Raw genomic sequence first — 144,179 nt, forward strand, 5'->3', positions numbered from 1 at the left:
GCCCTCACACGTTCCTTTTCAAAGTTCGATCCTCAATTGTGAGTGTTTTCTCTTCTAATTTATCAGTGGCATCATAGTAATGATCAAACAAAACTTCTTATTCCTAAATCATTTTTATAGATACCATCTGAAAAGGAATTATGTCGTATCCCTCCTCGTCACAAAATTGGGTGGGTGTGGATTCATTGACACATATGTCCATGGAAAGGATTCTGGTACGTATTCTGCATCATTTACCTCTCTGTCTAATACTCTAAAAGAGATCCACCCAAGCGGAGGTAGTCACACTAAAAGAAGAAAATCAAAAGCTTCAACAGTAGTTGGAAGAGCTCCAGGATGTTAGGTCCAGCTCGAGGAAGCTTTGAAAGAAGAAAAAGAAAGAAACGGCTACCCTCTACCTAACCCTACAAGAGCATTTAGAGGCAAATAGCCAAATGCAGGTAGAGAGGTAGGCACTTGAAGAAAAGCTAGAAGCAGAGCAGCAAAAGAATGTGAAGCTCGGGGAATCATACAATGTGGTGAAAAACACACTCTCACAACTTCTAGCAATTCAATACGCACCTACCTCAGCTTCAACATCATCAGCTCCAGCGCGGCTTTGCAGGAGTTGAAGACTGTCAAAGAAGAGTTAGCTCAAGAAAGGTATGATAGACATATCATCCTAACTGCAGGACACAGGACTATCCAAGCCCAAAAAGATAAAGAGATCAGGCATCTCAAGGAGGAATTGGCAAAAGCACAGGTAGAGTTAGGTGCACAAAAGGTTGAATATGCATCGGAGCTACAAAAGAGAGACATGGCACTCAATGACATCAAAGCCAAAGCAGCTATGCCAAATTAACCACCACCTGCAATAGAAAGAGAGCATACAAGGGTAGATCTACCCCCAATAGATTTGCCAAGCACTTCTACTGAGGGAGGTTTACATGATTTTGAGGCCATAGAAGACAAATAGATGCCCAAGAAGTGATAAAGAAGTGGATTTCAGAAGTGCAAGATCCCTCCCATCGAGAATACATGCAGTATGAACTCAAGGCTCTGGAAACATCAACACTTTTGATGATCGGGCCAGATGAACTGGTAAAGAATTTCGGCCATGAAATGATTTCCTTACCACTCATGAAGAAAGAAGCTCTTGTGTGAAAAAGGAGTCTACTACCCACTCTCAAGCCAAACCAAGGGGGATTACAAAGATTTGTTGCTAACAGAAGATCAGGCACTTGCAATTTTGGAAAATCAACCCCTCTGGAGAAAGAGTTGGTTTAATAAGCGGTCAAAGGATGAGAAATTATACAGGAATGCATTGCACCATCTCAAGATTGACCCGACGTTCTGTCCCATTAGTAGAAGGCGATCATGGGACAGCTACTACGCCTAGCAAATCAAAGTCCATTGGTACTAAACTGCCAAGTTAATAACTTTCCACCTCCTAAACATTATATGGTTCATCCTCTACAAGGGATAATAACACAGATGTGTGATGTCCTAGATCTCACTTGTCAGATGCTAGTAAAAATTGCAAGAATTCTTATCACTTGCATGACTGCATTTGAGGACATCGAGGTAGCAAAACACCCATGTCAAGTGTTCCTAGAGAGCACTAGAGGCTTGTGCTAAAGCGCCATAATGAACAACCTTTCAGGGAATTGGCACGAGCAGACGAAGATAGTGGCACGAGAAAACAAGTTCAATGTACTCACAAAAACACTCAAAGAAGGACATTTGACTACTAAAGACTCAGCAAGTCAAAGTGAAAAACAGTCTGCTGCTCTGCTAGATCCAAAGCCAAAGACAAAGTGAGGACCAAGTTTTCACAAGGGGCTACTAAAGACTTCAGCAAGTCAAAGTGAAGAACAACTACTGTCAGAGCCAGAGCCATAGCCAAAGACGAGGACCAGGACCAAGTTTGCATGAGGGTCGTGCAAAGACTAGGAAGGGGGGAATGTTGGCAATTGGATCAGACCGATGCCCTCCTAGCCAACCCCTTCTTCATGAGCCCTAAAATTTTGATGTCTCATTATTATTTTTCAAAAATCCTTGTAATTAATTGAGAGTCTTTGATTGTCGTTAGACAATCTCTGAGTCAATTTATGCCAAATCTGAGTAGTAAAGTAAATAAATGAGTCTGGGCCTTGTAAAGCTGGCCAGTTGCCAAGAGAGCCTCGGGTATAAAGCTCAATTTTTGTAAGTGGGAAAGGACACTTTATCATTATAACAAGATTTATGAGTTTTGGAGTGTACGACTGAGAGCAACTACTCTCACACGCTTTGTGATCATTCTATCTTGAGCTCTGGTAATTTGATTTTGATTCCAGAACTTGCATTATGATCCTTGTCTACTGCTCTTTCGTTTAAGTGTAATCATTGTCAATTTTGATGTGGTTCATAACTATGCGTTAACGAGCTAAATCAACTATTTTGAGTGATTTAATGGTTGTTTTTTGATGTTTTGACCATAGAAGAGTATTCCTAGACCACAGGGCGACCTTTTTGGTATGTTTTGTTGTAGTTTTCACATCTTGATCATGATGGATCGTGATTTTTTTACCTCATTGGATTGGGACCAAACTTGGTAGGATAGTGTCCCTAGGTGTCTTAGACCTCCTCCTAAAGTTTCATAACATTTGGACATCGTTTGAGTGCCAAAATGGCATGACAAGTGAGTGTAGTAACATAGGACATAGACCGTTTACCAGGATTGAGAGTGATAGATTTGCTAGTGCAAGAGATGGCTTCATTCCGTAGGCTTACTTCTTGAGATTGACACCCTCAAAGAGTCTTTGTGCCCCATCCGAGTCGCTTCCTTGAGTATTGACAATATGGTAGTGCCAAATAGTTATGCTATAGACGTTTGTCGTGGTGACCCGCTAACATTGGCAACTTTGTTGAGGATAGTGATCCTTAGGTGGTGAGTGACCTAGTCATAGGATTTTACTTAGAGACATTTGATTTTGATTTCCAGTCTATTTACACTTTAGCAGTCCGGTAGCCAGACACGGGGTTTAGTGCTTGGTAGAGGCTAGAAGTCGAGGACTAGCTAGGTCTATTATTGAGAGGTAGTGGGAGTTGTGAGTGAGATACAAAATCATTTCATTCTGCACATTTTTCAATACTTTGAAAGTACTATTTCATGATCTGTTTTTCTTTCAATTTTGCACCAATTGTTGGTTTTTTTTCATAGGATTCATTTCAGCACTTAGGAGTAGGTTAGGTAGCATCTACAACCATCAAATATGGCAAAAAGGATTGGAGAAAAATTTGTCAAAACCATATTTTGGTAGCCAAGACCATAAACTCAAAAATTTGAAAAATTGATGGTTAGAACTCAAAAGTTGATACAAACCCAAAAATAAATGCAAAAAGGGGTAAACCAATCCAGGAAGAGCTGATTTGGAAAGTTTCAAGCCAATGGTGCAGGAACATGGATTGCGATCCATGATCCCTTAAGGCATTTTGGGCAAAAATTGATACCAAAGGATCCCGTGAGGTTTCAAGTCACTAGATATACACTTTTGGTGGAAAATTGAAAAATAAAACTCATCCAAATCAAGAAATTGGGAAAAAGGCACAAAAACCTTGGAAATAGACCAAAAATTGGGGCTTATTGAATTTTTGGTATAGGGTGTAGGCATACATCTGACCAAATTTCATGTTTAGATGTAGTCAAACATGGATTGTGATCCATGACCCCTTGATCATCTGAAGTTGAGATTTGAGCAGTGAGTAGCTGACAACATTTAGGGCAACTTTTGCAAAGGATATCATAGCAAAAAACAACAAAAAGTTGACCAAATCACCAAAATACCAATTGCAAGTCAAAAACCACAAGGAAGACACAAAAATTGGCATTTGATAAAGAAAATGTTTTCCAAATCCAAAAATAAGTGGTGGGGTAGATTCCATAGAGTGTAGGTAATCACCAAGCCATGTTTGGAGTCCAGATCTGATGGAACATGGATCGCGATCCATGTCCCCTTGCTAAATTTCTGGGTAGAGACTATACAACCTTGTAGCAGAGACCAATACAAACAACTCGCCCAAAAGCAAGAGTACCAAAAAACTTCAAGAAGTGGGTCAACAAAGGGCAAAAGACATTCACGGCCAAAAACCACCAAACAGACCTAGGAATTGACTTTCGGGTGATCTAAAGGGATTCAAACCACATAAAAAGCACATAACAATGATCAAGAGACTGTGAGGGTCCTGTGTACCAAGTTTCAATTCAATCTAACATGAGGGTACATGGATCACGATCCATGACCCTCTAACACAAATTTAGTCCAGATTGATACCAGTGTTAGCATTAGTCCCTAGAAGCATAACAGTCTTTCCAAAATTCCATTTAGATTTGATTTGTGCATATTATAAGCAAAATAAGAATTTGTATTGAAAGTGCGATAAAATATTGATTTGAGCAAATTTTGACTAACCGAGCAACTATAAACTTATAGCCACCAACTGATTTTTGTGCAAGTTGTGGGAATCATACTTTCAGCTCAATTTGCTATTGATTGGAAGGTTGAATGCACCATAAACGATAACAAGTCATGATTTTCCAAACGTAATTTCCTTGATGTATTTGCGATCATGCAAGTTTTATCAAAATAGAAACCCTACTACTAGAGACCAGTCAAGTCAAATTTCTATAGAGGGAAGTGTGATTCAAGGGACTTTGCCAACCTTAGAGCCAATTTTGGAAGAAAGTCTTTTTGATACCTCTTCAGAGAGAACTTATATCTATATGGTCGAGGGATCCAAAAATGTGAGTTTCAAGGACGAAACCAAAATGGGAGCGGGACCATCACAAACTGCACCAACCATGAAACTTTTGCCCCTACAGTACGAGTTTGAAAATGAACAAGGTACCAAAATCTATAGAGATGGTATGGATTGTTATTGTGTTAAAATAGAAGAGAGACCTTAGTGAGCTTAAGCTCTTAGTGCCCGTGGATAAGGACAACTGGTGCATTCAACCTTCCAATCAATATATATAAGCACAACCATGCATTCAGATAGTGTCATTGCCAAGTGTTTTATGACAAGGATTGTTCCCACTAGGAGCAAAAACTCATGATAAGGTATTTTTTGATTGAGCTGATATCATGTGTGCCCTACACAATGTCTTTTTTTAACTTATTGAATCATCAATACAGAGATAAAATCTATAGCTATTTATGACACAAGGTAAAAATTTATATCATTTTGTAGGCAAGATTGTAGTTTCTCATGGATATAGAGGCTTCCACCAATAGAGGTGAGAAGAATAAATTAGTTTAAAATTTTAGATCGAATCATTGACATAGAGATCAAATACATCTCTACAAGTAAAAATGTGTATCATTTTGCGCGCAAGGTCCTAGTAAAGGTCCCTCGTTTCTCAAAGACATAAAAACTTACACCAATAGAGGTGAGGACGAAGAAATTAGTCAAAAATTTTGATTGAGTTGATGACATGTGTGTGTGTGTGTGTGTGCGTGTGTGCGTGTAACACTTGTTGTCCATATATGTATGTGTGTGTGTGTGTGTGTAACACACACACACACACACACACACATATGGGCAACAATTAATCTTACAATTTTGATAATGTAGGTAGGTGAGAACAAGTTCAAAGATGTTTGTTAGGCAATGCATCATGTCATTTAGAAAAACCATAAGCTAAAGGCAAAGGGGCTCATAAGCAAGAGAAAGGTGCAACTATTGTGGATGATTTATAGTATGTAGGATGCAAATTGGGGGTTTAGTGCACATTGGCAATATGGATTTTCTATTCATGATGCATGTACGACAACAAATGCACATTCACATGTATGATACTTTGATAGTGGTGCTACAAAGCAGATTACTTTTCACATGATACGTTTGCTTCTTGTACTCCCACATGTGCCGGCAATGACCCTTATATAATCAAACTATTTGTTAAAATTGTTCTTATTACTACAAGTGGTAGCTCTTTTACACTTGCATATGCACTATATGTAGGTTTGGCATCAAGAAGAATCTATCATTTGTCTTGACCCTTGCAAGACTTTGTCTAATAGTGAAATTGGTGGATGACCAAGTGATGTTCATGATCTTCATTTACATAGCACAATTGTGGCACCCAAAAATTTATTTTGAGGGTTGTGTAAGCTCGCTTCACTTGAGAAATGCATGGAAAGCTCAACGTGGATAATGTTTTAGTCGTCTTTGGCATATACATTTTGGTCGTATAATTTTTCTAGTTTGCAACGTTTGTAGAAATCTAAGGTGACGGCTCCATTATTGCTTCCTCTTGAGAAATGTCCTACACATGTATGCGAGAGCCATATTTAGGGAAAAATGCATCATTCTAAGTTCCCAAAGGATGGTTCTATGCAGGCTTAAAAATTGCAGCCATTGCTCATAGTGACATTTGTGGTCCATTGTATGCTCTATCTTATGGCAACATTATGTACTTTGTGACTTTTATTGATGATTCCTCAAAGTGCTCATGGATATACATAATTATGTTAGATTTAAAAGTGCTTAATGTGCTTCAAGAAATCTCTATTTATCATGGTTGAAAGCACATTTGGGTCTACTATGGGCACCCTATATTCTCATCAATGGGGAATGTACATGCCAAAAGACTTAATATTTTTGCTAGCTGTGGGATAAAACATGAGTGTACATTGTCATATAAAGGGTGTTGCTTGGAGAAAAAACAGGCTATTTGTCCGATTGCCTTGTATTCTATTGCTAGATACGGAGCTTGGCATGGCAAGACACCTACCTACATGGGTCACTTGCATGCCTTTTGTTGTCTTGATGGTTCTTTAGTGCTTGAGTATAATGCAAAAAGTTAGATGGTAATATTGTATATGTATTTTCATTAGCTAAAATCAAAAGGCAAGGGAAAAGGTTGTGCCACCCAGAATTAAAGCTATCTTGATTAGTCAATATGTAGTTTTCATGGAAGATGATGTGTAGCCATTGTTGTCACGTACCAAAGGGAAATGTTTTCTCACAGGACATGTATGATATACTATTATTTATTTTTTCTAAGGATGATAAGTTGCATGTAGATATTATGACATAGGAAATTGGCATCTACAATTTTCAAGTAATGTCACAATTTGTGCCTATTAGTGATGCAATTCTTGTGCAATGGCTGGTGCCAACTTTACACCATAACAATTTTGATGTACTTATTTCTAGTTGTACTTGTTCAATTCCTTATCTTGTCTTTTGTGCATTAGATTGTTTTGCTTTGGGTATCTCAAGTATTTGTGATGGTGTGATGTGGAGGAATCTATTTTGTTTGATGATGGACAATGCACAAAAACTTGGCTAGCTACTATGTAAATTGAATATGATGTTGTTATGAAAATGTCCCTTGGTCTTTGCGTGATTTTTTTTTAATCTACAAAATGGCCATTTCTACTAAGTGGGTTTTCAAACATAAGCTGGGTAATAGTGTGATTTTTATAAGGTTAGACTTGTGGTGAAAGGTTGTGATTTAGTGATATTTTTTCTCTTGCGTATCTTATGACTACGATTTGTAGCATTTGTGCATTGGAAACTCATAAGGTTGAAATTACCATCCATTGGACATAAAGAGCACGTGTTGAGGAGTCCACTTAGCATAGCCTCATGGTTTTGCTCCACAAGGGTAGGAAAATAATGTATGCAAATTTAAAAAAAATTAGACTTTGAATGGTTTGAAGCAAGTGCTTCATGCTTGGTATGAGAAAATACATTTTGCACGTACTTTTCGAATTAGTCTAATTGAGAGTTGTCTATACGTAAAACACGTGGGTGGTGTGGTTTAATCATTGTTCTTTATGTACATGACATGTTGTGCATTGGATAGAAGGAGAAGCGCATTACCATTGCAAAGAATAATTTGGGTGCTTTTTCTAAGATGTCTATGCCGGGCACACAATTTAGTAGTGTGATGAAGGTGTTGCTTTGTGTCGCGTACTTTTAGGATTGTTTTACATAGATCAAGCCTCAAGATTACAACTTGGCTACTCCTATGGCAACATGTTTGTAGGTTAGACTTCATGATGTTAGAGACTAATTTCATGTCACTCTTTATCAGCATGCTACTTCCAAGTCTAAAAATTTAGTATGCAATCTCTGAAGTGAGTTGATATACCAAGGGAGAGGCTCTCAAGCAGATGTTTTGCCACTTGAGTGACTATACATTTTGGGATATTTTTTCCAAGGAGTAATAAATACGGATTTGCATGGGTTTCAAACTTAAAAGGCGTCGGTTGGTATGACATGTATATTCATGCTCCATTTTTGCTTCATGCTTTATAACTCATGCATATCATGGTTGAGCAAGAACCATTTGTCTATGGCTAGTTCTAGCTCTTATGGGAGCTTTCATAGCTTTGATTGAGTGTACTTATCTCATATGACTGATTTGGTTGTTGTGCAAATTGCCATACTATTTCTAGTGGCAGAATATGTGCATTAGAGATTGTGAAAAACCAAGTGTTTTGCACTTGTACTAAAGACATCACAATGAATCACCATCGTGTCAGAGACATAGACTTTACTGATATTTTCATAAAGGCTTTGCTTTGTAAGAAGTACAAAGATATTTGAAAATCTTTAGGCTTAACTAAGTTTCAAATTGGTTACTTATCTTTGTGGATTGATCACATTTCATAAGCCTTGGCACTTGCCTATGCAAGAGTGACAAATCATGTTTGTGCATCACTCCCCCAAGGGGTGTAGGTGCACCCCAAAAAAATTAATGTAAAATGTGCATTCAAATGGAAGGGTATTTTAATTCATTACTTTTATTTTATTTTAAATTATTTTACTTAAAAAAGGGGCTTTTGATTGAAAAGTTGGAAAAATCTAAAAGTTTAATAGAAAAAAGGGGTCATTTTATTGCCTCGTGACATGTAGGTACATGGATTTTAAATGCCTTTTGAACATACCTGATATACATGGTTTCTTATAAGTGCACCCCCGGAGATCACTCCTAGGGTGGAGTTGTTATCATGATAGGGTAGTGATGGGTGTGAGATATAACACTTTGCCCCTCAATGGGAGGTCCTCCCTTGGCTTGTATATGTCTATATCCCTTGGTTAGAGGTATTATTGGCACAAGTAAGAATAGTCCCATCAGGCATAGGCTTAACAAAAGTGTACATATTGCGAGATGAGATAAAAAGTGCTTTGACGCACCACTGTCAAAGTACAACACATGTGGATTTGTAGTCCTTACCTTACATGCATCATGAATAGAAGGGTCATAGTGAGAATGTCCACTAATGCCCATTTTGTATGTTGCACAATACAATCAAAAACTACATTAGAACTAAGTCTACAATGGCTGGATTTTTCTTTTGTACAAGCCACTTTTTTTTAATAGCACGCTGGTCTTAAGTAGGTAGAACACATCAGATTTAGCATGATTCTCCAACAATAATCTACAAAATTTGGATCTCTTCAAGCCGCAACAAGGTTGCAAAATCCCAACTTTGCAAAAATGATCAAAACATTTATTTTCCTTGAACCACATGCAAACAAATGCAACTTCCATGCAAACCTAACCTTCAACTTACCCAAGATAGTAGGATCGAAGTAGAAGCATGCCTAGTAAATTTGGCATGCTCTATGGATTTTAAAATGTGGCTTCTTTGACCTTTGACCACATGAGGTTCCCATACCATTTGGACTTGTTTATGGGGAAGTTTCACATGATTTGGATCAACTTCACACACTCACCAATTTTCCACATATAATCCTGGGCTTTAGGTCTCTTTTTCTTGATTTTAGATTGCCCTATGTTCTTGAAACTTGTAGTTTTGGCTTACAATGCAATGTAGGTGAAGGTGGTAAGATCATATTTTTTATATGTAATAGGGGATGCATCGTAATCTATGGGGTCTAGCCCTTTTTGCCCATGAAAATTCTTTGTGTTCCTATCATCTATTCATGCCTTTGATTAAGCCCCCATAGATTTTGGAAATAAAAATTCCTCGAGATCACCTATGGACCATAATTTCTCATTCAACCACAAATACTTTTTTGATGATAATCTCGACCCTCCGTCTCTCCTGCTTCTTCAAACAATAATAGGTTTGATAAGTTTGGCGATAAAGGAAAGAAGAAGATGAAATGCTTTGTATGAAAGTAAGAGCTCATGAGTTGGCAGAACCAGTGTTTGTTATGATGTACCATGTCATTAAAAAGCCAATATTTTGTAAGGGGAGTCCCTTCATGAGGAGGAGCATGTATTGCAAACATGTTTTGCAAGAAGAGGATTGGCTTCTCAACAAAGTCATGCACTCACACAAAGGGCTATGAAGTAGGATGGTGTTATGAGGAGAGTGTTGCTCTATTAGGATGGGATTTTTTATTTCTTAAAAGCTTTCTGTGAATTCACACGAAGGGCTATGAAGTATGATGGTGTTATGAGGAGAGTGTTGCTCTATTAGGATGGGATTTTTATTGCTTGAAATCTTGCCATGAAGAGGAATCTGGAGGTCATTTGGAGTGGGTATTACATGAAGAAAAGTGTTAACCGCTTAGGATGTACGGCCAAGTATGAATAGAGAAGTTGTGCATTAGTGTAAAAGATGTCATGAGTGCCACATGTATCAAAAAAGGAAGGCAATGCAAGAGCCTTTGAGCCATATTGTAAATTGTGGGTCTTTTGGAAACTGGGGTTTGGATGTAATAGGTACTCTTCTAGGCACCAAGTATGGGTACATACTTAGTATAGTGATCTATATAAAAAGATGGTAAGAAGCAGAGGCCAGTAGAGGAGCTACAATTAAGGATGTATGAAATTTTATCTATGACTGCATACATTTCATGTTTGGAGTGCCGTTAGAGATTGTAAGGGATCAAGTAGAAGATTCTAGAAATGACATTATCCAGATTTGATGGACAAATTGGACATCAAGCATAGTGATGCTACTTCTTACCACTGGAATGGATTTTTTGATACATTCAATAGAATTTTTCAACAAATTTTGTTCAAGCTTGTGCAAGAGCATCCAGAGCACTAGGGCATTTTTTTGAAGAGAGCTAGTCCAGTTGTGATGTGTATAACTCCCTGCACTACAGCTAGTCAAGGGTAGAGTATGTGTAGGAATACCTTGCTTGTACACTTATCAAAGAGCAAGGAAATCCACATATTTTTCATAAATTTCTCTAGTTTAGTGTGATTTTGCCCACCGTAGATCCCAAAAATACCCTTTTTGCACAAAGCAATACAAGAGGTCCTAAAACAATTTCAAGATACCGCAGCTAGTAAATGGCCAAAAATCTCCTTTCTTGGGCAAGCCCTCGTGCTGCTAATGAAGATAGTAATCCACCAAAACTTTGAAATTAATCACTAAAACAAGAGAAATCTTAGGCTAGGCAAGATTTTTTTGGCATTTCGTGTGCTTTTGTAACCTAAAAAAATAGATATGTACAAACTGTAAAAAAATCTAGCTTATCCTACACAAATTCTTCGAATCATGAATCCAATTGGCTTACCTAATAATGATGGTGTTGTCTATACTTGGTATGGGAGTGTCGCTACATATACAATGCAACAAGTGTTGATCCACTCTATTCCAACTACAATACTTATGAAGAGTGTATATATGGTCAAGTTACCTCTTCTTAATACTAGTTTTTCAATCAATTTTACTCAATCTACATATTGCAAGTAGCAAAATAGGCATTGGTTCTCATCAATCTAACATGGAATGCACAAACATATACACCCACACACTCAAGGGAGAACGCATACAAGTATTGGAGAGATTGCTTCTCTCTAAACACACACAAGCATGCACATAGTGTCACAAGTACACTTGTAGTGCATGAAAGAAAGAGTATACACATAGTTAATAGATGATAGAGAAGAGTAGAAAAGGAGAAAATCTCTTGAATACCCTTTGAAATTATACAAAGTGAAATTTATACCTAGAGCTTGAAACTAGTTGTCCGGCCATACAATATTTAAAATAACTAGTTTAGGCATGAATTGGGAGCTTAAGAAATACAAATTGGAGCTCAAGAAAACATAAAATGCTACATTCCATCCAACCTTTCCATTTGACCATTCAAGACATGCTACAATAAATATATGCATATCTACGTGGCACCAAAAACACCTTTAATTTTTGTATTTATAACTCATACCTCCAATGAGGGCAAAAACTTGTAATCTTTCTCTTCTCCTCATCTTCGTTCCAATGAAAAGTACATAAACATGTTTGGCATCTTTATGGTTGATTTTCATTCACTCACCATTGGATGCTAATTTTGAGTTATGTCAACCCCCAAACCACCCAATTCCACTTTCATTCTATTACAATCATACCAATTACATGCTAACATTCCCTAATTTACTTTGATTTCACTCATTCCATGCTAATTTTCGTTAATGTCATGCTAATTCGGTGCTAACATTCTCTACCAATGATTGATTAATTTTGCTAACCCGATTGTTCGCATTGAAGTGTAAATATATGCATAATTATCCAATTAGAGGTTGAATCTTCCATCTAATCAAGTTATTTTTGTGTTCATTGATGTCTAATCTTTTGATTTGAGTGTTTGATTTTTTGCCTAAATTGATTATTTTGGAAGAAAATTGGAGGTGCACATGTGTGCAATGATGTGACTACACATGGAGCAATGTGAGTACACATACTTGCTCAATTCAATTTTTTATTGCTACTTTGGACTCAATCTTGTGCTAATTTTATGCCAAAAGTAGGTGTGCGTGCAATTGACCTACAATGTGTGCAATTCTTAGTTGATTTGGGAATAAAATTATGAGTCAAATTTGATTCTTGGATCTTGTGTGTATCATGATTATGCCAAATTTATTTTCATCATTAAAATTCACGTTTATGCCTAATGATTAATGCTTGATTAAAGATAAATTTACTTTGTTTGGTTAAAAAAAAGAGCAAAATTGGCCTTAAATTGTGTGTGTGTGTGTGTGTGTGTGTGTGTGTGTGTGTGTGTGTGTGTGAGAGAGAGAGAGAGAGAGAGAGAGAGAGAGAGAATGATAATCTCTTCATAAAATGAGCCATACAAGTAGAATTGCACTATATAACATATTAAATAAAATTACAATATATTAGTAATAACATGTACATCTTTATATATTGAGTTTATACAAGTCTTTAATGGGAGATCTACTATCACAATATCTGAGTTGTACGTAACCCACTATTCTAGGGAAAAGACGAGAATTACAACATCTATGGAGCCTCTAGCTTTGGGGTCCAAAATAAAAAAGATATTTAATTTCTCATCCTTTTGATGAAGCCTTTGCCAGTCCTATCAAGTGACCTAGGGAACTGCCATGGGTAATCCTCCTCCCTATCGCCCTTTATATAGACTCCTGGGCTCCTAGACCTAGCCCCATGTCCACACTATGCAATCTAGGCTCATGGCCTAGGTCAGTGACCCCCTAGGTTGGCCCTTGGCCTTACATTACTCCCCTTGGAGAAGTATTTTCATCCTCGAGAACAAAAGTGAGATGTTTCTTCTTAAGAATACTAATGTCTTCCCAAGTGCCACCTTCTTTACGTCGGTATTTCCACTTGACTAAAGCTTGACGATGCACATGATGACGAGTACGTAAATCATGATAGTTTAAGATGCACTCGGGTTCATGCAATGGGAGGTTCAATGAAATCAACCAAAATCTCTCATGTGGTCAGATGAGGAAGATGCAAGGATGAATTCACACTTGCCAAGTGAAAAGGGGAAACTACTTAACATGGATATGAATCTATCCCGAGTGGTCAATAACTATTGTGTTCTCAATGCAAAGATTATGACCAAGTGGGTGGACTTGTGGATAGTGGCAAAGGAAAGGCATTTGCAAGAGAGGGAAGCATGGAAACAAGCACATGGAGGAAGGAGGGCACCCCCAGTGCCTAGACACCTTGCATGTTTCCCATATCTCATTAGTGCAGAGTGGATTCATGAGAGAATGACCGAGGCAAAAGCACGCGGAGAAGACATCACCAGCAAAGAATGGGAGTATGCACGAGGCTGCGTACCAAAGGTAGAGTACTTATATACCTAAACCATATTGTAACTCTATTTCTTGAAATTATCTTTAATATGTATTTGATAAATTAATATATTTTTCTATTTTGTAGTGCCTTTCCTTTAACTCTATGTGGTCAAAGGGTCGTCACTTTCGTACGCGCCACATTGACGAGCGTAGAACCACCATGGATTGTGCCATCATGGGTAACTTTGACACAAACGGTGATGAAGCCAGGTACTGCATAACTATTGAAAGGATACTAAAGGTTAATTTTAGAAACTTTCATACCTTCATCTTCGAGTGCAAGTGGTTTGCAAATGTTTCTAGAGGACATGAGAATGGCCTCTACATGGTGGACTCTAGTGTGCATCACACAGGGAGGTATGCCAATTTAGTTTTACCGTGCAATTGTGAGTAGGTGAGTGACACCTACCTTTTTTATTGTTATTTGTTTGTAGTGTTAGTTATACCAGTGTTACTCACTTTGAGCTTCTATTTTATAGGCCATCTATATCCCAGCAATCCACCAACCAAAACTTTGGTTCGTAATTCCTGTAACACCTCAGGGGAGAACCATTTTTTTCACTAATTAAGTGGAGACTATCTTCGACCCTCTTCCACCTCCGACTTTGGATGAGGTGGAAACAGAGGAGAGGGAGGTTGATGAATCAAGTCCGGCGGCAACAAGTCTTAGCGAGGATGATTGTCATGACGATGAAGATGATGAGATGGAGGATGACGAACTCGAAGATTATGAAGGCAATGCATCCACAAATGACAATTCCATTTCTCCCTTTATTGATTTAGGAGCCATGAGCTTAGAATTGAATGATGCCTCATGTAGAGATCTTTTGGAAGATGATTCATAAACATTTTGCAATTATGAAGTTTTTTGGTCGCGTAATCCATTCATCTCTCTCTTCCCCCCCACTTCCTCTCTTTAGGTTTGGGAGTATGCTCAATTATGTTAATCAATTGACAGTGATTATTTTAGTTTTAACCAAATGTAATCTTATATCCCCCCCCCCCTCTCTCTCTCTCTCTCTCTCTCTCTCTCTCTCTCTCTCTCTCTTCTTTCTTAAATTTGAAAATTTTATACAATATTATTTAATTCTTATTGAGAGGAGGGAAACACCAAAATTTGAAAGGTGGGAGGGAGAGAGGGGGGGGGGGGGGGGGGGGGGGGGGGTTAAGCTAGAATTTGAAAGTTTAGGCACTAAATTTGGTTGTCGGATATAACAACGGTAATCTACGGGGTAATAACAGCGGTAATACACACAATAATAATAGCGAAAATAGTCGCGGCAATATTTTAAACACAAACCCCCCCACCGCCCTCCTCTCTAGTCTTGTTTCTCTACTTGAATTTGCACCTTCTCTCTACAAAACGCGGTAAAACAGCGCGGTAAATACTTGAAGATTTTCATAGTGATTTGAAATAACTTGTTCAAAAGGGACAATAGCAAAAAAAAAAAGTGCAAAAAGTTAACTAAAATAGAAAGATTTGGATGCCTCAACCAAGGTAACAAGTCAGGGTTTTGCAATAGTGTTTCTTAATGTATTTGCGATCAAGTAGACTATATCAGAGTAGAAACCCTATTGTAGGAGACCATATTAGTCACATTTTGATGAAAGAGATTGTCAATCAAGGATCTTTGCCGACCTTAGAGCTCATTCTAGAAGAAAGTCTTTTTGATATGTCTTCAGAGAGATCTTACGCCTACATGGTTGAAGGGTTCAAGAGTGTGAATTTTAAGAGGGAACAAACAAGGGAGCAAGACCATCCCAACCAGCCATGAAACTATTCTACTTGAAATATCAATTCAAAACTGAACAAGGAGAAAAAGTTTAACGCAAGTTATTTGAATAGTTTCTTAAATGTTGCCTCCCCCGAGGGTGGGTGCCCAATTCGTGTCACACTAGGTTATATTCTAAAAGGCTGCTTACACAATAGCTGCCCAAACTTGGGTAGGAGGTGCTTGTGCGTGCGTGGAATCCAAGCGATAGACCACGATTGGCTACATGAAGACAAGGGTGGACAAGGACTTGGACAGAGACCCCCGGTCCAGCTTGGATAGGGGCTGCAATCGGCTCATGATCGATTGGCTATGCACATCTGTGCACCAATTGGCGATGTGAAGACCATATGGGAAGGAGGTGTTGTGTGTACGCACGTGTGTCCATCGCAAAACTGCATGAGCAAGCAGCATTTTGGTGTGTAAGCAGTCTATAAAACTTGGCCTTCTAAATCAACGTATGTAGGTCCAAAGGTAGACACTTCACTTCTTGCGTTGATGAATAGAGCGCTCAAAACCCATGGTGTGCTTTAGCAAGTCGTTTTTTGAAGGTTGGCCAGCATTTTCAAGAAAATTGGCCGGGTTCATGAGGCTGGCCATCTAACAAAGCCTCTATTTTTTGGCAGACAGATGAGGCAGCGTTATTGCACGTTGGTTGCCCTACAACTTGACAGTAAAATCGGGACTCTCTTAACACCCTTCAATGGGCTCGGGAAATATTTTTTGTGGACCCGGCTTTTAGAACCTTTTCACACGCAGATGAGCAGGCTAAATCTAAATTTGAGAGGAATAATCACACTAAAAATCTCATATTATAACTAAAAATTCCATAATTTGAACTGGCTTGAGAACCTTCTTGCTCAAATTTGGGCGGGCCATTTTCCATTTTGAAAAGGCTTTGGATAAGCTAGCATTCAGACTGCCCATGCGCAACCTCTGATTTCTAAGGTGGACCAAGGGAAAGGCACATCCTTCACTTGTGCGCAATCCGATCTGGAAGGTTGACCCACACCCTACTCTGGGCTGAAATATTCCGGGGTGGAAAGGAGTGTTCGGAAAAAAACATTTTCCCAAACTTACAAAATTCCTTTCTTTGAATTTGCCAAGACTAGATTTCCAAAAATTGTTTAAGTGTTTACACTATTTTTCTCTATTTTGGATGGAATGTTTCCTTTCCCCTTGCCAAAACTGTAAAGGGCACGATATTAAGCTGAGACTCATTTTTCCCGAACACGGACCAGGAAAGGTATGGAACAGTTTGTCGCAGCCAATCAAGCACCCAGCCAAACTCTCTTACTGCGTAGGAAAAGTGCAGGAAGTACATTAGCTCAAAGCTGCCTTTTCCACGCAATGATAATGAAGTCCGACCTGAGGCTCAGACAGTCTGAATGTGCGTACCCTAAAGCAAATTACCAGCTATCTTTTCCTGAGCCCGGGGGCCGGGCCACGACACTAAGTGACACATAACATTAAAGAGGGGGGGCTAAGGGGATCGACGGCGCGGAAGTGGATGCGGGGAGCCCGAAGCAGATTAAACCCGGACGCGCGGCAAGTCAACGCGAAAAGGAACCCGAGCGACGACTCGATTTGAACCCAGGGCCTCGTCGCCCAGATTGTGACGCATGGGGTAACCATCCCACCCACGCGCACATATTGTAGCCATGGCCCGGGTTTTTGGGGTTTTATTATTAAAACATAGGCGCTGCTCGGGTTTAATCTGTGGCCGAGTTTAGTCTGTGGCCGGGTTTAGTTTTTAAGTTCCCATCTACGACTGCAACCTCTCCGATTTTCGTGCGCGCACTTCTGTGCCCTCGATCCCCTTACCCCCCTTTAATCCTATGTGTTATTTAGTATGTGTTATTTAGACCTGAGGGGGGCCGGGGTCTTCATTCTTCTTCTTTCTCACGCGAGCGGCGCTTATATTCCTGTTGAGAAATGGAGCAGCTTCTGCAATCTTCACAGGGCCGGCACGTCGTTCTCTTCACCCACAACGATCAAAGCCATATCACTCCCATGCTCGTATTGGCTCGACTCTTAGTGAGCAGGGGGATGCAAGTCACCTGCGCCCTTCCGGCCACAGCCTATGCATCCTACATTTCCAACAACAACAGCAACAATACCCTCTCCTGCACTCCTGGGCCAAAATTCCAGGTGGAGTCCGTCGAGGAGTCGCCGCAGCATTCCAGCAACGACCTCATACTGCTTCACAAGAAGCTGCAAGACGGCCTCCTACGCCTTTTGCAGCGCCTGCACCCGCCCCCGTCGTTCCTCATTGCCGACCTTATGTATTTTGCCTGGTCTCACGAACTCGCAAATCGCGTTCGTGCCACCCTGTTCCTGTTTGGCCCCATCTCAGCCACCTGCCTGCTTGTTGCTTCCCACTTGCCAGAGATTCTGCGAACGGGTCTTTTGCCTTTGCAGCCAGGTAAGTGCTAACATGCATTATGTGTACATGTAAATTGTGTGCATGGATAAGCTGTACTGCTCTACATTCTTTGAACGTCTCTTGCAGGCATGCAAGATGAGGTCATTGACTTCATCCAAGGTTTGATGAAGGGCTTCCGCGTCGCTGACATCCCCTGGACTTCCTCCGACGTACTCCTGCGGAGCTGGAGGGACTTAGTTTCCTCCAGCACAGCAAAGCCTGCGCTGGTATGGTGCTGTGTAATACCTCCTATGCACTGGAAGTGGAAGCGGAGGCTCTAGATGCACTCGTCGCGCTCGGGCTACAGATCTACCCAGTGGCCCCCATGCTACACATGGATCCGTGCAACATCACCACCGTACTCTACCGTGAAGATGACAAGTGCTTGAGCTGGCTTGATAGGCAGCCCCTTGGCTCTGTTGTGTATGTATCATTTGGGAGTATTGTCTCTCTAACAAGGGAGAAAGTCCTAGAACTGGCATTGGGCTTGGAGGCATGCGGGCAGCCATTCTTGTGGGTCATCCGCCGCATCGAAGGTGTATCCGATGTCATGTCGGTGCTGCCGCCTGGCTTCGTAGAGCGCATCAACACCAAGGGCCTGATTGTGGTATGGGCACCACAGGTGGCTGTACTCTCGCATCCATCTGTTGGGTGTTTCATCTTTCACAGTGGCCTTACCTCCCTGCTAGAGGCCATTTGGGCAGGGGTACCCATGATAGGGGATTTCTACAAGATTTCCGAATAGAACACGGTGTTCCGAGTGATGACAGAGGGGTGGAGGGTGGCATTGCCAATAATCGATGAATCACGACCACATTCTCCTCTGAGAAATTGCATTGAAACAGCAATCAAAGAGGTGTTGCGGGATGGCGGAGCTGCCATCAGACTACGAATTGCACCACTCAGAGCTGCCCTGAAGGAAGCAGTAGGACCAAGTGGCATTTCACGGCAGTACCTTGAGCAGCTTGTGGATGTCCTGCTCTCACCAGCTCATGAATAAGAAGAAGTGGTCTCCTCATCAGATTTTCTTGGATGCCGGTTTGGAACACTCCTCCTCCGGCAAGAGATAGAAGAACATCGAATAACCTATTGATCATCCAAAGTTTGATGCATCTTGGCTTGGAGCTTAAAAGTCATCTGACAAATCTTTAAGATACGTTTCTAAGATGTTATAATTTCTCTTCTAAGTTCTCATGTGTGTGTGCGTGTGAAAAAGATGACATTGATTAGAGCATGGTCACGCGAGGCTTAGTTATCAATCATATATACCTAAGCCAACTATGCCCACAAAGAGCATTAAATGAATAACTAAGCCTCTTGCATGGTCACGTGAAGCTTAGTTATATTCATTCATCCTCCCAACTAAACCTTGAACCTCACAACTATGCCAAAATCGGCATAGTTACAAAGGGTGGACATAGTTATTCATTTAATGCTCCTTTTTGCGTGTGACCAAGAATGAGGCTTAATTATTTGTTCAAATAACCGATAACTAAGCCTTGCATGACCATAGCATTATCTCAATCTCCTCTAGAGTAGCACATCTTGAATCCAAGACTCATGGGATAGACTTTTGAGGTTAAATTAGTATGTCTCATCTCGAGTATGTCCTCTTTGACATTTTACCAAATCCTCCCATGCACACACACGTCTCTGTGTATAATAGTATCCTCTAGAGAATTAGGTTTTGAGTTGAAGGCCCACCTAATAAATCTTTGACATCTCACATATTGTTACTACTACATTAAAAATTCACTTTTTGGGAGTGTTGGTATGTGGATCATAAGAAGAGAAAATCGGTATAATCTTTCTAGCACTACCCAAGTGCGGTTGAGTGGGTATCCAAGTTTTCTTGATTTTTTTCTCTCAATCTCACGTGTGGTCTATAGGCCAATAAGAAGAGAACCTTCGAATACCCGATCTATCACCCAAGTATTTGAGATCTTGGGCTTGAGCTCAAGACTATTTGACAAATCTTTAAGATCTCTAAGGATGGTTTACACGACGTTATAATTTCTCTTCTCATGCATGTGTATTGTGTGTGTGTGTGTGTGTGTGTGTGAGAGAGAGAGAGAGAGAGAGAGAGACGTAATCAAGCACATATTTGAGTGCATTCTACGCACAAACCCTCCCAATGTTGAGAGCATCTTGGGCCCTCTCTCTCTCTCTCTCTCATGTAGTTGTGAAGAAAACTTCAAGAGAGGCCGAGAGCAGAGGTTGGTGGAGGGTGATAGCATGTTTAGGCGGTACCACTTTTTGCACCTTTTGGTGGTACCACCAATAGCACCTAGCTGGATGGAAATTCAACGTTTTTCAAATTTGTAAAAAGAGGTTGAAGGAAATTCTAAATTTGCAGGCAATATAATTCATGTACCATGCAAGCCATTATGGGGTGGAGTGGGTCCCCTTTTTTTGAACTTACAATCATCATGGCCTTTGTCCTCTTTCTCCTTTCCTCTCACGCAACTAGCTTGTCACTCAGAATCCCGTCTGTACCTGTGTGCTCGCTCTGCTCCCATAGCTCGTGCTCCCCCCATTGCTCATGTTCTCCCCATTGCATGAGTAGCCATCGCGTTCTGCCCCCCATTGCACCCGTCGCACTCTGCCATAGCCCTGGTGGAGCTCTGTCCCCATTGCCCCCGACATGGAAGCATAAAGCATGCAGTAGAACCCTCTGCAGAGATGACTCCCAAGAAGAACACTCCCTCCAAGAAGCGCAAAAACCTGACTCGGAGCACGAAGTTGGTATAGCAGGCGCCCCCTGCAACAAACACCACAGCACAACAAACCGCCACAACAGCCACCACATAGCAGACACTCCCAACACATGCGACACAACAGACGCCTTCAACAACCACGAAACAACAGTCCCCTGCAACCAACATGACGCTGCAAACCCCAACAACAAACACGACAACCGAAACTTCCCTCTCCAAATGCATGTTGTCGGTTGAAAAATATGCTCGGAAAGGTGAGTTCCACATCGTGTTTTGGTCGTGTCTATGCACCTCATGGCAATGCATGGCCAAAAATCCTATTTTTCAGCATTGGTTGTAAATCATTTTTCTCCATGGCTTTGCTTGCAGCATCAGTGGAGTATCTGGTACTCTCCAGGTTTTGCTATTCTACATTGCAGTTTCACGAGGAATATGGACTGAGCATGGAGGGCAAGCTGCCCAAGGATTTAAAAGACAAGGACCTGCCTGAACAGTGGTCAACAGTGTTCAAGGTGCCAGAGAAGAATAATACTAAGATCTTCCTCCACCAAGTGCATGACCACCTTCATGATGCATGCACACTTCTGTATCAGAAGATCTACCATGCTACCCCCTCCAACGGCGAGCTCATGAGGAGGTTTGCAAGGGGATTTGCATATGAATACTGCGATGTTTCCAAAGCAGACCCCGACAGCCATAAGATTGCATGGGCTTTGGTTGGGGATCAAGTATAAGAGAATGTCAAGAGCCAGAAAGGGGGGCTCAATCGAAAAATACAGAAGTTCATGTCCGATTACGACATGGAGAAAGCCCCCACATTTGAAGGAATGATGGAGAATGTTGTAGACGGTCCTGCAGCGTTCAACCACCCTCTACAACACATGTGGACAGCCTCTCAGCCCCTCTACTTAGCATGGGTGGATAAGCTTGCCAATGACCTTGAGCAGCAAGCAATGAAGGCAGAAGAGAAGGTGAAGTCTGCAAAGACAGTCCTGGCTACAAAGCCGGACTTATGGTTGCAAACGAAGGTACCTCCTCATCTTGTGCGCCCATTACTACAAAGGTGGAGAGCCTCAGAGAGGAGGTGGAGAAACTGAAAGCCTCTCCAACAGAAAACACGGCTGCGATTGCCAAAAAGGAGGCTGAAATTGGAGTCCTTACAAGGGTACTCTCCAAGTCCTTTGGATCGAATGCAGATACTCCAGTCTTCTCTGTCTTTAAAGTGTATAAAGTGCTAAAAGTGTTGAGTGCTCACCTTTTAAGCACTTGCAAGCACTTTCAACCACCTACTACAGGCTCTTTTAAGAAAATACAGACATGTGGAAATGCCTGAAGTGCTTACAGGTGCATAAAAGTGGTTAAAAGTTCTTGCAAGTGCTAAAAAATGCTTGACTATTTAGCACTTGCAAACACCTTAACATCCTGCAAGCACTTCCAAGCACTTTTAAACACCTAAAAATGTCTACAAGTGCTAAGAAGTGCCTAACTTTTATGCACTTGCAAGCACTTTGAACAACCATTTGGCACATTAAAGCACTTTCAACCACTCGGAAACTCTAGCAAGTGCTTGAAGAAGATTCAAAGTGGTTAAAATTGCTTCAAAATGCTTTCAAAGTCATTAAAAGTGCTTTTTGCAATCACTTCAAAGCACTTTTAACCACTTTAAAGCACTTTGAAGCAATTTTAAGACCCTGCAAGCACTTGCAGGAGTTTGCAGGTAGTTGAAACTACTTCAAAGTGCTAAAAAGAGCTTCCAAGTACTAGCAAGTGCCTTTCAAAGTGCTGCAAGTGGACACATTGAGCACCTGCAAGCACTTCCAAGCACTTTTAAACACCAACAAATGCCAGCAAGTGCTAAAAAGTGCCTAACTTTTATGCACTTGCAAGTACTTTGAACCACTTGAAGGGATATCAAAGCACTTTGAAAAAGTTTAATTTCAACCACTTGCAAAGTCCTGCAAGTGCTTGAAGGTGCTTCAAAGTGCTTAAATTTGCATCAAAATGCTTTCAAAGTGCTTAAAAGTTTATTCTACAATCACTTCATAGCACTTTTACGCACTTTAAACCACTTTTAAAAGACCCTACAAGCATTTGTAGGTGGGTGAAAGTTCTTCAAAGTGCTAAAAAGAGCTTACAAGTGCTATCAAGTGCCTTTCAAAGTGTTGCAAGTGGACAGATAGAGCACTTGCAGGCACTTGCAAGTGTTTACAAGCACTTGAATGTTCTAGGAAGTGCCTGCTGTTAGGGCTTGCATGTCCCCCATTATGGTTGGTTGTGCAATAATCTTCCTTTGTTTTTAATTTTGTACAGAAAATAGCTTAGGAAATGGACAAGGAGCTTGGTAAGTTCCGAAGGCGAGCCTCCTTCATGAAGGGATCCAGCTACCGTGTGCCCATAGATACCATCCGTTCTGCTTTTCAATGGTCAGTGCGACTGATCCCAAGTGTGTTGTACCAGATTGTAAATGGGAGATACCCCATATAGTAAGATGTTGGGCACTTGGGAATTCTTATGAGGATCTTGAAGGTAGGTTGGTCATTTTATACAACAGAACTTATGTTAATCTGTTGTGGAGACTAATTGTGTATGTTGGTTCAGCTGAGCCAGTGGTTGAGAAAGAAGCTTCCACATCGTCCATGCACGATGTGGACGAGGTCTTTGACCTTGACGCCATGCTACTGAAGTACAAGAACCTTGAAGGTGGGAAAACTCTTGAGGGTGGTGACCGAGACATTCTAAAGGACACAACTCCGTCCCGCAAGCAACCAAGGTAATGTCAGTTTTGTATATTTGTCTCCTCCCATGTCTAAATCATGGTCACCATGTTCATTGTGGTCACAATATGCTGCCCAGGTACTGATTACTGTAAGGAGGACAGTGTAGCTGAGGTAGAGGATCTTGAAAAATCAACCTTGCAATTTGTAGGAGTGGAGATGCGAAAGAAGAGAAAGAAGCAGATGGGGGACGAGCTGTCCCAGGACCCCAAAAAGAGTACTGGCATACTCCCCCCTTAACCAGAGCATGTAAGAAGCTTTAGCTTCTTGAAGCTTTGTATCTTTTTTTTTCATGCTATCCTTTTAGATTGCAGCTTTGTATATTCTTTCTCGGAAATATAAATTTAAGTTTTCTCTCTTAGTTTCTCTCCATTTGTGCTCTGTAGTTAAAATTCATGTGGTTGGCTCAAAACCCCCACCACCCACTGATGAGGTAGAGCACATTGATCGCCAACTTCCTTGCTACGAACCAATGTCTCGCTTCCCAGTCCATAGAGATTTGGCAGTAATTGCAGACTTCAACAATGTGCTTGCTTGTGTGCACGATAAGCGCAAAGGATTGGAACCCCCAGATTTAAACACGTTGTACTTTGACAAAGTAAAGGGGGATGATACTGTCACCTACTATGTACGGAACAATGCAAAATTATTCTTGCTTAGACTCACTCAGATAGCAGAGACTTTTTGTGTTCGTCACATGCCTGCCACAATCTTGAGAAGGGTATGAACAAGTGCCTATCTCAAGCCAAGAGTTGTCTCAGTGGGTGGCTGGCACATAACCGCTGCCATGTTAGCAATTGGGAATATGGAAACCCCCCAAAGAAAATGTTTTCCCAAAAACTAGAAACCTTTTGGCACCTCTTTCATAAGTTTAATAATTCTAACACTTTATTGCTGAGTGATTCCCTTTATAAGATGTACTTCAATGATCCCAGTAAATTTGTCATTCTGCCTGGGATAGAAAAGCAAAATGAGAGGCAATGGGAAAATTTCCTCAAAGAAGATGTTGCCTCATTTATAATATAGTTGGATGAGACTCCTGACAAAGCCAAGACTGTTAGGGAATGTCCATTTGATGCCAAGACAATTGAACGTGCACAATTGGATTGGAACCTGGCACATGGAAAGTACGGGCACAATAGAAAATTCTTGCACCGAAAATGCCAGGTCCAGCAACCAATTATAAGCGGCCACGCCGGCAAGAATGGCCAAAGTAGTCTACTAACTAACACTTTACTCCTTGAAAAAGCTAACTCCCTGTAAAGAAAAATGTTCTTGTATCTAAACCTGAATATACTATGAAGAATTTTGCAAGTCGATTGTTACTGCTGTTGTCAACTAGATTGGGTGTTAAGTGTTGGTTAAGTGATCAAGTGGTTCAAAGTGGGTGGTGGTCAAGTGGTCAATAGTGATTGTCAACAAGTAGTATAAAGTTCTTCAAAGTGTTGGTCAGGTGGTCCAAAGTGCTAGTCAGGTGGTCCTAAGTGGTCCAAAGAACTGGTCAAGTGGTTCATAGTGCTTGTCAAGTAGTATAAAGTGCTGGTCAGGTGGTCCAAAGTGGTCCAAAGAGCTGGTCAAGTGGTTCAAGTGGTTGTTAAGTGGTGGTCAAGTAGTACAAAGTGTTGTACAAGTGGTTCAGGGGGTTGGTCAGGTGGTTCAGAGTGCTTGTCAAGTGGTATAAAGTGCTTAACAGTTTTGTTCAGGAGGTCCTAAGTGGTCCAAAGAGCTGGTCAAGTTTTTCAAGGGGCTGTTAAATGGTGGTTAAGTGGAACAAAGTGCTATCCAAGTGGTTCAAGGGGTTGTTCAAGTGGTTCAAAGTGCTGGTCAAGTGGTTCAGAGTGCTTGTCAAGTGGTATAAAGTGATGGCCAAGTGGTTTAGGGTGTGGTCAAGTGGTTCATAGTGCTTGTCAAGTAATATAAAGTGCTTAAAAGTGCTAGTCAGGTGGTCCTAATTGGTCCAAAAAGCTAGTCAAGTGGTACAGGGGGCTGGTAAAGTGCTCAGAAGAGCTTTTAAGCGTTGTGGGGGCTGGTAAAGTGGTTCAAGGGGGCTGGTAAAGTGTTGGTCAGCTGGCCAAGTGCTCAGAAGTGCTTTCAAGTGTTTTAAAAGACGTCTTTTATCACTCTATTGTGAAAAGTGCTAGCTTTTCAGCAGGGGTGATTAGCTGTAATTTTTAGCTTTGATGTAATCCTTCCTTACTCTCTTCAATATAGTTCACTACCTCCTTTTTTTTTTTTTTTAAAACAAAAAGTGCTAGCTATTGTTAAAAGTGTTGGCCAAAGTCAAAATTACAGAAATAAATCTTACAAGTTCTCCTTTGGGGGCATGATGTTATAGATTTGCTCGAATATGTCATTTGACATATCATATACATTATGCTCATCTTCCCTTGGGGACATGGAAAACCTGATGCATCGCACCAAATGGGAGTAGAGTAGAGCAGTGGGCTTGTTGTCCAAAAGGACATAAGTATCATCTCGGCCATTTACCTTGTCATAGAATAGGCCCTCAACCACATACGAATTTTTCTTAATGATGTTGTGCCATTGATCCTTTTCCTCTGTTTTGGCTAGGCGCTTTGTGTTGGTGCATTTCAGGACGTAGAAGTCTGCACCTGCCTCCTCTACAGTCACTGCAAAGTTCTAGTCAACCATCAAGGCATCGCTCAAGGCATCTTGGTGGCCAACATACATGGGGGCGTATTCATCCTTATCCTCGCTCGACGCTTCTCCATCGCTTTCATCCATAACTGTGGGTTGTATTTGCAAGTATACCCACCCCTGCACATGATCTTTGTTGGCACACCTCCTCCATTGACCTTTGATGCACACATCACAAACGAAAGAGAGCAGTATGTGCCTTAGTCCATGCATATCCTTCTCCTTGTAGCCATTGATACAATGCCAGGATCGAGACCCTATCATGTGCTTGCAATCCCACTCTATAACTCTATCAACATCACCGAGCTTGACCTCCCAGAAAGCACGATCGACTTTCTTGCCTGTTTGTGGGCATTGATTTATGAGAGTTGCATTGAGGAATGCAACAACGCTTGAAGCGTTGTTGCATAACGCTTGAAGCGTTGTTGCATAACGCTTGAAGCGTTATGCAGCTTCCACTCGTCAAATGTCAACTACTCTTGTGTGAGGGATCTTTTGACCACTGCACCAGCCCCATCATGTGCACCCTTTCCATGGCCTGAAGCAAAGAAATTGTGTGTCATTTTGACAACTGTCATATTGAAGAATTGTGCAACAAAATAGAATGGCCGCCTTGCTTTGAATTGTGACGCAGCACCATCCGACCACACCCAATGTCGCTTCATACTATAGTCGTGTCTTTTCAGCCATTCATTGTGCAAAAGAAAACAGTGCTACAAAAACAAAGTGTCATGTGTCTTGTCGTCAGAGTTGTAAGAGTGAGTCGTCTTTTGTATAGCACTAAGCGTATCACGTAAGTATGAAATGTGAAGAAAGACTATGACCTGAGATGAATACCTGTGAGATTCCCAACCCGCCAGTACCAAGATCGGGATGGGGTCCTTGACAGGTCTCCAGGTCTGATAAAAATCGGACTCTCTAAACAAGAAAAATCCAAGGAATAGACCTTTACCATTGACAATGTCTTGGGTCTATAGCCTTAGAAGCAGACCTAGTCCTATCTCGCAGCGGAAACAGGACAACGTATTAAAAGTCCAAAAAACATTTCGGCCCTATAACTTCCACAAGTTGGGCTAAGGTATCCTCAACCAACACTTTTATCCCCCTAACATATGTGAGGGCACAGCCATTGGTAGACTCCTCTTCCAAGTGAAGGTGTTTTCCAAACGTTTTTAGTGCGCAGGGATGGATAGTTACCTGACTAATCATGTCCACCCGTCCATGATTGACAACCTGAGTCAATCCCCACTTACCACCCCGCACTCACACATGATTCTTTTGTTTTCTAATTACTATCACATTGTTTTAACACTTAAAATAATAGTTTGTTTTAACTTTCCGTCATAGTAATTCCTTCAATCAATTATTAAAGACAACATTGAAAGCATTCTTTTAGAAAACAGACATCTTTAAACTTAAGACAGGGTACTATCAATCAAAACATTGTCCCATAATAACCATGACCAGTACTCTTCTTGTCTCAAGACCAGCTAAGGGTAAAAAAATAGCACCCATTCCTTATTCATAATCCGGAGTGGATAAACCCCCACCCAAGGTTCCGGGTGTCCATACACCAAACCAGTTGCCCATACAACCGGGCGGCTCTCCTAGGATAAAAACGGTATCCTAACTTATGTAGAAACATCAAGACATTACACGGAGTAGAAACTCATCGTTCGTGGGGGCAACCGACTTATCTGTGGCTGGAAAGCCATCATTATCATCAATTTATACCAAGGAGTCGGAGGTGTCTTGAGACAAAGCTGTCTTAAGGATGATCAATCATATCTTTCCTAATTCAACCAGTTTTAACCCAAACAATTCTTTCCTACATTATAAACAAATGCATGTTGGAATTTACCTTTCATTTTTGGTCAATCATTCTTTCCTGATTCTCTCACTCCTTATGTATGCAATGATAACTTATAAAAGAACTTAAACTATTTAAAGACTTAATTGAATAATGGGAAACCCATCTGGGACTGATCGGCCATCTGATGTTGCTACGCTGGCGCATGAAGACTCTCCTCTGTAGGCTTACTACTAGGCCCAGCTTCATCGTCGTGCGACGCTTTAATTCTTTTTAGAGCTCTGCCCTCATCATCAGATGTACGATTGGCTCGGGTCCTTTTAGGTGCCATAACTTCTTATCCTTATAAAAAGGACGTCTAACCATTATGTAAATTATTTGAAATCTAAACTTAACCTTTGTATTCAATCGTAACCCATCGTTAAATTTGTAGTCTTAATTGGTAAATTCTTGACCTAATAATTTCTTATTTTCCTATATAGGTATGATAGCTTTTTCCACAGCTTCCCTAAGGGTTTTCTAAGCTCATCTAATTTTCTTATAATCTTCTATATCTTTTTCCTAATTTCCCCATCAAATTTTAAGTTTGAAATCTGCTTATTTTGAGCTTAATATTTATTCTATTTATTTTCTCTTAAAGATTTCATTTTCTCAACTTTATATCATAGGTTTACACTTACTATAAATTTTCCTAAAAACTTCTAACCGCAAAGTCTATTTATTTTAATTAATCTTTTGCTAAAAGTAGAACTTTTGGTCAATTATAATTTTCAAAACTCACTAATTAACTATGGTATAATTATCACAAGTAGATAAGGATGTTTGTGACCTTTGGTATTTATCTTTTCATTTTCCAACTCAATTATCAAATTTCCATCTTTAATTTACAGCTAAAATTAGTATAATTTGACTTAGATAAATATCTATACTAATTTTCTAACCTTGAAATAATTATCACAACGTCTTTATTATGTAATCTAACTTTGATAAATAGCATGTAATCATATAACATGATTTACTAATTTCCCCCTTTAGTTTGCAGCTAGAATTAGTATAATTTGATTAAACTAAATATCTCTACTAAGTCTCTAACCTTAACATAATTATTACAACTCCTTTATGATGTATTATAGCTCTCAAAAATAGCATGTAATCATCTAACATGATTTACTAATTTTCCCCTTTACTTTTTAGCTAAAATTAGTATAATTTGACTTAGATAAATATCTATACTAATTTTATAACCTTGACATAATTTTCACAGCCTCTTGTCATGTAGTCTAACTCTGATAAATAGCATGTAATCATCTAACAGGATTTACTAATTTCTCCCTTTACTTTTTATCTAAAATTAGTATAATTTGACTCAAATAAATATTTACACTAATTTTCTAGCCTTGACATAATTATCACGGCCTTTTATCATGTATTCTAACACTAATAAATAGCATGTGATCATATATCATGATTTGCTAATTTTCTCCTTTAATTTTTCTTAAAAACGGTGCTTTTCTACTGAGATAATTAAGTAAACTAATTATCTGAGGTTAAGATAATTATCATGGGTTTTTTAAGACGTATTTTACCTCTGATAATTATCTCAAAGCTTTTTGGATTAATTTGTTATTCTCCCCCTTTTATTTTTTCTTAGAAATAGTGTTTTTCTACTAAGATAATTAGTTAAACTAATTATATGTAGTTAATATAATTATCACGGGTTTATTCAAATTATTTTTACCTTTGATAATTATCTAAAAGCTTTTTGGATTATTTTGCTATTTTCCCCCTTTTATTTTCCCTTAAAAATAGCGTTTTTCTGTTGAGATAATTAGTTAAACTAATTATCTGAAGTTAAGATAATTATCATGGGTTTTATAAGATGTGTTTCACCTCTGATAATTATCTCAAAGCTTTTTGGATTAGTTTGATCATTTTTCTCTTTACTTTTTTCTTGAAAACAGTGTAATTCTCCTTAAATAATTACAAGAATTACTCAAAAAATTAAAAGATAATTTTTCAAGTATAATGACAATCCAACACAGCTCTGATAATTATCTCATCTCAATCTAAGTTTAATTAGTATAGTTATCATTAATTTATGATTAAAATGAGTAATTTCAACCATAATATAATATAATAATTAATTAGATTAATATCCCCAAGCTTAATCTCAATAATCAGTAGAGAATGAGAGAATTTTAGAGTATAAATAGGTTTAATCTTCAATTAATCAAGAAAATATAAATAGATTAACATAATTCTACTAATTAAATAGGGTTAGTGCTAATTACCGTTGATAAACCAACTAGAGCTTTGCCCTCTAGTGATTTTTGAGCAGAGGTCCCTGTAGATGAGAGAGTCCGAGTCTGCCTCCAATTGTGAAGCAAGGGGTCGTATTTATAGGTTTTTGGGCACTCACTGGTTGAATATGGTAGTAACTTGCATCCCAAGGCAGCCTATAGCTCCACAAGCGCCCCCTAGTGCTAAATCTAGTCTAGGAAAGTTCATCATTACCCCACACAGTCTCCCCAGATACACAAAATAAATTTCCTACTAGTTTGTTGACTTTTAATGATTAATTTTGGAAATATCTGCAATTTCTAGAACCTTATGATAAAAAGTCTTTAGCAGTAATAATTACTAAACCATTCAATTTTACTTAACTAATTAAATTCATAGTGTAACCTTTCAGAGCCCGTAACTTTTTCAGATTTTATCGGAATTCGGTTCTGAAAAATTCTAACCATAGTAAAGCTCTGGTTACGGTTCCAAAAAATACCAATATTTGCCATAGTTGGATCATTCTACAGTGTTTTCTTAACAACCAAGTTAAGTTGATCCGGCTTTGTACAATTTCTAAGGTTTTAGAAACTGGAAACCTTACAATACCAATGCATTGAGTGGATCTCATTCTGTACCTTGAAGGAGTAATTTTCTACAAAATCCATTATAGACACCACTACATCGTTAGGAAAATTGGCCAAACACTCCTTGAACTGTTGAGCTTGCTATCTGTACAAGTAGTTGTGTTTGATGAACTTCCCTAGTTTTCCTCGAAGCACAAAAATGAAACTCATCGGACTGAGTTGCTGAACCATGAGGTATTTTTGACATTTATCTAGACCTTCTTCAACCTTTTCTTGTGTAGGAAGCTCGCCAAAAAGCTTGACAGTCATTCTAGAGATACCATCACTCTCTTCGACGCGACACAACAAGAGCCTTTCAATCCCGCAATCAATGCATGTTCCCAAAAGACATTTGTTGCAGTGAAAAGCACTATCAGTTGGCTTTGGACACAATACAGACTCCCATAGTTCTATCAAGGATGAAAAAGTGGTTTGTGATGCTGTGCATTGCGCTACTCCACCACTCACACTGCACACAAGACACCTGCAAAAGCATGACGTTCCATGTAGCCCATACCTTCCATGATGAATCTGATTTAAGCCTTCCTTCAAGTAAACAAGCTGAACATGGTATTCACAACAGCAGGTGTTGCGGTCCTTCAACTTGCGTATGAAGTATGACTTCAGACCGTCAAAGCATCTAAGGGACATCCTAATGTTAGGATTAGCCTCCTAGAACCGCATGTACAAATCCCTCTGCCACACAAAAGACATTTAAAAATACTATAAAGTACTGAAATCTACTTGCAACACTTACATACTACCACCTCAGGGTGTATTTTCACAAAAGTAGGTATGACTTCACAGAAAAAGTAGGTATGTCATTTCTCCACCTTTTCAACCAAAGTGAGGTGGGGTTGGTTAAGCAATTAAAGTTGGTGAAGAGTGGGAGTTGGTGTCCACTAGTGAAGCACTTTAGTGCACTTGGAGACCACTCTAAAGCACTTTGGGGCACGTTTAAGCACTTTGGGACACTTAAAGTACTGCATAACAATTGCCTAGCTCATTATCACCCCAATCGATCACTCAACCGCCCTCAGTGCCAACTTGTTTATCCTCTGCCAACTCGTCGTAGCACTCAATGTTTTCCACATTTTGGTAGCGTTTGAGTCCCGTCAATTGATAAGGCTGGAAAGCAGAGTGGAAAAAGGATATCAATAGGATGCAAGAACGTGTTGAAGCTAAAGGGCAACAACAGACTCAATTGTATTAATGATGGCCGACAAGGGAAGGGTTGGGCAGGCGCATGCTTGAGGTGTCACAAAGCTCTCCCAAAGGTGGCAGTAATGACAACTGCAAACCTCTCTCTCTCTCTCTCTCTCTCTCTCTCTCTCTCTCTCTCTCCAATTGTTCAAGTCACTGGCAATAACCTAGGCAAACAACCTGACCCATCAACAAGGCATGCTATGATATGTGCTAAACCACCCGCATTAAAGAGGGTTGTTTCACGCATATCATTCTCTCACAATTTGACAACCCATTAGCCAACGGAGACAAAGAGCTTGCAACACCATGTAATAATGAAGTGAAATGATATTTTTAATCTCTGCAAAAAGCTTGAAAGACATATGAGACCATAGAATTACATCACCTTCATTGGCCATATGTCCAATACAAAAGAATTAAGGGAAAAAATGGCATAAATGCAAAGGAATAAGTAAACCAATAGAGCTCACTCATTTGGTAACAATGCACCCATAGTAAAGCCATGCAACCAAAACCAAGCCGACATTCCCACTTACCAAAGTCTAGAGGCCCCCCAATGGCTATCTATGAAGGTGACTCAAGGGCCAATCTAGCAAAACAATGATGTGGAATCTCTCTCAATCCATGCATTTAGTATAATGATGCTATAAGTGCCCAGTGATGACAACTAGTGTAGCTCCAAAGATTTCTTGACAATTGCATGCAACACTGATCTTATACAAAATCATGTTGAACACTTGTAGTGACTATTAGTCTCTCCATTGTTGTCCATCCATTATGCATTCGACTAGACTCATTGTAATGGTCAAGACTATCTCCCCAACTCTGTGCCCCATACAATAGGGTGAATGTCGCTATCAAACAGCCACGACTTAGTGCAAGGCTCACAATATTTTAAGAGTGAGCACACCTACTCCAATCCGTCAAGGGCTGCTTATCCATGTGTCAATCTTGCAGTTGCTACCTCTCTCATAGAGAATTAGGGTCCTTTAAATGCAACTCTCAAACATGTGCCACAACCTGGCCATATGTATATACTTGCGTGTTTTGATGCTAAATACGGGTGCACATGCCTCATCAACTGCACCGTGGTGTTCAACAAATAGATGTAGAGAGAGATGTGAATTTTCACATTTTGTCCAATTCCAAAAGCAAGATCACTAGACTCTAGACTTTTTATGGAAGGAAGACAACTGTTAGCTTTTCTAATTATCCAATTGCACAAAGAGAGCAGATAGATGCAAAGAGGAATGATGCTGCACAATCCCTCCAATTCTACGAAAAAAAAATTATTCAACCGGAGTCTTCTATGCAAAAATGGTAATCTTTGCCTTATTTGGATGTTATCTGCCTTTCTGTATGCATGGTTCTTGTGGTTTTTATTTATCCAATTGCACAAAGAGAGCACATAGATGCAAAGAGGAATGACGCTGCACAATCCCTCCAATTCTACAGAAAATTTTATTCAACCGGAGTCTTCTATGCAAAAATGGTAATCTTTGCCTTACTTGGATGTTACCTGCCTTTCTCTTTACATGGTTCTTGTGACTCATGTTTCCCGAGTCAATTTTAAAGAGGGCTTCCCTACAGGCCCACTGCGGAGGGCCTATGAAAGAGCCTCCACACGAAAGACCCCTTTAACGACATTCCACTTCGCATGTGCACTCGCATGCAGAGGAAATGCTTATACGGGACTCTGAGCTACCATTAAGCACCCCCCGATTCATTACTCTGGCTCCTTGTTTGGGGTACCCCAATTCATCACCTGCTCTCCATGTTTGGAGTACCTCCAAGAACCGATACTTCAAATAGCTTCTAGAAACACGCATAACTTCAAAAAAAGAGTAAGAACCTTTTTATACAGAATGTGTGTAGTATTAAGCCTCATGAACATTCAACACATAACTTGGACAAATATTAAAGAATATGAGTTTTTGTATATAAAGTGTGTGAAGTATCAAGTCTCATGAACATACAATGTGGATTATGAGTACACTCTTTTGAAGGGTACATTCAGGAACTCATCCTAAATGTATCAGCGGCTCCAAACTTCCTCCTGAGCTCACTTTCCTCTGAGCTAGAGCTTCCACTGTCTGATTCAAAAGCCTCAACGGGGTCCGACTCATCAATTTTCATAGAGGGGCTGCAAAGTTGATCGAGAGTTGAGTCAACCGTTCCGGCCTCATGAGGGACACACTCTGATATACAATTTCCCGTTGTAAGCATCACCGCCTGCCCCAGGTGCGTAATCTCGATAATAGTGCTGGTTTGATCAGTAGGTAGTGGCTGCAACCAAGGCTCTCCATCCATCCGCATATATGTCTCATTTGCTGAATCTCGATTGAATTCTATCCGTACTTTATGAGCCTGATTTCAGGCATAAAATGATAACATCAAACCCATCAGCTTAGCTGCATTGTGAAGGGTAACATCATCTAGACACTCATGTACAACAGGAATATCTACTCTGCTATTTCATATATATAGCCAATGCAAGCCCAGAGCTTGATTTCAGGCATAAATGATAACATCAAACCCATCAGCTTGGCTGCATTGTGAAGGGAAACATCACCTAGACACTCATGTACGACCGGAATATCACTCCGATACCATCCACTCTGATATTTCATATATAAAGCCAATGCAAGCCCATGCCTGTTAGTTTCATCCCCAAGAAGAATAAATCTCTCACATTGATGCATCATGACTAGCGGGAACTTGCTACTTAACGAGGGATCACGATGCCATACAGCACATGGAAAAGACTTTCACGCAACCAGAAAGCAGTACCAACAGAAGCTATGCATGCATCTAAATAACCTTTCGTTGATATAATAATTCCAGCTACTTGAATAGAACTTGTGTGATGGGTTATCCATTGGGATCAGACTTTGGGCACAGAGAGCTTTGTAGCAATATACATATCAGGGAGGGTCAAAGGAAGTCACAACTGCTTTACCTGTGCGAGTCTTGTGCCATGCCCATTTGGGGTGAGTAATGCAAAGCCGTGCCAACCATCCCGAAACCCGACAAGCTCAATGAGTCCATCATTGACATACGCAGGAGTAAGCTTCCTCTGAAGTACAGAAATTTGAAATTACTTATAGCAACAGGCCATGACAAACAGAAATCGCGTTTAGCAAAAACTAGTTAAGCAAGACTGTCAAATTGCTCAGCTGAGATTGCATCACAATTTCATTGATCGTTAACCTCTGCCACTTCCTCATCTAGATAAACGTAACCAACCTCTCTTGATTTGCTGTCGCTAGGATTCCCCCATGGATTAAGGCCTCCAGAGAAACTGGGAAGATTCAGCATTACGATAGAGCGGATTCTGTTTCCACCAGCTTGAGGTTACAAAACTTGAGTAAAACCTGTGTTTGCGTTACAAAATAGGACAAAAAAGTAGAGCTGCAATCCCGTCTTCTTTACCTTTTTGAAATCCTTAACTTCTTCCATTTTCGTTCATTGTTATTCTGGATGTAGATTGACCCTAGCTGGTTGATATTTCTGTATTAGAATAAATGGAATCAGAGTCTAGTTTACCTTGACATCATATTATCAGTAGAGGACAATTAAAGAAGAGTCTAAACAGTACTGGTATGCCCTCCTTTACTGGAAAAGGCAAGTACACTGCCCATAGATCACACATTCTAATCTTGAAAGGAAATGACTAATGAGGTTTAACTCACAGCAGTTTCATATCAGGCAGACACAGCTCGATCCTCTTACCCACTTCCCTCAAAAACGCATCTCTTCACTAAGCGTTTCTAGTAGCTTAAAACAGATTCACAGCATGCAGGTTCTGGAAATTAATGTAACAGCATTTCCAGAAGTCCATACGACAGCTCAACAGCCAATCACACTGTGCTAAGGGGAGCCACCTGAGTCCCACAAGAGTTGCTGGTGGTTCTTTAATTGTAACCTCTTTTTCGTAAATGTGTATCACTAGTGGCTTTCCCCCTATAGTTTGTGTTCCTTGCATGGTTTTTCCACTCTCAGCATACCTTGTAATTGGGCCTATTTGGTTATATTTTTTGCCTCCGGGCTTCAGTAACATAATGCTCTTCAAAGCAAAAGTGAATGAAAGAAAGAATAAAATCTTCTAAAGGCCGAAGCTGGGCTATGTGCAGTTGTTCAATCTTCTGCTCCTGTTGCGTAATGTCCTAGGGACCATCTTCTTCTTTCATGGGAGTCAGCTCACCATGACGGTGACTCGATCTTGCAGAGGGAGGTGCAGAGGTAGCTAGAAGTGGTCCGACCAGCAACCCAAGTACCCGTGGACCAAGGTCTATCCAATGTACCAAGGTGTACCCACTTTACCTCCTCAAGGGGTCGCGCCTTATATCGGTGGACCCAAGTGCACTTAGTGTACACAAGGGGTAGATGGAGCAAAAGTGTACCGTACCTACTACAACACACCAGGTGGACTAGTGGGCCAAGGTACCAAGGCGTGGCCCAGTGGACCACTATAGTGGCTCTAGCCAAATGGAACAATACACCACCAAGGGTGCACCTGTACTTCTGGGTCAGTATTGTGGGCACGTATGAAACAACACTGTGGGCCAACATCTATTGTTATCCTCAGCCTGTCGTAGACTTGGTAAATGTGACCTAAATGCTAAAAAATTCGACCTGGTGCACACATTTAGTAGCACAACTGCAAAGCACTAGAGCCTTTGACCCAAGGAAAACCTAGGAATGGGATCCCGTCTCATGCCAGCCTATCAGGTGGGCAAAACAGTGGAATGCACCGAAAAGAAAAAGTACGTCTACCTCAGATACGGCCGGGCACATCCACAAAAAATCCCTCACTCCCTAATCCTACTCCTATAGATATGTGGAGCCACCACCAAACAGAAATCTGAACTCTTAACACCCCCTCTCCGATCTCCTGAATGGGAAACAAGTCCAAGGGAGCTGATCTCCTGAATGGGAAACAAGTCCAAGGGAGCTGGCATGAGAGAATAATGTCGCTTGTGGAAGAGCTTTGGTGAAGATATCAGTAGGGTTATCTAACGTCAAAACGTATTCTAGTCAAATAGAGCCATCCTTGGTCTTCTCACAATCAAAATGGTATTGTATCTCTATATGCTTGGTCCAAGCAAGGAACGCGGGGTTTCTCGCAATGGTTATACAACTCTGGTTGTCAGAGTACATAATGGTCGTCCGCTGGGGAAATCCAATCTCCAAAAGTAGCCTCGTCATAACCACACACACTCACATGTAGACTCACATGTAGCACTGCAAACAGCCCTATACTCTGCCTCTGTGGAAGATAAGGCAATTGTAGGTTGTTTCTAAATGCTCCATGAAACTACTCCCGAGCCAAAAGAAAAGGTGTAACCTGTAGTTGACCGTCGTCCATCTAGATCTCCAACCCAATGTGAATCACTCCATCCTTGAAGAGTGATCATGGAGTTCGTACCTCCAGTCATATAATAAATTCCTAATGACTTGGTCGTCTTTAAATACCGTAGAGTCCAAAGAGTCTGCTCTGTATGTGACTTGGTAGGTCTCTGCATGAAAGAGCTGAGAAGTCCCACAGGGAAACTGGCATCAAACCAGGCGTTGAGAATCCAAAGAACCAACCAGCTTCCGATCATCTAAGGGTCATACTGAGACAACTTCAGATTGGGATCCATAGGAGATGAGATATGAGTCGTACCAACTCTGGACATAGCGTTGCACAGAGAGAAATATACCCCCCTCTGTCTGCCATATCTCCAATCCAAGAAAGTAATCAAGCAAGCCAAGATCTGTCATCCCAAACTCCTTAGCCAAGGTCTCCATAATACTGCGGATGTGCTCAACATGGCTACCTATAATCACAAGATTGTCCACATAGAGGATTACAAGAGTCACCAAACCTCCCTCACTATAAATATACAAATCTGACTCTGCAAAATAATGTCATAAGGAGTGTCATAGAAAGAAAGAGTCTATCTTCTAGTACCACAACCGAGGTGCTTCAAGCCATAGAGACTTCCACGACCTATAAACCATGTCACTGAAATCTCGATCCAAGAACAATGGGAGGTTACTCCACATACACCTCCTCTAAGTTGTCGTTGCGAAAAACCGAAACTGTCAAAGGAGGCAGTGGAAGATGCAATGAGACAGAACTGGCTCGTGATCCGATGGACACCTCGACTCCGATCTAGAACACCTACATGAACAAGGTACTTGTGGAGAAGAGATATCACTAAGGTAGAAAAAGACAAGATATCTAAGAATGAGAGAGAGAGAGAGAGAGAGAGAGAGAGAGAGAGAGAGAGAGAGAGAGAGAGAGAGAGAGAGAGAGAGAAATGAAATGAAATGAAATGTTATATTAACGTCTTCAAAAGGCCAAAATGACCTATGAGACCAATCAGTTACAAAATAGTGAATCTAATACCATGTCTGGGTACAAAAGAACTAGAAAAGAACTAGAAGTGGAACAAAATACTACTACTACTACTACAATCTAAAACTACGTGGGTGTAGCAGCTGATACAATAGGTACCCGGTAAACTGGATGTAACAGTGTGTGAAACAAAGATGGAAGAAATGGTGAGGATCCATCCTCATCTGCACTCTGGATGTCGAGAGAGTATGGCTCGAATCTTCTGTTGTAGTCTCCGTCGATGCTGTGTAGCTCCTCTCCTCAGTCGCGGTCGTCTGTATCTCTGTAGCTCCAATGCTCGGTCGATGAGAGTGCCAGTAGTGGTCGAATGAGTGTGGGACGAGCTCTGCAGTGGTGGCTGCTCCTCTGGCTGTCCCATATCTAGTGAAAAGAAATCTGTAATGTGTCTCTGGGACTGCCTCTCTCTAGCTCTCCCCAGTAAAGTGTCTCTATACCTGTGTAACTCAAGTAGATATAGTCCAAGACATCTCTGATCCTCATAACTCATGACCCTAGATAGAGGACCAAAACCCTCTCTGAATAAGCAGTGGAAACGCCCCCGTATCTCATAGAACACTGTGCAATGACATATGTAGTGCAACTCTGTCTCTGGCTCTCTCTGGCATAATCGGCATATCCTGCTGTCTGCTGGTATCCCTCTGAATCTACCGGTCTCAATCTCGAGCTGATGTGAGGATGTGCGTATCTGACCAATGGCACAACGCAAACCATGAGACATATGTGTGTCCATGTAGCTGGGTCGAATCACAAACCCATCTCCTGTGAGGTGGAGAAGATGCTCTCTATAGAAAGCCATCTTCGTGCTCAACTCCTGAGGCGGCTCTATCCATGTCCTCCTGGTGTCGAGCTGGATCAGGTCCTGACGAATGAGTCTAGTGATCTCCACCCGTGTAAGAGACAGCGAGGGTGCCTGAAGAGAATACTGGAAAGGGGGCAACCTGTCCATGGTGAAGCCATGCGTCTGAAACCATGAAGTCATCTGTGCATACCAGCATGAAGTGTCCCCCTGTAGAGCTAACTGTAGAGAGAGAGAGAGAGAGGGGGGGGGGGGGGGGGGGGGGGGGGATATAGGATAGATCTGGGAAAGGCTCTCCATGCTAATAACAAGCTACTCATACGAGTGACCAAGGGTGATCCGGCATAGAACTGACCTGCCCAATGGATAGATCCGACGTACACACAGTTGCAACTACAATTGACACTGCTAACTGCTCCTGCACACGGGACCATAAACACAGTCTCCACATGGGTACCACCTCCAACTTGCTCTCAAAACATAGATCTAGTTTACCTCCTCCTGGCTAGATCTGGATCTAGATCTCATATGAGAAACTGTACCACTGCATGATCACAATGCATGTGTAAGGCTGCTTGCCCATGAAAAACACTTGGGCTGATCTATAGCAAAAACGTAAGGCTGAATTGCAGCAAAAACATAGGTGTGTCTTGAATAGTACAGTCTCCACGGATCAATCTGGAAGAGAAGGCATAGGAGCTACTGCTCGGCTGCACTAGAAAGAGCAACCGTCACACCACAAATTTGAAAGACGAAGCAACCACCGAAATGGCTAAAGAAGAACATCCGCCAAGATACTTACTCCATTGTGGGCTAAAGCACACCATCCAAACGTGTCTATGCACGAGGTGTGCAAGTTAGGCATGGAGAAGATTTTCACAGAGAATGTAATGTCCATTTGGGATCAAGACTCCAGTAAGGAGGTCAAAGGGAGCATGTTGGAGCGCTCTTTCTTCAATGATCGGTACTCCCACAAGTGATTTATGGCAATATCGGTTTGGTCATTTAAGCATTGATGCTCTTTGTTGTGCTTTTCTTGAACAATTGATTAAAGGTTTACCAAAATGTTGGGAGTAAGCATGGGAAATGCATTATTTGCATGTGGAAAGCAACATAGAGAGGCTATTCAAAAGCCCTCTACACACCGAGCTACTGCGGCTTTGAAGTTGGTTCACACCGACCTTTGCGGACCTATGCATACTCCATCTTTGGGAAGAGCTCTTTACTTCATGTTGTTGGTGGATGATTACAAGTACTTTTTTTTGGCCAAGAAAAGATCTTTCCATTAGTTAAAAAACTGCCCACCAAAGGGCTACACTCTGCCCCTACTAGAGGGGGCTACATTAGCATGTGGGGAGACTTACCCAATGAAAAAAACAAGATATGCACAATGAGGGTTAGATCAAGAAATGGAGGGAGGAAACAACCACACTGAACCATGGTGAAGAAGGGCCCTGGGCACCAAAGACGCAAGAGGCCTCGTGGAACTCCCGCATGCGGTCAGAGTTACCCTGAAGTCTCTCAAACTGGCCCCTAAGTGTATGGACTAGCTCCAGTCAGATATCAGGAGTCTCTGCATAAGGAATGGGGCGAGCCTCGAAGATGCGAAAACATCGGGCTCGCCATATGAACCACAGTTTCATGCCCCTAATGAGCTCCTAACACCACTCTCACTGCTCCACTCCTAAGGGATAAGTTGTGTAGCAGGCTGGAGTGTAGGCCGGCCCTCTTCGATCACTATTGTCTTGCTAACTGAAGCCATCTCAAAACGGAGTGCAAGACCCGTGAGTGTGGACCACGCTGCAACCCCCCAGGTGTACTGATTGGCTGTAGACAGTGCAGACATCAGCCGAAGAATTCGTAGCCAAACTTGTTGTTCTGTTGGGCAATCCCATAGATAGTGACGTTGAGTCTCAGGTAGGTAATCACAAGCAGCACAAACTGTCGAGAAGCCGTTGTGCACCAACCAACTCCCAACTGCAATAGATCGGTGTGCAACAAGCCACTGAAACATGGCGACTCTCCTCGACTATCTGATGTCCCATCCTATCAATGAGTTGTTGCTGCAGGATGAGCATCTCTCTGTGTTGTCACTATGTGTCAGCCCAGTCGAGCTGTGAACCAGAAAAAGGGGGTCCCCGAGTAATTCGTTGAAGCAAAGGGTTCTCGCCAAAACCACTCCCCTAGGTCCCACTGCAGTTGTGTCAAAGGGCGACTCTCCCAAGCCCAGAGCCACCAGTGTCCTAACTCCAGGTCGGTAATGTCGGGGTCCATGACACAAGTCCTCCCACTGATTCCCACCACTCGAATCCTCTAAAAACAGCACTCAATCACCTTTGGTACCTCAACAGTGACGCTATGAAGACGACCCTCTCCCTGAACCTAACGGGGAGCTGTCGACTCTAGAGGGGTGAGCCATTCCGCCGGTAGTCTCTGCAATATCCTGACACATGCTTTGTGCCCCCCTCATGCCCCACAGCTGGATGTTGTGGATCTCCTAAGAAAGTCGTATAAGCTGCAGCCAATCCCCAAGAAACAGCGCTGGCCCCTCTGCCATGGGACCCCAAGAAACATGTGGTCTCCTACCAACCACATGTCTCAAGCGCCCCTCAATGCATGTGGGTTGATGTTGCTCAAGGCCACCCCGCAGCTGCTCCCAGGCCCTGAGTAGGCTCGCTGCAAAGCGGTCCTCCCAGCTCAACCCTACTCTGTGCATCTCAATGAAAATCCACCATATGGAAGGGCTCCAAGGGCCACCCATCTGAGGACCTCGCGCACAAATCCAATGTGGCATCAGCTCCTTCCAGAGCTCCTCTCTTGGAACAAGACTTTTAATCACAAGCTTCCCAAGGAGGGCTCTACTCTGTCGTGCTGGGTCAATGATCCCCAAACCCTCCCTAAGAGCAAGGTAAAGTGATGACATGCCACAGGAATTTGGCCCGAGCCGGCTGTGTATCTCGTCCTGACCATAAAAAGTTCTTGATCAACCTCTCCAACTGGCTAATACAAGAGCTCAAAAAATTCCGGTAAGACATAACGTACCACATAGTAGCCAATGTTACCATATACATGTGGTAGTGATGTGTGCGCACACACTTGGGACCACCAGTGCATTTTTTCCCTCACTAGCAGGTTCCTTCCCCCGGGCATTGTATATACGCCCATCACTCTAGGGCTAAGTTATCTTTTTTTTTTTCGGGAGAAAAAGATCCTTCTATTAGTTCATGAAACTCCCCATAGGGCTACAACCACCTCTACTAGAGAGGGCTACAACAGTCACGAGGAGGAGACTCTCCCAATGAAAAAACAACATATGTACAATGGAGCTAAATCAAGAGATGGGAGGAGGGAAAAGCCACACAAGTGGACGGTAGTGCCATCTGAGCACACCTTGGACCATAGTGAAGAAAGGTCCGGGGCACCAGAGTCGAAGGAAAGCCTCTCTACACCTCCGCATGCAGTCCGAGCTGCCTTGGAGTCTCTCAAACTGTACTCTGAGATTATGGATCAGCTCTAGCCAAAGATCTCGAACTGTCTCTACTGATGGTAGAGGGCGAGCCTCAAAGATGCGGAAACAACGGGCCCGCCACATGAACCAGAGTGTCAGGCCGCAAATGAGCTCCCAACACTCCTCTCTCTCACTGCACCACTCCTGTGGAGTAAGCTTTGCAGCAGGCTGGAGTGTAGGTCCGCCCCCCTGTATCAGGATAGCTCAAACTGAAGTGTCGGGCCCATGAGAGTGGACCAAGCAGCTATCCCCCAAGTGTACTGTAACAGACTTAGGACTCTCCAAGTCAAGATTCTACCGCGAAACCACAAGAATATACTTGAAAACAATTCACAATTGATTCGACACTGTCCCGGCAGAGTTCCGTGCCTAGAGATTTTGGCCCCAAATATTGGCGCCCCTTTCGGTATTTCTTTTTGTATTAATCTGTTGCAAAAGTATAAGTGAGTGGGAGGCTCTCTCTCTCTCAGACTCTGCACCTAGATGCTCTGCAGAGTGGGAGGCCTGCCCACTTATTCAAAGAGTTTACAAGGGATGCCAAAAGCAGAGCCCCAAAAAGCTGTTTCAAAAAGCCTTTTAAAAATAAAGCTCTCTCTCTTACAAGCTTTGCAGAAATAAAGCAAAAGAGCTCTCTCTCTCTAATTCTCTTGCGTAGCAAAACGCTGGCCCAAAAGCTGTCCCGCTTTTCCGTACGCCGCTACCACGTCAGCATTCTATAAATTGCGCCGCAAATTCTGGCTGCCACGTCAACATTGCAGCGAGCAAGATTGTCTCTCAGCAGCAAGAGTGTGTGTGTGTGTGTGTAATGAGCAGCCAACAGCCACGTCACCAGTTTGTGACATGTGCTGTCGTGCCGTGGAAAGAGCTGGCATTAGCCGAAGGACAAGAAGCCAAACCTGTTGTGCCAAAGGACAGTCCCAAAGACAATGACATTGACTCTCCACAGGATGGTCACAGCGCATGCTGCTGAGAGACCACTATGTACAAGCCAGCTCCCAATTGTTGTAGCTCGGTTGCTCCCAATTGCTGTAGCTCGATGTGCAACCAGCCACTCGAACAAAGTGACTCGCCGCGACTGTCTGCACAAGAACTCAGCTGTGGGACCCTCCTCCTGCCAATGAGGTGTTGCAACAGGACGAGCCTCTCTCTGTGCTGCCAGTATGTGACGTCCCAGTCGAACAGTGTACTGAAAGAAAGAGACACTTGGATGGTCGACTGAGGAGAAAGGGTCCCTCCAGGATCCCACTGCACTCGTGCCACTGGACAACTCTCCCAAGCTCACAGCCTCCAGCAGTGGCCAGTCTCAAGAGCTGTTAGGTCAGGATCTATGACACAAGTCCTCCCACAGATGCCCACAACTCGGATCCTCTGAAAACAGCACTCTACCACATGTGGGGCCTCTACTGAAACTCAATGTAAATGACCCTCACCCTGTAACTCGAAAAACAGGGAGAGTACAGTCTCTGAGCAAGCCCGAACTGCGATGAGAACCTCCAATCACGTGAAGGCTCCCATCCATCTGGGCGCTGCTAACTCGAGAGGTGTGAGCCACTCAGCTGGTACTGCCTCTGTGATGTCCTAACACATGCTTTGCACCCCTCTCATGTCCTGTAGCTGGATGCTTTGAAGCTTCTCTGACAAGCCTGAGAACTGTAGCCAGTCACCTAAAGTGCGTGCTGGACCCTCTGCCATGGGACCCCAAGAAACATGAGGCCTACTACCAACCAAGGGGCTATCTCAGGCGCTCCTCCGTGCAAGTAGGCTGATGCTACTCCAGGCCTCTTTGCAACTGCTCCTAGGAGCGGAGCAGACTCACAGCAAAACGGTCCTCCAGTCTTCTGCTCGGGCCAACTCTACGCATCTCTATAAAAATCCATCTCATCGAAGGTCGCCAGGGGCCTCCTGCCTGAGGCACTCTAGCACTAAGCCCCTAAAGCAAAAACTCCTTTCAGGGCTCCTCCCCTGGAAGCAATCCTCTGACTGTCACGTGCACATCTAACCCTATGTGTATGTCGACAAGCTACTTCATGTCCAGGGTTCAGGTCAGCTTGGGAAGTGTTTTGGCACCTTTGTGAGTCTGTTCGCAGGCCGTGCATGTCCAGGCACTTAAAGTAGTTGCATATCCTCTGGTTGCACACAGCATGATCATCAACATTACAGTCAGTAGCCATCATGAGCATTTTACAGTGCACAAAACCCATTTTCCGTAATTTAGCCATTTTTCACTTATTATTAATAAGTGACTTTGTTGGGAAACTGGGTAGGGCAATTCTGGTAAGTCAATATATAAGAAAAGCTAGCGCTAGCACTTTCTGGCAGAAGAGGCAGAAGGGAACCAAGTTCTCGCACTTAGCGTTTTTCACCCATCAAGACTACATCAACGTTTTCAGCAATTGCAATTTGCAGATCAGCCCCAGCGTTTTGCAGTTTGCAAATCAGCTTGGCGTTAGCAGTTTCCAGCAGACCATCTAGCGTTTCCAGTTTGCTGCACCACCTAGCATTTTGCAATGAGGTTAGCTTCGCTAGAAAAAGCATTAACTAAACTATCATCCTTGTGAACAAACACATCTTTATCATGCAAATCTTCCTTGTGTCTCGTGCATTGGAGTAGAAAAGACTAAGAGAGTCTCCTTCTCCTAATTCTTTTCAATCTTCGCCTGCACATTAGAAATGAGAGATGAAGAATGAACAACTTCCTCCCCACGAATGACAATGGGAGAGTTACTTTTGGCATTAAAAGTGAAAGTATTTTCCGCCCAATCAATGAGAGGGTTATGCTCACGAAACCATCGAATGCCTAGAAGCATACCACATCCTGAAAGAGGAGATACTACAAATTTCCTGCGGAAGGACGCTTGTTGAACAATGAACAATATATCAAGGCATTGTACAACGTAGAGGACGGTACTATTTCAATTACCTGTTAACTTTACACAAAGCATTGAGAAGGGAAGAGAACACAGTTGCGTCCAGCGACTAGAATGTCACTGCGCACACAAGACTCACACCCTGTAGGCCCCAAAGACTGGCGCCCCTTTCGGTATTTCTTTATTCAAATTACGGTAGACGATCCGACCACTTAGCACAAGCTTTCACGAAGCTGTCCAAACCTGGCGAGGGCTGAAAACACAGGTTTTCAACCTGATTTTGGTAGCATAACGGCGCAAAAACCCCTGAAGGTCAAAAGCACCTATCTAGGATGGATTCCCTTGCTATCTGGAAGCTTTTTGGTGAGCTGTCACAGAAATTCAGCGGGCTGTAATTCCCTGTTTTTCACCGCCAGGTGCCCAAAAGCCTGTACACGCATCCCAAGGCTCTCACGAGGCTCCCCCAGTGTTCCCTTGCAGTTTAGATGCAAAACCCTAAACCTGCAGAAAAACAAAGCAGGCTGTAATTCCCTGTTTTGGATCATTTTTAGCGGAGCGAACATGCCTACGCGTCTCCCAAGGGCTCCCGCACACAATGGGACAGTTGCCCTATGAATTGGACGAATTTTCACGCGAGAAAACTCTCCGAACTCGTAATCTTTCGCAATGGAACTGTGTGAACCTGTGGGGGGTTAGCAATTAGCTAATCCGGTTCCTGTTCACAAGGCTCTTGCCTTGGCAAACGTGCATAACCCCCAGAACTGTGAGTAGCCGAACTAGTGGGGCATTACCATATGTGCCAAAGGGGGGAGAGAGATGCACGAGAGCAAATCATCGCGCTACATGAGACAGAGGAGAAGACAAGCTTTCCACTAAAGCTGTAGACCTGCACCCACTACTCTCACACACACTGTAGGTCATTTATTAGTGAAAATTCCAGCCCCCAGCCTCAAATGGACGCCTGCAGGCTGCTCTCCTCCTGCCAAGTGTCCAGTTTGCCCCTTTGAGTTAATTCCCTAGTTCCCACTGACTTATAAAGTTATAAGTGACTTTCCGAGTGGCCCAGACTTCATTTGGCGCACACAGGCGTCCATACTCATCAGAATTCACTGCTAACTGGCCCGACCAGTCCCAAACTGACCGACCCAGACTCTCGATGTGAGAAACCTATTCGGCCGCAGCCGTTTCACACTGGCCATGCAATGTCCACTTGCACCTTTTCAAGGGTTCCGGGAAAAACAAGTAAAAATAAAAATACATAAAATTATCTAGTACTTATTTATCGAAGGCAACAGGAAAAATACACCTCCTTGTGACAGGGCTACGTTCACGAAACCATCGAATGCCTAAAAGCATATCACCTTCCTTAGAATAAACGACTTGTTCTTCTGACGTGATGTGTCCTCCAAAAATTCCTTTTGCTGCTTTTTCATATGGGGTGAGCTTAGGTTTAGCAATTGTGTTAGCTTTACCCTTACATTCATTGTGAGTGCTCTTTTCTGAGAGACTAGAGGAAGATTGGTTAGAAGGGTTACCATTCTTACCGTTCTGAGGGTTCTGAGAAGTCTGAGAGGTACTTTGAGAAGTCTTGTTCTCCTTAAGCTTTCCCTTGCTGTGCTTCATCTCCTGTGTGAGAGCAATCGCTACCGCCTTGTTGAGATCTACGGGATTGAAGACTTCGATATCAAACCTGATAGTCGTCCAACCCGAAAATAAAAGCCTCTTTGCGCTTCGCATCCGATTTGCGTAATTGGGTGGTGCCAAGCTGCAAAACACAGTTAGAAAAAGACATGACTGGAGTACCATTCGGCTTGAGATTGCGCCAATCTTCTTTTAATCGCGCTAGGTACTGAGTGCCGCGCTATCTGAGTACCGCGCCCTGATGAAAGGAAGTTCCAGATCAGCCTCTCTACCTGGTTGATGCAGGAACTCGAAAAGATCCAACAAGAAGTGATGTACCACATAGTAGCCAACAACACCTTGTTGGCCACTACAATTCTGTCTGCCAGAGAAAGTCCTGCGGAGCTCCACTCTAACAACTTCCTCTTGATGGACAGGAGGAGGGGAGCAATTTGCTGCTCAGGTGACAAGTCCAAGCCAACCAGACAGCACAAGTATCGAACTACAGTCCCTAGGGAAATCCATCTAAAACCCTTACCTAGCAGCCAATCACGCGTAGGAGCACTACCAACCGAGAAACCTACTGTCTTTCTCCAGTTGATCAGTGCGCCAGATGCAAACCAAAAGGTCTCAAGAGCCAGCTCACACCTGTGAAGGTTTGCCTCCTGGCCCTCCAAGTCATAGTTACCCATAACGCGGAACGTGAACGGCGACGGGCCTCCCTTCGAAACGAGGGAATGGGAAGGGTTCCAGAACGGGAACGGCGTGGAAAGGGAGGCTAAAAAAACAACCAAATAATGCTATTTTTAGCGTTATGTGTTTGAATACAACTAGTACTAGAGTCCTTTTGACTCTAATACCCACAAAAAACACGATTCGAAGACCATTCGACCTTATTATGACTTGATTGGGATATGGGGCGCCGCGGTCATGGATGATGGTACATATACAACATTGAACAAACACAATTCCCATACACAATAACACATGTAATGACAGATTAGAGCTCTCAAATAATCGCAAGAGTAGAACTCAGAGATAGCATTTTTCGCTTAATTCTGGCTAACAAGGCCCGCCAAGGCGCTACAAAAAAACCAAAGGTGACATATACCATAATGAGAGTCGATACTACAAGGGGGCCAAACCAGTGACCACATACCAAAAAACTGAAGGTAACGAATACCATAAAGATGCTAGTAGCTACAAATGTCAAAGAGGGCAAGGCTCAAGCAGCCATACAAAAAGGTAAGGATAATGAAAGTCCTAAAGTCGCAACTCTCGAGCCTCAAGACTTAAGACTCAAGAGCCACTAGCCTGAGAGGCCTCCCAATTCGTAGTAGCCGGCTGTAAATCATGCACATCCTTCCATTCCTCATCATCAAGCTCTAGGTCCGGCTCGATCTCAGCCATGGATGAAGTACCTAGTGTCGGTGGCTGTGCATCTCCACCTGCCTGAGGAGCCTCTTGCTCCATCTTCCACTGTGTAAAAGGATCTATCTGTTTGCATGTACTCTTACAAAGCATTTTCAAATTTGCGCTGACAAAGACAAGACCATTTTTCTTCTCCACTCCAAGCCGGTTCCTCTTCTTGGAAGCAATGTGGCTAAAGGTACTCCACAATCGCTCCAAGCATGAGGTACTAACTGATTGGCTGAGAATATGAATCGCCAATCTCTCAAGCTCAGGGCCATCATAGCCATAGTCCTCCCACCATAGCATTGAACCTATCCTCCTGCGATCCATCTGAAGAAGTGGACTGCCAAATGATCCCCGCATCTCTGTGTATTGTCTCAACTGATCTCTGACAATGCGTCGCACATCTCTGTCTAGAACCAACTTGTTTAAGATCTCTGTAAATTGGTTCATGACTTCTCTATCTGTCTCTTGCTTTGCACCTTACATTGGAACTCTGGATCCACCATGTACGCTGCCCCGTGTAAAGGAGAGGCATATGAATTTTACCTCGAGCTGCAAAGCGCATGGATCTCCTCATATCGCTCTGCGTTCGGCTGAAGCTGCTCGATCATGCGGTCCATTGCCTCATAAATCTTGCCAATGCAAGGATCCATGCCATCCAGAACTCGAAGCAAATGAACCATCGATTCTACCTGTGCGTCTAGACTCTTGAGCTCCTTCCAAAACTCAAGATCCTAAGCCTTATCCTTGCACAAAATCTCTGCAGCTGTGCATAGGGGAAGGTGGTGAACTCATCACTGATGAAGACCTGTCGGACCGCATTTTGACATTTTGACACAAGAAGAAAGTTGAATGCGAAGCGGGTGTCTCAATACTTTAGAAGCACTTTGCCGCCCGACCTCTTGAGATACTCACTCCGAACAAGGTTGTGATTGTCGATGAAAGTAACAATCTTCACTACATCAGCAATGACTGGAGGGATCCGATCTGGCTTGGCGATATCTTTTGGAAGATTATTCAAACAGTGTTGCCATGCAAAAGCACACTGTCACATGCGAATAGTGGCACTCTATAATAGTTGTTGCTGCCTTGTTTGATGCTTCCTCCATCTGTGACAAAGGCCACCACGTATTGCTCACCGATGGTTGACATCGGCGGACTTGCCACTCTCGATGGCATCATGAGAGTGCACAAAGTATACCTCTCCACTCGAGTATGCGACGAGGCCATGAATAGATCTCTTCCTTGTATCGCTTTACCTGTCGGCAATGAGAGAAACGCTATGTTTTGCCCAAAGCCGTTGAATTTTGAGTATTGCTTGCTCCACGATAGCCTTCTCTCGATCGAGCAAAGTGGTTAGGAGAGCCTCTGAAAATGGGGGCACATAGCCGGTGCCATACTCTCCTATCCGTTGCACCATAACTTTCCAATACTCCGACCTATTTCAATCAAAGTTCAAACATAGAAGAGGTTAGTATCAAAAACGCGGAAATGACGATAACATCGAAAATGAGAGAGAAGATTGATAAATCATAAAAAATACCTCACCGCGACAAATAGAATATGGTCGTGATAGAAGAATCGACCCACAACCGCATCCACCTCCTCCTTCTCTGGGTCCCAAGAGGTGGCAAGGATCCTCTGACGACGAATCGGACCCGATGAAGATCCAACGGCACCGGCACTAGGTAGAGAAGAAGGGAAAATGAGGGTCTTTGGGTCGATACCTTTGCGTGCGGGCTTGGCTTTAAGGTTGAATTGCTGATCCTTTTCCTCGAGCTCCTTCATCTTCTCGATGGTTACGTTGGAGCAAAATCTCACCTCATGTCCCAGCACTCGAATAAAGTGTGCCCTCACTTTGTCATGCCACCCTTTCCGCATGTAAGAGCATAACTTGCATGCCCATGCACAAGAACCTCCCGCTGCCGACAAGGTGCCTTCTAAGGTCACTTCATCCCACCACGACCATTCCTTCGCCTTTTGAGTGTTGCCCGCATGAACGGAGGGGGTTGTACGAGAGGAAGAGGCCATGGAATGATGGATGAAGAAGCTTGAAAATCGTGATAGAGAGCTTGAGCGAGGCTTCACTTCTTGAGAAGTTGAGAGTCGAGCCCAAGGGAGAGAGAGCTTGAGCCTTGAAGCCTTGAGAGCAAGAGAGAGCTTGAGAGCCTTGCAGGCTTGAGGCTTGAGAGCTTGAGAGCAAGAGAGAGAGCCTTGAGAAGTAGATTCAACTTGAGAGCAAGAGAGAGCTTGAGAGCTTGGTAGCTTTGTGAAGAAAAGGGGTGAGGGGGTGTAACCGGCCTGTTCAATCCAAAAAGGGCGGTAGACTTTACTTCAAACCTTGATTTAGCTTTCACCCATTATTAGCCGTCTATTATACCTTGAGAGCTTGAGAGCAAGAGAGAGAGCCTTGAGAAGTTGATTCAACTTGAGAGCAAGAGAGAGCTTGAGAGCTTGGTAGCTTTGTGAAGGAAAGGGGTGAGGGGGTGTAACCGGCCTGTTCAATCCAAAAAGGGCGGTAGACTTTACTTCAAACCTTGATTTAGCTTTCACCCATTATTAGTCGTCTATTATACCTGCGCTATAGTGACACAAGAGAGGGGAATGGGATACAGATGCTAGAATGCACCCGTATGAGAAGACCGACACCAGATTGGCCCCTAACTTAGGCGCCCCTTTCGGTATTTCTTTATTCTTTAAGAGAGGGAATAAACACTGTGGTTCTTTCCAAGCTGCCCCGCACAACCTTGGCTGAATTTTGACTGTTCTGGCTTGATTTCGGCAGCATAACTGTACTAGAACCCTTCACAGTCAGTATTCCCACGCATTGACTGACCTTCCCGATACATTCGGGCGCTTTGCAAAACCTGGCGAGAATCTGCAACACGCTGAATTCTCTGTTTTCAGCCCTGAAAATGCGCCAGATCACCTGTACAACGGTCCCCTCGCGTCCCCGAACCTCCTGGGGGTATTAGGGTCTGTTTAGGGCCAGAACCCTAAACCTGCAAAAATACACAGCAGGCTGTAATTTACTGTTTTGGGCTCCGTTCCGCATGCCAGTTGCATCCGTAGCAAGTCCTCAAGCTCCCGCACCTGTAGGGCTACTTGCCCTTTGAATCGGACGAGATTTCTGGCGTGAAACCTCTCCGAATTCACCTGTACCTGTGGGGGGATTAGCCGCTAGCTAATCCAATACCTGTGCAAGAGGCTCTTGCCTCGGCAATCGCGCATGAACCCACACAATTGTACATTGGTCAAATGAAGAGCCCACTAGTGGGGCATAACATACTGCCAAAGGGGAGACAGAAGGCAGTGCGTAGCGTGCAGGGCATCACTCCTGGCACCGCACTATGCATAAGAGGGAAAGCAAGCACTCCATAGCTCTTAGCCTGTGACAAATCTGAAAATGAGGCTCTCCCCCGCCTAAATTCAGCGCCACTTCTTGTTGCATGAGGCAAGTGCACCAGAAGGTGCCACTTGGCACATTTATAAGCATTTTCCCGTTTCGGGGTTGCCGTCTAAAAATATCCCAACCGGTTGCCCAGTTGACTTCACGACAGAGTAAGAAAATGTTCCCCTTGTCATTCCGGAGGTAATGACGTCAACACATTTTCAGGTCCCAAAATAGCAGTTCCCTAAATTTTAGGAGATGCTGCCATTGTATCTTTCTAGGTCATCCGACCCTCTTTGTACACTGTGGCCACATCCAGAACTGAAATGTAGCCTCTGTAGCAAAGGATTCCACTTTGGCTAGTCAATGACCCCACTTGGCTAACCATAGTCCTTGTCCAACCTTAGTGCTCTCTTGCCCTCAGGCCTGGACTCCCTCTGGACAGTTCCACACTAGCTATGCAATGCAGGGCAGTTAGATTTCCCGAGGGGTGTTTCCAAAAAGTGAAAGTAAATAGATAATAAGAAAGAAATCAACAAAAAGGATAGATAGTAGTCACACGCTGGTGACATACCCCCCTCTTGAAATCTCAAACGTCCTCGTTTGCATCTATGTCGTACATGCTTACTGTCAACACTGATGTATTCAACACCTGTCGACATATATACGACACATACATGCTCATTGTCAACCCTGGTGTATTCAACACCTCGTCGACTCATGTATTGCCTGCGTGTGAACCCTGTCCCAATGACATAGTGGTAGCTTCGCACTGTGCCATTGCTTTGAGTCACTAACTTTCCAATGACAAAATGGTAGCTGCACATTTTGCCACTGTCTTATAGTACACGTTGGATCCCGTAACACTTTCGAGCATACCCAAACCGACAGTTTAAGAATGCAGTTACACATGTACTCTTTAATAGAAGCAATCACTGTATCCTTGACAAACTGACAAGAAATACTCACTTCTATAGCACTAACCAAACTTTTGGACATTCCATAAGAGCAATTGCCAAACTGACAATCTGTACAGCTCTAACATTCATGTAACAGGTATTTGATTTGAGCTCACTTTAAATACCATGTACATCATTTGTTTTGAAAGCCATTGTCACACTGACAATCCATTTAGCTTTGAAACTCAAGGGGTCAAGGTAGGTTGCAAATCGAAGGCTTCCAAGTAAAGTGATAACACAGTTGGTGACTCTGCAAGTTCACCTTCTTCCATCCACTTAGCATCCATTGGTGGATAGTTTCTGAACTTTACCAAGTAACGCCTAGCAACCTTGCCTTTCACTTTCCTTTCTTTGTGTGCCAAAATCTGTTCCGGGACCAAGATCTCGTCAAGTTCCTTGACTTCCGGCTGATCTTCAGCTGGCATATCTTCTGGCACATCACCCACATAGGGTCTGAGAAGACTCACATGAAACGCATTGTGAATCTTCCAACTGTCAGGCAATTTCAGCCTATATGCAACATCACTGATTATGTCGCACACTTGAAAAGGCCCATAGTAACGCATGTTGAGCTTTGGAAACAATCTTTCCTTGCCCTTCATCTTCTTTAACCTTGCCTTTTCAAAGCGTAAAAGCACCCAATCACCAAGTGAATATACCACTTCACGACGGTGACGATCAGCTGCTTTCTTTTGCTTTGCCAGAGTCCTTTCTAAGGCCACTTTGACGTTCTTGTACATTTCATCCATGTCCTGAACATACTTATCTGCTTCAAATATCTTGTCCTTTGTATGCAATATGGGAGAAACTTTCTTGCCACCTTCAACTATCTCAAAGGGTGCCTTGCCAGTTGATGAATGCACTGTATTATTGTATGCATACTCCACCAATGGCAAATACTGCTCCCACTTTCCTTTATGCTCTGACACATAGCACTTCAGCAGATCTAGGACAGTAGAATTTGCCTCTTCTGACTGCCCATCTGTTTGAGGATGAAATGACGAAGAGAATTTGAGCGTGGTGCCCATATTCTCAAACAAGCCTCTCCAGAACAAACTTGTCATGCGTGGATCACGGTCGCTAACAATCGACTGTGGCGTGCCATGATACTTGAAAATATTGCTCATAAACAAGCGTGCCATCTGATCTGGCTTTATCTTCTTCCTGACAGGAATAAAATGAGCCTGTTTGCTGAATCTGCAAATAATGGTCCAAATACCATCGTTTCCTGTCTGCGTTCTTGGAAGATCAAAGATAAAATCCATAGCAATACTTTCCCATGGTTTATCTGGAATAGGTAGTGGTTGCAATAACCCTGGTGCGTTTTGCCTGTCAAACTTGACCTTTTGTCATATTAGGCATTCTCGCACAAAGGCATCCACATCTCTTCTCAATGTAGGCCAGTAGAAGAATGTCTCAACCGCTTTAACTGTAGCATCGATACCACGATGCCCTGCATACGGTGGGACATGACTCTCTTCCATAACTTTGCCTCGCAATGGCTTTGTGACACACAATCTGCCATGCATCATCATGAACCCGTCTTTAAGAAGATAGTGTTCATGACGTTGTCCATCCATTAGCTGCTCGAAGACCCTTGCAAAATCTTCATCATTTGCATACTGTTCTCTCATATCATCAAGTTCATGATGATAAGGAATTGACACAGCTGAAATTTGTGGCTTCCTTGACAAGGCATCAGCCACAACGTTCTTCTTGCCTTCCACATGCACGATCTAAAAATGGAACATGGACAAGATATTTGCCCATCGCATATGCTTCTCAGATAACTTTGTTTGTGTCAAGAAGTACCGCAAGGTCTGATGGTCCATTTGGACAACGAAATCTGCACCTAGCAGGTAGTGTTTCCAACTTAAGAGCGCATGAATCACAACCAGTAACTCTTTCTCATAGACTTGCACCCTGCCATCTTGCATTAGCACTGCACCAATGCTACTACCGCAGGCATCACATTGGACCACAAATGACTTCCTAAGATCTGGCAACACAATGACTGGATCTGAAGTCATCTTTTCCTTTAAGAGATTAAAAGTTGAAATCTCTTTCTGTGTCCATCTAAAAGTGACTGCCTTCTTTTGAAGAGCATGTAAAGGTGAAGCAATCTCAGTGAAATTTTGGATAAACCTTCTGTAATAGGAGCATAATCCCAAGAAACTTCGGACATCATGCACCGTCTTCAAATCTGGCCATGACTTGATCGCTTCAACTTTTGCAGGATCCATTCTGACACCATCCTTTGAGACAATGTGTCCCAGAAAGTGAATCTCTTCCAGAAAAAACTCACTTTTCTTTGCATTGATGAGCAACCTATGACTGCGTAGCTCTTTGAACACAATGGCCAAGTGATGCCTATGCTCCTCTTCATTCTTTGAGTAGACTATCATGTCATCAAAGAATGTACCAACGAACTGCTGGTGTGGACGGAAAATTATGTCCATCATCCTATTGAACGTAGCAGGAGCATTTGTATGACCAAAGGGCATCACTAAAAATTCGTAAAGGCCAAACGTCGTTCTAAAAGCAGTCTTGTGCACATCCTCTGATCTAATGCGGATCTGATGGTACCCACTCTTTAGATCTATCCTGCTAAACATAGCTGCTCCTTCTAATTTGTCCATAATATCATCAATTCTAGGTATAGGGAACCTATTCTTGATGGTATTCTTGTTCAGTGCACGGTAGTCGATGCACATACGCCATGAGCCATCCTTTTTCTGCACCAACAACACTAGAGAACAGAATGGAGATGAACTGGGCTGAATCAGTCTCTTTTCTAACAACTCCTGTACTTGGCCCATTATCTCTTTCTGTTGAGCCGCACTAACACTGTACGGAGGCTTATTTGGTGGGCTACTGCCTGGCACCAAATCTATCGCATGGTCCTCGGGTCTCTCTGGCGGTAATTGAGATGGTAATGAATCGGAGAAACAGTCACTATACTGTTGTAAAAACATTGACCTTTCTTTATCTAGCACAGATAAATTTGATTCATCACAATCTGACACTTCACGTGCAAAAACCAAGTACGTAGAAAGATGCTTTTTCATTACAGAAGTAATAGCAAAAGCTGATACAGTGGGAATAGACTCCCCTTTAAGCTTTACATCCAGAATGTGAGTCTTTCCCCTGCTCTGTACAGTGATCTTTTTGTTGTAGGCATCCATGATTCCCTCCCTGTACACGAAACAACCAAGGAATACCTAACAACACATCACATCCGTCCAGTGGCATGATGTAAAATTCTTCAGCATATACATAGGACTGGATATGTAGACGCAACTTTCCAATGATGGGCGTCACAGTCTCTGTATGGCCAGGACATGCCAAACCTGCCTCTGCTGTATACCCCATCTCTTCAGGCCTGATTCCCAACTTTGAAGCCAATTCTGGGGAAATGAAGTTGGCTTTGGCACCTGGATCAAAGAAGATAAGCACTGTTTGATCCCTGACCTTTCCCCATGCTCTGCAAAGCTCACTTGCATCTGAATTTGGCTTGTCGCCCACCATATCTGGCACTAGACCAGCCATGGGCTTCTTTCCTTTCCTGTCCTCCTTGTCTTCAGAATCAGCTGGCCTTTTCTTTGTAGGACAGTTGTAAGCAATGTGGCCAGGCTGCTCACATATAAAGCATTTGTTCTCTGTCCTCAGGACCTTCTTTTGCTCTTCTGACTTGCGAGGAAAACGTCTTTTCCATTTCTTTGCTGGTCCCTTTTCTGATTCAGCCGTAGCTTTATCTTTCCCTGCGTTGGCTGACTTCTGAGTCCCTTTAGGAGCCTCATTGGGAACGTGCTTCTTGGCTGAATTTTTCTTGCCTGATCCTGCCTTGATGCCAGTGTTAAATTCACAATCTTCTCCCTTGAGCAAACCATTGCCAGTGTTTGCTACCTCAATAAGCTGCGTCAAAGTAGTGACTTTTGTCTTCGTACAGTACTTTCTCAATCCTTTAGGTAGGCCACAACAGTATTTTTCAATCTGTTCTGTCAATGGCACAAACCTATAGGAAGTTACTGGAAGTAGAGCTTTCCAAAACTTCCGATTGTAATCATCCAGATTCCTGCAAGTGGCAGCATTAAGCTGGTGCCATTCTGTCATGACATCCGCTTCAAAGTCATCAAATAACCATGCTGCTGCAAAAATCTGCTTGAAGTAAATCCATGTGGACGGAGCTTGCCCTTGAATCAGTAAAGTTGTCCACCATTGTCCCGCATTCCCTGTCAAGAAAGTGGCTGCCTTACGGACCTTTGAAGCCTCTGTAAAGTTTCCCCCTGCATAGGCCTTGTCAAACTGTTGGAGGAATGAGAGAGCCTTCTTCCTGTCATCAAACCCTGTAAAGGTCGTGAAAGACACACCTTTGTCACCTTCTTTGTACGGAGTTGGCCTCTCCAGCGGCGTCAAATTGTCATATGGAAGTGACTGAAACATGGGAACACTATTAGGGTTCATCTGTGTTCCTTGGCTGCTATTAACTTGACCTGGAAATGCCATATTTGGCTGCTGATTTGTAATTCCAGCCATACCAAAATTTGCCTATGGCATCCCAAATTGGCCCTGAGTGCTCTGAAACCCTGGTTGCATACCCATGACACTATACATGGGGTTAGGCATCATCGTTTGAGCACTCCCAAACACTGTTCCTGGCGTGTAAAACTGATTTCCAGGTGCATAACCAGCCACGCTCTGGAATACCGATCTACCTCCAAAATAGCCAGGGTGTACTGAAGGTGGTGGGAAGACCTGTTGCATAGCCTGTAGGTTGCTTCCCTGCCCATTAGAACCAGCTATAGGCTGCTGAAAGGTGGCGGGCTGAACTGGTATAGCTTCAAAGACTGGCATCTCAGCCACCTGTTCTTGCACCTTAGGCATAGGTTGTGGAGACTGCATGTTCTCCGTCAAGTGTACAGGTGTTTCCATTGACTGTGCGGTATGAATCACCTGTGCTGGAGCCTTAACAGGCTTTTGAATATGATCCAGTGACCCAACTTGCTGAGACGGAACAGGAGGTTGCAGAAAGGCTAAAAACCTCGGATTCTGCATTACTTGTGTGAACATAGCCACAGCAGTAGCCAACTGGGTCCAGAATATATCATCATCTGTCTGTGGTGGTCTTGAGGACTCACCCACTTCATGTGTCTGTTGACCCTGTGAAGAGAAAACCTCTTCACTCACATCATCTGGTCTGCCAGCCATAATTGCAATTTCCTGTGTCTGGTCTATGATCCCCTGTGTCTTCAAGCCCAAAACTGACCAAGGCTCACTTCTATGGGAAAAAGTGATTTAATCCCGTCGATGGAACCATGTAACCGGCCTGTTCAATCCAAAAAGGGCGGTAGACTTTACTTCAAACCTTGATTTAGCTTTCACCCATTATTAGTCGTCTATTATACCTGCGCTATAGTGACACAAGAGAGGGGAATGGGATACAGATGCTAGAATGCACCTGTATGAGAAGACCGACACCAAATTGGCCCCTAACTTAGGCGCCCCTTTCGGTATTTCTTTATTCTTTAAAAGAGGGAATAAACGTTGTGGTTCTTTCCAAGCTGCCCCGCACAACCTTGGCTGAATTTTGACTGTTCTGGCTTGATTTCGGCAGCATAACTGTACTAGAACCCTTCACAGTCAGTATTCCCACGCATTGACTGACCTTCCCGACGCATACGGGCGCTTTGCAAAACCTGGCGAGAATCTGCAGCACACTGAATTCTCTGTTTTCAGCCCTGAAAATGCGCCAGATCACCTATACAACGGTTATACAACGGTCCCCTCGCGTCCCCGAACCTCCTGGGGGTATTAGGGTCCGTTTAGGGCCAAAACCCTAAACCTGCAAAAATACACAGCAGGCTGTAATTTACTGTTTTGGGCTCCGTTCTGCATGCCGGTCGCATCCGTAGCAAGTCCTCGAGCTCCCGCACCTGTAGGGCTACTTGCCCTTTGAATCGGACGAGATTTCTAGCGTGAAACCTCTCCGAATTCACCTGTACCTGCGGGGGGATTAGCCGCTAGCTAATCCAATACCTGTGCAAGAGGCTCTTGCCTCGACAATCGCGCATGAACCCACACAACTGTACATTGGTCAAATGAAGAGCCCACTAGTGGGGCATAACATACTGCCAAAGGGGAGACAGAAGGCAGTGCGTAGCGTGCAGGGCATCACTCCTGGCACCGCACTGTGCATAAGAGGGAAAGCAAGCACTCCATAGCTCTTAGCCTGTGACAAATCTGAAAATGAGGCTCTCCCCCGCCTAAATTCAGCGCCACTTCTTGTTGCATGAGGCAAGTGCACCAGAAGGTGCCACTTGGCACATTTATAAGCATTTTCCCGTTTCGGGGTTGCCGTCTAAAAATATCCCAACCGGTTGCCCAGTTGACTTCACGACAGAGTAAGAAAATGTTCCCCTTGTCATTCCGGAGGTAATGACGTCAACACATTTTCAGGTCCCAAAATAGCAGTTCCCTAAATTTTAGGAGATGCTGCCATTGTATCTTTCTAGGTCATCCGACCCTCTTTGTACACTGTGGCCACATCCAGAACTGAAATGTAGCCTCTGTAGCAAAGGATTCCACTTTGGCTAGTCAATGACCCCACTTGGCTAACCATAGTCCTTGTCCAACCTTAGTGCTCTCTTGCCCTCAGGCTTGGACTCCCTCTGTACAGTTCCACACTAGCTATGCAATGCAGGGCAGTTAGATTTCCCGAGGGGTGTTTCCAAAAAGTGAAAGTAAATAGATAATAAGAAAGAAAACAACAAAAAGGATAGATAGTAGTCACACGCTGGTGACAGGGGGTGGCACAATATATAGGGAAACCTTTTGAGCCGTCTTTTTAATTCTGTTCGTTTATGACCGTTGGCCATAAACGGGAAGAATTAAAAAAAACGGCTCACAAGGTTTCCCTATATATTGTGCCACACCCTCACCCCTTTCCTTCACGAAGCTACCAAGCTCTCAAGCTCTCTCTTGCTCTCAAGTTGAATCAACTTCTCAAGGCTCTGTCTGGTGCTCTCAAGCTCTCAAGCCTCAAGCTCTCAACCTACCAAGCTACCAAGCTCTCTCTTGCTTTCAAGCTCTGAAGCCTCAAGCCTTCAAGGCTCTCAAGCTCTCTCTTGCTCTCAAGGCTTCACGGCTCAAGCTCTCTCCCCCCCTTGGGCTCGACTCTCAACTTCTCAAGAACTGAAGCCTCTCTCAAGCTCTCTATCGTGGGGGGGGCATGACAAAGTGAGGGCACACTTTCTTCGAGTGCCGGGACATGAGATGCGATTTTGCTCCAACATCGAGAAGAGAAAGGAGCTCGAGGAAAAGGATCGGCAATTCAACCATTAAGCCAAACCCGCACGCAAAGGTATCGACCCAAAGACCCTCATTTTCCCTTCTTCTTCTCTACCCGGTGCCAGTGCCGGTGGATCTTCATCGGGTCCGATTCGTCGCCAAAGGACCCTTGCCACCTCTTGGGACCCAAAGAAGAGAAAGAGATGGATGCGACCATGGCCCGATTCTTCTATCACGACCATATCCCATTTGTCACGGCGAGGTATGTTTTATGATTTATCAATCTTCTCTCTCATTTTCGATGTTATCGTCGTTTCCACCTTTTTGATACTCACCTCTTCTATGTTTGAACTTTGATTGAAATAGGTCGGAGTATTGAAAAGTTATGGTACAAAGGATAGGAGAGAATGACACCGGTTATGTGCCGCCATCTTCAGAGGCTCTCCTAACCACTTTGCTCGATCGAGAGAACGCTATCGTGACGCAAGCAACACTCAATATTCAACGGCTTTGGTCAAAACATGGCGTTTCCCTCATTGTCGACGGGTGGAGCGATGCAAGGAAGAGATCTATCCATGGCCTCGTCAAATACTCAAGTGGAGAGATGTACTTTGTCGGGTGGCAAAGTGCTTCTAAAGTATTCAGACACCCACTTCGCATTCAACTTTCTTCTTGTGCCAAAATGTCAAAATGTCAAAATGTGGTCCGGCATGTCTTCATTAGTGATGAGTTCACCACCTCCCCTTATGCAAAGACAGTTGTAGGGATTTTGTGCAAGGATAAGGCAGAGGATCTTGAGTTCTGGAAGGAGCTCAAGAGTCTAGACGCACAGGTAAAACCGGTGGTTCATTTGCTTCGAGTTCTGGATGGCATGGATCCTTGCATTGGCAAGATTTATGAGGCAATGGACCGCATGATCGAGCAGCTTCAGCCGAACGCAGAGCGATATGAGGAGATCCATGCGCTTTGCAGCTCGAGGTAAAATTCATATGCCTCTACTTTACACAGGGCAGCGTACATGGTGAATTCAGAGTTCCAGCGTAAGGTACAGGGCAAGAGACAGATAGAGAAGTCATGAACCAATTTACAGAGATCTTAAACAAGATGGTTCTAGATAGAGATATGCGACGCATTGTCAGAGTTCAGTTGAGACAGTACACAGAGATGCGGGATCATTTGGCAGTCCACATCTTCAGATGGATCGCAAGAGGATATGTTCAATGCTATGGTGGGAGGACTATGGCTATGATGGCCCTGAGCTTCAGAGATTGGCAATCCATATTCTCAGCCAATCAGTTAGTACCTCATGCTTGGAGCGATTGTGCAGTACCTTTAGCCACATTGCTTCCAAGAACAGGAACCGGCTTGGAGTGGAGAAGGAAAATGGTCTTGTCTTTGCAGCTCAAATTTGTTTGCACTTTGCTCAAGATGAGTGCTCTGAACTGTGCTCAAGGTTCCTTTTGTTCTTATGGAAGGTAGAGCCTTCCGTTCTTAATAAGAGAATGCTATGATCACAAACAAAGTGAATGGACACTATGCGTGCAAGTGTATGAGACTGAGAGATAGAGAAGAGAATACGACACCAGAGACGTTGTAAAACCCTTCTCCAAAGGCCCCACTCTCGTCGGCGAGAGTGGTCTACTTATGATTGCACAAACTGGTGCAAACTGAATGCATGTGATTGATGCAAGCCTAGGCTATGTCGGCAATGACGACGGTGATGGCGAGGCTGACCTAAGGGCTGAAATCTGCAATCTTTTATCTGCTGTCCAAAAACGCTATGGGCTGAAATCTGAGGTTTCTTTAGGCTGAAAACTGATGGTCTTTCCGGGCTGAATCTGCTACTTTCTTCGGGGCTGAACTTGCAGTTTCTTCATTGCTGAAAACGCTGCATTGCTGTGGCTGAAAACGCTCCAAATCTGCTAACGCTGGGATCCAAAACGCTAGGGTTGTAGCTTGTACAAAAACGCTAGCTATGCTGGGGTCCGTGTGTGGCGATGATGCTAATGCAAAACGCTAGGCTTAGGCTTGATTGTGGCAAGGATCTGCTGATGCAAAAACGCTAAGGCAAGGGGCTTTCCGGCGATGATCCAAATGCTGAAAACGCAATGCTGACGCAGATCTAGGCGAGGGTGCTTGATGCAGAAAATGCTAGAGGGATGGTTCTTCTTGCTTGGAGGGGGAAACCGCTAAGGGGTCTTGCTGAGAAGTTGCCTATTGAGCTTGGCTCCAGTTGCCTCTTCTGCCATTTAGTGCTAGTCTAAGTTTGCTTATATACAAACTTACTCAATTTGCCCTACCTACTTTCCAACAAAAGTCACTTAAAAATAATACGTGAAAAATGTCAAAAATAGGTAAAATAGGCTAAATGCACTGGAAAATTCCCCTAACTGATTCAGATGGATTCTAATGGGAATGCTTATGATCATGCTGTGTACAACCAGAGGATATGCATCTACACTAAGTGTCTGGGCATGCACAATCTACGAATAGACTCACAAAAGTGCCAGATTACTTCTAATCTAAACTGACTGGACTGACTGAACCCTGATCATGTTGTAGCTTGTCCACGGACACATAGGGTTGGATGTGTCACGTGACATCCCCTCCTTTTCAAAGTGAGGTACTGGTACCCAACAGTATGGCGTCGAGGGAGATTGCCAATAGCATCCGGAATCCTGGAAGGGACTCTTCGCCGGCCCACTCTTATGTGTGGGTCGTGCGGTACTTGAACTTCATAAAGGTCTGCAACGCTTACTTCTTTGGGTCGCGCCGAAAGCGACACAAAGTCTTCTATGGCTCCTTCGATGCTTCAACTTCGTCTAGAGTCGTTCTTCTTCCTTCTTCAAGAATCTCCACGGCTGAAAATTCCTGAAACCACTTAAAACACAAAAACATGAACATACCTATTCCATGTAAAGTGACTGGAAAAAATCTTGTCTTCTCTAAAGACTTTGTATGCAATGTAGATAAACATAGGGACGGAGTGACAAACCGTTCATCAAACACATGCAAACAATGAGATCGAATCTTTCTCTTATGATCTAGAACAATCAAATGTGGCAATTCACTACGGAAATGCCATGCTTGGTGCTCATACTTTCATGTGCTCTTTCGACAATTGTGTCATGCCAAGGAAGAGACATGGAATGTGACGCCCTTGAATGCATACTTTTCAGCTTTTCATGAACAATCCGCATACATTCGTGCTCATTCATGAGTGAAACGTACTCAACGTACAATATGTCATGCCTAGGAAAAGGGATCACATAAAGACGCTGACTAAAATACAAGAAGCGATCACGAATGAAACACTCGAACAATGCGTGCGTATCAATCATGCGAACACATAATACTTCTTGTAAGGGTTCTTTGGACCTAGGCTCGAGAGCCAAGATCGATTCTTCGTGATTGATCAAATCTGCAACGAGGTTAGCTTCGCTAGAAAAAGCATCCACTAACACATCATCCTTGTGAACAATCACATCATCTTCATGCAAATCATCATGCTTGTGAGAAATCACATCTTGATCATGCAATTCATCATGCTTGTCATTGTCAACCAAATCATCATGCTCATCATTATCATTCAAATCATCATGCACATCATTGTCATTCAAATGATCATGCAAACCATGTGTGTCTTGCTTTGGAAAAGAAGAGACTGAGAGAGTCTCCTTTTCTCTAATCTCTTGCATCTGTGCCTGAACTTGAGAAAAGAGTCGCAAGAATTCTTTCATGTGTTGGTCGCTCTTTTCTCTTATGGCTTTGTTCTCGCGATCAAATTTGGCTTGACTTTCTTTGTCTTCCAAGTCGTACTTACACTCTATGGTTGCCATGCTTTCTTCGTATTCACGATCTATGCCTGCCATTTCTTCTTCGTAGGCCTTTCTGTCTGCTTTTCGTGCTTCGCATTCGAACTTGTTGTCCATAAACAACTGCGTCAACTCCTCCATGGGAGTTAGTGCAATCCTTGGCATAGATGGAGAAGATGGAGGGTCGGAAAAACCTCCTGGTGGGGAAAATTCTTCTTCGCCTCTCTCATGCTCATCACCTCCAAGCGAAGTATCCATTCCGTTTCAAGTGATGACCATCCACTGAAGTCGTGGGTTCTTGTGGGTTCTTGTGGTCTTGGGTTCTTAAGTTCACGAGGAACTTGGGTTCTTGGGGGTCTTGGTTCTTGGGGTTCTTGAGTTCTTGAGGTTTTTGCCGGTCCTGAGGTTCTTGAGGTTCGTTAGAGAAGGATCTTCTCTTCACCCGAGTTCTACTCTTTTCCGCGGACCCACCCCTTGGCAGCCTTGCGCTCACACCAAGGTTGCTTTTTCCCACCTCACGTCGATTGGCCGGCCGCTAAGTGCACGGTCCGCTCTCAATGAGTGAAAAGAGACACAAGGGGAGGCTAGACAAGCCCTTCTTTCCTGGGATTCCTGTCACTCTTCAAAAACACGATTAGGAATCCACACGCCCAAGTTGACTTGGGTTACGTGCGACCGCAACAAGCAAAAAAAATATGTGGTTCTTGTGGTTCTTTCCTTGAGTGATACAGAAAACTTTCAAAGCTCTGATACCAATGTAAGGTGCAGTAGAATGAATGTTTGCGCTTTGCTCAAGATGAGTGCTCCGAACTGTGCTCAAGGTTCCTTTTGTTCTTATGGAAGGTAGAGCCTTCCGTTCTTAATGAGAGAATGCTATGATCACAAACAAAGTGAATGGACACTGTGCGTGCAAGTGTATGAGACTGAGAGATAGAGAAGAGAATACGACACCAGAGACGACGTAAAACCCTCCTCCAAAGGCCCCACTCTCGTCGACGAGAGTGGTCTACTTATGATTGCACAAACTGGTACAAACTGAATGCATGTGATTGATGCAAGTCTAGGCTATGTCGGCGATGACGACGGTGATGGCGAGGCCGACCTAAGGGCTTAAATCTGCAATCTTTTATCTGCTGTCCAAAAACGCTATGGGCTGAAATCTGAGGTTTCTTTAGGCTGAAAACTGATGGTCTTTCCGGGCTGAATCTGCTACTTTCTTCGGGGTTGAACTTTGCAGTTTCTTCATTCCTGAAAACGTTGCATTGCTGTGGCTGAAAACGCTGCAAATCTGCAAACGCTGGGATCCAAAACGCTAGGATTGTAGCTTGTACAAAAACGCTAGCTATGCTGGGGTCTAAGTGTGGCGATGATGCTAATGCAAAACGCTAGGCTTAGGCTTGATTGCGGCAAGGATCTGCTGATGCAAAAACGCTAAGGCAAGGGGCTTTCCGGCGATGATCCAAATGCTGAAAACGCAATGCTGATGCACATCTAGACGAGGGTGCTTGATGGAGAAAACGCTAGAGGGATGGTTCTTCTTGCTTGGAGGGGGAAACCGCTAAGGGGTCTTGCTGAGAAGTTGCCTATTGAGCTTGGCTCCTATTGCCTCTTCTACCATTTAGTGCTAGTTTAGCTTTGCTTATATACAAACTTACTCAATTTGCCTTACCTACTTTCCAATAAAAGTCACTTAAAAATAATAAGTGAAAAATGTCAAAAATAGGTAAAATAGGCTAAATGCACTGGAAAATTCCCCTAACTAATTCAGAAGGATTCTGATGGGAATGCTTATGATCATGCTGTGTACAACCAGAGGATATGCATCTACACTAAGTGTCTGGGCATGCACGGTCTACGAATAGACTCACAAAAGTGCCAGATCGCTTCTAATGTAGACTGACTGAACCCTGATCATGCTGTAGCTTGTCCACGGATACATAGGGTTGGATGTGTCACGTGACATTTGGTATTGTGGTCACTGGTTTGGCCCCCTTGTAGTATCGACTCTCGTTATGGTATATGTCACCTTTGGTTTTTTTGTAGCGCCTTGGCGGGCCTTGTTAGCCAGAATTAAGCGAAAAATGTTATCTCTGACTTCTACTCTTGCGATTATTTGAGAGCTCTAATCTGTAATTACATGTGTTATTGTGTATGGGAATTGTGTTTGTTCAATGTTGTATATGTACCATCATCCATGGCCACGGCGCCCCACATCCCAATCAAGTCATAATAAGGTTGAATGGCCTTCGAATCGTATTAGAGTCAAAGGACTCTAGTACTAGTTGTATTCAAACACATAACGCTAAAAATAGGATTATTTGGGTGTTCTTTTAGCCTCCCTTTCCGCGCCATTCTCATTACGGAACCCTTCCCATTCCCCGTTCCACAGGGAGGCCCATCGCCGTTCCCGTTCCGCGTTCCTGGTAACTATGGCTGAAACATGAGCAGCATTAGCGAGCCGAAGTTTCATCAGAGCATGATGCAAACTTCCAAAATCAACGAGTGCAAATTACGAAAATCAACGCAATTTTCGGAATTTGCAGATCAACGTTCATGTTCTTTTCCTTTTTTGCTAAGTTATCTTTCCATATCACACTAAGTAGTACTACTCTCTATTGTGTGCCTTGAGCTTCTTCATCTTCTCCAAGTTGTGTGTGTTTTCCTGCAACCCTATTTCCTACAACCAAAAGCACATCGTTGGCCACCACAATCGTGCCAGCAAGAGAGAGTCGTGCTGAGCTCCAATGACACAGCTTCCTCCTAATGGAAAGGAGAAGAGGAGCAATTTGCTGCTCTTGGGTCAAGTCCAAACCAATCTAACAACCAAAATATTGTATGGGTGTCCCTGGGGGAATCCACCTTAAACCCTCTCTAGGCGACCAATCAGGCATAGCATCACAGCGAACCCACAAAGCCACAGTCTTCCTCCCGTCGACCAATGCCCCGGACGCACAACAGAACACCTCAAGAGCCTACTCACACCTACGCGAGTTGGCCTCTCGACCCTCCAAATACATGCCTAAGTCGTCTGCAAACTCAGTATCCAAGAGCTCCTCTCTCCTGATATGCCTGACACTTTCTCTCTCTAGGGCGTTTTTCTCTAATGATCTCTCTCGCTTGCTAGTGCTCCATCTTCCCTCTGCCCCCTCCCCCCCCCCCCAACATTACCGCAAGTTGTTTTGCAGATTTGCTATCAGTTCCCGTTAAGTGGGCGGTACGCAATAGAAGGACGTGTTTGAAAAGATCTGTCTACGATAGATCAGAGATACATTGGCTGCCCGGTACGAGAGGAGGCTTGCTCACATACGAGATCATCACCCGATTCACCCTTTTCCGTTGCACCTTTGACATCACTGTCCACCCCCTCTTCATAATCTGCATATCCTCCCATCTCTAATGATCTGAAATGCTCTGCTAGTCTAAATGCTTTGAGACAAAACCTTGAGCTGGCCAATCGCCGTCTTGGAGTCATGTGGTAACAAGCCCTCCATGTATCTAAGTCTCTCTATGAATCCATCCTCTTAGGTTACAAGACCAAATGAAGTCTCTCTATGAATCCATCCTCTTAAGTTACAAGACCAAATGAGATGCATCCCTCATGTGTTGGACCGACATTGTAGATTTATGTTGTAAAGAAAAAGGGGAAGCAAGGGGATGTTGAGGTTCATACAAAAACACGAGTTAGCACACATATACAGACACAAACAAACATAAATTAATGGTTGTAACTACCACATTCACCACAGACATGGGTGCCTATGTACAAAAACACGCCCATGCACATGCACAAACGTAAAAAACGGACACCGTGGGGCACACTCATGCACGTGGGGGCAAGAGCGCATGCAAACACAAATCTTTGCCAAAGAGAGAACAGAAAAAAGTATAGGCACTTGCTTTGAAGACGGATGTGTACAATTCGCCATAAACCATCCTTGAGTAACACCGATCATTGCATAGGCACCCTGCATAAAACAAGCAGTCATTGCTGATACAAAGTCAGCAAACTAGTGAAAGGTCAGAAAACAGCTTGTTTCATAATGAAAAAAAAAACATCAAGAGGATCCAGATCACTAGGAAAGACATGTGCATTCTTAACCTGATTGAGAAGTTGGTTTTTGAACAACTCAGGGTGCTGTTGTCGCCTTCGATGAAACTCATAGGCAACCTGAGCATCCATTCCTGCCAACATTGCATAACTACTGAGTAAAAATGAGCAGCTTGGACTTGTATCATCATATATTTGTGTTTAAGTAAAAGCTTGTCCTGGAACAACCCAAAAGTTTGCGTTTCTTTGCGCTCAGGAGGTCAAGTTCACTAGGGATCACAAAAGGGTTTTAAGGCGTGATGGGTTAAAGAAAAATTCATATATATATATATATATATATATATATATATATATATATATATATATATATATATTGAGCAAAAGGATTTCCCACCTCAATGTAGATTCTTGCAAATCCAAGCTGATCTCCTTGCATCCTTAAGATTCATATGATTACTTTAGCTAGGAGAACTGAAAGTCACTACTGTTATTAAATAATATCTAGATTACAGTCTTGCATTCTAAGGACCCATATGCAGCTGATAGCCACTGATGTGATTACAAGACAACCCTACTGCTCGGTCGGTCTCTGCCTTGGTTCAAGTCGATTACAAAACATCTATACGTATACCCTTTGCATTACATTGAAATTAAAAATATATGTGCATGGGTATGTGTGTGCATTATTATGTGTGCACTGTGTATATAAAGCAAATTAACAGACTTTAATAAAGCCACCAGTTTCAAGAAAACAATTACCAATACTGAAGTAGTTCCAAAAACCTCCACGAAATGTTTGAGAGCCAGCCTGCAAAACAAACATAAGCATTATAACTAACAAAATAACGAAAACAAAGTTACCAATAGCTGAAGTTGTGAATGTAATACCTCGTGTAAAACATCTGATTCTGAAACCTTGTTAAAAGGATGTAGCGAGTGAGGAAGTTTCACTGGTTCCACAGAACCAGAAGGAGTTGCCATCTTCATAACCACATGCCAGCTGCAAGACAAGTGAGCATGTCCTTCACAACTAACCAAGTTCTAAAACAAATCAACTTGGACATCCTTGTTTTGCTTCTCATATTTTTATTCTTCACAATATAGGTTTGTTCTAAACTCATGCTTAATCGAGTGCACCTCTGTCCTTAAAAAATAAGGAGGTTTTTAAGCTCTCCGCTTTCACAAAACAATCTACTAAATATCTAAGCATTTTAAAACTAGATACATTGACAATGCGCTTACTATATTGCAAAAAAATCAAATATTCACGATTTGTTTGAATGAGCCAATCAAATTGGTTTCTGAAAATCTACCAATAATTGGTTTTTAAAAATCTATCAGTAAAGTAAGCTGTATTTTCTTAGACAACTACAGAAACTTGAAGTTGCATATGGAATAATTCTTTTCCCCAAAAGATTGGTTAAAGAAAATGGTTGACTCAGAAAGTTCTGAACCCTTGTGCTAGTATGGAGCTGCAAACACTTTCAAGGTGCTGCAAGGAACTAGAGCTCACTATGTAGTTAACCTCTACCACTCTCTCATCTTAGAGCTGCGGGTCATCTATCTTCCTACTATTAATGGGGGAGATATATGAAAGAGAGTATTCTTCACTGGGTTTCCTGGACACTCTTCATCTTGTGGGAGCATGAAGACCAAACAAAGGTGTAGGCGAGGCATGAGGCTCCGAGGGAGTCTTCTGGTGCACATATTTCTAGCAAAGTTAAATCAGATGCTGAGAGATCTAGGAGAAGAGAGGCAAAGAAAAGGATACATTGGAGAGTTAAATCAGATGCAGAGAGATCTAGAAGAAGAGAGGCAAAGAAAAGGATGCCATAGTAAGAGAAGAGCTTGGAGATCTGAGATCATTACTTTGATGTACTTTCCCTACCTTTGTCAAGGCCACACCTTTGCCGAGGCCACTAACTTGGTGCAAGCCTAACCACTATCCATAGCCAATAGTTCTTCTTGGTTCATATTGATCTTTGGAGGCCAGACTTTAACCAAGCAACGCACAATTGTTACCCTTCCTAAAAGCATTTCAAAATGTTGAGATCCTCCACCTTGCGTCTCAATACGTTGCCATCAAATTGCGCTGCAAAAGCATACCCATGGCCGCTTGCATCTCAAAATGCTTGGCAGAATTGGATCTCGTCAAGCAATGTACTCGACGCAGTTATGCCAAACAATGGCGTCTCAAAATGCCACGACGCCGATACGAGACAAGAAGCTTCGGATTTGGCCTCCTCTCCTTGCTACCTCTCAAAACGCCATTGTTGGAAAATGCCGATGGAGCCCAAAGATGTTGCCGATCAATCCCCTTTCTCCGTGCGGCGATCTCCTCCCAAGATCCACGAGCCTTGTGCTTTGATACCATGTCAAAGTCAACGATGCAAAAGCATACAATGCGAGAGAGAATGCAAAAGAGAGAGAGACTCTACTGAACCAACCAACTCAGTAATAAATTAGTGATTATACAATGGGGGCTAGGTGTTGCTTATATATTAGGCTATTAGCTTGGGGGCCTTAACTACACCCCCCAACAAATTCCCCTACCTAGAACTTTGACAAATAAGTAATAGAATACCTAAATCCAAAATAAGTATTGGGATCACATTGGGCCATTTACCTGAGATGCTATAACTTTTAACACCATCTCCTTCCTACATTCCTTCATCTCTTTCTGGACGGTGAAGAGCCGCTTGTTCGTGATCATGAAGGTTGCTTTTTTTGGCCATGGGTGGAGAGAGAGAGAGAGAGAGAGAGAGAGAGAGAGAGAGAGAGAGAGCATATGAGCTACATGTACCGTACTGCCATTGCCCAGCATGCCTTCCCTCACCATAGCTTTCCTGCACCCACCCTCGCCTTTGCCACTGCCCTCCCATTGTTCCTGGCTGCTGCCCTGTTCCTGCTTGTGTTGCACGCCAATTATACCCCCTCTTCGTTTGGACCCCCCTGCTGTTATTTGCCACTCAGACTGCTCACCAACTACCCACCCATGGCATTCCCAATTTACGTGTTGATGGCCAACTAAAGCAGCCAAGAGCCTGCACGCTCCCAACACCCCCTTCTCCGCAGCAACAAAGGAATTGTTGGCAAGACAATCGTAGTTCATATGGGGAGTTGTTGGTCATTGACAAAAGTGAGCACATGGTGTACTCCAATTTATTCCTTGTAGCCCTCTGAAACAGCTAGTTGTGAAGTGGCTACCCCCTGCTGTTGTTTGCCGCTCAGACTACTCACCAACTACCCACCCATGGCATTCCCAATTTCCCTATTGATGGCCAACTAAAGCATCCCAGAGCCTGCAGGATCCCAACGCACCCCCCCCTTCTCCGCAGCAACAAAGGAATTGTTGGCAAGAGGATCGTAGTTCATATGGGAAGTTGTTGGTCATTGACAAAAGTGAGCACATGGTGTCACATAATACGGAAGCGTTCGTATTTAAATTAGTAAACACTTAAATGAAATTCAGATTGCACATGTAATCCATACTCAAGAGACAGACAACACACTGGGGACCAGAAGATGGGCCGGTCCCCACCTAAAGAGATAATCTTTATTAATGGGGAATCTTTCATTACAAGCAGATAAACCAGGAATCCCTCCCGTTTCTGATCCTTCTGCTGAGAGGAAGAAATTATATTCTTTCTATCTAAGAGGAAGTAGGGTGCTTACCTCTTAATGAATCCTTTTATTCTTATGGACTGGCGTCCCTACCGCTCTGAGGGTCTTACGAACCCAGCGAAAAATTCCTTATGCTTATGCATCTATACCCTTGAAGGAACAACGAGCTTGCTGAAATATACTTACCTGCAGCCCAATAGGCTGAACCCTTTTCCCTTCTACTTGTACATAATAGCTTTCTCCAGCTCGTAGGTCTACAACCGGTGCTCATTTTCATACAACTTCTTGGCTGAAAATCACTGTTTCGATGCTCTTTCGGCTGCGTTTAACTTTCAGCTCCGGACAGCAACACGAGAGAGAGAGAGAGAGAGGGATGAGGTCTATGTGTGAGAGAGAGAGGTCTCATCACCCTCATGTTCCTTCTCTATGTACTTCTGCAGAACAATTTTCAATTTGTTCTCTCTCTTCTCCCTCTCTATCTAAAAATCATAAACATTTTTATATGCTATGAGGGGTGGCAATTTACCTTCAATAGGCAAGGGGGAGTGCTGGCGATCAATTTTGCCTAGTGTACGCGTGTAAATTCTTCCATATTGCCCACGAAAGTGCTCGTAAAGTAACCCACGTTGGCTCTGGAAAAGTCTCCACGTTTTTAATTTTTGGGCCTTAATTAAACTTTGGCCCTTTCACATTAAGTGGCCAAAACCTTTTAAAAATTCCCATTTTTAAAAGGTTTTTGACCCGCCCCCCCCCCCCCCCCCCCCCCCCCCCCCCCCCCCCCCCCCTACAAAAACATACATTAGAATCACATTTTCATGCATTTAAATTCACAGACTTCCCCGAGAACTTTACTTGGTAATTTCCTGCATAAAATAACGGAAACATGAACATTTAAAAATACTTAAAATATTACTTGAGCGTCCCTGGAACTTAACATATGTCACGTGACACATCCAACCCTATGTGTCCGTGGACAAGCTACAGCTTGACCAAGGTTCAGTTCAGTCAAGCCAGTCTAGAATAGGAAGTGATCTGGCACTTTTGTGAGTCTGTTCGCAGACCGTGCATGCCCAAACACTTAGAGTAGATGCATATCCTCAAGTTGCACACATCACGATCATCAGCATTACCATCAGAGGAATTTTCCAGTGCATTTAACCTATTTTCCCTATTTTTGACATCTTTCACTTACTATTTTTAAGTGACTTTTGTTGGGAACTAGGTAGGGCAAATTTACTAAGTTTGTATATAAGAAAACCTAGCGCTAGCACTTTCTGGCAGAAGAGGCAGCAGGAGCACCGCTCAACAGGCACCTTCTCAGCAGGACCCCCAACAGCATGACCTAGCGTTTTTGCAACTCAGCATCAAGCTAGCGCTTTTGCAAGACAAATCAACCTTGGCGATTTTGCATTGCAGAGGAGCTTCGGCATTAGGAGACACAGCAGAACCACTTCATGACAGCAGATCAGCCCTAGTATTAGTGGATTCTCCCCAGTAGCTAAACTCGGTCCCTAGCGTTTTTGCATCAGCATCACACTTTAACGTTTTGCAGATTCACCGCGACGGAACATCAAGGAACACCAGCGTTTTCAATTTTTAGCATTCAGTACCCGTAGTAGAACCCCAAAACCTCGCAAATCTCACCTTCCCGCAGCAGATCCTCGCCGCACGGTCAGATCCCGCGAAGTTTGCAGTTTCATCCCGGAAAACGCAGATTTCAGCATCTGCCTTTTGAGCGCGTCGTCGTCGTCACATCATCGTCATCGACATCGTCATCGACATCGTCATCGACATAGAGTCAGAATTCAGCAGATAAAGATTTGCAGATTTCAGCCCCTTAGCATTTCCAGATTTCAAACGTCTCATCGTCGTCGACATCGTCGGCAAGTCCAAGCATTGTAGAGATTTGTGCAATCATAAGTAGACCGCTCTCGCCATAGAGAGAGCGACCTTCGGAGGAGGGTTTGACAACTTTCTAGTGTCGTATTCTCTTCTCTCTCTATCTCTCAATCTCAGCACTTTCATTCATTGTTCATCCACTTTGTTTGTATCCAAGGCTCTCCCTTCCGTAAGTACAAGGAACCCTTGAGCACAGTTCGGAGCACTCATCTTGAGCAAAGTTCAACATTCATTCCGCTACACCTTACATTGGTATCAGAGCTTTGGCAATGTTCTGTATCACTCAAGGAAATAACCACAGAATTTTTTTTGCTTGTTGAGGTCGCAGGAACCCAAGTTCACTTGGGCGTGTCGATTCCTAATTGTGTTTTTGAATAGTGACAGGAAACCCAAGAAACAAGAGCTTGTCCAGCCTCCCCCTGTGCCTCTTCGCTAATTGAGAGCGGACCGTGCACTTAGCGGCCGGCCAATCGACGTGAGGTGGGAAAAAGCAACCTTGGTGTGAGCGCAAGGTCGCCGAGGGGTGCGCCCGCGGAAAAGAGCAGAACTCAAGTGAAGAGAAGATCATTCTTCAAGACCCTCAAGAACCTCAAGAACTCAAGACCCCCAAGAACCCAAGAACCCAAGAACCCAAGACCCACAAGAACCCAAGTTCCTTGTGAACTTAAGAACCAAAGATCACATTGCATAGTCATCATCCAAAGCGGAATGGATACTTCGCATGGAGGTGATAGGCATGAAAGTAGTGAAGAGGAATTTCCTCACCATGGAGGTTTTCCTGACCCTCCCCCTACGACAAGAACCGACTCGCATTGCCTTGGAACGCAAGCGCGATGAATGAAAAGAAAGAAAAGAAGACAGAAAGGCGGCTATTGAGCGTGAGCGTGAGCAAACGCGCTTGGAAGCCAAAGCAAGACGAGCGGCCTTGGAGGCCGATCGTGAGGTTCAGAGGGACCTCCGCACTTAAGAATTGGTTCGACAGGTTCTTGCCTCAAAGTCCGAACCAGGTAGTTCCTCAAGTGGCACAAGCAGAGATTCGAACTCCAACAACCCAGTCACACAGAAGTTGACTTTCAGTAAGTATGATGGTAAGATGGATGCTACGGTTATTCATTCTTGGTTGAATCAATTTAATGGTTATTTTGCAACAACTAAGAAGACAGGAAATAGCAAGGTTTTGACGGCAGCTATGTACCTTGCCGATGATGCCATCAATTGGTACCATGCATGGCAAGAGGCACAGTTAGCCACGCACCTAGAGGAAGCCGACGAATTCACACCCCTTTCCTTTAATTCGGCTGATTTCCAAGACGAGCTCAAGGTGCGGTATGCCACATCAATACCTTGCACGATTGTAGGACGATTGGCACGCTCTCAAGCAAAATGGCATGCCAGTTATGTCTTTCTCTAATCGTGTTTTGCAGCTAGGCACCCAATTACGCAAGTCGGATGATGAGCACAAAGAGGCATTCCTTTATGGATTGGACGAGTATATCAAGTATGATGTCGAGATGCTCAATCCAATCGATCTCAACAAGGCGGTAGCGATTGCTCTCGCACAGGAGATGAAGCATAATAAGGGAAAGCCTAAGGAAAACAAGACTTCGACAAGTACCTCTCAGACTTCTTAGAACCTTCAGAACGGTAAGAATGGTAAGAACGGTAACTCTTCTAACCAATCTTCCAATAGTCTCACAGAAAAGAACTCTCAAAACAAACCTAAGGGTAAAGCTAACACAATTGCTAAACCTAAGCTCACTCCATATGAAAAGGTAGCACAAGGAATTTTAGGAGGATACATCACGTCGGAAGAGCAAAGCACTTATTCTAAGGAAGGTCGTTGTTTTCATTGTCACATTAAGGGTCACGTAAAAAGAACATGTCCTAAGCTTGAATCAAATGAATCTAAAGAATCCACTGAACCCACTTCCTCTTGTCAATGCAATAAATGACAACACGAATGTGCCCCAAGTTTCTCATGACCCTCCCATTGATGAGTCTCTCATTAAATGTTATGGTCATATGACGGAACAGCGTTTTGTCATATTGTTTGACCCAGGCAGTATGCATGATGTGATCAGTCCCTCTCTTGTTGAGAGAGCCCGCCTAGAGGTTAGTCAAAAATCTCCTCTCAAGGTCTCTGGCTTCGCTCCCGGTATGGACTCTGTTAGGTGCAGCGGAATGAATGTTGTTTTTTCTCAAGATTAGTGATCTTTATTGCTCAAGGTTCCTTTTAGTTCTTTAGGGAAAGAGAGAGAGCTTTCCGTCTTGTAGAGTGCTCTGGTCACGAACAAAGTGAGTGGATTGTGCGTGCAAGTGACTGAGACTGAGAGAAGGAGAGAGAAGAGATGCGACACCGAGAGGTTGTAAAACCCTCCTCCGAAGGCCCCACTCTCGTCGGCGAGAGTGGTCTACTTTGATTGCACAAAGGTGTACAATGCGAATGCAATGGACTATGCAACTTGGTCTATGCCGATGACGACGACGATGGCTGAAATCTGAGATCTTCTAATCGCTGAATTTCGGGACTGTTTCGGTGGTTGAAAATGACTTTTTTGGCTGTGTTCTTATGGCTGAAAATGGGGAACCATCTGCAACCTTTTTTGGCTGATCTGCTACCTTTGCTAAGGCTGAAAACCTGCGTTTCGACTGCTGAATTTCTGATCCAAAAACGCTGGTTTTTTTAGGGTTTGCTGCGTTTTTAGGGTTTGCTGAAAACGCTGGGATCTGCAGGTATTCCAAGGCTGGAGACGTTGGGATCTGCAGGTATTCCAAGGCTGAAAACGCTAATGAAGCTGAGGTTCTGCTGTGGATTGAAAACGCTAAGAGGAGTGGGAGGATGGCGCGGGGTCATAAGGGGGGTACTGCTGAGAAGTTGCCTGTTGAGCGGGAAGCTCCTACTGCCTCTTCTTCCATTTAGTGCTAACTTGGGTTTGCTTATATAGAAACTTAGCAAAATTGCCCTACCTACTTTTGTAGGAAAGTCCCTTAAAAATAATGAGTGAAAATACCAATAAATAGGAAAATAGGCTAAATGCACTGGAAAATTCCCCTAACTGATGCTAATGGATTCTGATGGGAATTCCGATGATCATGCTGTGTGCAACCGGAGGATATGCATCTATGCTAAGTGACTAGACATGCACGGTCTACGAATATACTCACAAAAGTACCATATCACTGCTAATCTAGACTTGACTGAACTGACTGAACCCTGCTGTGGTGTAGCTTGTCCACGGACACATAGGGTTGGGATGTGTCACGTGACAGACTCTCTCATCACGAAAGAGTGCCTTGATGTGTTGTTTACAGTTCAACAAGCTGCTTTCCGTAGAAAATTTTTTGTCTCTCCTCTCTCAGCATGTGATATGATTTTGGGCATTCGATGGTTTCGTGAGCATAACCCTCTCATTGATTGGGCGGAAAATACATTAACTTTCAATGCCAAAAGTGACTCTCCCATTGTCATTTGTGGAGAGCAAGTTGTTCATTCTCCATCTCTCATTTCTAATGTGCAGGCGAAGATTGAACGGATTCAGGAGAAGGAGACACTCTCGGTCTCGTCTTCTCCAAAGCATGATACACAGGATTTGCTGATAAGAATGATGATTTGAATGATAATGATGAGCATGATGATTTGGATGACACTGACAAGCATGATGATTTGCATGATGATCACAATGTGATTTCTCACAAGCATGATGATTTGTATGATCAAGATGTGATTGTTCATAAGGATGATGGTTTAGTTGATGCTTTTTCTAGCGAAGCTAACCTCGTTGTAGATTCGATCAATCACAAAGAATCGATCTTGGCTTTCAAGTCGAGGTCCACAACATTCCAGGAAGTCACATTCCAGGTCTCTTCCTTAGCACGACACAGTTGTAGAAAGAGCACAAGCAAGTATGAGCACCAAGCATGGGCATTTCCACAGTTGATTGATGTAGATCAGAAAGACAAGATTCAATCTCATTGTTTGCGTGTGTGTGGTGAACGGTTTGGCACTCTGTTTATTTGTTCATCTACATTGCATGCACAGTCTTTGAGGAAGACGAGCTTTTTTCCAATCACTTTACATGGAATAGGTATGTTCATGTTTTTGTGTTGGAAGTGGATTCAGGAATTTTCGATCATGGAGATTCTTGAAGAAGGACGACGCATGACTCCAGACAAAGTTGCAGCATCGAAGGAGCTACATATGATTTTGTGTCGCTTTCGACGCCGCCCAAAGAAGCAAGCATTGCAGACCTTTATGAAGTTCACGTATCGCAAGACCCACACCTCAGAGCGGGCCTGCGAAGAGTCCTTCCCAGGATTCCGGATGCTATTGGCGATCACCATCGACGCCATGCAGTTCGGTACGAGTACCTCACTTTGAAAAGGAGGGGATATCACGTGACACATCCAACCCTATGTGTCCGTGGACAAGCTACAGCATGACCAGGGTTCAGTTCAGTCAAGTCAGTCTAGAATAGGAAGAGATCTGGCACTTTTGTGAGTCTGTTCCTAGACCGTGCATGCCCAAACACTTAGAGTAGATGCATATCCTCTGGTTGCACACAGCATGATCATCAGCATTACCATTAGAATCCATTAGGGGAATTTTCCAGTGCATTTAACCTATTTTCCCTATTTTTGACATCTTTCACTTATTATTTTTAAGTGACTTTTGTTGGGAACTAGGTAGGGCAAATTTACTAAGTTTGTATATAAAGCGCTAGCACTTTTTGGCAGAAGAGGCAGCAGGAGCACCGCTCAGCAGGCACCTTCTCAGCAGGACCCCCAACAGCATGACCTAGTGTTTTTGCAACTCAGCATCAAGCTAGCGTTTTTGCAAGACAGATCAGCCTTGGCGATTTTGCACTGCAGAGGAGCTTCGGCATTCGCAAACACAGCAGAACCACTTGATGACAGCAGATCAGCCCTAGCATTAGTGGATTTTCCCCCGCAGCTAAACTCAGCTCCTAGCGTTTTTGCATCAGCATCACACTTCAGCGTTTTGCAGATTCACCGCGACGGAACATCAAAGAACACCAGCATTTTCAGTTTTCAGCATTCAATACCCGCAGTAGAACCCCAAAACCTCGCAGATCTCACCTTCCCGCAACAGCAGATCCTCGCCACACGGTCAGAAAGTTTGCAGTTTCAGCCCGGAAAACGCAGATTTCAGCATCTGCGTTTTCAGCGCATCGTCGTCGCATCGTCATCATCGACATAGAGTCAGAATTCAGCAGATAAAGATTTCCAGATTTCAGCCCCTTAGCATTTCCAGATTTCAGCCCGTACCGTCGTCGTCCTCATCGTCGTCGACATCGTCGGCAAGTCCAAGCATTGTAGAGATTTGTGCAATCATAAGTAGACCGCTCTCGCCATAGAGAGTGGGGCCTTCGGAGGAGGGTTTGACAACTTTCTGGTGTCGTATTCTCTTCTCTCTCTATCTCTGTCTCTGTACTTTCATTCACAGTGTTCATCCACTTTGTTTGTGTCCATTGCACTCTCTCACTAAAGGAACAGAAGGCTCTCCCTTCCTTAAGTACAAAAAACCCTTGAGCACAGTTCGGAGCACTCATCTTGAGCAAAGTTCAACATTCATTCTGCTGCACCTTACAACATATTAATTTATTTCTGACCGAGAATGCACTTGGTGTTCTTAGAAACCCATCTTCATTTATGTGCTTTGTCATTCTGGCACGCTCTGTTCTATGTCCAGTTATTCAGCATTGCCTAGACGACGAGAAAATTCATAACGGTCATAAACTCCGTACGTCTAGTCCCGTAACTATGAATGCATTAATTCATATGTGCACATTAAGTCTTAAAAATCATTAAAATCGTTTTTTTTCATTGTTAGAAAATAGCAGTTCAGTTGTAGACTAAGTAATTACACATGGTGTACTCCAAATTTATTCCTTGCATCCCTTTGGCAACAACTAGTTGTGAAGTGGCTACTTCTGACGAAGTGTGCATGCTCTATGTGGTGATGAGAAGAGGTGAGTTTTGACCTGCTTTGGTTGCGAGTAAAGGATCTCTCTCCTTCAACACCATTGTAACAGTCACATGTAGTGGCACACCTTCCTCAAAACGAATTTTCCTCGTTCTGGCTTCAGTGCTATGCTTTCCTTATTGTTTGACAATGAAAGGTCTTCTGTTGCGAAGACATTGATGTTCAGCTGGTGATGATTGGCCTAGGAGGGTCTCGGTCATTGAGTAACTCAATAATGTCCTTAGTTTTTGGTGCTTTTTTAGAGTTCGGCAGTTCAGCTGCCAACATCAAATCATCTTCAAAAAATCTTCGTATGACCCATTATTCACTGACTTGATTGGAGGCTTACTTGTTGGTTTGCAAGATGGTTGGTTAGACACAGTTAGAAAGATAGCTAGAGACTACCTGAGGGCCTCTGCTTGGCAAGTATTATATCGGGATTGCGGATGTCTCTCCTATGGAAAGAGGCTGGTTTATAGCTTAGTTCGAGACACCGAACCAGGTAACCAAATGAGTCCCTAGCACACATTTGTTTGGAGTGGAGCAGAGCTATCTACAATATTTACATATGACAGAAGGCATGTATAGTCATGTGCACATCTAACCCTATGTGCATGTGGACAAGCTACTTCATGACAAGGGTTCAATCAGCCTAGCTTAGGAAGTGTTCTGGGACTTTTGTGAGTCTGTTCGCAGACCGTGCATGTCCAGGCACTTAGAGTAGATGCATATCCTCTGGTTGCACACAACATGATCATCAGCAATACCATCAGATTTCATCAGGAGCATTTTACAATGCACAAAACCTATTTTAGCCATTTTTCACTTATTATTAATAAGTGACTTTGGTGGGAAACTGGGTAGGGCAATTTCCTAGCGTTTTCAAGCCACCAAGACCAGCCAACGTTTCCTCAGCAAATGCACATCAGCCCCCAGCATTTTGCAGTTCCTAATCGGGGCCTAGCAACAACAGAGCCCCTAGCGTTTTTGCTGCACACATCAGATCAGCCCTAGCGTTTTTGGACAGCAATTCAACCTAGCGTTTTGCAGTTCCTCGGCGACAAGTACCAGATTTGCATCAGCGTTTTGCATTTTCAGCGTATAGAATCCGCAGCACAGTCCTCCAAACCTTGCAGATCTCACCTTCCCTCAGCAGATCCTCGCCGCACGATCAGATCAGCCAACGTTTGCAGATTCAGCCCAAAAAAGGCAGATTTCAGCATCTGCGTTCTCAACGCGCCGTCGCCGCATCGTCATCATCGCCGTCGTCATCGACATAGAGTCAGAATTCAGCAGATACAAGATTTGTAGATTTCAGCCCTTAGCGTTTTCAGATTTCAACCCGTCTCGTCGCCATCCTCATCGTCATCGACATCGTCGGCAAGTCCATTGCATTGTAGAGATTTGTGCAATCAATATTAGATCGCTCTCGCCATAAAGAGTGGGGCCTTCGGAGGAGGGTCAAAAACATTCCGGTGTCGTATTCTTCTCTCTCTTTCTCTCAGTCTCAGCACCTTCATTCACAATGTTTGCCACTTTGTTTCTGATCATTTGCACTCTCTCACTAAAGGAACTGATGGCTCTCCCTTCCGTAAGTAAAAGGAACCTTGAGTACAGTTCGGAGCACTAATCTTGAGCAAGGTTCAAACATTCACATCCGTTGCACCTTACATTGGTATCAGAGCTTTGGTAGTGTTCTGTATCACTCAAGGAAAGAACCACTAGAATTTTTTCTCTTTTTTGCTTGTTGCGGTCGCACGTAACCCAAGTCCACTTGGGTGTGTCGATTCCTAATCGTGTTTTCGAAGAGTGACAAGAAACCCAAGAAAGAAGGGCTTGTCCAGCCTCCCCTTGTTTCTCTTTTCACTCATTGAGAGAGGACCGTGCACTTACCGGGCGGCCAATCGACGTGAGGTGGGAAAAAGCAACCTTGGTGTCAACGCAAGGCCGTCAAGGGGTGCGCCCGCGGGAAAGAGAAGAGCTCAAGTAAGAGAAGATCCTTCTCTAACACAGATTGCAAGCAAAAGAAAAACCTCAAGAACTCAAGACCCTCAAGAACCCAAGAACCACAAGAACCCAGTTCCTCGTGAACTTAAGAACCCAAGACTTCAATGTATGGTCATCACCCGAAGCGGAATGGATACTTCACATGGAGGTGATGAGCATGGAAGTGGCGAAGAAGAATTTTCCCCACTAGAAGTGACCCTCCCCCCTCCCCATCTACGCCAAGGATTGCACCAAATCCTATGGAGGCTCTGGTCAAGACGATGATGGACATGATGTTACAACAAGAAGCGCAACGCGCTACCTTGGAGCGCAAGTGCTAAGAAAGAAAAGCACAAAGAAAGGCTACCTTGAATCGCGAGCGCGAAGAAAGAAAAGCAGAAAGAAAGGCCGACTTGGAGCGTGAGCGCGAGCAAGCGCGCTTGGCGGCCGAAGAGAAAAGGGTATCCTTGGAGCGTGAGCATGAGCAAGCGCGCTTGGCGGCCGAAGAAAGAAACGCAGCTATTGAGCTAGAGCGTGAGCAATCACGCAAAGCCCAGCGAGTAGCGGCCAAAGCCAGACGAGCGGCCTTGGAGTTAGAGCGTGAGGCGCAGAGAGATCAACGCATGCAAGAGTTGGTCCTACAGGTACTCACCTCGAAACCCGAGCCGGCCAAAGACGTTGGTGGTTCATCAAGTAGCGCAAGCCAAGATTCGGACTCCAACAACCCCGTCACCGAGAAGTTGACATTTAGTAAGTACGACGGTAAAATGGATGCTAGTGTTACTCATTCTTGGTTGCATCAATTTAATGCTTATTTTGCGACAACTAAGAAGATAGGGAATAGCAAGGTTTTAACAGCAGCCATGTACCTTGCCAGTGATGCAATTAATTGGTACCACACATGGCAAGAGGCACAGTTGGCCGCGCACCTAGAGGAAGTCGATGGAGACGTGCCCCTTTCCTTCAATTGGGCCGACTTCCAAGACAAGCTCAAGGTGCGGTTTATGCCTCCGCAGTACCTAGCGCGGTTGAAAGAAGATTGGCGCATCTCAAGCAAAATGGTATGTCAGTCATATCTTTTTCTAACCGTGTTTTGCAGCTCGGCACCCAATTACGCAAATCGGATGATGAACGCAAAGAGGCTTTCCTTTTTGGGTTGGACGAATATATCAAGTTTGATGTAGAAGTCTTCGACCCCGCGGATCTCAACAAAGCTCTCTCTCAAGAGATGAAGCACACCAAGGGAAAGCCTAGGGAGAACAAGTCGTCTCAAAGTACCTCCCAGACTTCTCAGAACCCTCATAATGGTAAGAACGGTAACTCTTCTAGCCAATCTTCCTCTAATCCTTCAGAAAGGACTCTAACAATGAATCTAAGGGTAAAGCTAAAACACCTGCTAAACCTAAGCTAACCCCTAATGAAAAAGCCGCAAAAGGAATTATAGGAGGATACATAACGGCAGAAGAACAAGTCATTTATGCTAAGGAAGGTCAATGTTATCGAACCTAAGGCACCCGCAGCAACCACAAGCACTTTAATGAACCAAGTTGAATCTTCTCATGTCTCTGACACACACATTGATGAGTCTCTTATGAAGTGTTATGGTCATGTGAAGGGTCAGCGTTTTGTGATATTGTTTGATCCAGACTATATGAATGATGTGATTAGTGCCTCTTGTACAGAGAGCCCGCCTAGAGGTTAGTCAGACATCTCCTCTCGAGGTGTCTAGCTTCGCTCCCGGTATGGACTCTCATCACGCAAAAGTGCCTTGATGTGTTGTTTACAGTTCAACAAGCTGTCTCCTCTCTCAGGATGTGATATGCTTTTGGGCATTAGATAGTTTCGTGAGCATAACCCCCTCATTGATTGGGAGGACAACACTCTCACATTAAATGCCAAGAGTGACTCTCCCATGATCATTCGTGTTGAGGAGGGTCTGCATTCTTTGCCTCTCATTTCTCATGTGCACATAAAGCGTGAATTACGACGAGGAGCACAAGCGGCATTCATCTATGCCTCTCCAGTTACCCAAAGCATTCAGGCTCCAGACAGGTATTCAACTTTATTTACCAAGTTTAAGCATCTCTTTCTGCAGGATTATCTTCCACCCTGTCTCCCATTTGAGCGGCCGGAGGACCATCGCATCGAGCTTACGAAGAGGGCACAGCCGGTCAGTAAGGCTCCCTACCGTTTGAAAAAGACAAAGGAAGAAGAGTTAGAGCGGCAACTCACGGAGTTGGTGGCTAGAAGATTCATACGTCCTAATGTAAGTCCTTTTGCTGCTCCTATTTTGTTTGTCCGCAAGAAGGATGGTTCGTCTCGTTTGTGTGTTGATTACAAGGCATTGAACAAGATGACCGTCAAGAACAAGTTTCCGATGCCTCGCATTGAGTATATCCTTGATAGGCTCAATGGGGCAAAGGTCTTCAGCAAGGTCGATCTCAAAAGTGGATACCACCAGGTAAGGGTATTCAAAGGCGACAACTTCAAGACCGCTTTTTGCACACAGCAAGGGCAATGGGAGTATGTGGTTATGCCTTTTGGATTGACAGGTGCCATGGGTACATTTAACCGTCTCATGATAGGCCGTTTTGGCGATATGGTTGGTGTATGTGTGTTCATCTTCTCATTTTTTCTGCATCGTGGGAACAACATGAAAAGGAGGTAGAAAGGGTATTGACCCGTTTGGATGAGCGTCAGTTGTGCATTGCAGCTAAGAAATTTGAGCTTTTTCTCACTGAAGTTACTTACATGGGTTATATCATTTCTGCAGAAGGCGTCAAGCTAAACTCCGCGAAGGTGGAACAGGTACGTATTGAGATTTGCCCGTAACTGCATATGATGTGCGTTCTTTTCTTGGTTATGCAAGCATATAGTTCGCACATAGAGGATTTTGCACGCATTGCCGCACCTATGACAAATGTTTTGAAAGGGGTAAAGACTCGCCGACACCGCGTGGAATTAGGCGAGGCAACCATTGAGGCTTTCGCAACTCTCAAGTTTACAGTGGCAGAAGCGCCGTGTCTTATCCTTGCCTCTTGGGATGACCCCTTTGAGGTATGGACGGATGCGAGCAATGTCGCCATAGGCGCTGTGCTTCAACAGCATGGTCGTCCAGTAGCTTTCCTTAGTCGGAAGCTCAATAGTGTAGAAAAGAACTATTCAGTTTATGATAAAGAACTTTTGTCTGTCATTCACTCTCTTAAGCATTGGAAGCATTTTTTTTATGGTAGAGAGTTTACAGTTCGCACAGATCACCAAGCCCTCGAGTAGCTCCAGTCTATGGAAAAGCTAACCCTGTTGCAGATGCATTAAGTCGCAAACGACAGATCCTGGCCCTTGAGTCAAGATCCACGGTTTCTCTTCAAGGAGTGTCTTTCGACAGTATGAAGAACCAGTATGCGGATTCCGAGTTTGGTAAGCAATGGTTGAAGGCTTTTGCTTCCCAAGGGCCAAGCAACTATCTCATTCGTGATGGTTTGTTCTATTTTCGTCAACGTCTATGTGCGTTGCCCTCTCTTAGGACAACCATATTGCATGATGCACATGACTCTCACGGGTGGACACAGGGGAATGAACACCACTTTGAAAAAAATAGAATATTCTTTTATTGGCCTAAAATGCAAAAAGATGTGTTTCGTTATGTCACACAATGCACTATTTGTCAAAAGGTAAAAGCTCCTCGGGGTAAGCAACAAGGCCTCTTACTTCCGCTGCCTATTCCCGATGGACCTTTTCAAGATATTTCCATGGATTTTGTGACTAACCTTCCACCTAGTTTGCATTCAAAGAACACTCAATGTTTGACTATTGTTGATCGTTTCAGCAAGTTTTGCATGTTGATTCCTTGTAAGGCCACAGTTACCGCACAAAATGTAGCACGGTTGTTCATCAAGCATTGGTACCCCTCTGTGGTTTGCCAAAATCGATTGTTTCAGAGAGGGATGTTAAGTTCACGTTCAATTTTTTACGCGCACTCTTTGAAAATTTTGGCACTAAGTTTAATTTTTCATCGGCTTTTCATCCAAAGTCAGATGGTCAAACAGAGATTTACAATCAGTTGGTTTTTGATGTTTTAAAGTCATATATATATATATATATATATATATATATATATATATATATATATATATATATATATATATATATGCATGATCAGCAGTCTCATTGGGAGCTCTATCTCCCATTGGTTCAGGCTATTTTGAATGACTCTTTTTCCTCTACCATTGGTCGAACTCCGTATGAGGCAGCTCTTGGCCGTCCGTTCCAGTCACTTTTGACTCGCTCGGTCAGTCAAATGCCTGATGCCAATGTTGAAAGTCAGTCGTTGGATGAGATTCTTGAGAGTGTGAAGCTTCGACTAAGAAAGGCTCAGGAGTCTTAGTCACAGCAGGCTAATAAGCATCGTCAGGATGTTTCGATAAAGGAAGGGGATTGAGTGTATTTAAGAATCATGAAGCAACTTCTTAAGCAAGTCGGAAAGAAGTGTCCAAAGTTGTCTTTTAGAATGTATGGTCCATTTCCTGTCATTAAAAAGATAACTGAGGTTTCAATGAAATTGCAATTGCCTAACTCATGGTCAATGCACAACGTTTTCCACGTTTCTTGCTTGAAAGTGTTTCAAGGAACACCTCCAAAGGACATTTCAGAAGAAGAAGAACTAGAGATCATCGAAGAAACTGAAGTCATGGAGCCGGAGCAAGTGTTGTTGTATCGGTTTCGCCATGGTTCAAAGAAGCAAGTACGACAGTCATTTTTGAAGTTCAAGGATTGAGGAACCCACGAAGCAACGTGGGTTGATGAAGAGTTTTTCCAGGATTATCCCGAAATGTTGACAGCCTACAAGGAAGCCATGCAGATTGGTACCAGTACCTCACTTTAAAAAGGAGGAAATGTCACGTGCACATCTAGCCTATGTGCATGTGGAAGCTACTTCATGACAAGGGTTCAATCAACCTAGCTTGGTAAGTGTTCTGGGACTTTTGTGAGTCTGTTCGCAGACAGTGCATGTCCAGGCACTTAGAGTAGATGCATATCCTCTAGTTGCACACAGCATGATAATCAGCAGTACCATCAGATTCCATCAAGAGCATTTTACAGTGCACAGAACCTATTTTTCCAATTTTAGCCATTTTTCACTTATTATTAATAAGTGACTTTGTTGGGAAACTGGGTAGGGCAATTTAGCCAAGGCAGTATATAAGAAAAGCTAGCACTAGGGTTTTCTGGCACAAGAGGCAGCAGTCCATAACTGAAGTGCACCTTCTCGGCAAGATGGTGGACCTAGCGTTTTCAAGCCACCAAGACCAGCCAACGTTTCCTCAGCAAATGCAGATCAGACCCCAGCGTTTTGTAGTTCCTGATCAACCTGGCGACAGCAGAGCCCCTAGCGTTTTTGCTGCAGACATCAGATCAGCCCTAGCGTTTTTGGACAGCAATTCAACCTAGCGTTTTGCAGTTCCTCGGCGACAAGTACCAGATTTGCACCAACATTTTGCATTTTCAGCGTATAGACTCCGCAGTGCAGCCCCCGAACCTTGCAGAACTCACCTTCCCACAACAGATCCTCGCCGCACGGTCAAATCAGCCAACGTTTGCAGATTCAACCCAAAAAACGCAGATTTCAGCATCTGCGTTTTCAACGCATCGTCGTCGCGTCGTCGTCATCGACATAGAGCCAGAATTCAACAGATACAAGATTTGCAGATTTCAGCCCTTAGCGTTTTCAGATTTCAGCCCGTCTCGTTGCCGTCCTCATCGTCGTCGACAACATCGGCAAGTCCATTGCATTGTAGAGATTTGTGCAATCAATAGTAGACCGTTGTCGCCATAGAGAGTGGGGCCTTCGGAGGAGGGTTTGACAACATTCCGGTGTCGTATTCTTCTCTCTCTATCTCTCAGTCTCAGCACCTTCATTCACAGTGTTTGCCACTTTGTTTGTGATCATTTGCACTCTCTCACTAAAGGAACGGAAGGCTCTCCCTTCCGGAAGTAAAAGGAACCTTGAGCACAGTTCGGAGCACTCATCTTGAGCAAGGTTCAAACATTCACATCCGCTGCACCTTACATGTACCTCCACTAGTAAAGAACTGGACAAGATTGTTGGACGACTTTCAATATGGATTAACTGAATGGGATGACGAACTAACAAGAAGGTCTACATCGGGCAAACAGTGCCAGAATTCAGAATGGTTTGATCCCAAAGCCTCAAAACCACTGTTTGATAGTCTATCAGGTGGCATCTCTTTTAATTGGTCTAAAAACGGATGGTCTAAAAACGGATGCTGCTGTTTCCCTATGGTCATGTCTGTTGACTTAAAAGACATGCCTTTTAAATATGGGACATACATACCTACTCCTTAGTAACCGTTTAAATATGGGACATACCTACTCCTTAGTAACCTTTGATCTCCCATATAAAGAGGCTTTGTATCACACTGTTAGTTTAATCTCGAGTCTGAGTTTTGAACAATCTCAGTGTTACTCTTGCAATTAAGTGTACTCAGCCTGCCTCTTCCAACTTAGTCCTTGCTGAGGTTGACCAGTAGCCGTGCAATCATTGCAGATGTTGCATCCAATGCACCTTGTTTTGCTTAAAACACTGCTGCTGCCGTTATGCCTCCTATGGAGGTGGCGCCACAACACTTTGCTCTGCCAAAGCACCTTCATGGCAAGGCAGATCCTTCACTAACACTGCTGCACACATGGCGGCACCATAGAGTAAAGCAGCAAGCATGTTATCGCTGCTAGTTGGCCTACCAATTGCCTTACTCAATGCTGCGGTCTCTTTAAGCTTTTAGCACTCTCTTGAAACAGCCAAACCTGAGCATGCTGGACTCTGCACTCCTGCAAGCAAATCCACACTCAATCTCCATTTGTCATATCAACATTGTCATGGATTACCATCGCTGACTATTTGCACCACAAGGTTCACTGTGTAACAGAAGATTAAAACGCTGCAATGAAAGATACTTAAAAGATAGTGCAAGGGAGTGTTCAAACACGAGGACCAATACTTGTCACCAGAAAAAGGTCAACCTCCAAGCCTTGGGGGTCACCTACTTCTCTGTGCCACACCACTCCTCTGCCACAAGATGAACGTGTACACTCCAGGGTCACAATCTAATATCCTGTTGGAATTGCACCATGTATATTCCATTTAAACTACCTATCTGGCAAGGGGGAGTTTTAATCCTCAGCCAGCTCTCTATCAACTATTCTATCAGCAAAATTAACAAGACATGCATACCTGTCAATATTCATGGGCTTTGCGGTGTAAACCTGGAACAGGAACTTCTTAACTGACTCCAAATCTGTGCCTGGATTTTTCTTCCCCTGAATGTTAAAAAACTACATAAAACCTTATTTCTTTATAGGAAATAGCTAAACACAACACAACAGATGTAAAACTTACCCATCCAAACGAGTAAGGCAGATTGTTTCCTGTTCCTAGAGGGACTGTGGCGATAGGTGGCGGATGGGTGAGCTTTAAGTCTCCCACTACCCCCAAGAGCCACCCAGCCGTTCCATCTCCGCCTGCAACCTAAGATAACAAATTGTGCTTCATTTCATCCACAATTTGAACATACAAACCAGCCTGAGCATGTAGTAAGCAGCTATGTACATATACTATCAGACTCACAATTATCTTGAAGCTTGATAAAATGCTTTCTGCATTCTTGTCACGACTTGCTTTCAATTTTTCCAAAGTGCTCAAGAATGTATGCAGCACTTTGTCTGGTTTAACCTCACTCAAGTCAAAGACCTGATACAAGTATAAATCGTTTCAGCAAAGAAAGATGAAACTAACCAGAAATCTTATCATTACATTGGAATAGTATGCTCTGGCTTGCCCACACCTACACTAACCCATGTTTGACAGGAAAAGCCCAGAGTGGCACAAAGCACATAGGGAAGAAAGCTTCAAGTTTTCAAAAGGAAGAGTGCCAGGACTGTCAGACTCGAGTAGCACACTGCTTGTGGAGAGAAGCAAACGCACAGCATGGGAGGCTTGGCTTGCTTGTGGAGAATCAAGCACGTTTTGGAATTGAAGTCCCATGGCCAAACTAGCATCCACTGCAATATGGGGTAGCTTTGCTCAAAAAGCTACGTGATGGACAACCATCTTGCATAGTTCAAACTAGCATCCTCTGCGATATGGGTAGCTTTGCTCAAAAAGCTACGTCATGGACAACCATCTTGCCCCTAAATTAGTTTGTGTTCATGAACCAAAGCCCATACTTCACAGGGCTGGTTTTTTTCACAGCCAGACAGAGTAACTCTAGACTCCATCCACTGTTATGGAGAATCATTGTATAGGGTGAAGATTGTAAATACTTGTCCCATTCAGATTTCTTCTAAAAGGGGAAAAATAAAAAGAGAGAGAGAAATGAAATGATATATTAACGTCTTCAAAAGGGCAAAAAGATCTATGAGACCAAAAATTTACGACTGATGCAGTGTCTGAGTATCGGAAAGAACGCTTAATGGTACTAAAAAAGATATTGTAACATATACATCCCATGATCTAGGGAAATCCCTTGCTGCTGCTCCCGCTTGCCCTGCGCACCATCTGCCCGCAGCCCCCCCCCCCCCCCCCCCCCTCCCCCCGCGCTTGTTGCGCGCCAGGCTGGCAGCGCACTGCCCCAGCCAGCGCTGTGTACTGTTTCACGAATGGAGAAGAAACACGAATGGAGACTCATCCTTCGCCACAAAGGAACTCCGACGAAGCCCCCTCGACCGACCCCACAGAGCCCACCTTTCGTCTTGCTCTATCGCCAGCGGAGCAAGCGAGCCTCGCAAAGAAGGTGGAACGCCTCCAAGCAACATCCGTCATCTACAAGATAATCGGCACCCGACCTAGCAGAGGGAAGCTGCGTGATCTCCTCCAGGCCCGCCTTCTAGCAGAGGTGGGAAAGATCATCGGCATTCAGTTTCTCGGGCGCGGCTACTATCAGATAGAGTTTGAGACATCCGAGATGGCGTCCAAGGTCATTGCGATGAGCCTCTTGTCCATCCGAGAAGTTAGAGCACATTTTCGACAATGGCACCATGGCTTTGACCCGACTACTCATGCTCTTGTCGAGGAGGCGGACCTACCCATTTCAGTCTACTTCCCCGGTCTGAGGAGAGAGTACCTCCCTCTACTTTCCAAGATTGGGCTGCACAAGAGCTTTTATCGCTGCCAAGGCAGCAGGCATACCTACAGTACGCGTTCGAGACACCCACACCCTCCAAAAGGTCGTTTTACTACCTCGGGTGAGTGGTGGTTGGCTCCGTCAGGTTGTGGAGTACTCGGGCCTCCTGGATCAGTGCTTCATTTGTCAACAAATGAGTCATCTTGCGAAGGCCTGTCCGCGGAGGAGGCCCGCGACACAGACCCAAACCCAACCTCCTAAGGCTGGCCAGGCCCAGCAAGAGAGACACAGGGAGCTCACGCAGGTTCTTCCTCAGATTGGAGGGCTTGCAGCAAGTCCGTGGTCGACGTCGTCAAGGACCACCACGTCAATTTGGCACCCATGGCGGTTGACCTGCACCTGATCATTAGGCCAAGCGCAGTGGGTTCACACAGGGAACTGTTTTAACCCCCTACAGCAGGACGAGCCCACGTATATCCCTTCCACCTCAACCTCACCTCCAACAGCCTCCCCCGTCCGTCCGCCCCCCTACCCCCCTTCCTCCACCCCCCCCCCCCCCCCCCCCCCCCCCCCCCAAAAAAATCCCCCCATTACCGCCCCTTCCCCTCCCCTCCCACCCACTCACCGCCCTGATCCGTCACCACTCCCTCTCTTGCCTCACAGCCAACTCAGGGGATAGGACCTTCATCAACAACTAGGAGGTCTCTTGTAAGGTGCAGCGGAACTGAATGTTGAACTTTGCTCAAGATGAGTGCTCTGAACTGTGCTCAAGGGTTCCGAAGGGAGAGCCTTCCGTTCCTTTAGTGAGAGAGTGCAAATGATCACAAACAAAGTGAATGACACTGTGAATGAAGGTGTTGAGACTGAGAGAGAGAGAGAGAGAGAGAGAGAGAGAGAGAGAGAGAGAGAGAGAGAGAGAAGAGAATAAGACATCAGAATGTTGTCAAACCCTCCTCCAAGGGCCCCATTCTCTATGGCGAGAGAGGTCTATGCTATTGATTGCTCAAATCTAGTACAATGGTCTAGATGCAATGGACTTGTCGACGACAATGATGACGGCGACGAGACGGGCTGAAATCTGAGAACGATAGGGGTTGAAATCTGCAAATCTGGTATCTGCTGAATTCTGACACTGTGTCGGCAAGGACGGCGATGATGACCACGCGACGACGATACGCTAAAAACTCACGTGCTGAAATCTCCGAACAGCGGGCTGAAATTGAAAATGCTGGCTCATCTGACCGTGCGGCTAGGATCTGTTGCAGAAAGGTGAGATCTGCGAGGTTTGGGGCTGATCTTGCGGAGTTTAAATGCTGAAAACTGAAAATGCTGATGCTATGGCTGGTTCTATCGCCGGGAATCTGCAAAACACTGATGTGATCTGCAAGTTGCAAAAACGCCAGGCTGGTCTTGGGTCTGCAAAAACGCTAGGGCTGATTCTGCAATCTGCAAAACGCCGAGTCTGATCTGTTGGTGAAAAATGCCAAGGCTGATCTGCTCTTGCTAAAAACGCTAGACTGGTCTTGATGGCTGAAAAACGCTAGGTTGTCCTGTCGGGTCTTGCTGAGAAGGTGCACTGCCAGATGATGGGTATCTGCTACCTCTTCTGCCAGAAAGTGCTAGCGCCAGCTTTCTTATATAGTAACTTAGTCAATTTTCCCTACCCAATTTCCCAACAAAGTCACTTATTAATAATAAGTGAAAAATGGCTAAAATAGGAAAAATGGGTTTTGTGCACTGTAAAATGCTCATGGTGGCTACTGACTGTAATGCTGATGATCATGTTGTGTGCAACCAAAGTATATGCAACTACTCTTGAGAGTCTCCTTCAATTCCACATCACGACGATGGCGATATGCTTCCTTTTTTTTTTGACTTTCTTGAGATTTTTGCAAAGCTTCGCGGACCTTGGCAAAAGCCGTGTCCAAGTCACGTGTGTACTCATCGGCTTCAGAAATTTTATTTTTCGTGCTTAGGAAGGGTGGAACCTTTGTAGCACCTTTAATAATCTCAAATGGCGCCTTCCACGTCGAAGAGGGTATCGTGTTATTGTAGGAAATTCCACCAAAGGTAAATACTTTTTCCATTGAGTCTTCTGATCCGAGATATAAGACTTCAATAAATCTAGTACCACTAAATTAGCAATCTCTGATAGCCCGTCAGTTTGCGGGTGGAAAGATGACGAGAATTGCAACCGCATGCCAATGTTCTTCCAAATAGCCTTCCAAAACAAACTCGTGAATCTGGGGTCCCTGTTGGAGACAATCGTCTCGGGCATGCCATGTAATCTGAAAATCTGGGCCACAAACAGTCTCGCTAAGTGATCCGGCTTGACTGTTTTCTTCATTGGAATGAAATGAGCTTGCTGCTAAATGTGTCAATAACAGTCTAGATACCATTGTGACCACTCTGTGTTCTCGGGAGATCAAAAATGAAATCCATTGCAATACTTTCCTTGGGGCGGGTGGGTATGGGTAAAGGCCGTAACAATCCCTGAGCTTTATGCCTGTCAAACTTGACCTTCTGGCATACCAAGCAATTGTGCACAAAATCGTCCACATCCTTCTTGAGTCTCGGCCAAAAGTTGTATCTCTCTACACCTTTCAAGGTGGTAGCAATGCCGCGATGACCCGTAAAAGGTGGACAGTGGCATTCGGTCATAACCTTTTGCCTCAACGGCTGTGTAACGCACAACATGATTTTCCTCATCAAGTAGTTATCCCGAATGGAATATCCCGCTACTATCTCCCATACCATATCAAAATCTGTATCCGTGGCATATTGATCGACCATATCCTCGAAGCTCCTATGATGTATCGCGGAAGAACCAACGACTTCCGAGACAAAGGGAGCTCTTACGTTTTGAGAAGGCACGGCTGAGAAAGAAAAAGGGAAAGGAGAGGATTTTTCCAAAGCTTAGTATGTGATACTACGGACCTTTCCAGATTTCCAAAAAGATAAATGATGTCTAAGGGAAAGGAGAGGCTTTTTCCAAAGCTTAGTATGTGATACTACAGACCTTTCCAGATTTCCGAAAAGATAAATGATGTCTCCTTTAGACTGAAGTTGTCCGATACTTGGAGAATTCACAATGCTTTTCAAGTGAGTCTCTTGAAGCCTTTTAAAGGCGATGTGCCCGAAGATGGGGAGCCTAATCAGCAACCCAAAATGGAAGAAAACGAGGAGATTCTTCTTCTAGAACAGATATTGGCACATAAAGACAGAAAGATTAAGGGTAAAGTGATAAGGCGGTTCTTGGTTAAATTCAAGAATTATCCTGCATTGGATGCGAAATGGATGGAGGAGGAGGACCTAACAGATACTCCTCAGATTGTGAATCTTTATCTTGAAGCATTTGGATTAGCATAGCCTATTCTAAATGGAACCCCGAACTCAGCTTGGGCGGAATCTGGTGCAGCGGGTATGCACAAGAGGGGAGTCGCTCCACTCCTTTGTCAACAGATTGCCTCCATTTTTGATACTAAAGTCACTGATGTCTCTTTGAGTTTCAGGGATACTGTCACAAACGGGAGCGCATAACAATATAAAATATATTCAGATAAATAGAATTTATCTCTTATTATTGAAGCCAAAGGATATAGAGAGAAATAGAGAGAGAGAGAGAGAGAGTGTGAGAAGATCGACACAGTACTGGGGACCAGAAGATGGGCTGGTCCCCCCCCTTAAAGAGAATTCTTTATTAGGGAGAATCTTTTTACAAGCACAAGAACCGGAGAAAACCCCTCCGTTTTAAATCTCTGACTCGATGGTCGTTCCTTCCCGTAAGGGAAATCCGAGAGACAAGCTCTCAATCCTTTTTCCGTCTGTACTCGGAGTTGAGACTCCGCAGACAATTTCCGAATTCCGTTTCCGATTTCCCAAGCGTAGGCCGAAGCCTTCTCGCTTCTCCTTCGCGATGAAGTACCTACAAACACACACGCAAACACACGACAACAATTCGTATGGCGAATCCACAATAGGTACCTGTCGCTCTTGCGCGAGAAAAGCGACTTCCGTGCTTCGTAGTCTCGCGATCTCTCGCGTCTTCTGGCGGCAGCGTCTTCTCTTGCTGGCGCTGGCAACCCCCCTTCGGTGAGGGCATGTGGTGCTTTTATAGCTCCTTCACCATGGCACGAATAGCTACTCGCGAAGAGATCGCGGCCGTTTTTTTTTTTTTTTTCTGTTCTACCCGAAATAGGGAGAGAGAATTCGCTGGCTGGTTTTGTTGCTTTATTTTCTAAGTGGCTGCCCACTTATTAAGTGGACGGCCGGCATATTTTTAAAATTGGTCTGAACCTGCCCAAAAACTCAATAAAACCTTATAAGTTAAAATCAATGCTTTCCCAGGAGTCCCTGGATGCTACCACATGCACGAATGCAATGCAAACATAGATTCCTCACGGGAAAGCGTTTGCTCTTCCCGGAAAACTCGTTCAAATTTTTCGCTTTTTAAGAAAAGCTTCTCAGAACCCATCTTTATTCTTGTGCTTGCGTCTTTACGCGTATTCCTCTTTCCAGTTTGGATTTCCTCTCGACTATGGATATCCCCTTTCCGATGAACCCATCACCCACCTTGTGACGCATCAGGAATACCTATCACCTAGTCCTTTCCTACCGAACTTACGGTACAATCCCCTTCACGATGCTCTATGTCACCCATACTATGACGCATCAGAGATGCCCGTTCCCGGATGGTCCCTGTCACCCATCCGATGTGACGCATCAGAAGTACCCGTTCTTGGTGGCCTTACAGATATTCTCGTTCACAGTGCTATCGTCATTACTTTGAATGACGCACTAGGAATACTCTGTACTCGGATGTCTCCAGTGAGAAAAACCCTCACTTAAAATTCCAATAATTCATTTAGATTTATTTTTCCTTGATGTTCCAAGCGAGAAAACCCTCTCACTTATAAATCCAATAATTCATTTAGAATTATTTTTCTGTCAGATAAAGCCAATTTAGCAACATCCCTCTCACTTATAAACACTTGTCCTCAACTGTAGAGGTCCAACTGAACTGCCAGGGAGAAACCGGAAAGATTCCAAATCTTGCTCAATGGTGAGTTGAGCTAGTCCTTTCTCAAAAGAGAACTTAAAAAATTAAATTAAACAAAAATTCAAGAATTCAATACTTACCTTACCACTTCATGTCCTTCCTCTAGTACCTCGAGGATATCCTTCACTATTCATCAAACTTACGAGCCATGTAAGAACTCGTCATTCGCGTCTTTCCAACAGATTGGAAGTTTCCTCATCCGAGAATCTGTTAACTCAATTCCACCTTCTCAATCCCGAGAAGAATAATCCTCCTAGAAATCAATCTAGGTATCTGTCTTTGTGCATAATCCTGCGCTGTTAGTCTAGAGGGTATTAAACCTCTTGTGTCCTCCCACATAGGGAATGCTCAAGTCATAGAGCATTAAGCTCGATGTCTTTCTTCCACAATTTGCGATCACCTTAAAGAAGGTTCTTGTTCCAGGCCGTCGCTCAACGTAGGCGAACGGTTCCAGGCCGAAGATTCCTTGTGCACGACAGCACTTTCTTCCAATCGTTTCCTCCTGCGAGTTATTACCACCAGCAGTGATTTTCCGACACCCATTAGCACCTCTTCCTTACAAAATCATAAAACATGATTCACCTTGCGAGCATCAATGCCGACTTGCAAAATCTCCGGCAGATAGGATTCTAGCCATACCATTTTCTGAACGTACGTTCAAACCCGGTTCACAACAGAGCGAACCCTCTTTGATTCTCAGGGATGTTCTCCCATATGTAATTCTTACCATTTTGAAACAGATGGCAAACTATATTCTTACGAACATAATAGTTCGAATTTATTCCAGCAGCGTGTAAATGCTACTTGACCTGCTCATGGAGAAACATATACCGCAACCAAAAGTTGCTACTGTAATGGTAAAAGCACATAGCGTACTCAATGATCAACGACCATCGGAAAACCTCTTCTCCGTAGATTCCTTCTAGCAAACACATCTCAAATAGAGATTCTCGTGTCAGAATATTCTTGCGCGCAAAAAGGCGCTCAAGAGAGTATAACAAACTCTCGTCCAATTCCTTGGCATAGGTCTGCATCTTCGTGTGTTATCCATGTACTCAAAAGTGTACATAATTCTTAAGCTGTGTTAGAGTTTCAATGAACCTGGGAAATTACCTTCCCTTCGTAAGATCCTTAGAGCAAAGACGCTCAACTTGACGATCCCTTGGCTCGATCTTAGAGCAAAACCCGCTCATCAAATAATCTAGGATTTCAATCCTTGGATTCCTCGAGCACAGGCCGTAGTCGTCGCTTGTTCCTTCCCTCGTAAAGAGTGTTCATTCACTTGTGCGAAAAGCACTACCATATCTTCCCGTACCGGGTAGGGGGTGTGGGCTTAAAGAGTATTCAAGCTTAGTGAAAGCTTTTCTTGGTTGAAAGATCTGAATGGTTCCTTCCTTTCTGCCGTCCTACCCGCAATAGCAGGTAATTTGTTTGTGAACTACCGGATACGAGATCAATAGTTGACCTTCCGGATGGTTGAGCAAACCAATTCATCTCAGAAAACAATGTTTCAAATTGATCCTACTCTCATAAATACGCGAGAGTGATTGTCCTGGTCAGACACATGCATATCTCGTGCATAAAAGCAATACGCATTTTATGAGTTCCTCAAAGATTTAACTTTGATCCAACCTGCCCTCTCACTTAAAGTTTGAGGGTCAAAAACTCGGGAGTTAGATTGAATTCCCTTACTCCAAAACTTTCTCCGGATAGCAATGTATCCTTCGAGGAGAGGTAACAAAAATTCGTTGTTTCTGTGTTCAATGGTTCTCGTCCCACTGCGGGGATTGTATTCTATGTACATCAAGGTGTACACTTTCAGCTTTTATTGTTGACTCCACCATCTGCTGCAAAGTATCTTGCAGATGGGTTTACAAAATTCGGCAAAAGTCCTTCGTTGAATTTCTTCATCTTTCCTTCCTCAGAGAGGGGCAAGAGTGGAGCTACCTTGGCAAGAGTGAACCACTACTTGCTTGGACTTGCTCGTATTTCTATTGGGCAAACCGATCCCAATCTTCTTGGATGCCTTCCTCAAAGCGTAGAGGAAAAAAATTCAGCCTTGAATTGAATCCAAGTCTTGTTGTAAGTTCCTTGCAAAGCTTTGGTATACCACCAAGTACTTGCAATCCCCTTGAGGTGTTTGGTCACATGCCTTACCTTTGACGCTTCTCAGAAATTGCCGTTTGCAAAGGCAACTTCATACTATCAAATGAAAGCGGTAGCTTTCGGGGCATATTCTCCTCCGTCAAAAGTATCAAACTTGATCGGAGGGTTCGGAGGTCTAAAGACCTTCTTCATATCCTTCCCGAGATGACGGGATTTCTTGGCTATGGTTCTGGATTAATGTTCATAGATATCTTCTAAATTCTGAAGGATCTCGAGCATTCCGCTCCTAGGTTCTTCAACATCATGCTCTTGTTGCCTTCTCAGAGAATCCAAAGTCTTGTGTCAACTTCTTGCAGAGAGAAAAAAAATTCCAACTCTGCGAGCTTTCTCCTGCAGGACTTAGGTTTCCGCCTGCTTACTTCTCTCTTGGCTTGTCATGGCTTCTTCCCGTATCTTCCCAGAGTCATCCTCCTTTACAGAGAAAGAGAGGAGACCATGCTCTGATACCACTGTCACAAACGGGAGTGTATAACAATATAAAATATATTCAGATAAATAGAATTTATCTCTTATTATTGAAGCCAAATGATATAGAGAGAAATAGATATATATAGAGAGAGAGAGAGAGAGTGAGAAGATCGACACAGTACTGGGGACCAGAAGATGGGCTGGTCCCCCCCCTTAAAGAGAATTCTTTATTAGGGAGAATCTTTTTACAACCTCTGCTTTTGGCATCCCTTGTAACTCTTTATAAGTGTAGTTGGGCTCCCACTTCTCATAGCATCTGGACACAAAGTCTGAGAGTGAGTCCCAACCACTTCGTGTACTTTGTGCAACAGATTAATACAAAAAGAAATACTGAAAGGGACGCCAGTCTTAGGGGCCAATATCCCTAGGCACGGAACTCCGTCGGGCCGTGTCGAATCGATTGTGAACTGTGAACTGTTTTGAAGTGAATTCCTGTCATGTTGCGGTAGAATCTTGACTTGGAGTGTCCAAGTCTGTTGCACTGAGGAAGGTCACATCTGTGAGGCTTGGGGCTGATCTTGCGGTGTAAGGTGCAGCGGATGTGAATGTTGAACTTTGCTCAAGATGAGTACTCCGAACTGTGCTCAAGGTTCCTTTTTACTTACGAAAGGGAGAGCCTTATGTTCCTTTAATGAGAGAGTGCAAGTGATCACAAACAAAGTGGATAAACACTGTGAATGAAGGTGCATGAGACTGAGAGATAGAGAGAGAAGAATACGACACCAGAATGTTGTCAAACCCTCCTCCGAAAGCCCCACTCTCTATGGCGAGAGCGATCTACTATTGATTGCACAAATCTCTACAATGCTTTGGACTTGCTAACGATGAGGACGACGACGAGACGGGCTGAAATCTGAAAACGCTAAGGGCTGAAATCTGCAAATCTTATATCTGCTGAATTTTGACTCTATGTCGATGACGACGATGCGACGATGACTCGCTGAAAACGAAGATACTGAAATCTGCGTTTTCCGGGCTGAATCTGCAAACTTCGCGGGGTCTGACCGTGCGGCAAGGATCTATTGCGAGAAGGTGAGATCTGCGAGGTTCGAGACTTCTTCTACGGGTTCTACCTGCTGAAAACTGAAAACGCTGGTCTATGGGCTGATTCTATCGCGAAGATCTTCAAAAACGTTGAGGTGTCAGGCTGATGCAAAAACGCTAGGACTGATTTGGGCTCTGATGTGGAAATCTGCTAACGCTAGGGAGTCTGTTGTGTCTTGCTGTGGATCTGTTGTGCCTTGCTGTGGATCTACTGATCTGCAATGCAAAAACGCCAGGGGCTGAATTGCATGCAAAAATGCTAGGCTGGATCTGGGTCTTGATGCAAAAAAAGCTAGGTAAACTGCCCGGGAGGGGTCGTGTTGAGAAGGTGTCTGTTGAACGAAGCTGCTCATGCTGCCTCTTCTGCCAGAATTGCTAGCGCTAGGTTTTTCTTATATAGTCACTTACTGAATTTACCCTACCTAGTTCTCAACAAAAGTCACTTAAAAATAATAAGTGAAAATTGACTAAAATAGGGCAAATAGATCTATGCATTGTAAAAAAACTCCGAATGGGTTCTGATGGAAATCTGATGATCATGCTGTGTACAACCAGAGGATATGCATCTACTCTAAGTGTCTGGACATGCACGGTCTGCGAACAGACTCACAAAAGTGTCAGATCACTTCCTAATCTAGGCTGAATGAATTGAACTCAACCCTTGCCATGAAGTAGCTTGTCCATGTGCACATAGGGTTAGATGTGTCACGTGACATCCCCTCCTTTTCAAAGTGAGGTACTGGTACCGAACTGTACGGTGTCAAGGAAGATCGCCAACAGCGTCTGGAATCTTGGAAAGGACTCTTCGCCGGCCCACTCTATTGGAAGGTCTGCAATGCTTGCTTCTTTGGGCTGCGCCGAAAGCGACACAGAGTCTTCTGTGGCTCCGATGCTTTAACTTCGTCTAGAGTCATGCTTCTACCTTTCTTCAAGAACCTCCGAGGATGAAAATTCTTGAAACCACTTCAACACAAAAAGATGAACATACCCATTCCATGTAAAGTGACTGAAAAAATACTATTCTTTCGAACAATCACATCATCTTCATGCAAATCATCATGCTTGTCATTATCAAGCAATTCATCATGCTTATCATTATCATTCAAATCATCATGCTTATCATTTTCATTCAAATCATCATGCTTATCATTGTCATTCAAATCTTCATGCTTATCATTGTCATTCAAATCATCATGCTTATCATAATCATGTAAATCATGTGTGTCATGCTTGGGAGAAGAAAAGACGGAGAGAGTCTCCTTTTCCCGAATCTCTTGCATCTGTGTCTGCACTTGAGAAAAGAGTCGCAACATCTCTTTCATGTGTCGTTCGTTCATTGTTATTCTTGCTTTGTTCTCGCGATCAAATGCTGCTTCTCTTACTTTGCGCTCATGATCCAATTCGGCTTGTCTTTCTTTGGCGTCCAAGTGTGCTTGCTCGCTCTCACGCGCTATGGCTGCCATTCTTTCTTGGTACTTACGATCAATTTTTGCCATTCTTTCTGTTGTTCGTGCTTCGCGTTCTAGCTTCCTGTCCATCGTCATCTTGTCGAAAGCCTCCATCGGAGTTAGTGCAATCCTTGGCGTAGATGGGGTCGGAAAAACCTCCCAGTGAGGAAAACTCTTTTTCGCCACTCCTATGCTCACCACCTCCATGCGAAGTATCCGTTCCGCTTCGGGTGATGACCATCCACTGAAGTCGTAGGTTCTTAAGTTCACGAGGAACTTGGGTTTGTGCGGGTCTTGGGTTCTTGAGGTTCTTGAGGGTCTTGACTCTTGAGGTTCTTGAGGTTCTTCTTTAGCTTGCAATCTGCGTTAGAGAAGGATCTTCTCTTTACCCGAGCTCTTCTCTTTTCCGCGGGCGCACCCCTTGGCGGCCTTGCGCTCACACCAAGGTTGCTTTTTCCCACCTCACGTCGATTGGCCGGCCGCGAAGTGCACGGTCCACTCTCAATGAGTGAAAAGAGGCACAAGGGAAGGCTAGACAAGCCCTTCTTTCTTGGGTTTCCTGTCACTCTTCAAAAACACGATTAGGAATCGACACGTCCAAGAGCTCTTGGGTTACGTGCGACCTCAACAAGCAAAAAAAAAATTTGTAGTTCTTTCCTTGAGTGATACATAACACTGTCAAAGCTCTGATACCAATGTAAGGTGCAGCATATGTGAATGTTGAACTTTGCTCAAGATGAGTGCTCCGAACTGTGCTCAAGGTTCCTTTTTACTTACGGAAGGGAGAGCCTTACGTTCCTTTAATGAGAGTGCAAGTGATCACAAACAAAGTGGATAAACACTGTGAATGAAGGTGCATGAGACTCGGAGATAGAGAGAGAAGAATACGACACCAGAATGTTGTCAAACCCTCCTCCAAAAGGCCCCACTCTCTATGGCAAGAGCGGTCTACTATTGATTGCACAAATCTCTACAATGCTTTGGACTTGCCGACGATGAGGACGACGACGAGACGGGCTGAAATCTGAAACGCTAAGGGCTGAAATTTGCAAATCTTGTATTTGCTGAATGCTAACTCTATATCGATGACGACGAAGCAACGACAATGGGTTGAAAACGCAGATGCTGAAATCTGCGTTTTCCGGGCTGAATCTGCAAACTTTGCGGGGTCTGACCGTGCGGCGAGGATCTGCTGTGCAGGCACGTGAGATCTGCGAAGTTCGAGACTTCTTCTGAGGGTTCTAACTGCTGAAAACTGAAAATGTTGATCTATGGGCTGATTCTGTCACGAAGATCTGCAAAAACGCCAAGGTGTCATGCTGATGCAAAAACACTAGGGCTGATTTGGGCTCTGCTGTGGAAATCTGCTAACGCTAGGGAGTCTGTTGTGTCTTGATGTGGATCTGTTGTGCCTTGCTGTGAATCTCTTGATCTACAATGCAAAAACGCCAAGGGCTGAATTGCATGCAAAAACGCTAGGCTGGATCTGGGTCTAGATGCAGAAAACGCTAGGTAAACTGCCGGTGGGGGGTCGTGTTGAAAAGGTGTCTGTTGAACGAAGCTGCTCCTGCTGCCTCTTCTACGAGAATTGCTAGCGCTAAGTTTTTCTTATATAGTCACTTACTGAATTTTCCCTACCTAGTTCTCAACAAAAGTCACTTAAAGATAATAAGTAAAAATTGGCTAAAATAGGGAAAATAGGTCTATGCACTATAAAAAAGCTCCTGATGGGTTCTGATGGAAATCTAATGATCATGTTGTGTGCAACCAGAGGATATGCATCTACTCTAAGTGTCTGGACATGCACGGTCTCTGAACACACTCACAAAAGTGCCAGATCACTTCCTAATTTAGGCTAACTAAATTGAACTGAACCCTTGCCATGAAGTAGCTTGTCCACGTGCACATAGGGTTAGATGTGTCACGTGACATGCGGAGTCTAAATGCTAAAAACTAAAAACGTTGATGCTAGAGCTGGTTCTGTCGCGACGAATCTACAAAACACTGATGTAATCTGCAAGTTGCAAAAACGCCAGGCTGGTCTTGGGTCTGCAAAAACGCTAGGGCTGATTCTGCAATCTGTTAATGCCAGGGCTGATCTGCAATCTACAAAACGCAAGGGTTGATCTGCTGGTGAAAAACGCCAAGGTTGATCTGCTCTTGCTGAAAACGCTAGGCTGGTCTTGATGGCTAAAAAACGCTAGGTTGTCCTGCCGAGTCTTGCTGAGAAGGTGCACTGCCAGATGATGGGTATCTGCTGCCTCTTCTACCAGAAAGTGCTAGCGCCAGCTTTCTTATATAGTAACTTAGGCAATTTGCCCTACCCAGTTTCCCAACAAAGTCACTTATTAATAATAAGTGAAAAATGGCTACAATAGGGAAAATGGGTTTTGTGCACTGTAAAATGCTCATGATGGCTACTGCAAATTCTGATGATCATGCTGTGTGCAACCAAAGGATATGCAACTACTCTAAGTGCCTGGACATGCACGACCTGCGAACAGACTCACAAAGGTGCCAGAACACTTTCTAAGCTGACCTGAGCCCTAGACCTGAAGTAACTTGTCCACATGCACATAGGGTTAGATGTGCAAGTGACATCTTTTGGCAACACTTTTGCCACGAGCCACCTGGCAAGAGAGGAACAGCCGTTCCTGCGGCCACCTCTATTGGTGCAAACATCACCCTTTGCAATAATCCCTCGAGGACTGACTACTTTCGACATGCGTCGCCGATGGGCCTTCTTCGTTTACAACTTCACACGCTTCCTCAGTGATTCCTCTCCAGACCTTGAGGCGGCTTGCTTCAGATTCCACGTACTATTTTTGGCAACTAGAGGGACACAAGCCCTAGACACAGCGGTTGGTTTCTCCTTCCCATTGTGTGGCGGGGACCACACTGAGTGGACTCTGGACTTAGTGATGGGCTGGCGTCAAGTTCAAGCTCTTGAGTTCTCTCATCATACGGGAGACTTCGGAGTGACAGATTTGATACAAGCTTTGTGGCCGTTGGCCAAGTTTGTGAGGATTAGTGGTGCTAATCCTATAATTGAGACTTAAAACTTCATACTTGAGATCAAACTGAGACTCGAGACGAGAATACTGATGTTTGTTTGCTTGAATGAATGCCCCAAAACCGAGTACAATAGGCTCCTTGTATAGGAGACGAAGAGTCACGAATGAAAAAACATGTCTCATGGTGAAAGAACATGACTTTAGACGTTAAAACACATCCTTTCGGTGAAGAGCTGCAACCATTGGGCGAAGAGTCGCAATCGTAGAGCAAAGGGTGTGACCAGTCGTCGAAGGAGTGTGGCTTTTGGCGAAGAGGCATGTCTTTTGGGCGAAGGGTCATGACTATCCAAGCGTTAGGGGTCCTTGGCATGGCACTTTGCATATCTGCGACTAGGAGTAGATGTAATACTGTCACATAGTCACAATCGTGACATTCCCTCCCTCTTTAAAATAAAACCCAAGGGTAGTTGTAGAAACTCCAGGAGAAAAATTTATTTCAGCTTGCTTCTGCGTCCAAAGCTCTAATGTGCAAGTTGCAAAAACGCCAGGCTGTCTTGGGTCTGCAAAAACGCTAGGGTTGATTCTGCAATCTGTTAATGCCAGGGCTGATCTGCAATCTGAAAACGCCAGGGCTGATCTGCTGGGAAAAACGCCAAGGCTGATCTGCTCTTGCTGAAAACCCTAGGCTGGTCTTGATGGCTGAAAAACGCTAGGTTGTCCTGCCGGGTCTTGCTGAGAAGGTGCACTGCCAGATGATGGGTATCTGCTGCCCCTTCTGCCAGAAAGTGCTAGCACCAACTTTCCTATATAGTAACTTAGGCAATTTGCCCTACCCAATTTCCCAACAAAGTCACTTATTAATAATAAGTGAAAAATGGCTAAAATAAGGAAAATGGGTTTTGTGCACTGTAAAATGCTCATGATGGCTACTGACTGTAATGCTGATGATCATGATGTGTGCAACCAAAGGATATGCAACTACTCTAAGTGCCTGGACATGCACGACCTGCGAACAGACTCACAAAGGTGCCAGAACACTTCCTAAGCTGACCTGAACCCTAGACCTGAAGTAACTTGTCCACATGCACATAGTACAAGTGACATCTCTTGGCAGCACTTTTGCCACGAGCCGCCTTGCAAGAGAGGAACAGCCGTTCTTGCGGCCACCTCTATTGGTGCAAACATCACCCTTTGCAGTAATCCCTCGAGGACTGACTACTTTCGACATGCGTTGCCGGTGGGACTTCTTCGTTTACGACTTCACACGCTTCCACAGCGATTCCTCCCCAGACCTTGAGGCGGCTCGCTTCAGAGTCCACGTACTGTTTTTGGCAACTAGAGGGACACAAGCCCTAGACACAACGGTTGGTTTCTCCTTCCCATTGTGTGGCAGGGACCATACTGAGTGGACTCTGGACTTAGTGATGGGCTGGCGTCAAGTTCAGGCTCTTGAGTTCTCTCATCATACGGGAGACTTCGGAGTGACAGATTTGATACAAACTCTCTGGCTGTTGGCCAAGTTTGTGAGGATTAGTGGTGCAAATCCTATAATTGAGACTTAAAAACTTCATACTTGAGATCAAACTGAGACTCGAGACGAGAACACTGATGTTTGTTTTCTTGAATGAATGCCCCAAAACTGAGTACAATAGGCTCCTTATATAGGAGATGAAGAGTCACGAATGAAAAAACATGTCTCATGGTGAAGAGACATGCCTTTAGACGTAAAAACACATCCTTTCGGTGAAGAGCTGCAACCATTGGGCGAAGAGTCGCAACCGTAGAGCAAAGGGTGTGACCAGTCGTCGAAGGAGTGTGGCTTTTGGCGAAGAGGCATGTCTTTTGGGCGAAGGGTCATGACTATCCAAGCGTAGGGGTCCTCCTTGGCATGGCACTTTGCATATCTGCGACTAGGAGTAGATGTAATACTGTCACATAGTCACAATCGTGACATTCCCTCCCTCTTTAAAATAAAACCCAGGGGTAGTTGTAGAAACTCCAGTAGAGGAAAATTTATTTCTGCTTGCTTTTGCGTCCAAAGCTCTAATTGTTAAGTCCCATGTCATGGCACTATTATTGACCCTGACAATCTTGTATGTACCAAACTCAATATTGACTTCATCTCGAACTTGTCTCATCTCTGTCGAAAGTATGAGTATCACATCTGCAACTTGGTTAGTGCTTTTGTCGAAGTCATTTGTAACTTCGAGCTTTGTCCAAGAAAAGATTGAATCTTTATCTGCTTCAAGTGAAACTATTGGTAAACAAACTTGAGCTTTCTGTTGAGTAATGACCACTGGTTGGAAATCTGCAAGGTATTCCATCGGTTTATCTAGAACAACGAAGTCCTCTTGAAGGGATGTCGTAGACTAACACTGAGTAGTGCTTGAAGGTATATCCATCTGTAAAAGCTTATTTGTGGAACAAGTTGTGTCCAAAGATTCAATTGCAGAGCTGCCTCTCCAACCAGAGGAGCTCCATGAGCCCGTCAAGGCACTCCCCCAAGGTAGCTCTCCAACCAGAGGAGCTCAATGGACCCAGGTGGGCGACAGAGTTAGTAGTTACTATGGAGTTCTTTAAGACACTCGGGCCCCGCCATGCACACACCAGTGTTAGGCAGTTGAGGAGACTCAACGGGTTAATTGCTTTAGAGCATGAGGATATGCGTGCAGTTGCTATTGACTTTACCGTGATTTGTTGTCAATAGAGACACAGTCAGAGCGTCAGGGTGCATGCAAAGAGCAGGTTTGAAGACAAATGCCTTGCCTTATTTCTGAGAAGATGCGTCAGAGACTAGAGTTGCCTCTCCAACCAGAGGAGCTCCATGAGGCCCTCAAGGCACTCCCCCAAGGTAGCTCTCCGGGGGAGGATGGTTTGACTCCCAGCTTCTTCTTGAAGTATTGAGACATGCTTGGTTCGGATCTTTATAGCGCCTACTGAAACGAACAAGGAGACAGGATCTCCCGGCCACACGGACGGCCTACAGATATGCGTCGGACGAACCACCCGACCATAGCCACCACCCGACAGCTCCCCCGTGCTGGGGACAGCGTCCGAGGACGTAGGCGTGCACCTGTAAGACCGGGCGTCCCATACCACCTGTCCTCACCTCCTCAAGGTGACCTCGCGCACTCATAGCCTCGCAGGCTAACCACTGGCACTCTGCCAGTGGGGTCGATAACTGCAAATGAGGCCTTGGCCTCCCTTTTATAATAATGGCCGGCCACACTAGCCGGGTTCACACTACGTCCGCCCGGACATTGGACGCCCATCCCGACGTAGGCGTGCACTTGTAAGACTGGGCGTCCCATACGACCCGGCCTCACCTCCTCAAGGTGACCTCGCCCACTCCTAGCCTCGCGGGCTAACCACTCGCACTCTGCCAGTGGGGTCGATAACTGCAAATGAGGCCTTGGCCTCCCTTTTATAATAATGACCGGCCACACTAGCCGGGTTCACACTACGTCCACTCGGACATAAGACGCCCATCCCGACGGCATCTGGGCTAGATCCCCTCTCCTGTGAGCGGGACATAACATACTTCCCCCCTTAAGAACCATTGATGTCCTCATCAATGAAGTGGGGAAACTGAGCCTTCAAAGCTCGAACAGGTTCCCAAGTAGCAAACTTTTCAAATTGACCCTTCCATTTAATTAAGTACTCATCATAAGCCTTTTGGCGAGAATGACAGGTACGATGATCCAAAACTGCTTCTGGTTCTCGAGGAATATATTCAGTTTGCATATCTTGCCATACATTTTCCTCGATAGGCACGACAACATCAGCTTCGCCCAATTTCACTTTAAGGCGGTTGACATGAAACACTCGATGTACACTAACATCTGAAGGAAGAGCTAGTTTGTAGGCAGCTTGGCCAATCTTCTTTGTGATCAAGAACGAACCACAATATCTAGCTGAAAGCTTATAATGCTTTCCTGTTCGCATAGTCTTGGAATCCTTGGGTGTCTTCAGATAAACCCATTGTCCCACCTCTAGAGTCCTTGGAGACCTCTTTTGATTAGCATAAGTAGTGACTCGGTCACGAGCCATTCTTATACTATCCTTAGCCAATTCGAGCATTTCCTGCATATCATACAAGAAATCACGAGCTTGGCGTTCCTTGACTTTCTCTAAGCCAATAGCAATTGGGGATTTGGGCTCAAATCCATACATCAGCATGAACGGGCTACATCCAGTAGCAAAATGCTTGCTACTATTATAGGCAAACTCTAACTGTGGAAGATACCTTTCCCAGTCAGACTGCCTATGAGAGACATAGGCTCTCAACATGTCCTCTAATGTCTGATTCATCCTCTCAGTTTGTTCGTCAGACTCAGGATGGTCAGAAGACGACATACTCAACTTTATCTGAAGGTGAGCAAACACATCTCGCCAAAATCGGCCAGTGAACTTAGTATCCCGATCATTGACGATATCTTCTGGGAGACCATACAGCTTATAAAGCTGATCGACAAATAAAACCGCCAACTCATGGCTTTTTACTGTCGACTTCGTTGGTATAAACTTCGCCATTTTTGTGAGTCTATCGACCACAACCCAAATAGCGTCATTGCCTCGACTAGTATTTGGCAAACCAACGATAAAGTCCATGGAAATACTCTGCCACTTGGCATCTGGGATTTCCAATGGATGTAGCAGGCCAGCTTTCCTAAGGCGCTCTGCCTTATTGACCTGACACTGAGCGCATCTCTTCACATAGCTCTCTATGTAAGAGCGCATTCTTTGCCAATAGAAATATCGCTTGACCAAAGCTAAAGTTCTTTGGATGCCCGGGTGCCCAACGCTAGGAACATCGTGGCATTCGCACAAAATCCTTTGTCAAATCTCATCGATTTCCGGCACGCAGACTTTACCATTTCTGAACAATAGTCCATCTCTAATGGAATATTGTCGTTGTCTCGTCTCTCCAGCACGACTCACTTGGGTCTCTGGACCACCCAAGCCTGTATGCAAGTCATGCCCCGCTTCAACCTCGTTCCATATCTTGCCAAAATGGCCATCAGAACGACATAGCCCTCAGAGAGAGAGATAGAAATCCGTCGAGATTTCAGCCATAGACAAGGCATTGACCCTCAGGAATCCTGCTGAGCGCATCGGCAACTCGATTGCTGGATCCTTTTCTATAACGGATCTCAAAGTCAAACTCTTGCATAAGCTCAACCCATCTAGCCTTCCGGCCTCTGAGATCACCCTGATCACAGATATAGCGCAAGGAGTGATGATCTGTCCATGCAACAAACGTAGAGCCATACAAGTAGTGCCGCCGTTTCCTCAGGGCGTGGACTACGGCGTAAAGCTCCTTCTCATACGTTGGGTAACGCATCTCAGCATCAGAGAGCTTCTTACTTTCAAACGCAACAAGACGTCCATCCTGATATAATGCCGCGCCAATAGCATAATCACTAGCATCCGTTTCAACCACAAACGGTTTGCTAGGATCCACAATGTGTAATATTGACGCAGTAGTCACGAAGTGCTTTAGTGTCCGAAAGCTCTCGTCGAGACGCTCATTCCAGACAACAGGGGGATTACCTTTACGATGAGGATCCGAATTCTTCGGCCCTTTCACCCCTCCTTTTAAAAGTTGCGTAAGCGGAGCAGCAACTTTAGAGTAATCCTTGATAAACTTGCAAAAGAATCCAGTAAAGCCTAAAAAGGACTTTACTTGGCGCACATTCTTCAGAATGGACTAATTTCGCACTTTATCTAACTTTTCAGGGTCGACGCGAATCCCATCGCCAGTAAGGATGTGACCCAAGTACAGAAGCTCTTTTTTAAAGAATTCACACTTCGAAGCCTTAGCAAAGCTTTTCAATTCTCAGTACTTCGAGAACAACGCGTATATGCACTAGGTGCTCTGACAAACTTCGGCTGTAGATCAAGATATCATCGAGAAATACAACAACGAAGTTGCCTAAAAATGGTCTCAGCAGATCATTCATCATCTGCTGAAACGTAGCTGGAGCATTGTTCAAACCAAAAGGCAAGACCAAAAACTCGTAGTGACCATAACGCGTATGGAAGCCTGTCTTAGGAATATCTTCCAGTTTGATCCGCATCTGATGATAGCCTAATCGCAGGTCTATCTTCGTAAAATACAACGCTCCATGGAGCCGATCTATCAGACCGTCCATGCGCGGGAGCGGATACTTGTTCTTGACAGTGAGTTTATTCAACCCCTTGTAATCAACGCAGAAGCACATATTGTTATCCTTCTTTCGAGAAAGTAACACTGGCGCTCCCCACGGGGATTTGCTAGGCCGAACAAAACCCTTGTTGAGATAATCCTTCAGCTGTCACTGAATCTCGTCCTCCTCGGTTTTACTAAACCAATAGGGTTGCTTTGAGAAGGGCCGACTACCAGCCACCAACTCAATGCCATGATCGACTCCTCTCGAAGGCGACAAGCCAAGAGGTAGATCATCAAGAAAAACATCCTTGAAATCAGTCATGATTTCTCGGATAAGATTGGATTCATCGGAATCCCGAAGTTCAAAAGAAGAACATGAAACATTTTTACGAAATTCAGTGACAGAAGTACCACGCACTAATGAATCAAACCAAGCAGATGGTACACATTGATAAAAGTCAATATCAAAAGACTTTATTTCTTTATACATTTCCAAAGCAGTAACAACTGGTATTGCAAAACCATTATTTACAGACTTCTGATTACAAAGCGACACAAATACATGAGGCATGTTCAGCTTAACAAAAACAAGAGAGTGATGTACATAGTCTATATACAATGAGTCTTGTTTATCATAAAACCATGGAATTCCTAAAATAACATCTGCTCTGTCCAGGCGCATGATGTGGAAGTCCAGGTTCTCTTTGTAATCAGCCAGCTCAAGCGACAAGTCTGGAACCATCCGATTCCATACATCCGTATCCACGCCACGAGCCATCTTCACGCGATACTCATGGTCACTGTCCTTCGTCCGCAGGTTCAGTTTCTGCACCAATTTTGCATCCACAAAATTATGTGAGCTTCCATTATCAAGGAATACAATCAATCGTGACCATTGATCTTCCCGGGGAAACAGAGAAGATCATGCTTATCAAACACTTTGGTGCTAAAAGTACAATTAGTGCATGAACTGTGCACTAAATGATGGATTTCAACTTGAACAACATCAGAGTTACCTGAGATCTCGTGAATCTGAACCGAAGGACGGCCTTGCGGTTTCTGCGTCTTTTTCTTTTTAGGACAATCCTTGATTTGGTGACCCGTCTGGCCACATCCGAAGCAAGTCCCCTTCTTCACTGCATCAGCAACTGAAGCATTCCTGGCTTCCTTCTTCTTCTGAGAAGATCTCGGCGTGATTTGGACTTATACTGGAATCGGGGTCGCTTCCTCGAAGCACCCTCACCGGATTGATGGTCTGCAATTCTTTTCTTCTCATAATTCGCTCCATTTATCAAATGGAACACCCTGGCCTTTGCCACTGCATCCTCGACGTCAGACGGAGCTTTATCCTTTATTAAGGCCCAACGGTAGTCCTCATGCAATCCCAACAGATACATGTGCACCACGTGCGTAGAGTCCACCTTGCAGAAGGTGAGTGCCTCTTTGAAAGCTGTCGTATATTTATCAAAAGACAGAGTTTTCATCGAAAGACTGCAGTTTGGCATAAGCTTTCAAAGGGCCCATTTTGGCGAAATCCCTCTTGAACTTCACACAAAAATCAGCCCACGTCGTAGGCTTCTCTATCATGTCACGCCACCAGGTAAGCGCCTTACTGCGCAGATAGAGAGGAATCATATGAATCCTCCGTTTCATCATGCTCCCCATGGAGATCAAAGTATGTGGTCCACTGGTGGAGCCAATTATTTACGGCCAATTCCGTACACTCCTCTTCACATGAGAAATTTGTAGTTTTGTACGGAATTGTGGCAGTCGGACCACCCTGCGACGAACGCCCACAGGCAGCAATCTGCGTCCGCAAATGCTGGAGATGGGTTTCGCCCTCGGAAATACGCGCAGTCATCGACTGAGCCATATTTTCGAGAGTAAAAAGTCGGGAACTGAGCCCTTGTACGACCCCTTCGAGAGAGGCCAAGCGAAGGTTCGTCTGAACATTCGCGTTTTCCAGAGCGGTGACACGCTGGTCGAAACTCTGGAAAGTAGTTGTAATCCATGTGTAGAGAGCATGCGTTAATGGAATTTGAATGTTACCTGGCGCGTCGTCACGCTGCATATCCGAGCTGGAGGAATCCATGGCGAAGTGCATGAAAAATTGGAAAATTCACGCAGAACCGAGCCTTTTTTACACTTTTTGGTCGCGAAAAGTTGAAGTTGCGAAGAGCTCTACGCGTCGGCGTAAGCGTCTAACACGAGCAGGTGATGGCGGGAGCGCGAGCAAGAGAGAGGGATGAGCAGCAGAGAGAAGTAGAGAGCTCAAAAATGAGTTTCTCTGCAAACTTTGAAGTCTCTGTAAGTGAGTTATTTTAATAACTCAGGTTTCAGACGATAGCTTAACAGACTCAAAAAGTTCTAGCCATACTTTAAAATAAAAGGCCCACTTAATAAAAGTCACTTAATAAAATATAACGAAGAGAGAGAAGAGGTGCGTAAAAAAAATATGGCGTTGAGAGATTCTGCCATAACCTTGGGGTGACGCGTGGAAAGAAAGGGGCAGCAGCCTACGCGTGCCCGCGTGTGCCCAGCAGGCAAAGGAGGTGCAAGGTAGGAGCCAGCGCAATGGGACTCTCCACGTTGGAAAAAAAAAACCAGCAGCGCTACTCCCTCTCCCAGCCTTTTCCTCACGCTTCCCTGCAGAATTCCAACACAGCTCCATGCCAAGCAAGCATACAGAGAGCTCTCTCTCTCTCTCTCTCTCTCTCTCTCTCTCTCTCTCTCTCTCTCTCTCTCTCTCTCTCTCTCTCTCTCTCTCTCTCTCTCTCTCTCTCTCTCTCTCTCTGCGTTTCATACAGATAATGAGGTTACAGAGAGATTGAAAGAGTCACCAGATGCTGAATTTTAATACAAAACCAGCAAATTAAGGGTAAATACACTGCTTTTCATCGAAAACCAGTAAATTCATCAGAAATCTCTCAATTTCCAGCACTCCCATCTATTAATTTGCTGGTATTTATCAAAAATCAGCAGTCGAACTGTATTAAAGTAAGTAATTTCAGCAATTTAATCACTAAAAAAAATTACGCGAACATGAGGTTTTCCGACCCGAACCGTTCCGTAGGTGTGCACACGGTCCTTCGTGCAGCCAAGCCGGCTCTGATACCATGAAACGAACAAGGAGATGGGATCTCCCGGCCACACGGACCGCCTACAAATACGCGTCGGACGAACCACCCGACCATAGCCACCACCCGACAGCTCCCCCGTGCTGGGGCAAGCGTCTGAGGACGTAGGCGTGCACCTGTAAGACCGGGCGTCCCATACCACCGGGCCTCACCTCCTCGAGGTGACCTCGCGCACTCATAGCCTCGCGGGCTAACCACTGGCACTCTGCCAGTGGGGTCAATAACTGCAAATGAGACCTTGGCCTCCCTTTTATAATAATGGTCGGCCACACTGGCCAGGTTCACACTAAGTCCGCCCGGACACTAGACGCCCATCCCGGCGGCATCTGGGCTAGATCCCCTCTCCTGTGAGCGGGACATAACACCTACCATTACAATTTGCACGCTGGAGAGATGCCTGACAGCAGCATGAGTGAGGGTTTGATATACCTTATTTCCAAGGAGGGAGGCTCCCTGGATGAGATTCGACAGTGGCGACCCATTACCATTCTCAACTCAGCCTACAAAATCTTAGCCAAGGCTCTGAGTTTGAGGATTCAGCTACTTGAGAGCATGGGACTCAGACAGGTTTTGTCACGGAGCGTGGTATCCTTGACAACATTTTCACCTTCTGAGAGGCGTCCGCCCTTGCACGCCTTCGAGGAGAGAATCTTGTGATACTCCTCCTCGATTTTGAGAAGGCTTATGACAGAGTTGGCTGGGATTTCTTGGAGGTCACTCTACGTAGGATGGGTTTCTCAGATGCTTGGATTAGAGGTGTGTCAGCCCTTGTTAGGTGCAACGTAATGATTGTTTGCGCTTTGCTCAAGATGAGTGCTCCGAACTGTGCTCAAGGTTCCTTTTAGTTATTATGGAAGAGAGAGCCTTCCGTTCTTAATGGAAAGTGCTATGATCACGAACAAAGTGAATGGACAATGTGCGTGCAAGTGTATGAGACTGAAAGATAGAGAGAAAAGAGAGATACGACACCAGAGACGTTGTAAAACCCTCCTCCGAAGGCCCCACTCTCGTCGGTGAGAGTGGTCTACTTATTGATTGCACAGAGTGGTACAATGCGTATGCAATGGACTGATGCAACTTGGACTATGCCGATGACGAGGACGATGATGACGATGACGACTTGATGGCTGAAATCTGTGGTCTTCTATCTGCTGAATTTCGGGACTGTTTCGGTAGCTGAAATTGACTGTTTTGGCTGCGTTTTAAGGGCTGAAAATGGTGGATCTCTGCAATGCTTCAAGGGGTTACTCTGCTACTATGTCTAATGCTGAAAACGCTGTGTATCTGCTGCAGGTTGGGGCTGAAACTCAAAAACGTTGATGCTTGCTAATGCTAACAAAAACACTAGTGCTGATCTGGGATTGCGGATGGATCTCCAAAAACGCTAATGGCTGAAAATGGAAAACGCTAGCAGACAGTGTCTGCTGCATCTGCTGCTGGCGATTTGGTAGATCTGCTACCGCTGTGGGGGTCTGGGAGATGAAGGCGACCATGCAAGAGGTGGAAACGCCAGGCTGATGTGTATGCAAAAACGCTAGGAGGTGCTGATGGTATGACGAGGCTCGGAGCTCCAAAAACGCCAAGTGCTGGGGTACTGCTGAGAAGTTGCCTGTTGAGCAGGAAGCTCCTGCTGCCTTTTCTGCCAGAAAGTGCTAACTTGGGTTTGCTTATATATTAACTTAGCAAAATTGCCCTACCTACTTTTGTTGGAAAGTCATTTAAAAATAATAAGTGAAAATACCAAAAATAGGGAAAAACAGGCTAAATGCACTAGAAAATTCCCCTGACTGAATCTGATGGATTCTGAAGGGAATACTGATGATCATGCTTTGTGCAACCAGAGGATATGCATCTATACTAAGTGATTGGGCATGCACGGTCTACGAATAGACTCACAAAAGTGCCAAATCACTGCTAAATCTAGACTGACTGGACTGACTGAACCCTGTTGTGGTGTAGCTTGTCCACAAACACATAGGGTTGGGATGTGTCACGTGACATCCCCTCCTTTTCAAAGTGAGGTACTGGTATCGAACTGTATGGCATCGAGGGAGATCGCCAATAGCATCTGGAATCCTGGAAGGGACTCTTCGCCGGCCCACTCTGATGTGTGGGTCGTGCAGTACTTGAACTTCATAAAGGTCTGCAACGCTTGCTTCTTTGGGCCGCGCAGAAAGCGACAAAATCTTTTGAATCTCCTTCCTTGCGTCAACTTCGTCTAGAGTCCTGCTTCTTCCATCTTCAAGAATCTCCATGGCTGAAGATTCCTGAAACCATCTCCAACACAAAACCATGAACACAGTGTGACATGAAACGTTTCGTGGTTTCGGTCGTTTCGGGGTTTCAAGGTTTTGAAACGTTTCGTTTCATAGCGTCAAAAACGTGAAACAGGTTTCATAAACGACAGTAAATTATATATTAATAAAATATGATAGATATGTATACAATGTAGCACACATGACTCTAGACTTTAATGTGCACAAGAGAGAGAGAGAGAGAGAGAGAGACATGCTCACTGTCAATGCTCACTGCTTAGAAGCCACTTCAAGCGAGCACGATCAAAGAGATGTTCAGTATTGATGAAACTTAAAACATAGCCACTAGTTTCATGAATCATAACTGATGCATCATTGATTCATTTAGCAAAGTACTTCTATTGAAGAAAGTTTCTTGAAAAATGTTTCATAAAAAATGCATGTCCGTTTCATGCGTTTCGGCAAAACGTTTCATAGGTTTCGGGGTTTCGGGGTTTCATCTGCATGAAACGCGTTTTTATGTCACACTGCATGAACATACCCATTCCATGTAAAGTGAAGGAAAAAAATATTGTCTTCTCTAAAGACTATGTATGCAATGTAGATGAACATAGAGTCGGAATGATAAACCATTCATCAAACACATGCAAACAATGAGATCGAATCTTTTCTGTTTGATCGAAATCGATCAACTGTGGCAAATCACAATGGAAATGCCCATGCTTGGTGCTCATACTATCATGTGCTCGTTCAGAAACTGTGTCATGCCAAGGAAGAGACATGGAATGTGACTTCCTTACATACAAACTTTTCACGAAAAATCCGCATACATTCGTGCTCATCCATGAGGGAAACGTGCTCAACATACAATATGTCATGCGTAGGAAAAGGGATCACATAAAGACGCTGACTTAAATACAGGAAACAATCACGAATGAAACACTCGAACAATGTGTGCATATCAATCATGCGAACACATAATACTTCCTGTGAGGGTTCTTTGGACCTAGGCTCGGGAGCCAAGATCGCTTCTTCTTGAATGATCGAATCGTCCTGTGGGGGTTCTTTATACCTCGACTCGAAAGCCAAGATCGGTTCTTCGTGATTGATCGAATCTACAACGAGATTAGTTTCGCTTAAAAAAGCATCCACTAATACATCATCCTTGTGAACAATCACATCTTCTTCATGCAAATTATCATGCTTGTGAGAAATCACATCTTGATCATGCAAATCAACATGCTTGTCATTGGCATCCAAATCATCATGCTTAGCAATATCATTCAAGTCATCATGCTTATCTTTGTGATCCAAATTATCATGCTTGTCATACAAATCATCATGCTTACCATCATGCAAATCATTGTGCTTATCATTGTCGTTCAAAACATCATGTAAGTCATTGTCAATCAAATCATCATCATGCTTCACACAATCATGCAAATCCTGTGTATCATGCTTTGGAGAAGAAGAGACTGAGACAGTCTCCTTTCCCCAAATCTCTTGCATCTGTGCCTGAACTTGAGAGTAGAGTCGCCAGAACTCTTTGTTTTGTCGGTCGCTCTGTTCTTGTATTGCTTTGTTCTCACGATCAAATTCTGCTTGTCTTACTTTGGCTTCCAAACTTGCTTGCTCGCTCTCACGCGCTATGGCTGCCATTCTTTCTTGGTACCGGCGCTCTATGGCTGCCATGTCTTCTTCGTAGGCTTTTCTTTCTGCTTCTCTTTCTTGGTCCAACTCCTCTATAGGAGTTAGTGCAATCTTTGTCGTAGATGGAAAAGGGGGAGGGTCTGAAAAACCTCCTGGTAGGGAAAATTCGTCTTCGCCTCTCTCATGCTCATCACCTCTGAGCGAAGTATCCATTCCGCTTCGAGTGATGACCATTTTGCAATCGTGGGTTCTTGTGGTCTTGGGTTCTTAAGTTCACGAGGAACTTTGGTTCTTGAGGTTCTTGAGTTCTTGAGGTTCTTGAGGTTTTATTTCGCTTGCAAATCGCGTTGGAGAAGGATCTTCTTTATACCCGAGTTCTACTCCTTTCTACGGGCGCACCCCTTGGCGGCCTTGCGCTCACACCAAGGTTGCTTTTTCCCACCTCACGTCGATTGGCCGGCCGCTAAGTGCACGGTCCGCTCTCAATGAGTGAAAAGAGACACAAGGGAGGCTGGACAAGCCCTTCTTTCTTGGGATTCCTGTCACTCTTCAAAAAACACGATTAGGAATCGACACGCCCAAGTGAACTTGGGTTCGTGCGACCTCAACAAGCAAAAAAAAATTCCTTGTGATTCTTGTGGTTCTTTCCTTGAGTGATACAGAACACTGCCAAAGCTCTGATACCAATGTTAGGTGCAACGGTCTGATTGTTTGCGCTTTGCTCAAGATGAGTGCTCCGAACTGTGCTCAAGGTTCCTTTTAGTTCTTATGGCAGGGAGAGCCTTCCGTTCTTAATGGAAAGTGCTATGATCACGAACAAAGTGAATGGACAATGTGCGTGCAAGTGTATGAGACCGAGAGATAGAGAGAGAAGAGAGATACGACACCAGAGACGTTGTAAAACCCTCCTCCGAAGGCCCCACTCTCGTCGGCGCGAGTGGTCTACTTATTGATTGCACAAAGTGGTACAATGCGTATGCAATGGACTGATGCAACTTGGACTATGCCGATGACGACGACGGTGATGACAACGACGACTTGATGGCTGAAATCTGTGGTCTTCTATCTGCTGAATTTCGGGACTGTTTCGGTGGCTGAAATTGACTGTTTTGGCTGCGTTTTAAGGGTTGAAAATGGTGGATCTTTGCAATGCTTCAAGGGATTACTCTGCTACTATGTCTAATGCTGAAAACGATGTGTATCTGCTGCTACAGGTTGGGGCTCAAACTCAAAAACGCTGATGCTTACTAATGCTAGCAAAAACGCTAGTGCTGATCTGGGGTTGTGGATGGATCTCCAAAAACGCTAATGGCTGAAAATGGAAAACGCTAGCAGACACTACTGCATCTGCTGGCGATTTGGTAGGTCTGCTATCGCTAGGGGTCTGGGAGATGAAGGCGACCATGCAAGAGGTGGAAACGCCAGGCTGATGTGTATGCAAAAACGCTAGGAGGTGCTGATGGTATGGCGAGGCTGGGAGCTCCAAAAACGCCAAGTGTTGGGGTACTGCTGAGAAGTTGCTTGTTGAGCGGGAAGCTCCTGCTGCCTCTTCTGCCAGAAAGTGCTAACTTGGGTTTGCTTATATATTAACTTAGCAAAATTGCCCTACCTACTTTTGTTGGAAAGTCACTTAAAAATAATAAGTGAAAATACCAAAAATAGGGAAAAACAGGCTACATGCACTGAAAAATTCCCTTGGAATCTGATGGATTCTGAAGGGAATACTGATGATCATGATGTGTGCAACCAGAGGATATGCATCTATACTAAGTGACTGGGCATGCACGGTCTACGAATAGACTCACAAAAGTGCCAGATCACTGCTAAATCTAGACTGACTGGACTGACTGAACCCTGCTGTGGTGTAGCTTGTCCACGGACACATAGGGTTGGGATGTGTCACGTGACAGCCCTCTACAGATGTGCGCACAGTCAGGTGCTTTTGGCAGGGGGAAGATGGGAACGCTTCATGCTCACCGTTGCCCTCTTGCCCCCTTCCTCTTTCTCTTCTATGTTGAGGCGATGACAAATTTTTGACTTCACAAGAGCTTAGCTTGCGTGGTTTAGAACTCCCTATTAAGGAAGAAGAGCTACTTGACGCTCAATTTGCTGATGACTCAGCCATGTACCTCGAGGACCATGAGGCCAATTTGCACTGGTGTGAGCAAGCTCTTGAGGTGTTTTATTGTACATTAGGAGCACTAATCAACTGGAGGAAGATGCTGGCTTTTTGGGTTGGCAATCCTCCTACGCCTGATTGGTCGCAGGGTGAGGGCTTCAGGTGGATCCCCCCCCAAAGACTTCTGGAATCTGTACGCTATCTGGACTGTCAGGTTGTCTTGGACTTATCCCCAGAGCAACAGACAACTCCCTTCCTCCTGTCCATTAGGAGGAAACTGCTTCATTGATGTTTTTCACGGCTCTCTTTGGCAGGCAAAGCTATAGCGGCCAACCAGGTTTTGTTGGCTACTATGTGGTACATCGCGTCCTGCTAGATCTTCCCGAGCTTTTGCATCAGCAAGCTCAAGAGGTTGATCAGGAATTTTTTGTGGTCGGGGCGTGACACTCAATTAACGCGGGCCAAAGTGGCCTGGCAGGTCATCACCTTACCATGTTCTCAGGGGAGGCTAGGGATCATCGACCAAGCACAGCAAAGCGAAGCCCTCCTAAGGGAAGCTTGTGGTCAGAGGACTGCTTCCACGGGAGGAGCCCTGGAAGGAGTTGTTGCTCCACCAGATTCGAGCACAAGTCCCTCGTGCAGGCGGCCCTTGGAGCCCGTCCACCAAGTGGACTTTTACAGAGATGCAAAGAGTTGGTCTGAGCAGGAGATTGGAGGATAGATTTGCTGCGAGCCTACTCAAGTCCTGAGAGGAGCTGAGGAGTGGCTTGGAGCAGCATCAGCCCACTTGCACGGAGCAGCGCTTGAGGCAGCCTCTTGTTTGGAACATTTCCATTGTGTCTTTAGGTGCTTGAACCTAATTGTTAGCTCGATAGTTCATTACATCCAAGAGCCACAAAGCACGGTCTCGCATTGTAACATAGAGCTAAACTCTTCTTTGAAAGACCTCTAAGCTTAGCCTTGGGAAGGAAAGCAGGGAAGAAGGTAGGCTAATCAGGCAGACCGATAGTTTCACTATCTGGAGGGTGTGCACTTTGTTGCATATGGCTAAGGTAAGAGCTTGGGTGGCAAGCCAGGAAGGGAGATTTATGCTTGATTTCAATGTGGCTTCTTGAAGATAAATTGTAACTGTATGATCAGCAATGGTATCAAAAATGTATGAGTTTCAAACCAAAAGAACCTCTTTCCTTCCTATGATGTAAGCCTAAGGCCCTCAAATTTCCAAATTCCTGTGGCTGTCAAGATAGCAGTTGACATTTGTTGTTTTCTTGGTTTCCATCACCTTAGCCCAGTAAACTTGATATGAGGCAATTTTGCGGCACTTACAATTGTAAAAAATAAGAGCCTACCTGCTTACCTGCTTGGTGGAAAGAAGCACTCGGTATGATTTGAGAAGCTCTGAACCAAGCTGGCCACCACTCTTAGAGTTGATAAACGCAAGCACTGGGTAAGAAGGAACTCTTTTTTCGTGCTCTAGAGTGGTATCCGGATCAGGCTCCGGATCAAAAATGTAGTCTGGAATTCTCATGTTGAGAATAAACTCTGGATTTGGATCCCCCATCTTAACCTGCATGGAGAACATACAAAACGCATAAACAACGAGCTTGGGAAGCTCTTGAAGAAATCTGCGGAGCTCATACCATTCCTTTCCCGCTACAGAGAGAAGGAGCTTTGCATTCTGGGAAACGAGCACAATTTCCGCTTAAAAGGAAAAAGAAAAGAATGCAGAAGCTGGCGCCCAAAACGAATGACTTACTTGCCAAGGACACAGAGAAGCAGCGATGAGAGAAGTTTTTCCTTCGTTTGCTTTCGTTGTCTGCACGCGCGATGTCGCGACTCGCGATTGACAGAAACGCAAGCCGAGCTGAGCTGGATGAGTTCTGCCCGTTCAGGTTTACGTTGCAGATTGACCCTCGAGGCTCGAAGTGGGAGTCTGGTCCCTCCAGATATGGTATGCTTTCTAAAAGCGCACTCACATGCAGACTTGCAGTTTTCGTAGAATGGGGTGGGTTCACATGGTGGCGACCCACTCTCAAGATTATGCGAAAGTTAGAACCCTTGGAAAGATGGATAACCCAGCTACATCCAAGGCAACCGGCTGGCATAATTGAAATGGGCTATTCAAAATGTAGTAAATGTAAGTATATGGTTTTTGAATGATTTTGATTAATGAGCGGAAAGTGAGAATCAAACGGAGGTGCGGGTATTTAATAAGTGTAGATGTGCCACTCTCTAGAAGCATCTCTGTCGAACTCTCTCTCCAGACACTTCTCCAGGCGGCCCTTATGCGACCTGCAAACGTGGCCATGTGGGGCCCATTCCACCTGGCTCTTGCTAACCGCCTTCGCTTAGGTGTACAAAGAAGGGGCAGGCCGAAGCAATGGAGGCTCATGCAGGGGATGGGTCTCTCTCTCTCTCTCTCTCTCTCTCTCTCTCTCTCTCTCTCTCTCTCTCTCTCTCTCTCTCTCTCTCTCTCTCTCGTTTACAGATGAGGAGCAGCAACACGGCGAACTGAGCAAAGAGATGATGAGGTAGGGGGACATGTGGGCGAGGCCATGCCAGTAGGCATTTTCTTGTGTGGCTGGAGTAGGCAAAGAGAGTAGGCAAACTACCTGCGTGAGTTTTTTGAGATGGGGGCAACAGGAAAGCAGTAGCAAGTGACGGGACAGGGGGGAGCCGGGGAAGGAGAGAGTTCTCTCTCTCTCTCTCTCTCTCTCTCTCTCTCTCTCTCTCTCTCTCTCTCTCTCTCTCTCTCTCTCTCTCTCTCTCTCTCTCTCTCTCTCTCTCTCTCTCTCTCTCTCTCTCTCTCTCTCTCTCCCCCCCCCCCGACCATATGTCGACGTGGAAATGGGGAGGGGGAATATGCGCTCGAATCCCATTAACTAATGGGATTTCCTTTAATAGCAGCCAATATAGTTTGTGTAATGTCTGTTTACCACCGATAAGTCCAATATAAGAGAAATCGGTGGTCCATATTGGAAGTGGGTGTCATTAATGGCAAGAATGTAGACACATCATGCAAATTCCATCGAAGTTTGAGTGCTTGAATCAGTTGTGCATCGAGCTAGCGCGCTAGAGAAGTGATGAAGATGCGAATGCATAAGTCTACTTCCTAGCAAGCAACGTGCAGACAAGGAATCGTAAAGTCACGATGGCGAGGATTGAAGAGGTACTCTTTGATTTAGAGGGCGACACTCTATGCAAAAAGCAAAGGAGGAGACGACAACAGCACCTGCAAGGTTAGACTTAGAGACTGAGTGTCACATCATCCATAGCATCGGGACCATGGAGCACATGAGGCACGCGCAAGTAGGGTGCTTAATGCGCCTTGCTCGTGCAGAGCTAGGGGGTAGAGTCCACATGAGGTTTGAGGAGGCCTATACGGCTATACCATGTTTAGCCTGACACACCATGGGTATGGGTCATGTTCGGCCAAATGTGAACAGCCGAGGCCCAGTCTATTAAAAGAGGACTCTTATGGTTGGGTGGTCATTCATAAACTAGTGCTCCTATGCTTTATCTCTTCTCAGAGTGCAAAACCAAAGGAGTATTGAACCTGGCTCTCCACCCAACCTCTCCCCCTTATATAGGCACCTTCGAGCTCAATTCAGACTGGCCCTCGTGGCCTCTGGCCCTTGGCCTAACATTACTCACCCCTTGGAGAAAGTGTTTTCCTCCTCAAAAACAAAAGTGGAAAATTTCTTCTCAAGAACACTAATGTTTTTCCAAGTGGCACTTTCTTCAGATCTATCTTGCACTTGATTTATGCTTGTCAATGCACATGATGACATGTACGTAGATCATGATAGTCGAGAATGAGGACTTCTTTCCTTAAAAGTACAACTATGAAGTGATCTATCTGTGACCATCAACACTCATGGAGTAATTTGGCATTAGTTGGGCCATACCCCTGGAAGTACCACTCCTACAGGAACAATTAATGCTATAAATTAAATAGCAGATCCTTGTAAGTTGGAATCTTATTCACAACCAGATCTTTATATAATCATATCTCCGCATGAAAAGAAGAGAGAGATTCTCAACACCCGCAAGAAGGTAGTCATACTAGATTTTCTTGGGTGTTTGAAACAAGAGATTACTTGCTTGGAGGCTCTCTTAGTCAATTCATGTTGTCCCATGAATTAGTTGACTGATAAGGAAGCCACACCTACTTGCTATCCATAGAAAGCATCATCCATATTGGTTGCACCATGTGCATAGAGCCAATGATAAAAAGTATTCATCGCTTGTCGTAAAAATTCACCGTGACGATGAGGGAGATAAGGATGTCCTTGATAGAGTATCTTTTTGTGAGAGCGAGGTCGGAAACAATGATAGAGTTGATACGATATGTGCCTTGCACATTATGGACTAGCATGGATACATCACAATTCGACATTGCCAAACGTGAATTGTGAGCTTATATCCTCTTATTGTCAATCCTCCAAACATGTCTGCCATTGAACTTACTCCCATGTCAATGAGCAATACCTCGCATGGGGTATAAGCCTTGCTTCTCATATGGCCAACACAACACTTTGCTTTGCAAAGCAGAATATGTTTTTTGACATGGTCGCCCCTCTGAGGCTAGTTGTACATGCTGGAATCTGGCTCATAGCCATGTACACTGAGAAATAGAGAACTCTTGTATGAACCATCATGCCGCCTTAGCTTGGTCATACCGACCTCCAGTGAAAAAGCATTCAGACATGTTGCAAAGTCTCCCCGAGATCGTATGTTGATAACATACTCCAAACTTTTTGAAAACTCGTATGCAATATGCCTAAAAGTGAAGCCTTGCTTTGCATAAGTACATCAAAAAGATAAAACAGGATGAAACATGTGCTCCTAGCTAATATATGCTCTTGCTGACAGACAGATGTCATATGCAAAGTCTTGACCCAATTAGTACTCCAATCATAAGGCATACCATGTTGAAGTGCAAGGTTGAACATATCACACATCCACTCATGGGTAAAATCTCCCGTCCATTTGATCATCTCCGGCTTCGTACCTTTGGCTTGATACCTTGAAGATCTCCCGCTTTGCGAGTGGCCAACTTTTTAAGCCCACCACATACATCCTCAATAGTAAAAAAAAGAGGGCATACATGGGAGTGAACCATAAAATGGTACTTTTTCAGCATTTGGTTGCTCATATAATTTCCTACAATGTGTTTACTTATCCACAAAACTCAAGTTACCAAAATTCTCAACCCGCTTGCCCCTCAAGTTTCTCCAAAATCTTCCACATGCACGTGCCTTTACTTGGACTTGAAAAAGTTTTTGCTTTACTTCCCATCTTCTTTTCTTCTTTTGAATCAATGCCTTGTATGTATGCAAATGACTTTGATAGTTGTCTTTGTTCATAGTTGCATCACGCTTTATCAAGGACTTTCGAGCATCTTGACATTCTTTATCAAACCACCTTTTGCGTGATCTATCTTTGTTGATACCATGGAGTTCTTTATGGCAAAGCATCTTCAACACAAGAATATATAACTTTCTTAAAGCTTCCCATTTAGTTTCCGATGGTGCGTCGTATTGAAGCTTTGTCATCCATAACTTTTGCTCAACCATTTTGATGTACATTGGTGCCCATTTAAAATCCATACATAGTGATAACTTCTCTTCCCTTTGGCTAAGATTATCATGCTTAGTTGCTTCTCCACAAGCAAGGTCAATACATAAGGTCCAATGGTTTGATTCCGGGTCCATTGGCTAAACATAAAACTCTTTATATGATACATGAAGCCTTCGGAGAGTAGCATATAGTCAATCACACTATCCCCGTTATGTTTTCTACCCAAAAGATCTAAGCAACATAGCTAATCTTGGTGCTATTATGATACTTTTTGGTATTAAAAATACTCTCTTTGGCTAATCCTAGTGCTGGTGAAGAGAAGTGACCACCTATTGTTTATTTAAAAGTGCAAAAAACACGAAAATTTTGATTTTTTTAATCATTTCCTTGAAACCTTTGCCAAAAATGTGAAAAGACAATTTTTCAGCACACTATCTTCTATGCACTTAACTAATCTAAACCTTATCTCCCTTCAATATTACACTAATCCTACTTGACCTAATCTTAATTGGTAGAAGAAAATCTCAATTTCAATGGCTCTTTGAGGGTTTGTGAGCCTCCAACCACTCAAATAATGCATTTAATCATAAACTCTATTTTAACAAATGAAGATGCGACCAAAGAAGCATGCAATGCAAGGAGCCATGCATCATTCTAGGATTTATTCTTCCTTCATACTCCAAAAATAGCACCAAAAAAAGGTTGTGCAACCAAGGTACTATAGCATCACACCAACCAAGTAAATTGTCAATCCAAAAAACTTAGAAGTTGACCCTAGCTTAGAGTGCCAAACCTTTCTACACACACAACTGGGATGCATATGTGACAACATACTCCTATGCCTACATTCTTGGAATACTATTACTCACAACTTAGGGCACCACAAATCAATCAAGAAGCACCACACATTGATCAAGTACTCAAAAAATTTAAGAAAACTTGATTAGCTACTTCAAGAGGAGAAGCATTGGTTCTATTCATAATCTCAACTATCATGCAGAAGGGAGCATGTGGGAGAAAAAGAATATAAGCAAATAGCTCCTTGGAGTGGATGAGGAAGCTATGGAATCTCATTGATGTTCACAAAGCAAGCTTGATGTGGCTATCTCTGGAACCCCAAAAAGAGTTAAAAGTGACTACTTATCATATTGAGGCTAAAAAATTAGGGTTCACATTTGATCAGCCAAAACCGGCTAACCATAGTCATGGTGCGCAGTTTTGAGCTTTGTGAGTACAAGATAATTACAAGAAAATTCGCCTAACTTCTCGATCAACTTGTAAAGCTTTCTATACCAAAAACCAATTTTACATCTCCGAAGCTACATGGGTTTGAATAAATGGGCTCGACTAGTTACAAGCATAGAGTGGTGTGCGAGCGCCATAATGCAAAAATGGTGGTTTGTTTCTTCCAGCTTTAGTAGTCCCTTTCAACAGTTGTTTCACAATTTTTCCATGCATTTCTTTCCATGTGCATTTGATGGCACACGAGAAGCTTGGAAACCTTCATCTATGTGTGTCCTCTTTTGTGTGTGTGTGTGTGTGTGTGTGTGTGTGTGTGCGCGCGCGCGCACGTGTGCACGCGCTTGTGCTTGCTAGAGCTTGAACTTTTCTCTCTCTTATTTCTCTTCCTAATTTGGCTTGGTTATCTCTAAGAGAGAGGAGGCAAGCATAGGAAATGGTACAAGGACAAGAAGTAGCCATCTTCATGGCTATCCCTGACCTTTATCAAACACATTGTATCGGAGTCTTTTAAATTCCAAATTTACACGTGTTCTCGCTTTCCAAGACCCAGAATACCCATAATGAGCTGGTGTACAAAGCGGATTGTTTTGCCGCACTCAACAGAATTTGGAAGAAAAACTAGTCAGAAGAACGCTGGCAAAAGAGTGTTAATCCCATCTGGGAGATTAAAGGGCTTGAATATGTAAAGGTACTCATCTAGAAGGTGCTTTGGGGAGCCTGCCTATTGGGATTAACGTGCATGCTAGAGGGATTAGCTCTGACTCCTCATCTGTTTGGCAAGTGCCCTACTTTGCAAGGGCTATCCACTAGGGTTGGCAATGGGTACGAAGGACTTGGAAGATCATCTTCTTTACCGATGACTTGACATTGGGAGGGTGTGGAAGCCAAAGCCAGGCCGTTTTGGTGTGCACACAAATTACCAAATTTTTCTACCTAAACCAGGTCTGGAAGTCTAGGAACCTTCGATTTTTTGAGGACAAATGGATTGTAGCTGATTTTGATGATATTGTCCGTCAGAGCACTGAGCTCATGCATGTTGTAGGAGAAAGAAAAGGGTTAGCTGACAAGGATGAAGAGTGGATTCATGCATTGAGCTGTTCAGAACACTCAAGAGGGTAGGTGTATCATCTCTGGTTTGGTATCCTCATTTGTTTGTATACAAGTCTCTGCTGGAACCCTAGCCCCGTCAAGGCACATGTTGTGCTTGAGGGAAATTGTATTATTTTCGAGTTAATATAAATTCTCTCAACTCACAATTGTGAGTATAGGAAAAAAAATAGTAAGAGTATATGAATGAAAAGCTAGACAAATTGGAGCAAATTTGTCTTTTGGCCAATGCCTGGCTCTCTGACAGGTGGAATTGAGGATGTTAGCACTTCCAAGAGTCTACTAATCAGAAGACTTTCGTGTATCCCCAAATTATGTTGCACCACCATGAGCTCCACATCCTTCAAAACAAAAGCTTTTGTCATCCCAAAGATGAGAGAGTTTAGAAATTCCTTTGGTTGCTAACTAGCCGTGCAACTTCCCTCCAAAAGGGGTGGAACCCCTTCCAAGTTTGGAGAGACAGGGGGACCAATTGAGAGAGGATCCTTGAAGTACCTGAAAATCTCCCCCCATTCCAATGTTGAAGCTGCTTTGTTACACTTTCGTGCTAGTTTCCTTGTGCAGCCACCAAACTTCGGAGAAGTCCAGAATGGTGCCAATTTTTTGTCCAGCATAGTGGCATTCTTCCATATGCCCCCTTTTGAGGCAAGCTTTGTGCCATTTATCATATCACAGGCCATGATAGCCCATTCCTATTTTTGGTCCGTCAAAGAGACAAAAAGTTTGGCACACAAAGCATGCAACGTGGGGTCAATAATCTCGATTATGCCTTGATTCGTAGGTCTCGTTACACATTCCCATCTTTCCCATTGGAAAGGGCATGTTGCTTTTCCATAGGAACCATTTGATAGGCTTCAAGAATTCTTTTCAATTGGATTTTCTCAGTTTCAACAATGGTGATACAAATGAAATGTACGGTATCATAAAGGTATTGATCACCACAACTCTACTATGGAAGGGGAGGAGCACAAAATTCCATCTTCTCATTTTACTGTTTATTTTGGTCAAAAGCCATTCAAACCTCTATTTATCTGTAATGCCCACCCCAAGTGGAGCGCCTAGGTGCCTAAACACAATGCCCTTGCCTATAACTTCTTTTGACCATTCCGCGGGGTCGAGGAAGTCGTTTGCTCATATCAATCTTGATTTCTCACTACTGCACATAGAGACGAAGGCAGAGGCAAAAATTTGAACAATCTCAAGGGCTCTTCTTAGCATTTTTGACTTGGATTTAAGAAAGAGCAAAGAGTCATTTGCAAAAAGCTGTACAAGTAGTTGTTTACCTCTAGGAAGTGAAAGACCTTGAATTTCCCCTTTGGACGCCCTGTCCTCAAGTGAAGTCACCAGAGGGTGAGAGCCAATAGCAAAAGGCAACGGGTCAAGGGGGAAACCTTGCTTGATTGAATGCTTGACCTCAAACCCTCCCACTATCTTGTTGTTGAAGAGAAACTTAGAGTAACTTCCTTCCCCCAGCGTGCGAACTCACACATATTTTGGGTCCAAAGCCCAAAACCTTCATGACTGCCTCAATGTAAGACCACAAGATTCTATCGTAAGCCTTATCTAGGTCAAGCTAGAGGACGATACATTCTTGCTTGGTGAAAGAAGGGTATTCAATGCCAATCATGATAGCCGAGATGTTGTCATAAATTGACCTTCCTTTTATGAATCCATGTTGCTTGGGTGTGATGATTCTATTTAAGGTTGGAGCCAGTCTTAGATCAATCACCTTGAAAATGATCTTGCACGCAATTGTCATCATGGAGAAAGGCCACCAATGCTTTAACAAAGAGCAACATACCAACTTGGGAATAGGTTTGATCACCCCTCTTTTCAGGCTAGCATCCAATTGCCCCTCCACCAAAGCCCTATTACCTAGATGCACTATCGAGATTTTAAGATCCTCCCAAAACTCCTTGAAGAATTCGGATGTTAGTCCATCCCACCCAGGGGACTTTTCCTTCCCCATCACTTGCAAGTGAGTTCAACATTCATCAACAGAGATTGGACTCTCAAATGATTTTGCTTTAGTAGGCAGTATATCACATTTGACCGTACCAAGCGGAAGGGCTCTAGCCTCCTTTAGCCCCTGAGCACAGACTTTCGACTGACCAATAATTTGATTGAGATGGTTGAGCATGAGCTTGGCCATAACATTCTGGTTTCTTACTACGTTCCCACTCTCATCAATGATTGTTATAATAGAGTCACTTCTTTTAGTTTTGAGAGCTCTCAAGAAATGAGCTTGGTTAGCGGGTTTGAGGGCAAGCTCTCCGGTTAACAGTTGGGTCTTATTGATCTCCTCAACTTGCAAATCAACGAGATGTACTTTGGACTTTAGCCATCTTTTTTGCTCTTTCTTAAGAGCTCTTCCTTCTTGCTTTCATTTGGCTAGTTCCTCTACTTATTCCTTCAACTCCCTGTTTGCATCCTCTCGAGCCTTTTTCACTTTGGGCCCTGCTCGTTTTATCCCTGATTGAATTCTTTTCACCAAAGAGGACCAAGCTTGAGGGTCAGCGGCTCCCACATCTTGCCTTAGATTGCAAAGGGCCATCTTAGCTAAAGATATGAGGAGAGGGTCCTTAAAGAGATGATCTCCCGAGACTAACTGCTTCTTCTCCCCCTCCGGGGAACACACACCATAATTGAGCATCGCCCATTTCTTGTAGAGTGCTTGCCATTTGAATTTTTTAGAACCAACCAATGGACTAGCCGATCTTGTCTTGTCATTGCAAGCTTCAACCATGTTGAAGTCTCCCATGATGCACCAGTCACCTTTGAGAGGTTGTTCCTTGAGATCCACCGAGAGTTTGACCTCCCCATAGCATCACATGGAGCATATATACTGAATATGGTGAAGGACTAGCCTGCCCACTGGACCCTTACCCCAAGGGCTCTACCCGAGGCATGGTTAAACACAACCTGTGGCTCCAACCCCCTGCCAAAAATGGAGAGCACCCCACTAAACCCCAGTGCAACATTGCCATAGTACATCAACTTATTCCCTATAGCCTGCTTCTTGCAGCAAGAAGCGTCAAGATGATGCTCTTGAATTGGCCAACAATTTGTAGCTTCTTTTCTGACCTACTTTTACCATTGAGAATCTCCAAAGGGTGTAAGAGTCCTCCTGCTTTCATGCACTCTGCTTTATTAACTCGACATTTTTGGCAATTCAAGACATAGTCTTGAACTTACTCGTATAACCTGGCTAGTAAAACTATCATCGTATGAGTGCATAAGTTTTCTTTATGCCTGGGTGCCTTGCATTAGGACTATCATGACATTCATAAAGAATCTCACATCGAATGTTTGTGCCCATCGATACACAAACTCTCCCCTTGTGGAGTAGGTATTGATCATCAATGGAAAAATTATTCCCTCTCTATAGCTCATTACTCAAAAGAGAAGGATTGGGTGTGGATGAAAAAGACACACTATCAACATTGGAGTGAGAAGGATCCCTCATTTTCACATGGCTCCAGTATGTTTCATCATGCTCATATTTTTCCTTTAAAGATTTCAAAAACTCACTTCGAAGCTTTATAAAGCTTCGAAGTGAGTTCATTACTCAAAAGAGAAGGATTGGGTGTGGATGAAAAAGACACACTATCAACATTGGAGTGAGAAGGATCCCTCATTTTCACATGGCTCCAGTATGTTTCATCATGCTCATATTTTTCCTTTAAAGATTTCAAAAACTCACTTTGAAGCTTTATAAAGAGAAGAGAGTTGATCTCAGCCATACAACCAAGAGCATCACCTACCATGTTGTATTGTCCTTTATGACCGGAGGTTTGCATCATACTCCTAAAGAATCTTAGCTCACCTGGCCTTTTGACCCTTTAAATCAGTTTGTTGTGTAGACCATTTTATACTTTCATGGTCAAACACAATCTCAAACTGAGTCCTATACAAATAATGTTGCCACACTTTTAAAGCAAACACTATTGCATAGAGTTCTCTTTCATAAAGCAAAATAATTCACCTGTGCCAAATCAAGTTTCTTGATTTCAAATGAAATTGACCTTCCCTCCTATAAAAGGACCGCTCCAATAGCGTGATTAATAGCATTTGTTTCACTAACTTATAGTTAATGAAATTGTGTGAAGCATCGTCGTTTACCAAGATTCTCAGCTTGCGACCTTGGATAAACCTATGTACGTGCACCAGCTCGTGTGGACCAAAGGTCGGTTGCCACATTGAGATCAAAATATAGCACTCATGCACTGCTTTGGTGTGTGTTAATTCCACATTGCAAAAGCGAGAAGAGGACTAAAGGGACAGCATGTAAGATCCCCGATTTTGGGTTTCTTTTAAAAATAAGAAAACTAGATTCCAATATCCATTTCGTCAGATTTTGGTACAAAATGCTTGTTTGGCGGTGTTGTAAGGTACTAAAGTGAAAAGCAAGGTTGTTTTCATGTTCCAATAAGTCAAACGAACGTTTGCTTCAATTTTGGAAAAAAATACGCTTTTTTTAATAAAGTTTTTTCACGCTTTTTGTGCATTTTGGTGCTTTTTTGCAAAAAGCACGAAGGATCCTTAATCTACAACTATCGAGAAATCTATGATTCAATTTTGTAAAAATCTGCTTTTTTTGCTTTCTTTTGCTTTTTACGCAATTTTTAGCTTTCCATGCTTTTTGACGTTTTTGAAAAGCAATGTGTTTTTTAGGTTGACCTAAATGTAAAATTGTTATTTTTAGTCGCTGTCAGATATAAAAATGACCATTTGGTGAAGAATCAGGATTAATCGAGATTTTTTAAAATAAAAAGCGACATCATGAGTGAATACGTCGGGACAGTACGAGAAAGTCATAATTATGTCGGGGCATCACTATGCAACATACTTTAGTCACAGTCAATTAGTTGCCGGGATACTAGCTGATTTATCAATTTTTACTGCAAATATTGAAGGTTAAAGGCCAAAATTGATTAGTGGGAAATAATCCAGGCTGAGAGGGGGCACTACCTATTGCCTTGGGACAGTAGACTCCAGCCTCATCCAACGCCTATAAATTGTTTTTAGTGCCAACACTTGTGACTACTACCACATGGCAATACATACTTATTATACGAAGTGGTGAAAAGCTCTCCATCACCATCTCCATAAGATCTCCTCTCTTGTTCGTGGAAAGAAGAAGAAGAAGAACACTCTCTCTCTACTTGCTTACTATATTCTCTTCTCATTTCGCGGTGTGCGAGTTCTCCAACAACTTCATGGCATAAACCTCTATGTTGCTCTTATCATTGCTCTCTTACGACAAAGCAAGAATCCTTTCAACATCCGGTAATCACTTCTAAAGCATGGCAAGAAGCTCTAAACTCAATCCCCATCATCTCTTTCTCTCTAGGGTAAAACCCCCAACTTAAGGCCACCTAAGAGAGGAAGCCTAGATCTCCGATCTCCGAGCTCAATTATAACCAGTCATTAGCTCATTTGATTCGCTTCGTCGAGAGCTTTAGGAAAAAATTGATCTCAACTTTTTTGATGATCGGAGCCGAAAGTTATAAATCCATTTATGCATTCCTGTGTAACAAAAATGGGTGTGAAAAAGAAGACACACCAACCCCAAAAGAAAGACATGGGTGCCAACAAGGGTTAAAGTCATCCATTGCCCAAATAAAATGAACGTGGAGCATTCTTTTGAATTGCACAAAGTTGGTTCATCTTTGTCTTATTATTGGGGGTGTCATTGTCCTTTCTTTGGGGGGTGGTTTTTTATTGGCCCCTTTACCCTACTACTTCGTTTTCTGAGTCACTATCCTCTCGGTGGTTGTTTTTTTTATATACGACGGCATGTATGGACTTTCCAGGTGTGTATCAAGTTGCTCCATGCTTGTTTCATCATGTTAAGTACGTTGATTTATGCATACGGTGTGTTTATGGTCATGTATGCACATATAAAAAGTGCTTTTTGTTTCACGTCATGTATGTGGTAGGAACATTGTTTTGGTCATACCTCTCAAACCGCTATGATTAGGTTAGACCCTTTAAATCAAAGATTAAACACATCATTTATAACATTTTCTTTTAGGGGTGTCATGTGTAAATTTAGCACAAGCAAAGAGTTACGGTCAAAATACAGCTTGCTGCACACTATCCAAGTCAAAATTTTGGACCCCAGGCTCTTTGGAGAACCACTATATAGACTCATCGAATGAATGAACCTACTTAGACAAATTAAAATATTGATTAACCTTGCCGATAAATGTATTTAGGTCTCTGAGATCACTTTGTGACTTCGAGTTATTAACCGTTCCATGTATGGGGTTGCCTACACGTGTAGGGGTGCCACCAAGGGGGAAGTACCATATGACATCGTGAGTTGGACGAGTGAGTCACATATGTTTTATGGTTTATTTTGGTGAGTCGATAGTGTTTGATGTCCATAAACTTATATGGGGGTATATGTTATTCATCCTGAACCGTACAGACAAATATGAATAAGGTGGCTTCCGTTTTGTGTTACCGTTTGTTGCATGAGTCTCATATCGGCAAAGTGATATGATAAGATGTTAGTCTATATTATGGGGCTAATCTTGACGCTTTGGTTTGAGGTCAATTACTTACATTTGTGTGTTATGCATGCACCCAAAAATGGTAAAAAGTTGGTTTTTGCATATATGTTAAGTTATAGTATATGGTTGATCAAAGTGACATGGCTATTTTGCATCATGCTTGAGTTGATGGGATGATGTCATGAGATGTATGAAGCTTTATGTATGGATGTGGACATCTCATGTGCATGTGCATATTGCTTTCCACCCTTTCAAGGTCAAAACTAGTTCTACATGTTTTGGGGCTGAGGTGTGGTCATAGTGCACCATTTATGCATGGTTAGACATTGTCAAAATTGAATCTTGAAGTCATGTTTGGGAGCTAGTCAAAATTCTTTTATGCATAAAATGTTCATGTCTTAAGGGCCATGTCTGTGAGTTCAGTTTGATTGCAATGGATATAGCAAACTCCAAGTGTGGAAGTCGGTTCAGTATGGAATATAGTTTATGGTCAGAGGGCTGAGATCCCTTATGGATTATGGTTGTGATTTTGATTGTGGAAGCCGGTGTGGCTCTTGTATCTTTTTCTCGGACATGGTTGTGCTGTCAAAATTTTTGCAGCCATGTTATGTGCTAAAGTGGTTTTGCGCGATTGGATGTACATCACCTTTAGTTGGGTGGACTATTAGGCCCTGCTGCTTCAATAGTGGTTCATTTACTTTTATTTGTAACCATGTTATGTGCTAAAGTGGTTTTGCGCGATTGGATGTACATCACCTTTAGTTGGGTGGAGTGTTAGGCCCTGCTGCTTCAATAGTGGTTCATTTACTTTTATTTGTAACCAAGGTTGAGACCTTTGAACTCTAAGGGTGTTTTTACACCTATGATGGTTAGTTTTAAGTGGGATTGCTTTAGCCGTGCAATAAACTTCTTGGCACATCATGGCAGTTAGGAGTCGTTAGTCATTTTCTTCTTAGAGTAGTCAGACTGTATTTAGCAGTGTGTTGTAGCGTGTGTTTACATGATGCAGAGTATGCAATAATACTGTACAGTTCCTTTGTGTCAATGATGTTCTACAGTTTTTTGTTGTGTAGTAAAGCCATGTCGTATGCAGTTTATTGTGTATTTACCTTGAATTACTGTTAGGGAAGTTAGCCCCTAACACTTTGGCGATCCTGCAAATCGGTTCGAATTCAGCCTGAACTGTATGGTAGTCCGGAATACAGTGGGGAACTAATATGCAAGTTGATATTGAACACTTGAGGGAATTCTCCAATTGGGTAACCCCGCAGGAAGAGTCCGAGGAATATGCAACCAAGTTCTTGAAGGAGTTCTTCCAGAATTTGCCAGGGGAAATCAAAATTGCAGTGGGTGATAAGATAGTTACTTCATTTCTACCTTTTGGGGCATGCAACTTACCTTCTTGTTATAGTTTGTATGAAAGGAAAGTGTTGGTACAATATTTATGACAAAAAAGAAGAAATCATGTTTGAGTGGGTCAGGACAAGGGTCCAATTTACCACAACACTTATATGGCACCCGGTTTTGACTTAGGAGAGAATTTGCAACAAGGGGAAGACAAGAAGAAGAGTCGGGCAATTCTGGCCAAGCTGAACCTGTAAGGGGGGACACTGCAGGAGAAGGTACTGTTGGGGCGGGGATTGAACTGCAAGAACCTGAACACAGGCTGCAAGGGACCCCACCTGCAAACCAACAAGGCCAACACACAACTCCTCCTATAGTAGACCCAATTGTGGGAACATTAGTGAATGTATTGATAGCTCAGACAATCTTTCAGGCAAGAAGACATTTATAGTTTACAGCAACACGGACATCCTCTTTACCTTTTAATCCACTTCTGATAAGGGTACTCAGAACACTTGCGATACCTCCAATGGCTGCACCAAATCCCAAAGTGGGCGTAGCAAAGTTCAACGGGAAAAAGTCCCAAGATGCTGACAACCACGTTGGTCAGTTTCAAACAAGGTGGTCTGCAAGTGGATATGAGGCAATACACCCGGATGGAGTAAAGAAGGAGCATTTTGCAGCAACACTGCAGGGAAAAGCCATGGATTGGTTTTTGCAGTATGGTATGCCTGCTTTTGCTAATTATAATAGATTTGAAACAAAGATTTTTGTTAAGGTTCAGGGAAGACAAAACGCCTGAAGAAGAAATTTAGAAAGTTAAAGCAAAAAGACTTGTTGGTTGAAGATTATGCCCAAAAGTTTAGGAATTTAAACAACAGTGGAAGTGGCACAACAACCTTCTATGGAACAGTTGGGGGATTATTTTTGTAAGGAACTCAAACAGGAGTACAGGAGTGCAGTAGCAGGGAGACCCCCGTTAGCCAATGCACAAGATTTTACTAATTTGGTTGAGGCAGCAGCCAGAGCTGAAAGAAGGTATGGAGGTAAAATTGTCTTGCGAGAAAAGAAGAAGAAGAAGAAAAGTGATGACTCAGACTCAGAATCTGGTCAAAAACTGATGATTCAGATCAGGATACGGGAGTTAACAGTGACAATGATGAGGATGAAGATTGGTCAGAAAAGAAGAAGGCAAAGAAAAAGGATAAGGAAACGAAGAAGCTGAAAACTAATTATTTGGATTCTAAAACCGTCTCTGAGGTACAGGTCCCTGATATCTCCTATTAGGACATTGAGGAGCAATCATGCTCGCAGCGGCCTCCCTCATCTTTTGAATAATGTACTCAGGTCTTCTTTCCCTGAAATCCGAGTTGTAGTAACAATTGTCATAGTCATGTTCAAACCTTTGACATTCCTGACAATATGGTTTCTCTGACATGCCAAATTGGTTCATGCCCAAAGTTTGTAATTCATCTTGAATAATTTTGTTGACTGCATCTGCAGTCACCACATCCTTTCCCTGCTTTTTATCCTTCTTTGGAGAATCGTTATATATCAAAACAGGAATCAGAACAATATGCCACAATCACCATGCAATTATTGTGGAGTCATGGGTCATCGACAAGGACCTGACCGTGAACTTTGGTTCTGACATCGGAATGATAGAGAAATCCCTATTATCAGGTACAACAATAACATAATAATTGTTAATTGAGTCAACGTCAGTTAGCAGAAGCTGCTAAAGACCAAAGACGTATAGATGCACATCGAAGATCAACATGAAGAAGTAGTAAAGATTGGAGTTACACATTTTTTACATTTTCCAAAATAGTCACGTATTATAAATTCCCGGATTATTTCAAGCCATTGTAATATTTCAATGTGTTACGGGCTCAATAGGAGTTCCAAGCTATAAAGAACAGGTTAGTAATGTGCCTAAGTTGAAGATTCAGTAAGTGGTGGAGACCTAAAGGCCTTGGGTGCCCGGACATTGCATATTTTTACCCTAGATACATAAGGCAGTGTGTAAAAGAAATTAGGGTTCTCAAGCTCATTTGTTGAGAGCACTCTTTGGTGAGAGCTCTTGAGGTGTGTGGCTATGGAGTCCTTGAGCTTCTCCTTGCTCATGAGACTTCATTAACACTAATCAATGATTCATTCTCTTTCACTACGCCTCTCTCATGCTTCTTATAATTACCTATGATGCTTAGATTAACTAGATCTTAACTAATTAGTGGTTAATCCCTCTTAATCTTGTGTGATTGCCCTCTTTTGCTTGTGTGTGCATGTAGGTTTGATTGGAGTGTGGTGCTTGATAGATTTATGTGTGTGTGCTTGCGATTAGTGTGTTGCATGATAGGATTAGTGTTGTGTGCATCTTGCAATCGTAGTGTGTGTGATTGGGTTGATTGGAGGTGAAGAGAAGTGGATGTGGGATTGCCCTTCATTGTGGCTTAGCTCCTCCATAGGCCGAGAAGCTCACCTGGTAGAGTTAACCATTTGTGTTGCCACGATTATCTCACTAACCGTGTGAGTGTTTCCATGTCCTAGCCGGGTAGCTCATCCCTCCGTATTGACAATTTTGTTGGTCATTGGAGCTATTGCAACGATGGCCCCCCCAACATTTGGCGCTGTTGCCGGGGGACGATGGCCTACGCTAGTGTAATTGTGGCATAATCGAATGCGTTCCCTCATTAATTTCACTTGTGTGCTTATGTTTTTGTGGATTTTGGATGTGTGTGCATGGAGCAATGACTTCATAATTCCCTAATGTGTCATCGTACCTTGCCAATTGTGTGTTTACACGCTCTAATTTCACACTAACCCCTTGCTAATTTGACTAATTTTTGCTAACTTACTAATGTGCTATGGAGGATTGGAGCATTCGACCATTCAATTGATCTTCAACGGAAAGGTAATCAAGGTGGTATTCTCAACCTCCTTAGAATCTAAAGATGTGTAGAATTGTGTAGAGATCCCACCATGATGCAATGTAATGCTGATGCTATATTGGATTGAAATTTTTTTGAATATTCTTTTTCATGCCGTCGTAATGCCGAAATTATTAAGATTTGGTGGCGCATGAATTTGACAAGTTTCAATTGCTAATTGGTGAATGTGCATTGCTAATTGGGTGCCTCCTTGAGTTAAATGCATGCTTGGATGGTCACTTTCAAGTGTGTGTGCACTAAAATCAAGTGTGTGTGCATTCTAATTGAGTGTGTGTATGCCTAATTTTAGGTGTGTGCGCACTATTTTGCCAATGTTTGTGCACCTAAAAATCAATGTGTGCTTAATGATTTTTCAGTTATAATGATTGATTTGTGTTGTGGTCATACCCAACTAATGATTTGTGAAGTCACATTGCAAATTCGACAAGTTTAATCCTTTTGTGTGCGCACCTAAAGATTGGTAAAAACTGCCAATTTTATTAGTGTGCGTGTGTCTAAAAAGTGTTTAAATTGCATGATTGATTCAATTTTTGATTGCACGATTAATGTGTGTAATGGTTAATTGCTGCATTTTTGTGCTCAAAACACTTCAATTGCGTCAATTTTTGACCTAATTTTGTCGGATTAATTGCCTACTCTTGATTTTTTTGATCAAATTGTTTGGCAATTGAATTGATGAGATTTTTGTGATTTTATTTGACTGCACTATTCCCGTATGTGTGGAGAATTTTTGGAAAATTTTTGAATAGTTTTCGGATAATTTCTGTGATTTTTGGGATTTTTTTGCTAATTTTTGTATTTATATTCGCTTAATTCCATAAAAATTTCATATTTTATGATCTTTACGAGCTATTTTGTGTGTACGTATTTACAGCATCATTTTGTTCGCATTTGTGCCCTCCGTGGTCGAGTTTTGAGCGTTTCGCTATTTTCAGGGCCCGGATTGATGATTGTGTCGTAAACTGTGTTTTCGATAAAACTAGTTTTTGTGTGCTTTTGCGTCTCAAAAATATTCACTTGTAAAAGACGATGATTTTCTAACGTTTCTAGAAATTTGTGGAAAATTTTGGATTTTTTGGTGATTTTTGGGAGTTTTCCCCTAATTTTCGGCCTAATTTTGGCATTTTTGGATGTTTGGAAATTTAAAAAAAAAGGAAAAAGAGGAAAAAAAGGAACGATTTTTGGACTTCGAAACCGTGCCTTCCGACGCATAAAACTGTTCGTGAAATAGACCTTCACGGTCTCTTGGGACAGTTTCTTACGACATTAAAAAAATCGTTCCGCGTTCGGCATGAACACACCCCTCACCCTCACTCTCTCTCTAACTTTCTCCCACCCTCTCTCTCTTCCTTTAACTCTCTCTCTCTCTCTCTCTCTCTCTCTCTCTCTCTTACGCAACTTGCAGTTACTGAGTTTGACTCGGCCCCATCGGCTTGGCTTGGCGTGACTCCACTCCCTTGGCTTGGCTCGCGCGCGCGCACACACACACGCACACACACACCCGTGAGTTGTGACCCTGTCGTATAGCGCTCCCCACGTACGCACTCTCTCTCTGGCCCTCTCTGTCCGGCTGTCAGCGCGTAGGCCGCTTGTCCCGCAACTCCCTCTCTCTCTCTCTCTCTCTCTCTCTCTCTCTGTCCTCTTGCACGCGCAGCAGGCGCCAATCCTTCCGCAATTACTGCGCGCCAGGCCCGCTCTTCGAGGTCAACGCCAGGTAAGCTCACGTAATAAAACATTTTTTAATTATATTTTTTTATTTTATGCATTTTGCATTAACCTTAGGACTTTTAGAAAAACTCACATGAAAATAAAAAAACAATTAAATACTCGTGAATTATATGCCATGTATACTAGGGTTATACATCCTATCTATAGATCCTAAAACAATGAGTACATGCTACGAGGAAAAAAACGTATCACCTCTTAAGTTGTTTGCCAACCAATGAACATCAAAGAATAACCGGTTGAATAGAACAATTTAGCAACTTAAGGAAGCCAACAATTACTTTATGTTTCAAAAATTTTATAAGGATAAACACATTGCTATGGGTGATTTTTCAACGGATCATCTTTTGAGAGGGTTTAGATATCATCTCCTCCATTTTCTATATGGGATGTAAGTATGATAGTTACCTATAGTTGCCTTATCATAGCTTTGGAGAATGATCTTATTTAATAATGAAGTATCCAAGAATATACTTGACACTACCTTATCGATGCACAGAGAATATTTGCACATGCTGCCACCTCGAGGGGAAGGTGAGGGAGGAGAGTGTCACGGAGTTAAGCCTTGCTTCTAATTAGCCGCAGCAACGCTTGGGTCACATACTAGTATTGCTAATGGGTCTACTTTGATGATTCCATTAATTTGAACCTTTGAAGACCCTCCCCCCCCGTTTAAAGCTTCCAAATTTTTGACTAACGCTTGTAACCTCCCCTTTAATCTCATTGCGAGTCTAATGTCCCTCCCGGTGCAGTCACTCGTGGTTTTTGTTGCTTGCCTCTGAGATACAAACTTCGCCAGTATGCTACGGACAGAGAGCAGTGCTAAAAATAAAGTTGAAAAACCTCCATATCAAAAAGTTTAGAGGTAAATTGGAAGGTTTTCACTCAATTTCTTTAAATTATGTACCTTCAAATTTAAAATTTTTAGAGATAAATCTCAAATTTTGTAGGTGGAATTATGTCAAACCCAGGTTTTTTTAAGATCTGGTAGAGAGAGAGACGATTGCCTGCCACACACCTTTCTGATAGCTTGAACGTGCAACACAAAGGACAAGTACTTCGATTCGGAGTTCAAGTTATGCATCAACATATAATTCCCATGCTACATAGGAGTTTGAAACAAGATAATCTCTAGTCCTCTTTGAATCTCGAACCACTTCAATTCCCCAACAAACATTGAATCCAACCACATAGTTGAAAAAGACATTTCTTGCAAAGTCACTTGGGAGTTCATTTAGACGGTTAACGAGATCCATCTAGAGACAAAACAAGAAGAGAGAAGACTTAGTACACATAGATACCAAAACTGAGTTTTTATCCTTTATTTATCAAAATCTGATTTTTATGGTTTCTTACAACATTACTGATGTTTTGGGGCTAGCTCTCTAAATACTAATTTAACTCTCACAATTGAGTATTCTTTTAGACATACCATATGACATTGTGGCCTATAGTTATCCTCTAGCTTTTCTCTCCCTATAATAGCTACAAGTGCTTCAAACTTCTTGGCAACTTCACCAATCCTAAGCATTTGTGAGCGCATTGCCAAGTAGTAGTACACCCACCAGAGATACTTCAAGAGTGGGACCACTATGATCCAATAGTTGAAGGATGTCACAATGGTTATTACAAAGTACGTTATGTTAGGGCCATTAGAACTTATTGAAGATTGAGTCACATTAGAGATTTTTGAGCCACAAAACTTTTCAATGTAGATATGATTTAATCCATTTGTTATTCTTTTTTCCACTCTCTTCTCTTATTCTGAATCGTCAACCTTATTTTACTAAGATTGATTTAGATCGGAATAGGATATATTTTACTAAGAGCGATCTTGGTTGATATGGCGCAATAAGTTACCATGCCTCCGATAGGAAATGCCCTGATCGCAAATGCCAATGTACTAATTGTACCTCAAGAAACAATCATTGATAGAGACATCGATGCTATGCTCTGCAAGTCTCAACCTGGAAACTTTAGTGTGGAGAAGGCAAATATATAGGCACAGTTCTTGAAGATTGGATTGAACGTATGGATGATTGCTTTGACTTGGCTCATTTATTTGCAAAGAACAAGGCTATTATTGCTAAGTTCAAATTGGAAAAGATGGCCAAGCGTTGGTGGAGAGACCATTGTATTGAGAAGAATGTCGACTTTAATCCAACAACTTGGGATTAGCTGAAAGCTTAGCTAAAGAAGAATTATTAGAACAAAGTGTACTTTTAGGAAAAAATTGGACTTTCAAAGGGGCCCTATAAGGAGGTTTGAATTTGCCTCTCTTGTCCAAGGTGGGCAACTCGGTGAAGTACATAAACGCTTTGTCAAAACCCACCCTATCAACCAATATATTAGTGGAACAATTTTAGAAAGTAGGTTCTAAATCCCCAAATTCCGACAAATTTGGAGTTGATTTGTAGAAGTTATGGACTCCCCACTAAAGTTAAAATGTGGGGAAACTAGATTCCATTTTTAAGACGGAGTTGTCCCATCAACAAATGGAATCTTCTAGAATATAAAGAATCTGTTGGCATGCTACATATCAATGGATAGATCCCAATGAGTACATTCTAAATCCAAAAGGACTGACAAGTTTTGATTTCATTTGCAAAATTTTGGACAAGATAGAGAAAGTCAAAGTCCTTATAGGGCCCATTTGAGAGTCCAAAATTGCCCTAATGCATTTGGACCGTATGAATGAGTTTCTTGATTGAACTCAAGGAACCATAGACCTGGAGTCATATTAGCAATATTTATGACTCTTGTCAAATATGCTCCAGCAAGAATGTCCCAGGAAGTCAAAGTGGCATGATTTGTGTCACGATTACATAATCCTATTAAGACTAGACTTCAGAGTCTTTGACTTATAAATTTAGCAGATATCCTTGATGCAGGTAAACCCATTGAGCTTGAATTATCAATTAGTGGAAAGCAAAAACCAGAGCATGCTCTTGTGTGTGAAATCAAAAGACCTCATCCTAAGGATGAACAAAGATCTGGAAACTCATAACAAGGAAGAGAGAAATTATTATGTATGAAGGCCATGCGAGATCATCTATGTTATACTTGTCTTGATCCTGGCCATTAGTCCAAAGATTTTCCATTCTATGCCTCAAGATTTACAACATTGGTAGATAATTTAGAACCCAGAGCATCCCAAAACGGTCTTGGCAGCAGACTCAAAAGGTAAGTAGCCGGCAGTCGCTAGCTAGGGGGGAGAATTTGGAGTGGCCGGAGGTAGCGCTGCAGGAGGAGATTTGCAAGCTTGTGTGTGTACACACACACACACACACAAGATTACATGAGTCTGTTCTCACGCTTCACTACATAAATTGGACAAAAATAGCCTGGCTTAGATTCAATATAACCCTTCTTTTTTTCACCTTTACATCTCAATTAAACCTTCCATTACATGATCACACAGGCAGCTGTCTCAATAAAAACATGTGGTAGGATGCTCTGCCAAAGGAAGGATACGGCTGGCTAAAATGGCACTAAACTCCCTGGTCTGAGGTAAGAAGTTAAAATATTTTCTTGGGGGTTGGCAAAAATGGCGATACAAATATATCTTACAATGAGGAAGAAACTGTGCTAGCAAATATAATCGCTCTAAAAATCCACACTTCATTAAATGTTCCACATAATAATACTGTGGACCTAAGCCCAGGGCTTCCTTTACCATCGCTAGACGGATATTATTCTTGAAGTGTTCTCGACCCCATAAGGTCACCCGTGTCAATCTATTTTGATATGTCCACCATTTTGTTTGTGCAACTAATGTTCCTAATTGAGGGAATAGAAGATGTTCATAACGTAGTATGGTATTTCTCCTGATGGACTCAATTGACAGCTCCACATGGGCTAAAGTTATTGCTATTATCTGACCTTGATCATAAGCCATGGCTGATGAAGGGTAAGACACTGCTTAAGACAAGTTTTTAAAGAAACTTGCTAAATGGCTCTAGCCTGTTACAATGCTCTCGGAAGTAGAAAACACTGGTCTTATATAGACCCAGATTGCAACCCCTACCTAGTGACTTTCTGTACAAAAAACCAACCCTTCTTACCAACTCCTATTGGGTACCGAAACATATTAACTCACCTTTGCTTTTTTTTTTTTGACTTATGTTTCTCCTAGAAACTTACCAAACTAGGC

At 43.5% G+C, this 144,179-nt stretch overlaps 1 protein-coding gene and 2 pseudogenes across 6 annotated transcripts; 1 reads left to right on the plus strand and 2 right to left on the minus strand.

The window, feature by feature from the left end:
* The first annotated feature begins 17,739 nt into the window (after positions 1–17,739).
* Positions 17,740–19,354, plus strand: LOC147422846 (UDP-glucose:p-hydroxymandelonitrile O-glucosyltransferase-like; annotated as a pseudogene). The gene is made up of 2 exons (XR_015186812.1): positions 17,740–18,229; positions 18,317–19,354. The product of XR_015186812.1 is annotated as a UDP-glucose:p-hydroxymandelonitrile O-glucosyltransferase-like (transcript).
* A 6,667-nt stretch (positions 19,355–26,021) lies between these two features.
* Positions 26,022–26,532, minus strand: LOC147422847 (uncharacterized; annotated as a pseudogene).
* A 7,657-nt stretch (positions 26,533–34,189) lies between these two features.
* LOC147422848 (diacylglycerol kinase 1-like) lies at positions 34,190–121,483 on the minus strand. 5 transcript variants are annotated; one of them, XM_086503831.1, is made up of 15 exons: positions 121,310–121,482; positions 121,194–121,231; positions 120,911–121,120; positions 112,874–113,038; positions 89,548–89,670; positions 89,320–89,448; positions 89,155–89,240; positions 69,302–69,413; positions 69,173–69,221; positions 68,465–68,547; positions 68,263–68,330; positions 35,733–35,810; positions 35,547–35,634; positions 35,260–35,376; positions 34,190–34,667 (listed from the first exon to the last, which is right to left on the minus strand). In XM_086503831.1, the coding sequence occupies exons 2-15, from the start codon at positions 121,194–121,196 to the stop codon at positions 34,314–34,316; spliced, it is 1,665 nt and encodes a 554-aa protein (XP_086359957.1). In that variant the 5' UTR covers positions 121,197–121,231; positions 121,310–121,482; the 3' UTR covers positions 34,190–34,313. The 5 variants fall into 5 exon arrangements, with proteins under 5 accessions (XP_086359957.1, XP_086359959.1, XP_086359958.1 ...); XM_086503833.1 differs by lacking the exon at positions 112,874–113,038 and having other exon boundaries at positions 121,310–121,483; XM_086503832.1 differs by lacking the exon at positions 121,194–121,231.
* Between the last annotated feature and the right edge of the window lie 22,696 nt (positions 121,484–144,179).

Source organism: Adiantum capillus-veneris, chromosome 27, assembly GCF_014529385.1.
Source record: "Adiantum capillus-veneris isolate H3 chromosome 27, ASM1452938v2, whole genome shotgun sequence".
NCBI lineage: Eukaryota > Viridiplantae > Streptophyta > Polypodiopsida > Polypodiales > Pteridaceae > Adiantum > Adiantum capillus-veneris.

Excerpts from the sequence above, each read along its gene's own strand:
- LOC147422848 (XM_086503831.1), bottom strand. Across the intron at positions 113,039-120,910 it reads TGCTTCTTTCCACCAAGCAG|GGAAGCGTGAGGAAAAGGCT; the intron begins GTAAGCAGGTAG and ends GGAATTCTGCAG. Across the intron at positions 69,414-89,154 it reads AAGCCCATGAATATTGACAG|CTGGCATGTGGTTATGAAGA; the intron begins GTATGCATGTCT and ends CTTGTCTTGCAG.